General features: G+C 45.6%; 3 protein-coding genes and 1 non-coding gene across 8 annotated transcripts; 1 reads left to right on the top strand and 3 right to left on the bottom strand.

The window, feature by feature from the left end:
• Nucleotides 1-13824: 13824 nt before the first annotated feature.
• LOC132206186 (butyrophilin subfamily 2 member A2-like) lies at nucleotides 13825-33165 on the bottom strand. 5 transcript variants are annotated; one of them, XM_059639381.1, is made up of 12 exons: nucleotides 33099-33165; nucleotides 31474-31543; nucleotides 28486-28582; nucleotides 27353-27721; nucleotides 22641-22925; nucleotides 21680-21799; nucleotides 21361-21387; nucleotides 19817-19843; nucleotides 17535-17561; nucleotides 17233-17259; nucleotides 16891-16917; nucleotides 13825-14593 (listed from the first exon to the last, which is right to left on the bottom strand). In XM_059639381.1, the coding sequence occupies exons 3-12, from the start codon at nucleotides 28523-28525 to the stop codon at nucleotides 14043-14045; spliced, it is 1500 nt and encodes a 499-aa protein (XP_059495364.1). In that variant the 5' UTR covers nucleotides 28526-28582; nucleotides 31474-31543; nucleotides 33099-33165; the 3' UTR covers nucleotides 13825-14042. The 5 variants fall into 5 exon arrangements, with proteins under 5 accessions (XP_059495364.1, XP_059495361.1, XP_059495362.1 ...); XM_059639378.1 differs by having other exon boundaries at nucleotides 32831-33157; XM_059639379.1 differs by lacking the exon at nucleotides 31474-31543 and having other exon boundaries at nucleotides 32831-33157.
• A 3785-nt stretch (nucleotides 33166-36950) lies between these two features.
• LOC125446324 (uncharacterized) lies at nucleotides 36951-86349 on the bottom strand. The gene is made up of 28 exons (XM_048519802.2): nucleotides 86253-86349; nucleotides 83866-84210; nucleotides 81738-82016; nucleotides 80365-80484; nucleotides 79811-79837; nucleotides 78891-78917; nucleotides 78124-78144; nucleotides 77187-77207; nucleotides 75182-75208; nucleotides 74608-74634; nucleotides 71722-72239; nucleotides 69800-69879; nucleotides 69229-69287; nucleotides 68312-68373; nucleotides 65495-65576; nucleotides 64057-64164; nucleotides 59305-59463; nucleotides 56798-56902; nucleotides 53662-54015; nucleotides 50828-51112; nucleotides 49467-49586; nucleotides 48659-48685; nucleotides 46582-46608; nucleotides 44941-44961; nucleotides 44426-44446; nucleotides 43151-43177; nucleotides 40546-40572; nucleotides 36951-39601 (listed from the first exon to the last, which is right to left on the bottom strand). Exons 1-28 carry the CDS (start codon nucleotides 86326-86328, stop codon nucleotides 39087-39089), a joined length of 3567 nt encoding a protein of 1188 aa, XP_048375759.2. The 5' UTR covers nucleotides 86329-86349; the 3' UTR covers nucleotides 36951-39086.
• Nucleotides 86350-94991: 8642 nt separating this feature from the next.
• Nucleotides 94992-114262, top strand: LOC125446527 (olfactomedin-like protein 2A). The gene is made up of 7 exons (XM_048520162.2): nucleotides 94992-95521; nucleotides 103964-104197; nucleotides 106123-106230; nucleotides 106746-106928; nucleotides 108709-108910; nucleotides 110582-110767; nucleotides 113098-114262. Exons 1-7 carry the CDS (start codon nucleotides 95459-95461, stop codon nucleotides 113697-113699), a joined length of 1578 nt encoding a protein of 525 aa, XP_048376119.1. The 5' UTR covers nucleotides 94992-95458; the 3' UTR covers nucleotides 113700-114262.
• On the bottom strand, nucleotides 107674-107746 carry trnak-uuu (transfer RNA lysine (anticodon UUU)). Its single transcript has one exon. It is a non-coding gene; the product is annotated as a tRNA-Lys (tRNA).
• Nucleotides 114263-115822: the final 1560 nt, after the last annotated feature.

The raw sequence follows: 115822 nt of genomic DNA, 5'->3' as shown, positions 1-115822 counted from the left end.
AATCAGACATCAACCCCACCCTCACCATTGCAAACTTCACCGAGTACAAACCCAGGGTCCTCAACTGCTCCTCATTTGAAAAGTTCTTCATCCCCATGGTCATCATTATATCGTCCTCTGGAGCCCCATCCAATGCCAGCACATTCTTCCTTCGATATTGGGCCTAAAACCCCATACAATATTCGAAATAAGGTCTGAGCAGAGCCATATTCAGCCTCAGCAGCACATCTCTACTCTTGTATTCTAATCCTCTTGAAATGAATGCCAACATTACATTTGCCTTCCAAACTGCCGGTTGAACTTGGATGTTAACTTTAAGAGAATCCTGACTTGGACACCGATGGTCCTTTGTACTTCAGATTTCCAAACGTTTTCCCCATTTAGAAAATAGTCTACACCACTAACATTCCAATAAAAAGCACATAACCTCAGAAGGTGGACTCCAGTCTCTGTTCAAAATTTCAGTGACTAAACATATTTGCAGGTGCCCATGAGCTGTTTAGTGTTTCACAAATCACAAATGGATTTTCCTGAAACTTAAGTAATTCAACTCAAACTAAAGACACAATTTTTTTAAGACTAAGTTAAGACTGGACTGGCAATTATGCTGAAGACCAAAACTCTAGACCAAGGTTTCAAAGAAGTAAAGTCTCAACCCCAGATGGGAAGAATGGATGGAATCCTCCGAATATTTCCCTCTTTGAAAAGCCATATTACTCATGAAATCTTAACTTGGTTTCTCTCTCCATGGATGCTGGTAGGCCTGTTGAATATCTCCAGCACTTCCTGTCTTTATTTCAGGTTTCCAGCATCTACAATACCTTGCTTTTAGTTAAAAGTACATGGTTTTACAGTTAAGGCAGAGATGAAGAAACATGTTTTCTCTTATAGGGTCACTTAGTCTGCAGAATTATATTCCCCACATCCAAAACAACCACTCAGACATTCTGTTTGCCTTTCTGGAATCTAAGTTATAGGAGGGATATCATTTTGCACTGGAGAGAATGCACAGCAGAACTACCAGAATGTTGCCTGGGCTGACGAGTTTCAGTTATGAAGAGAGATTGGACAGACTGGACTGCCTTTCCTTCGAGCAGAGGCAATAACAGAGGGGGCCAAACACAATGATTAGAAGATGCACTAAATTATGAGGAGCAAAGACAAGGCAGGCAGGAAGGAATGTTGGGTTTTTTTTCCATTGGTGGAGTGATCAATGGCCCACGGACACAATTTAAGGGAAGGGGTAGGAGGTTTCAAGGATATGTGAGGAAAAACGTTTTCACTCAGAGGGTGGTGGGAACCCAGAACTCTGTAAGGGTGGTAGAGGCAGAAATCCTCAAAACATGTAAGAAATATTTAGATGTACACTTGCAATGCCAAAGCACACAGGTCTACGGGCTAAGTGTTGGACCCTAAGATACATGAGCAAATTTAGGCCATTTGATCCATCATGTCTGTTGGACGATTTAATCATAGCTGATATGTTTCACTGCCTTCTCCCCATAACCCTTGATCCCCTGGCCAGTCAAGAACCCATAAATCTCTGTTTTAAATTCACTTAGTGACTTGGCCTCCACAGCCCTTTGCGGCAATGAGACCCATAGGTTAAACACCCTCAGGCTGAAGAAATTCCTCCCTGTCTCAGTGCTACGTGATCATTTCCTTGTCCTGAGACTGTCCACCCATGCTCTAGATTCCTCCGTCAGCAGAAACAGCCTCTCGGTGTTGATCCTGTAGGAGTCTCGAACTGTTTGCATTCTATCAAGGTCTAGGTCAGTGTCCTTTATCTCAACAAACTCATCACTGAGCAGGTCAAATAGGGTGTTTCCAAAATGTTCACTAACCTGTCACATTCAGCATGAGCTTAAACTCCCCGTGTTTTTCATCAGATGCCACAAAGCACTTGTACTGTCCCCTGTCGGAGATTCGGACATCCTTGAGCCTAAGGGAGACATTCCCCTCTGCCACTTTGTCGAGAAATAGTTCAGTCCGGCCTCTGTAGGCTGACGGCTGGTGTGTCAAATCATCCGCTCCCTCCTTGTACATGTGGACAGGTGAGTTGTAGCCATATGCCACATTGATCCAGCGAACTTCCAAATTCTGTGGGATTCTGGCTGGCACCAATTGACATTCCAGGACAATGTTGCTCCCGAAAACCCCAACTGTGGGTTCAAGTGATCCTGTCACCGCAAAATCTACCACTGCTTCTGTAAAAGCCACTGGAGGGGGAATCAGATCCATTGCTCATCACTCAGGTTATTATAGCTATATAGTAATGTTTTTAACTGAGAAAGAGGGAGCGAGAGAGAGAGAGGTAGCAGGGGATAGAGATGGAGAGGGAGGAACAGAGAGACAGGCAGAGAGGGATAGAGGGGCAGAGAGGGGGAGGCAGAGGGACAGCGAGGTATGGAGATGGAGATTAGAGACAGAGGGCCTAAAAATAGAAATGAGGAATAGAGAAACACAAAATGTGAGAAACAGAGGGAATTTTAGTTCAGGGTGCAATGTCTTGTCAAGTGATCCCAACAACAAAATATGAAAGGGAAAACAGGTTTCTGTTATCTTTCAAATTTATTTCCCTACCATGATAGATCCAAACGAGAATGTGGAGCAGGAGAAACATTCTGTAAATTCAGAAATCCAGCATCAGCAGATCCAGGGAATAAAATATTGTAGCTGTCTAAAATATTACCAGAGAACTTACATTAATAACATAGACACTGGGGAGAGTCAGCAATCAACAGGCACATTAGGCAGTCAACTAGAACAGCAACACTTGGGTAGGAACATCCACATGTACCGGCATAACACATAAATATACTGAAATATACAATACATGTCCTGACATACACATGTAGGCTTCCATGTAGTTCCATTGCATGCCTTCCCAATTTTCATATTTTTCTCCTCTCTGTTTATAATTAATTACAAAATGGGCATCTGTATGACTCTTCCAAAACTGGCAAGTAATAGAAATTTGACAGACTGACGTTGCTTGCCTTGGAGAAAAGGATGCTGACTGGAGATATGACTGAGAGGTATAAAAAGATGAGGGTCATTGACAGAAGAAACTTTTCACCTTGGTGGAGTGATCAATCACTGGGGCCAGAGATTTGAGGTAAGAGGCAGGAGGTTTAGACAGGTTGCGAGGAAAAGCTTTTTCACACACAGGGTGGTGGGAATGTGGAACTCACTGAAGTATGGTAGAGGAAGAAATCCTCATAAGATTTGAGAAGTATACAGATGTACACTTGTGAGGCCAAGGCATACAAGGCCGAGTGCAGGGATATGGGATTAAAACACATTTCGGTGGTTATTTTGGACCAACACAAACTTGATGGGCCAACGGGTCTTTGTTTCTCCTGTGGACCTCTGTGGCTCATGTGTCAAACAACATAATTTAATATACCTCATGCTAACCCAACTATTATTGCTTGTGTAGTTAGCTATTATACCTATCTAAAAATGATGCAGGAGCACATCGTGGGAGCTATCTGACATAATTAAATGTGCACATTTTATAAAACGTGTATTACACTTTACCACTTTATGTGTGTCAAAGGGAAATTACAATGTGCATCAGAATATTCCTACTTCATGCAAACTAAATCTGTAAATGATAAATGAAGAATCTTTATCCATACTCACATTCATTTTCAAAACATAACCGTTACGGAGTTGTGGGTGCCTAAGTATAATCAAAATGAGAACGGAACTACTGGAAGGACTGATATCTCTGAAGGTGGGCAAAACAAGAGATCAAATAAAATTTTTGATAAAATCACACTGATCAGAGTGTACTTCTAATGCTGCAGCACTCCCTCAGTGCTACACTGGAGTGTCAGTCTGGGTTTTTATGATCATGTCCTGGAGTGCCGCTAGAACCCACAATCTCCTGACTTAAGCAGGGGAGTAAGAACAACTGATTCACAGCTGACACTGGGACTGCCGCCAGACTTCTCGAACCTGTTCAATATTCTTGGTGAATTGGATCCAAAACTGCTTCAGTGACAGGAAATAAAGGGTAATGGTCAATGGGTGTTTTTGTGAATGGGAAACATTTCTCAACGGTGTTCCATAGGGCTCAGTGTTGGGCCCCTACGTGATAATGGTACCTATTATTAATTTAGACATAAATGTTGGAAGCATGATTAGGATAATTCCATGCATGAAAAATTGGCCCTGTGATTGACAGGGAAGAGAATGGCAGTCAACTACGGAATGATATCAGTGGTTGGTTGAGGGGGCAGAAAAGTGGTTAATGGAATTCCCTCCAGAGTAGTGTGAGGTTACGTACTTGGGAAGAGCAATCAAAGCTAAGGAATACACCACAAACAGGAAGGAACTGAGGGGCACAAAAGTGAAGATCTCAAAGTGCACATCTACATTCTTGAGATAGTGCGATATGTAGACAAGGAGGTAAAGAAGGCAGCCAGGATGCTTTCCTTCATTGGGTGAGGCACTGAGTACAAAAGCAGGAAATAATTGCTGGATCTGTATGAAGACACCGACTAGAGATGGGAGTTTTGTGTACAGCTCTAGTTAGGTCCTTACAGGAAGGGCGTAATGGGTCTGGACATAATTCAGAAGATTTAGAAGAATATTGCCAGTGCTTGGAAATTGAAGTAATTGAGCAAAAGTCAGTTAGTTTTGTTTTCCTGTCAATGGAGGAGGCTGCAGGGTGGCTTAATTAAGATTACAAAATAATGAGGTTCTGGGATAGCGTGCGCAGGGAAGACTTCTTCCCTTGGCAGTGCAATCAATCACCAGGGAACACAGACTGAAGGTGATGGATAAAGGATGACAGGGGACATGAGTGTCACTTTCACTCAGAGTAAATCCTCAACTCATTTAAAAAGACCCTGGATCTGGATGTGCTGGAACCTGCAAGGCTATGGACCAGGAGCTGGAAGGTGGTATTAGAATATTTCGGAGTGTAAAATTTTATTCTGCAGTGGCCTTTTTCTATCCTGTAACTTTTCTCTGGTTTGCCTGGGGCAGGGCACAGGAAACAGTAAGATTTAACATCCTGAAGTATCCAAATAATTTACATCAGGACCAGAGATGTGGAGAGTGGAGGAGGGAGATATTGGTACCATTCACATAAACAATCCCCTCTCTCTGATTGAGGAAGTTTCTGCTGGGTTGCCAGTTGGACTTATTTATGACTGCCTTCTATTGATAACCCCCAGCCAGCCACACCAGCAGTGACATCTCCATAACACGGACCTTTGCAAGCTCCTTAAAACATTAGATAACAAGGTGTCGGAGCACAGCAGGACAAGCAGCATCAGAGGAGCCAGGAAGGCTGACGTTTCGGGCCTAGACCCTTCTTCAGAAATCAGTTCCTACTATCTCCTTAATAACATTGACAGCTTCTGGTGGAAAGGCTTACATCTATGCAGCACCTTATAGCCACATGCCAAAGCAAACAAAAGTACTTCTGGACGCTGAAAACAACGCCCCCCCCCCCAACCCCCCGACCCCCCGTCTTTGAAATAGCGGCCGTGAGAGCTTGTAGATCTACCACCAAGAGATCAAATGAGGTTTTGGATAAAGTCTCATTGATCAGCGTGCACTCCCTCAGTACAGCACTCGAGTCTCCGGTTTCATGGCCAAGTCCTGGAGTTGGGCTTGAACTCACGACCTCCTGATGTAAAGGAAGGAGTAACAACACTCGATTCACCTCTGGGTCAGTCACCGGGCTTCTTAAATCTGTCCAATATTCCCGATAGCCCGTTCCTTTTACAACTTGGAGAGATGGGGAGGGCGGCCTCACGCAAGAATTAAAAGTTTTTTTTTAAAAATCGTCCGGTCTCTGTTGGAAAGTGGGGATTCCAGATCAGCGAATCCTGGGACCATCCCGGTTATGCAGTGGGAATCAGTTTTGAGCTGGGAAAACCAGCACGGAGTCCCACACGGGAACAGATGGGTCACCATTTAGTACCCATGTCCCCGGAACCCACTGTCCCGCTCACCCAGGGTCTGTGAACCTTCACCCTCCCACAGCCCGGCCCTCCCGGTCTCCGGGCCCGGACTCGTACCGTTTACAGGATTCAGTCCCACTTATTTTCCACAGGACTGAGTGTGAGATCCAGGACACCCCCGTCGAAAGGGAGATTGGAGTGGATTACATTGAAACAGACATGAGCTGAAATTGTCCCCAAACTCACCCAGAAAAGAAAATCCAAAATTCAGGAAGGGGGCGACGCACAGAAACAGGGGAGAGAGCCTTTCAGTTTCGATTTGATGTCACCTCCGCTTCACCTTCTGCGTGTGTTTCAGCGGAAAGTTTGAGGGCGTTAACTTCAAGAACAGCGGAAGGACGGCCGCGTTTGAGTGTCTAATGCAGAGAATTTTGGCTAAGTTTTAGCCAGTTTATCTCCAGTCCTCCTGCACCCTCTGTCACATTACAATATTGAAATGTTTGTTCAAATTCCTGCCCCATCGGGAGTCCCGCTCAAATTACTTTCCATCACTTTCTCTCTGCATGAAAAACTTTCCTCGCACATCTCCCTCAAACTTTCGCTCTGCCCTCACCTTGAACCTCTGCCACCTTGAGATTGAAACTTCAACACGGGGAGGGGGGGTGAAACCTCTGGACTATCACCCTATCTATACCTCTCATACTTTTATAGACCTCTGTCAGGTCTCCTCTCAACCATCATCTTTCCAGTGAAAATAATCCTAGTCTTTTTAACTTTTCCTCATTGCCAATGCCCTGGAGTCCAGGGAACATCCTGGTGAAGATAACAAAGTGTGGAGCTGGATGAACACAGCAGGCCAAGCAGCATCCCAGGAGCACAAAAGCTGACATTTCCGGCCGAGACCCTTCATCAGAGAGGGGGATGGGGAGAGAGAACTGGAATAAATAGGGAGAGAGGGGGAGGCGGTCCAAAGATGGAGAGAAAACAAGATAGGGAGAGTGGAGAGTATGGGTGGGGAAGTAGGGAGGGGATAGGTCAGTCCAGGAAAGATGGACAGGTCAAGGAGGCGGGATGAGGTCAGTAGGTAGGAAATGGAGGTGCGGCTTGAGGTGGGATGAAGGGATGGGTGAGGGGAAGAACAGGTTAGGGAAGCAGAGACAGGCTGGGTTGGTTTTGGGATGCAGTGTGTGGAGGGGACGAGCTGGGCTAGTTTTGTGATGCAGTGGGGGGCAGGGAAGAACTGGGCTGGTTTTGGGATGTAGTAGGGGAAGGGGAGATTTTGAAGCTTGTGAAGTCCACGTTGATACCATTGGGCTGCAGGGTTCCCAAGCGGAATATGAGCTGCTGTTCTTGCAACCTTCGGGTGGCATCATTGTGGCACTGCAGGAGGCCCATGATGGACATGTCGTCTGAGGAATGGGAGGGGGAGTGGAAATGGGTCGCGACTGGGAGGTGCAGTTGTTTGTTGCGAACCGAGCGGAGGTGTTCTGCAAAGCGGTCCCCAAGCCTCCACTTGGTTTCCCCAATGCAGAGGAAGCCACACCAGGTGCAGTGGAAACAATATACCATGTTGGCTGATGTACAGGTGAACATCTGTTTGATATGGAAGGTCATCCTGGGTCCTGGGATGGGGGTGAGGAAGGAGGTGTGGGGGCAAGTGTAGCACTTCCTGCGGTTGCAGGGGAAGGTGCCAGGTATGGTGGGGTTGGAGGGGAGTGTGGAGTGGACAAGGGAGTCACGGAGAGAGTGGACTCTCCGGACGGCAGACAAGGGTGTGAATGGAAAAATGGCTTGGGTGGTGGGGTTAGATTGTAGATGGCGGAAGTGTCGGAGGATGATATGTTGTATCCGGAGATTGGTGGGGTGGTATGTGAGGACGAGGGGTAACCTCTGGGGGCGATTGTGGCAGGGGTGGGGTGTGAGGGATGTGTTGCGGGAAATGTGGGAGATGCGGTCAAGGCCGTTCTCGACCACTGTGGGTGGAAAGTTGTGGTCCTGGAAGAACGTGGACATCTGGGATATGCGGGAGTGGAATGCCTCATCCTGGGACAGATGCGGTGGAGGTGGGGGAATTGGGAATAGGGGATGGAAATTTTGCGGGAGGGTGGGTGGGAGGAGGTGTATTTTAGGTAGTTGTGGGAGTCAGTAGGCTTGAAATGGACATCAGTTTCTAGCTTGTTACCTGAGATGGAGACTGAGAGGTCCAGGAAGGTGAGGAATGTGTTGGAGATGGCCCAGGTGAACTTGAGGTTGGGGTGGAAGGTGTTGGTGAAGTGGATGAACTGTTCGAGCTCCTCTGGGGAGCAAGAGGTGGCGCGGATATAGTCATCAAGGTAACGGAGGAAGAGATGGGGTTTGGGGCGTGTGTAGGTGCGGAAGAGGAACTGTTCCACGTATTCCACTGTGTAGGTGCGTTGAACAGTGTAATACGTGGAACAGTCCCCCTTCCACACCTACACACGCCCCAAACCCCACCTCTTCCTCCGTTACATTGATGCCTGTATCGGCACCGCCTCTTGCTCCCCAGAGGAGCTCGAACAGTTCATCCACTTCACCAACACCTTCCACCCCAACCTTCAGTTCACCTGGGCCATCTCCAGCACATCCCTCACCTTCCTGGACCTCTCAGTCTCCATCTCAGGTAACCAGCTAGAAACTGATGTCCATTTCAAGCCTACTGACTCCCACAACTACCTAAAATACACCTCCTCCCACCCACACTCCTGCAAAAATTCCATCCCCTATTCCCAATTCCTCCGCCTCCACCGCATCTGCTCCCACGATGAGGCATTCCACTCCCGCATATCCCAGATGTCCACGTTCTTCCAGGACCGCAACTTTCCCCCCACAGTGGTCGAGAACGCCCTTGACCGTGCTTCCCGCAACACATCCCTCACACCCTGCCCACGCCACAACCACCCCCAGAGGATACCTCTCGTCCTCACATACCACCCCACCAACCTCCGGATACAACATATCATCCTCCGACACTTCCGCCATCTACAATCCGACCCCACCACCCAAGCCGTTTTCCCATTCACACCCTTGTCTGCCTTCCGGAGAGACCACTCTCTCCGCGACTCCCTTGTCCGCTCCACACTCCCCTCCAACTCCATCACACCCAGCACCTTCCCCTGCAACCGCAGGAAATGCTACACTTGCCCCCACACCTCCTCCCTCACCCCCATCCCAGGACCCAGGATGACCTTCCATATCAAACAGATGTTCACCTGCACATCTGCCAATGTGGTATATTGTATCCATTGCACCCGGTGTGGCTTCCTCTACATTGGGGAAACCAAGTGGAGGCTTGCGGACCGCTTTGCAGAACACCTCCGCTCAGTTCGCAACAAACAACTGCACCTCCCAGTCGCGAACCATTTTAACTCCCCCTCCCATTCCTCAGACGACATGTCCATCATGGGCCTCCTGCAGTGCCACAATGGTGCCACCCGAAGGTTGCAGGAACAGCAACTCATATTCCGCTTGGGAACCCTGCAGCCCAATGGTATCAACGTGGACTTCACAAGCTTCAAAATCTCCCCTTCCCCTACTACATCCCAAAACCAGCCCAGTTCTTCCCTGCCTCCCACTGTATCACAAAACCAGCCCAGCTCGTCCCCTCCACACACTGCATCCCAAAACCAACCCAGCCTGTCTCTGCTTCCCTAACCTGTTCTTCCTCTCAACCATCCCTTCATCCCACCTCAAGCCGCACCTCCATTTCCTACCTACTAACCTCATCCCGCCTCCTTGACCTGTCCATCTTTCCTGGACTGACCTATCCCCTCCCTACCTCCCCACCGATACTCTCCTCTCTCCCTATCTTGTTTTCTCTCCATCTTTGGACCGCCTCCCCCTCTCTCCCTATTTATTCCAGTTCCCTCTCCCCATCCCCCTCTCTTTTGAAGGGTCTAGGCCCGAAATGTCAGCTTTTGTGCTCCTAAGATACTGCTTGGCCTGCTGTGTTCATCCAGCTCCACACTTTGTTATCTTGGATTCTCCAGCATCTGCAGTTCCCATTAACACTGATACAACATCCTGGTGAATCTTCTCTGCACTATCTCCAAAGTTTCCACGTCCTTCAATTAATCCTGTGATTAATTTGCCAATCACTTCGAGTCCATCTGTTCTTGTGATGGATAATTCTGTCAAAACAAACAGCCTCATTCTTTCTCCATTCTTTCCAGACACCTGATAATTTTGATCAAATACTGTAAATCTGCTCAAAATTTTCTCTATCTTCAGGAGAATAACTTACCTCTCCAATCTATCTTCCAAACAAAGTGTTGCATTCTCAAAACTATTCAATGCACCATTCACATCCTTCTCAAACAGCCGTGCCCAGAATTAGATAAAGTTCTCCAGTGGAGGTCAAGCAATGAACACAGCAGGACAGCATCCCAAAACCAGCCTAGCACGTCCCTGCCTCCCTAACTTGTTCTTCCTCTCACCTATCCCCTCCTCCCACCTCAAGCGGCACCTCCATTTCCTACCTATTAACCTCATCCCACCCCCTTGACCTGTCCGTCCTCCCCGGACTGACCTATCCCCTCCCTACATCCCCACCAATATTCTCCTCTCCACCTATCTTCTCCTCTATCCATCTTCAGTCCGCCTCCCCCTCTCTCCCTATTTATTTCAGAACCCTCACCCCAGCCCCCTCTCTGATGAAGGGTCGAGGCCCGAAACGTCAGCTTTTGTGCTCCTGAGATGCAACTTGGCCTGCTGTGTTCATCCAGCTTCATACTTTGTTATCTTGGATTCTCCAGCATCTGCAGTTCCCATTGTCTCTGAGGTCAAGCAATGTTTTATGGAATTGTTTAATAGTTTTGTTCCTTTAGTGCATTTATTCAATTTAAAAAGAGAGGCAGGATGAACAATACAAAGATAAGGGTAAATTCAAAAACAAATGGAGGAACAGAGAGGTTTTTATGACTACGTGTGAAAATCATTGATGATGGGGAACAAAGATAAAGAGCTTAAAACCAATATGTACCAGTTAACATAAATTACACTGGTAACATGTCAGTTCATTCCATGAACAAATCTCTGCCCTCTAGATATCTGTCACTGAGGACTTAGCTGCGTAAACAATGCTGATTTTGATGGCATCTGTATCATTCAAAATTCAGTGCTGTATACCCATTCTCAAGACATTAGTATATACCAGAAAATCACTGCTCCTGGAACTTACCATAGGAAACATCACTGCCAAACTCATACCATCTGAAAAATGCTCATTCACTGTCACCAGATGAGTTCAACTTCAAAGAAAAAGGAACTGTAGATGCTGGAATCCCTAAACAAAAACAGAGATTGCTGGAAAAGCTCAATAGGTCTGAGGCAGCTGCTGGGAGAGTAACAGAGTTACCATTTTGGGTTGAGCAATCATTTGCCAAAACAGTAAAGAAATCATTTTTACATTGTCACAGTCATTTCATTCCATAGGCTTCAGAGATATTTCTAATTCTTTAAGGTGACAATTTGTCAAATTCCTTTTCAAGTCCAGAAATACGCTCCCATCTCGATCCTAACAGTCTTCATTAGAAAGTTCAATCTATTTAGTTAAATGTGATTTGCTTCTAATAAACCCATACTGGCTTTCCTTAATTAAACAACACTTGTCTAACCTGTCAAAGATTATTCCGAAAAGTTCCCATCACTGAGGCTGATTACACTGGGTTGTTGCTGCTCGAATTACATTGACACTTCTTTTTTGAACAAACTGAAACATCTACAAATTTACAAAATTACAACATTACAATCTTCTGACACCGAACTTGTAATTTGAATTGGATGAGCAAAGAAATTGCAGGGATGCAGGGACATAGGCACTAGATTGGGGCTAGCCAAATAACCTCATCCAAGTCTCTCTACAGCCTCAAATGTTGAAATCGACGGACCTTCCCACTGGCCACCTCCTGAACATCTCAATATGGCAATAACTGAAGTTCCAGAGAAAATTTGCTATCATTTCCAGGCAACTAACACGCCAGTGGCCCCAACTAGAGATTCTTCAAATAATCCAGGAAGAGTTTGGAATAGCAAGTGCAAGGATACAAACTCTGGAGAAGATTGCAAATAAGACAAACAGGAAGTTTACTTATTGTTTCTTGGATTTATTTGTTTTAGAGAAATTTTGCATTTGTTCCAGCGAATCTTCGACTTTTTTTGTTTGAATAAAGATATAGCGCCACCTCCTGCCTGTGGAGCAACATGACAGACAGGAGGTCCCCGGGCTCCTGCAGCTCACAGCTCATTCCACCCAGTAAGTCCGGCTCTACAATTGAGATTCTTTTTTTTCTCTCTCCCTCCATCTGTCCCCCAGCCCTACAGAGCTCCTTGCTGATCTTTCAGCTCCCAGTTCCGATACACGGTTTATTCCCGGAATATTAACCTGGCCTCTTTCTCCCCCTGTAACTGAGACCGAACCCCATCAGTTCACAGCTGGCAGAAGGCAGGGGGAACTGGATGAAATTATGGGATGGATCAGTCAGTAGGAAATGGAGGTGCGACTTGAGGTGTGAGGAGGGGATAGGTGAGAGGAACAACAGGTTAGGCAGGCGGGGATGAGCTAGGCAGGTTTTGGGATGCAGTGGGGGGAGGCAAGATTTTGAAGCTGGTGAAATCCACATTGATAACATTGGGCTGCAGGGTTCCCAAGCGGAATATGAGTTGCTGTTCCTGCAACCTATGGGTGGCATCATTGTGGCACTGCAGGAGGCCCATGATGGACATGCCATCTAAGGAATGGGAGGGGGAGTTGAAATGGTTCGTGACTGGGAGGTGCAGTTGTTCACTGCGAACCGAGCATAGCTGTTCTGCAAAGCAATCCCCAAGCCACCGCTTGGTTTCCCCAATATACAGATGCGGCGGAGGTGAAGGAATTGGGAATAGGGGATTCGCATCCACCGCATCTGCTCCCAGGATGAGTCATTTCACTCCCTCGCATCCCAGATGTCCTCGTTCTTAAAGGGCCACAACCTCCCCCCTGCAGTGGTCGAGAACACCCTCGACCGTGTCTCCCACATTTCCCGCAACACATCCCTCACACCCCGCCCCTTCAGTAATCACCCAAAGAAAATCCCCCTAGTCCTCACATACCACTCCACCAACCTCCGGTTACAATGCATCATCCTCCGACACTTCCACCATCTACAATCCGACCCCACCATCCAAGACATTTTTCCATCCCCACCCTTGTCTGCCTTCCAGAGAGATCACTCTCTCCGCGACTCCCTTGTCCGCTCCACACTGACCTCCAACCCCACCACACCCGGCACCTTTCCCTGCAACCGCAGGAAGTACTACACTTGCCCCCACACCTCCTCCCTCAACCCAATCCCAGGGCCCAAGATGACTTTCACCATCAAGCAGATGTTCACCTGCACATCTGCCAATGTCGTATACTGCGTCCGCTGTACACGGTGTGGCTTCCTCTACATTGGGGAAACCAAGCGGAGGCTTGGGGACCGCTTTGCAGAACACCTCCGTTCGGTTCGCAATAAACAACTGCACCTCCCAGTTGCGAACCATTTCCACTTCCCCTCCCATTCCTTTGATGACGTGTCCATCCTGGGCCTCCTGCAGTGCCACAATGATGCCACCCGAAGTTTGCAGGAACAGCAACTCACATTCCGCTTGGCAACCCTGCAGCCCAATGGCATCAATGTGGATTTCACCAGCTTCAAAATCTCCCCTTCCCCCACCGCATCCCAAAACCAGCCCAGCTTGTCCCACCCTGCCTAACCTGTTGTTCCTCTCACCTATCCCCTGCTCCCACCTCAAGCCGCACCTCTATTTCCTTCCTACTGACCTCGTCCCGCCCCCTTGACCTGTCTGTCCTCCCCGGACTGACCTATCCCCTCCCTATCTCACAACCCATACTCTCCCCTGCACCTATCTTCTCCTCTATCCATCTTCAGTCCACCTCCCCCTCTCTCCCTATTTATTTCAGAACCCTCTCCCCATTCCCCTCTCTGATGAAGGGTCTAGGCCCAAAACGTCAGCTTTTGTGCTCCTGAGATGCTGCTTGGCTGCTGTGTTCATCCAGCTTCACACTTTGTTATTTTGGATTCTCCAGCATCTGCAGTTCCCATTATCTTGGATCAGTCAGTGTCCTTTAATCCCGCAGATTGTCAGCGGGCCGGAGTTATTCCCGTCAATATTCCGTCCCGGATTGAAGAAGGGAAAGATCCTGTCAGTGAAAGTGTGGGTGAAAGTGTGGAGATGGGACATGGTGACCGCGTTGTAAAATGACACCTGTCCACCCTCGTAGTCCAGGAAAACCCCGATCTTCCGGGGATTCACATGCAGGGAGAGGTCAGTCCATGAGGGGGAGGTGGAGGCAAAATAACCTTTTTGGAGCCTCAGCGCCACAATCCAGAATCCGGTCTCCTCCACCGCGTTGATCCACCCTTTCCTCCTGACAGACTCCCGGACCACTCCCAGAATCCACATAATCTTCTCCCCCACCTCCACCTCCCAGTAATGACTCCCTGATGTGAATCCCTCTGATCCCAGGATACATTGCCAGAGATCAAATCTCTCCGGGGAGTCAGGGAGCAGCTGCCGTTTGTATCCGAGTCTCACACTGGTCCGGTCCTCAGACAGGATGAGCCGGGGATGCGCTGTGTTCGGGTCCAGAGTCAGAGAGGCTGGAGCTGGGGAGAGATCAAATAACACCGTCAGTGAGAGGGAGGGAGGGAGGGAGAGGGGAACGGAGGGGAGTGAAGGAGCAGGGACGGTAGTGGCCCGGTGCGAGAACAGGGGCAGCAAGTGGTCAGACCAGATGGAGGCAACCCCAGCGCTGGTCTGCTGCTGAGAGTGTTTCAGGACTGACTGGGATATTTGTCTTATTAGCTTTGCCTTTTTTTCTGACCTATGGTTATACTTTGTATAGCTGTAATGTAACTTTTCTTCATTTGCCTGTTCTGTAAGTTAGGATTGCATCTAAGATGGTACACTAAGTGAAAACGTATAAACTTTTCACTGCTATAAACAGAAATTGCTGGAAAAGCTCAGGTGGTCTGGCAGCATCTATGGAGAGAAGTCAGAAGTCAGAGTTCACAGCTCAGGTCCTGCTCGGAACTGAATCGACCCAAAATGTTACCTCAGGCTTTTTACTTTACTCATTTGAGGACGTGACAAAGGGCTAATTCAATTCAATTCAAGGGAAACAGGGGAGGGGTGAGAGAGACAAGAAGGGGCACTGGGGTATGAGGTCAGGAAGGCAAGGCGGAAGGAAGTGTGGGAGTCGGGAGAATGGGGAGGGATGGAAGAAAGAGTGGGTATGGGAGAAGGATTTTCAGTGCTTTAGAGAGTGAAGCAAGTGCGGGGAGCGGTTTGGGGAGTGCAGGATGAGAGGGGTAAATACTCCTTGCTGCACTTTCATGGCATCTCCCTGAATAACCAGGTTATGAGAACAAAGATTGACAGTTTTTGCTGCATCTCCATGCCAAAGATAGCTGAACAGATTAGCACCTTCCCCCAATACTTTATAAAATGTGTCACTTTTTACAAGTGAGTAGTGATCCTTTTTACATTAATTCATGGAATGAGGGAGTGACCTGCCAGGCCAGCGTTTATTGCCTGTCCCTCACTGCCCAGGTGGCAGTAAAGAGTCAACCACATTGCTGTGAGTCTGGAGTCACACCTCGGCCACACACAAGGTAAATGTGGCAGTTTCCTTCCTTCAAGGGCAGCAGTGAACCAGCTGCCTTTTTCCTGACAACCGGTATCAGCTTCATGGTCATTATTAGGTTCTTAGTTCCACATTTTTAACTGACTCCAAATTCAGTAAGCTACCATTGGAGGGACTGGAATACTGATTCCCAGATCATTGTTCTCTAGATTAATTGTTTGTGCATTGCTTCCCCCATGTTGTGAACTCAAAGACCAGAGAAAGTAAATTCCAATTCCAACAGCATAGTCTGAGAATTAATTTAAAAGAAAATCAGAGGAATAAAGATGTGATGTCAGCAAAAGTGACTGTAGAGCTGGACGAACATAGCAGGCCAGGCAGCATCAGAGGAGCAGGAAAGCTGACCTTTTGGGTCAGGACCCTGCTTCAGAAATGCAGGAGAGGGAAGGGAGCTCTGAAATAAATAGAGAACAGGGGTAGGGCTGGGGAAGGTAGGTGATAGGTGAGTGTAGGTAGGCAGAGGTGGGGATTGGTCAGTGTGAGAGAAGATGGACAGATTGTGTCAGGTCATGGAGGTGGGGATGAGAGGGAGGGTTGGTCATGGGATGAGGCCGGGGGTGGGGAGCTTTTGAAACTAGAAAAGTCCACATTGAGACCATTGGGTTGCAGGCTCCCAAGGCGGAATATAAGGTGCTGCTCCTCCAATTTCCGGGTGGGCATCATTGTGACACTGGAAGAGGCCCAGGGTGGACATGTCATCCAGGGAGTGGGAGGGAGAGTTGAAGTGGTTCATGACTGGGAGGTATTGTCGTTTGTCACGAACAGAGCATAAGTGCCCTACAAAGTGGTCTCCGAGCCTCCACCTGGTCTCACTGATGTAGAGAAGGCCATATCGGGAGCAGTGAATGCAGTAGACCGCATTAGCAGATGTGCAGGTGAACATCTGTCTGATGTGATCCACATCTGTCTGATGCGGTCAACCCTCCCTCTCACCCTCACCTCCTTGACTTACTATCTCTGTAGAACTTTCAAAGTGTCTTAAAACTGTGAGGAGGTGGTGTGGTATAGTAAGTCGCCTTGCTGTTTCTTGGCCAGAAACTTCAGATTCAAGTTCCACTTCACAACTTGTGACTATGGAATTTCTGTCATTGCATCACCAAATAAATTGATAAGCAATCTGTAAATCCTTCTGATATGTGAATAGCATTTGTTAAGTGCGGGAGAGGTTCCCCATCAGCTAGAATGGGGTGATGTAGACATACAGCCTCCCCGTGCACTACTGCACAGACCCAGAGTCTGCTACACTGAGAATTTTACCTGCATAGCTCTGTATCCTGTTCCACTCTGCAAAGTTAACATAAAAATAATTAATCATCTGTAATACTCTCAAATAGGAAAGCAATAAAAGTACATTGCAATTTTCTCTGAGCCAAGGACTTGAGGGTGACCCACAATTGGGTGCTACTGGCTAGACCTTGATGATGTGTCCGAGAAGCACACATACACATGGATTAAGTCAAGGTAGAGAGTAATGTATCATTGATCTTCATACCCTCCTGTTTCATTTGGCCCAATATCACCATGGGCAAACATCAAAAAAATACACAAAAGATGATAGGTGAAGATCTTTTACATTTTGTGTTCACACACATAACATACCTGACTGGACCAGAGGCCTCCATTGTTCTAAAAGGAAACAGAGAATTGGAAAGGTATGAATAAATCTCACTCAACAGACTTCACTTCATGAATGAATTTTGCTTTCACACCATTGTTTTCTAAACTGAATGAAGACATTTTCTTTTAAAGCATCCTTCAGGCTGAAAGTTTCAGAAACAAATTCAAGACAATCCTTCCTGTTTTCTTTAAATTTTCAGGACCATGCTGGTGAAGAAACCAGTGATGAGCATGAGATGAAATTCCAATCCCAGACTGAGAAAGTTTTGGGAATAATGTCTTACCTAACTTCTGCTGAAGTTTCTCACATTCTAAAGAGAAAAATATGGAAGAGTGAAATTTGTCATATGGGGAACAAGGCAATTCAAATCTAACATTAAATATACCAGAAATGTCACTGAAAATCCAAATATTACTTGATCAGAAAGTTTTTTGAAGGGGAATGTAGTTTAGAAGATAATTTTTTTAAAAAACCTTGGCTGTACACCAATCCATTTTGAAGGGAACAGATGAGACAGAAGCAGGGAAGTTGTTTGACTGGCAGATAGAACTAGAAGTCGGAGGCATAGCTCAAAATAACGGAGAGCAGATTTAGAACTGAGTTCAGGAGGAACTTCTTCACCCAAAGGGTTGTAAATCTGTGGAATTCCCTCCTGAATGAAGCAGTTGAGGCTACTTTGCTGAAATTTTTTAAAGTAAAGATAAATTTTTAAACAGTAAACAAATTAAGGGTTATGGTGAGGTAGGGTTAAGGCAGGTAAGTGGAGCGGCATCCATGAAGAGATCAGCCATGACATTATTAAATGGTGAAGTAGGCTTGATAGGCCACATATGGTCGAACCCTGCTCCTATTTGTATGTTCTCATGCATTCAGTTTGGCATTTCTCACCTGTCAGATAATACACTGCATCTATATTACACAACAGCAACTCATATTTATAGAATGCCTGTATTTCTGTTAAAAATCTCAAAATCCTTCATATAAATGTCATGAAAAAAATGCAATTGTGCTACACATTGAGATGTTAGGTCAGGTGACCAAAAACCTTTTCAAAGAGGTAGGTTTTGAAGGACCAAAGTGAGTTGGGGTGGGGGTGGTAGGGTTGGGAACTGAGGCACCTGACACTGCATCTTCAAATGAAGCAGCGATTGTAATTGGGGTGTGTAAGAGGTCAGAATTAGAACAGCGTAGACATCTTGGAGAGTTGAGGATCTGGAGGAGTTACAGAGCAGTGAGGGTAAGGGCATGAAGGGGCTGGAAAACCTGGATAAGAAATTAAGAATGGAGACATTGTTTAAGAATGTAGGTCAGCAAGCAGGTGAGTGGGGCTTGCGGGGAGTGAAGACATGGGTAGCAGTGTGTCAGGTCACCTCAAGTTTACAAGTTAGAATGTGGGAGCCCAGTCAGAGAGTGTTGAGCTGTGTTGTAAGGAAGGCATTGTTCCTCTGCTACAGTGAGGTTTGTATTCTTCATGTCAGAATGTCAGAAAGTTGGAGATAATCAGAAGATACTGAAAAATGGCAGATTTACTTTACTTGGCACATTGTAGAACTGTGAAGTGTATTGATTGTGAAAACAGCTGGTTCACAAACACTTGCCCCGATTAAAAAATGTTTTTTTTGCTCAATTACAGGGAGGAGCAGTGTGTGCAAATTTGAAGATTAGCTGGAGAGAAACCGATAATCCCAATTTACAGACTGCTCTGATGCTGCCTGACCTGCTGTGTTCCTCCAACTCCACACTGTATTGACTCTTGACTCCAGCACATGCAGTTCTTGCTATCTCCTGTACACTGTAATGACAGTATTCTGCGACTTCATGTTCTCAATTCCAACTAACTGGCAGTTCTGAAACCACTCAGGTCTGTGATGAGGAGAAATTTCTTAGCGTGTTGTGAACCTTAAGAATCCTTTACCTCAGCAATCCAAAATACAGAAAATAAAACGATAGTCTTTAGGGGGGACACTGCAGAGAAGTAGATCCATCATGATCAGACTGAACAGTGGAATAGCTCAAGGCAAGTGGCCGACTCTTGCTCCTAATTTTTACTTTGTTCTGTACATCATTTTGGATAAAGTGTATTGGGACAACCTCAGAACGTGAAAGGTGCTACAGAAATGCAAATCTTTCCTATTATTTGGCATGAAAACCTTCAACCTATTCATCAATATTCTTCTGTTCCAGGTAACTATTTAATTTCTTTCCAAAGATCATTTCTGGACTCTTTCAATAGTGTTGTAAAAATTCCATGAAGAAGACATAATTTCGAGCCTTGCTTTCAACTCTGTGATGGCTTGGACTAATTACATGAATAGGGAAAGGTTAGAGGGATATGGGCCAAATGCAAGTAAGTGGGACGAGTTTAGTTTGAGAGACGTGGTCGGCAAGGAAGAGTTGGACTGAAGGGTCTATCTCCATGGTGAATGACTCAAATGATCTATTTGTTATCTGTTATATCACTAGACTCGGTATTACTGTTTCACAAATGTTTCTCTCTGATACATTTCCACATCGTTGGATTTTCAATTCCCGTCGCATCTCTCTGGGTTACTAAGGGTTACTCACCGGTTACATCCAGCAGCCTTTGACGTTCTGTAACAGGTCAAAAGAAAACATTAAATTAGCATCAGCCCTTTACCCCTTATATTGACCCATGTCCCATTCCCAGAGCAGCCAAATCACATTGCCTACTCTCACTGACTATAGAGGAGTCTTAAAAGAAGATTCAGAGAGGGGAGAGGAGGAGGAGGAAGAGGAGAGGGCCTGTACAATTGGAATTGGAAGAAAGATATGTGGAGAAGAGCCCAGCATGGGGGAGGTGGTGGGAGGGGGGTTGCTTTGGGGATAGAGAGAGAAAGAGTATTGTGTGAGGATGAGAGAGATGAGAGAGACAGGTTAGAGAAAGGTTAGGAAGAAAAGGGTAAAGGCAAAGAGAGATAGGAAGAGGAAACAGAAACAGGGGAGGAGGAAGAAAAAGAGAGGAGGGGAAGAAAGAGAGGGGTGAAAGAGCAAGGAGAGTGTGGGAATGAGAAGAGAGAGAAAGGGGTGCGATAGAAGAGAGAAAGTAAGGCAAAGGTGCAGGGAAAGAGTTGGGGAGAAAGAGCACAGATGAAAGGAAGAGGGAGGGGGAAAAGAGAGAAGGTGAGAGTGGAAAGAAACAAGGGAGAAAGGAGAGAGATTTGAGAGAGAGTGTTATGGGCCAGACCAGACCAGACTCCCCATCCCTACTCAAAGTATTGTAAAGAGAAACTTAACTTTTATAATTATTTCACAGTGAGTGAAAGGTGCTGTATTCCAGATGTGATTAGATTGGTCCATTACTAGACTTTAACCAAGACACACTTTCTTCTTATAACACAGTTAAAATACAGCAAAAAAAAATTGGAATAACTAGCTCTATTGAAATACTTAACAAGACAATGTGTGATTTAGCCACTAGTCATCAACTGTTCCAACATAGCATCCCACAAGCACACCCTTTGGCAAAAAAATCAATTCAGCATACAGCTCTGATTCTCAGGTGCTGTCTCTTTCCAGTCCAGAAGAAAGAAATAATCTGTCTCTTTTGATTTCTAAGAGGAAGCCTCACTGTCTAAGACGTCACTCTAGCAGCAGAGAACTCAAGCCTTTAGCTCAACAGCATGCTAAAACCATTTCATTAAATGAAAGCAAAACTAAAAACCAGGGTCTATGTGAACCCTGATCCCATCCTTTCTTCAAAACAAACACCCGGGGAGAACTCAAATGCAGTTTAGCAACTTTCTGTGTGAAGGAGACATTATTGCACCACTGTGATGACACGACTGCAAAAAGAAACAGGACAGAACGTATCTTTCTTAAAGGCACAGTACCATCACAAGAGGAAGAATCAGAACAAGATAGAGAGTCTAGTGGGGAGTGGGTGGCTGAAGGAAAGAGATACACTCACAGAATACTACAGCAGAAAGAAACAGAGTGACCCTCCTGGTGACTGTTGAGATAAGTGATATATAGTAGAGGTTTGGCTCCTCTCAGAACTGTAATGGTCAGGGTGAGAGTGTGAAATTTCTCAACAGAGAAAATCTGTGTCACATCAGCACATGGCCCATGACTGAAGAAACGTAACTTACCGAGATTATCTTCAGATTTCCTGAGGCCTGGAAAAAAGAAGCAAAAAAATTAATGAATCCAATGGGCACCATGACTTTAGGACACACTGTCAGTGTCAGCCTGTAATGAACAGGCTCCTCATTACACTGCTCATTACACAGTTCACAAAAATTAAACTCTTATTCCCCTGAAACAATAACTCTGTCTCTCTCCACAGATTACACCTGATGTGTGGAGTATTTCCAGGTCTGTCTGTTTTATTTTCAGTTAACAAATAATAAGGTTCTGTTTATAGTTAATTCTCGAAAATGGTCTTAGAGCTTGTGCAAAGGATGTCACCTTGAATCTCATTCTGTAATTTCCGAAGGTACCACACTGCAAGAGCGACCGCTGCAATAACCAGAGCAAACAGGATCCAGAACGCTATCAGCCATTGGGAAACATAGGGGAAGAAGGAATCTGTATGGAGAGAGAGGGAGAGGGGAGAAAGGAAGGGAGAGGAGGGAGAGACAGAGGGAGAAAGAAGTGAGAAATAGCAAGAGCAAGGTGGTGAGGATGGGGGGGAGAGGGACAGGGGGAGGAGGGAGAAAGAGAGATGGAGGAGGAGAGGGAGGGGAAGATGGAGCAAAGGAGCAGAGAGAAAGAGTAATTGAGAGGAAAGAAAAGAGGGAGAGCGAGAATAGAGGATACATAGGGAGACAGAGGTGGCAGGGAAGAGAGAAAGGGGAGAGTGAGAAGAGTGAGAAAATGAACCATTCAGCTTTTTGAGTTAACACAAACCTATTGTCACACCATGTACCTAGTTTCAATCACCCCTCTCCCTCCATCAGCCCCGTTCCTCCATTAGCCATCTCCATCTTCCAACTTCCATTCCATTATCTCCCGCTCCCTCCATCGCCCACTCTCTGTCGTGACCACACTCGCTTTTTGCAAACTCAAATCAACCCACTCCTGCCACACTTCCATTTCTTTCACTGCCTCCCTCCAATCTGCATTACATGCTCTCCTGCTCCCTCCATCACACCTTCTCCTTCTTTTTCTATCCCACCCTCTCCTCCTCCCTCCATCACAGCGTCTCACTCTTTCCCAATCTCCATCCCAGTGAAATGCATTTGGTTGCCACGAAGGGCAAGCCATTGCTCTGAGGGGCTTTTTTTTGATAGTTATCTCTAGGATCACAAGGAGCCAGTTTCCATCACAGAGTTTCCTCAGGGTTTTATATATTTCCCTACAATCAGATTCACGTCCTTCTTCCCAGTTTGCTGTGTAACTGTGAAGGTCTTCTCCCACTGTGACTGACCTGCAATCTGGATGTGAGCCTCCTGTTTCTCCTCCAGAATCTTGTTACTAATGACACAAGTGTACTTGTTGGTGGACTGCTTGGGGATCTCGATGAAGCTGCTGACCGTGAGCAGTTCCTGAGTGTCCGGCTGATACGTGGTTTGCTGCTGGGCTGCTACGTTCTCTCCATCTCCATCCGACCACAGGACGGGTGGCTCTGGGTACCACCCTTTGGATCTGCAGCCCAGTCTGATGCCATCTCCCGTTTGGCCCTCCATCTCAATCGTGGGCTGGCGGCCTGTACCTGCAATCACAGAGATATCAGGAAGGGGAGTAGGCCGCAAAGCCCGTCATGGCTTCCCTACCCCACTCAGTCAGATCGCAGCTGATCTGTACTTTCTGGAGGGCAACCACAATTTGATCACAATCTGTCAGGGCAAGAAGTTGGGGGGAGGGCAGAAGAAACTCGGAGGGATGAGTGACGAACAATCCAGACAGAAACGACCTATAACCAGGCAAGTTTGGATGGCAATGGCTTCTGGCCCTTCAAAGTGACCCCATATAAAAAAATGTTAAAAATAGGACATTTTAAAGTTCATAAACATTACAATAGCATTTAACTGACCACAAAGCTTCGCTTTTATTTGACATAATGAGATCTTGCTATTAAGACAATGATGAGCAAAAATGTTTTCTCCTAGAGGGCCATTTAGTCTGTGGAATTATATTCCCCAGATTCAAAAGCCTATGAGAAAATTTTGTGTACAGTTCTGGAATTCACATTATAGCAGGGATGTGATTACATGGAGAGGGTGCAGGGGAGATTTTACCGCCAGGGCTGAAGAGTTCTGGTTGTGACGAGAAATTGGGGGTAGACTGGGAAAAAGAACAGAAATTGCTGGAGCGACTGAGCAGATCTGGTACAATCAATGGGAAGACAGCATCATTACCCCTTCCACTCTGATGACTCTTCAGCAGAATTGATAACAGTTCAGAAAAACTAGTATCGATACTGAAGACAAAGTTTAGCTTGAGGGGTGGGAGGGGGCAGTGGTGTGCAGGGGCAGGCTTCGAAGTGGGGGAGTAGGAGGTGCAGAGATTGGTGGAGCTGGAGCCCAGAAAGCAAGACGTATGGAAGAGGTAGGTAAAGAAAGAGATTATAGACAGCAGGCCAGAACAGAAGAAAAGCTGAATAAGCGATAACATGTGCTGAGGGTAGGAGGAAATGGAGGGGCTGTATGATAGCAATCGAGATAATGTGATAATGGACCAGACAATATGTGGGAAAAGGTGACTGTACTAAAAGCAATCCATGTCTTAACAGGACCTGGTATGGGACGGGTAAAAACATGGAAGGATGGAATGAGGCTCTAAAGTTATTGAACTTGATGTTGAGGCCTAAAGGCTGCAATGTCCTGAAGCTGAAAATGAGATGCTATTCTTCGAGCTTGTGCTGAGGCTGACTGGGACACTACAGCAGATCTGAGACAAACATGTTGGCCAGGGAACATGGTGTTGAGGTGGCAGGCAATTGGAAGTTCAAGGTCATTTCTACATACAGAACATATGTGTTCTGCAAAGCCTTCACCCAGTCTGCATTGCGTCTCCCCAGTGTAGAAGAGACCACACTGTGAACAGCAATTGCAGTAGACTAGATTAAGTGAAGTGCAGGTAAAGAGCTTGTTCACCTGGAAAGTATGTCTGGGGCCCTGGATCAGGGGGAGGTAAACTGGCAGGTGTTACATCTTCTGCAATTGCATGGGGAGGTGCCTTGGGGTGTGGGAGAGTGTTGGGAGTGAAGGACAAGCAGACTGGTGTGGGCAGAGGGAACGGTCCATGCAGAAGGCCAACAAGGTCAGAGGAGGGAATATATGTCCAGTGGTTGCATTGCACTGGAGGTAGCGGAAATGGTGGCAAAGATCTTTTGGATCCATAAGCTGGTGAAGTGGTAAGTGAGGACTACAGTGACCCTATCATTGTTGTCGGAGGAAAGACAAAAGAGATCTGGCTTGAAGTGCAGAAGATGGGTTAAACATGGCTGAGCGTCCTGTCATCCTCAGCAGTGGGACATCCTCAATGGAGGAAAACGGTGGACATTTCTGAGGCTGGTCCGCCTCCGCAGAAGGTGGCATCATCAGAACAGATGTGATGGAGGTGGAGAAACTGGGGGAATGGGGAGGAGTCCTTAGAGGAGGCAGAGTGCGAGTTTGTATAGTCGTGGTAACTGTGAAAGCTGATGAGTTTGTAGAGAATGTGGGTGCCAGTCTAATCTCAAAATGGAAACAGAGATGTTGAGGAAGGGAAAGGAGGAGTCAGAGATGGACCAGATGAAGGTGAGAGTAAGGTGAAAATTGGAAGCTCTCCAAGGACTGTTCCCTCCATGACTCCCTGGTCCACTTCTCCTCCATTCTCAATACCTCCCCACAGTTTACCTGCCTGTTTATCGACCCCTCCTCCCTATTCAGAATGTCCCACATACCTTCAGTGAAGCAGAGATTTACCGGCACTTCAGTCAATCTAGTCTACTGCATTTGCTGTTCACAATGTGGTGTTCTCCACACTGGGGAGACAAAAAGCAGACTGGGCAACTGCTTTGCAGAACACCTATGTCTTATCCATAAAAATGACCTTGAACTTCCAGTTGCTTGCCCCTTCAGCACATCACCGTGTTCCCTGGTCAACATTTCTGTCTTTGGCTTGCCACAGTGTTCCACTGAGACTCAGTGCAAGCTCAAGGGATAGCTCCTCATTTTCCATTTGAGAATCTTGCAGCCTCCAGGACTAATATGAATTTCAATAACTTTAGAACCTGATTACATTCCTCCTTTATTTCCGCCACCGCACACTAGGTCCTGTTCTGACATGAGTTGCTTTTAACATTGTCACCTATTCTCACCTATTCTCAAACCCACTGTCAAATTATATGCATTGCATTAAGTACAGTTCAGCAATTTTCTCTTTCATAGCTCTAATTATCACTTTTTTTCTGTCCTCAAGTTCTATCCATTATTTCCTTGATAATGTGCACTTTTTATCTCTCTCCCTCTAATGGGCTCCATCTCCACTCGTCCATTTACTTCTCCCCCTTCATCAATCTTTGGCTTTAGCATAAATACCACTTTTTTGTAACTACTAATGGTTCTGATGAACAGTCACTGGACTCGAAAGAGTAACACTGCTTTCTTCCAACGGATGATGCCAGATCTGCTGAAGTTTTCCAAGAATTTCTACTTTTGTTTCAGATCTCCAACATCTGCAATTTTTTGTTTTATTATTGGATGGACTGGGGTTGCTTTCTTCAGAGCAGTGGGGACTGGCTATATTATTGAGATGTCTTAAATTATGAGGGGCATAAGTAGGCTCTACATTCCCTTGGTGGAGGATCCAATGACCAGGGGACCTAGAGTTAAGGCAAAGGGCAGGAGATTTCAAGGGGATATGAGGAAAAATGTCTTCATTCAGAGGTAGGTGGGAATCTAGAACTCACTGCCTATAAGGGTAGTAGAGGCAGGAATCCTCATAACATTGAAGAAGAATTTAGGTATGCATTTGTGATACCAAAGCAAAGGAAGCCTTGGGCCAAATACAGAAAAATAGGATTAAAATAGCTGCTGGCTTGTTATTGAGTAGTCAAAGGCCATTTATGCACTGCAGACCTCAATGACTCTATTCTGACAGATAAATTGTGGGAAGCAATGGAGTTAATGCAGAGAAAAGAGCTGGGGTGGACTATTCAATCCCCCATACCTATCCCATTACTCAATACAATCTTTACTGATTCTCCACCTTGATTCCACACTCCCAATCTATCTTAATGTTCCTTATATTCACTGAGCTTCCAAAGATATATTAATCTCTTTCTTAAATATATTCAATGTCTGGCCATTCTCAGCTCTTTGGGAGTGGAAATACTTACTCCAGAGGGATTGCATGGGATTGGTTTCTGGGTCAAGAGGGTTGCCCTGTAAGCGTTCAGCTGACTGGGCCCATTCTTTCTGGGGGTTAGAAGTGTGAGAGGTGAATTCAATCTAATCAGAATACATTCTGAAGAGATTTGATAGGAACACATGTAGGCTGTTCAGCCCCTTGAGCCTGTTACAGCTTTCAGTGAGATCATGGCTGATCCGTGGCCTAACTCTATATACTTGCATTTGGATCATATCCCTTAATACCTCTGCTCAATAAAAAAAATTAATCTATCACAGGTTTAAAATAGGCAAGATGTAGAAAGGTTGTTTCCGCAGGCTGGGTGAGCTAGACGCCAACTATCCCAGCGGACGCTCAGTCAGTGAACACTCAACTCAGAAATCACTTTGTTCATGGGATTCAGTGGTGCGGGGTGAGGATCTTGCATTTAGATTTGAAATTCAAGATCAGCCATAATCGTAAATTAAAATAAATGTATTGAAGGGTGGAGCAGCCTGGATGGAGCGAATGGTCTTCTCTCACTTCATTGGAATTGTTCAATGGAATTAGACAGTAAGGCAAAGATTCACAACATTATGAGTGAAGAGCTTCCCCCCTGTCTCAGTGCTAATTGACTGTTCCCTCATCCTGAGACTGTATGCCCATGTTCTAGATCCTCCGTCACAGAAACACTCTTCAATGTCAACCTTGTCAGGGTGTCAAACTATTTGTGTTCTGCTAGGGCCTGGGTCAATGTTTATCCTTCACCTCAATAAATCCATCATTGAGGATGTCAGGTATGGTATTTCCAAAATGGTCACTGACCTGTCACATCCAGCGTGAGTTTGAACTCATTGTGTTTGATGGCAGATGTCACAAAGCACTTGTACTGTCCCCTGTCAGAGACTCGGACATCCTTGAGCCAGAGAGAGAGATTCCCCTGTGCCACTTTGTCGAGAAACAGTTCGGTCCGGCCTCTGTAGACCAAGGGCTGGAGTGTCAAATCGTCCTCTCCCGCCCTGTATGTATGGACAGGCGAGCTATAGCCATATGCTGTGTTGATCCAGCGGACTTCCATGTTCTCCAGGGGTTTTTTCATGACCAACAGACAGTCCAGGACCACGCTGTCCCCAACAACCCCCAAGATGGGAACTAATGGTCCCGTCACCTCTAAATCTGCCGCTGTAATAGCCACTAGAGAGAGAATCAGATCCATTAGTCATCATTCAGGTTATTACTGCTGTATACACTGTATTATTGTTTGTAACAAAGAAAGAAGGAGAGGCAGAGGGACAGAGAGGGATAGAGACAGAAGGAGAGACAGGTTCAAAGAGGGATGGAGATATAGAGGGAGGGATGGAGAGACATAAAGACAGAGAGGAAGAGACAGAGGTGCTAAAGGGGGCAGAAACTGAAAAGGACAGAAATAAAATGAGGGATAGAGAGACACACAAAGGAGAAACAGAGAAAAGATAAATTATTTTGCATTTGTATATCTTCAGTCACATTGTCAGAATATTCTAGAATGCTTTGCAGCAATAAATAGCCTTGAAATGTAAATAATGTTGCCTAGTCAGAAATACAACAGACAATTTGTGCATTGTAAGACCTCAAAAGGTGTAATGAGATAAATGACTGGATAGCCTTTTAAGTGCTTTTATATTTACCAGAGGACAGCTGAGGCTAATGTCTGATGGCTCAAATGTTTCCAAGTATTGGGAACTTCAACTTTGCAGCACCTCCTCAGTGCTGACCCAATGAGAGTGAAGTATTCCCTCAGTACTGACCTTATGATGGTATAGCACTCCTCGACACTGCCCCTCCTATCGCGCAATACACACCCAAACTGACCCTCTGACTTTGCAATGTTCCCTTGGTAGCTGGGCTATCACCCTAGATTACATGCTCAAGTTTCTGTGAGTCCTGGTTTTTATTATTTTTGAAATGTATTTCCCTACCATGAGAGATCCAGATAAGAGCCTGGAGCAGAAGCAGCATTCTGGAAATTCAGAAATCCAGCATCAGCAGATCCAGGGAATGATGTGTCATAGCTGTCTAAAATATTACCAGAGAATTTACATCAATAACAGGATATTCAGGAGAGTCAGTATCAGTGCAATCAATGGACGTACTGTACAGTCACTAACAGCAATAATGTTAGGGTATGTACATCTACATGTGCTGACATATACACTCACATATACTGAAACGTACACTCAAATGTATGAACATGTACTCAGAAATTGAAGTATAGACCCTGACATACTGAAATAGACACACAAATGAAAAATGCGTACACATATATTGAAATATACACCCACATACACTGACATACACACCCACTTATACTGACTCATGCATATAGACTTCCATAAAGTTACTTGCACGCTTTCCCAATTTTGATATTATTCTCCCCTCTGTTTATAGAATTGTCACTAATTTGTACATCTATGTGACTTTTCCAAAGCTGAAAAATAGTAGAGATTGTATAGACTGAGATTGCTTTCCATGGAGCTGAGGTGACTGAACAGATATGATTGAAATGCATAAAATTATGAGGGACATAGATAGGGTAGACAGGAAGATACTTTTTCCCCTTGGTGGACTTACTGATTTAAGGTAAGGGCAGGAGGCTTCAATGAGTTGTAAGGAAAATCTATTTCACCCAGAAACTGGTGGGAATCTGGAAGAGTGGGAGAGGCAGAATTCTTCAAAATATTTAAGTAGTATTTAGATGAGAACTTGCAATACCGAGGCATATAAGTGGAGAAAAATAGAATTAGAATAGTTACACAGTTGTTTTGGATCGGCACAACTGCTTAAAACTCATGAGAAGGGATGTACTGGTGGGACTGGCATTTCTGAAGGTGGGCTGGATGAATTGTATCCAATAGTATTGATGTAAACCATGGATTCAAAAAAAACAGTTCCTCTAAGAATCATTTTCCAATCCTCACCAGATACAGGCAAGGAACCAGAGAATTGGAGGTTTGCAAGTATTGTACCATATATGCCAACTAATTACACTTGTTGTTGGGCAAATTACTGGAATCTATATTGAGCAAAATGATTAACTATTTCTTAGTGAGGCATAAGTTGGTTAGAAATAGTCAGCCTGGTTTTGCAAAGTTAATTCATTTCTCTCTCCTTGAATTAGATTTTTAAAGGAAGTAACAAGAAAAAATGATGAGGATAGTGCATTGGATGTTGATTACATGCATTTCAGTAAGGCATTTAATCCCACATAGCAGACTGGTCAGAAAAATTAAAGCCATGGGGTTAGGGGGAATTTAATGACTTGGATCCCAAATTGGCTCAAGCACATGAAACAAACTGTAATGGTCAATAGGTGATTTTTGTGAATGAGAAACATTTTTCAATGGTGTTCCATAGGTTTCACTGTTGGTTGCTTACATGACAGTGGTAATAATTTAGATTTAAATATTTGAGGCATGATTGGGAAATCTGCAGACATAAAACTGGACATGTAATTGATAGGGCTGCCAATTACAGAATGAAGCCAATGGTTTGCTTGTGTGGCTGGAAGAGTGACAATTGAAATTCAATCAAGATGGGAGGATGTGTAATTGGGAAGGGAAAACAAAGCCAGGGAATACACATTAAACAGGAGGGACTTGAGCTGCTCAAAAATAAGGGTCTCATATTGTACATCGACAGTCCCAGAAGGTAGCAGGGTAAGTAGGTAAGGAGGTAAAGAATGCTTATGTGGAAGCTTTCCTTCATTGTGTGAGGCAATGAATTGCAAAAACAGGTTGTAATTGCTGTGTCTGTATGAAGACCCTGGACACACATATGGTTTTCTCTACAGTTCTAGTCCGTGTTACAGGAAAGACTCAATTACAGAATTCAAAAGATTTACAAGAATGTTGCCAGGGTTTGGAAATTGCAAGAATGAGGAAAGATTGAGTAGGCTAGACTTGTTTTCCTGACAATAGAAGAGGCTGAAGGGTGACTTAATCATGCTGTAAAAAATAATGTGGCTGTATAATAAAGTGGACAGGAATACATGGTTCCCCTGGTGGTGCAACCAACTACCGGGGGACAGAAATTGAAGGGGATGGATATCAAGCTTATAAGGAACATGGGGAATATCTTTTTCACGTAGATGGTGATAGCATCTGGAATTTTCTGCCCAATTTGATGCTTGAGATTGAAATCCTCAATTCATTTAAAAAGACTCTGGATCTGGATGTGCTCGAGCAGTTATGGACCAGGAGCTGGCAGGTAGAACTAGAATGTTCGGTGGTATAAATGACCCTTCCAGCACAGACACACTGGGCTGAATGGCCCACTTCTGACATGTAACTTTTTTTCTGGTTAGCCTAGGGCACTACACAGGAAACAGTGAGCTTTAACATCCTGAATCATCTCCAGATAGTTTACATCAGTAGCAGAGATGGGGAGAGGGGAGGAGGAAGAAACCAGCAAAGTAGAATAGGGATTACAGATGTAAAACTGTGAACAGTGTGAGCTGGTGTTCCTGGTATTAACTCCCTGCTGTGAGGCTCATTGTATTAGTTACCAAGTTACACAGAAGCAACTTCCTTGGTTAAATAGATAGTTCTTGTGGTCAGTGGTACGGTTCCTACGTCTGGACAAGAAGGCGTCGGTCCAAGCAATGTTTTACAATATGTTTGCTTGATTAAAAATCTCGACCATGATCACGTTCAACAAAAACCTTCTTCCCATTAATGTCTCCATCCAACTCCATTAAGATGTCCTTCTATCCTTTCTCCCTTGTGTGTTACCAAGTTCCCCTCTAAAAACATTGGTGCTATTCACATGGATCAGTCACTGTCTCTGGGTGAGGACGTTTCTGTTGAATTTTCAATTGGAATTGGTAACGACTGTCTGATATGCATAACCGCCCCCTCCCCTCCTGACCCCACCCCAGTCACCCACACAAGCGATAACATCAACCTTACCAAAACAAAACAACTGCGGATCGTGGAAATCAGGAACAAAAACGGGAAGTGCTCGGAAAGCTCACCAGGCCTGGCAGCATGTGGGGAGAGAAAACAGAGTAAAGTGACCCTTCTTCAGTTCAGAACCTGCTGAGGATTTCCAGCAAGTTGTGTTTTTGTTACCAATCCTACCAAGCTCCTTAGTAATATTGACATCCTTCAGCGGAGAGGTTTGCATTTATATAGCACCTTGCATCCACATCCTGAAGCGAACTTCTGATCTGTAATCAATGTTGGAATGCAGGTAACAAGGCAAATTGTTATGGAGTGTTGATTGAGGGATAACTATTGACCAGGACATTGAGAATTATTCGGTACTCGTCTTTGAAATGCTGGCCACGGGATCTTTTCGATCTACCTGCACACAACCATGACTTCCGCCCCACCAAGAGATCGAAAGAGATTTTAGATAAAGTCTCGTGGAACCGACCGCACTCCCAATACTGCAGCAGTCGTTCAGTTCTGCACTGGAATGAGAGTCTGTGGCTTGAAGGTGATGTCCTGGATAGGACTTGAACCCACACCCTCCTGATATAAAGGAGCGAGTAAAAACACACCATTCAAGCTAATACTGGGCCAGTGAGCTGCCTTCTCCAAACTGTTCAATATTCCCGATAACGTGCTCATGATACAACCTGGAGGGACATACGAGCATTGGTGGGGAGCGGGTGGTCTGACGCACGAATTTGACCTTTATTTTTAAGATGCGGATTCTGTTCTAACTTGGGGATGCTGGTTCAGCGAAACCTAGGGCCATCCCGATCACGCAGAGGGAATCCGTTTGGAGCTGGGAACTCCCAGATTCTCCAGCCCGACACGGGAACAGAAGGTGATAATGGGAACTGCAGATGCTGGAGAATCCAAGATAATAAAGTGTGAAGCTAGATGAACACAGCAGGCCCAGCGGCATCTCAGGAGCACAAAAGCTGACGTTTCGGGCCTAGACCCTCTCTGATGAAGGGTCTAGGCCCGAAACGTCAGCTTTTGTGCTCCTGAGATGCTGCTTGGCCTGCTGTGTTCATCCAGCTCTACACTTTATTATTTAAGGGAACAGAAGGTTACCATTTACCACCCACTCTCCCCGGGACACACTCTTCCCTTCAACCAGGGTCTGTGAACTGTCATCCTCACACAGCCCGGCCACCCCAGTCTCCGGGACAGGCCTCTGCTCGTTTCCGAGACCGAGTCCCACTTTCCCCCGGGACTGAGTATGAGATCCCAGGAGATTCCCATCGAGATCCAGGAGATCCCCGTCGAGGGGGAGATCGGAGTCAGTTACATTGAAACAAACTGGAGCTGAAATTACACCCAAACTCACCTAGAAAAGAAAATCCAAAATTCGGGAAGGGCGACATAAAGTAGCAGAGATCGATCAGAGTCTTTCAGTTTCTATTTAACGTCACCTCCACTCCCTCCGTCCATAAATTTTTGGGAGTCAACTTCATAAAAAATAGGGAGGACGGAGTTCTGAGTTTAATCCGGAGAATTTTGAGCTGAGCTTTCGTCAGTTTAACGTCAATGCTCCTGCACCCTCTGTAACAGTGCAATATTGAAACATTTGATCAACTTCCCGCAGCAAAACAAACCTGTCTCGTTGTTAAAAGCATGCACGCCAAAACACCGTTTGAAATGTCCTCTGTACCTTCACTGGTGTGATCACACACTTCCTGTAATAAATTCCAAAAGTTTACACAGCTCTCTGCAGTTTTAGGAGAGGTTGATAAAGTCATAATCTCCCTGCTTTTCACTCTGGGCTACAGCAAATAAAGTGTTCCTTGTTCAGATATATGAACAGGCAAGGAATAGAGGGATACGGACCCCATAGTGACAAAAGGTTTTTAACTTAGAAAGGTATCATGTGTTGAAGTCGTCTTGGCGGGCCGAAGGGCCTGTTCCTATTCTGTAATGTCCTTTGTTCTTTGTTTATTACCTTATAACTACAACACCTAGCAGCCCTGCCAGCTGCGGAGAATTGTGGCCATGCAAAGCAAGCTTCTTCTCGTCTGAAGAAGGGTCATGGAAAAAAGGATCTGAAACATTGACTTTGCTGTCTCTCTTTAGATGTTCTCATTCCTGTTGAGTTTCTCCAGCAATTGTTTCTGTTCTTCTGCTTTTCTTTAGTTTTCAGCATCCTACTGTTTGTCATATGTTCCCCTGCTTTTCTTGCCACTTTTCTGAATTGAACCCCATTTGCAACTCTTTGCCCTTCTCTTTGAGTTCAGAGGGAAATTTGACCCAGAGCTAACTTTAAAGATACTGATGAGGTTAGGTGAGAAGTTGATTTTACCCTTGTCTGATTTTCATGCCAATGAATTCCCTACTATAAGAACCGGAGCTCCAAGAGAACCCCTGCTCATGATCAACTTCCCAACCAATCAGCATCTTATTCTCGAGACAACTGTGAGGTGATGCATTTTGGGAAGTGAAATTCAGGAAATGGCCTGATCCTGAGAAGCATTGTTTTTCTGAGGGATTTCAGGGTATAAGTTAATAGTTCCCTGATAGTGGTAACACAAGTGGATAAGGTGCTGATGAAGGCATACAGCATGGTTGACTGAATCAGTGTGGACATTGTCAAGTCATGTTGCAACTGTTTAAGACTTTAGGCAAGCCAAATATACTGTGCGCAGTTCTGGTCACCGACTATAGGAAGGATGTGGAAGGATCTGGAGAGAGTGCGGAAGAGGTTTACCAGGATGTTGCCTGGATTGGAGTGTATTAGCTTGAAGGAGGCGTTAGACAAATTTGGATTGTTTACACCAGAGCATTGGAGGCTGAGGAGCAACCCGGGACAAGTATCTAAAATTATGGGGCATGGATATGGTGGATAGTTGGAGTCTCTTTCCCATAACTTAAATGACAAATGCTCTGAGGGATAGGTTTAAGATGAGAGTGGGTAAGATTGAAGGAGATGTGTGAGGTAAGTTTTTTAGACAGGCAGTGGTAGATACAGGCAACGCGCTGCTAGGAGAGGTCGGAGGAGCAGATACGACGGTAAAATTTATTAGGTATTTACACAGACACATGAACAGGCAGGGAATACAGGGGGATGGACTTTGTCTGGGCAGAGGGATTAGTTTAGAATAGCGTTACAGGCAGCACAGACATGATGGACAAAAGAGCCTATTTCTGTGCCAGACTGTTCTATGTTGTCCTGATGTTAAATGCAAGATGGAAAGCTTTAGAAACATGTCTGTCTTTTCAGGATAACCTGCAGTGTTGAATGCAGCTGATTGTTGGTCCATTGAGAGTGCCAGAAGGGTATATTGCTCTGGTCAAACATGTTCATGCTTGAGTTGTTGCACAGTCACTTAAAAGAACCGAAATACAGGTCAATACAAAATGGTTCTTTCCGTGATTCAGGTTTGCCCCTGTTAAATAAAATGTGGATATTATGGCAAATGTAACTTAAGGGAATCCAATCATGTCTGAGCATGCATAAATCAGAGACACTGCTTGCACAATCACTTGTGATTCCCGTCAGTGTATGAACCATATTGTTTGTTGTAGGTGCTATATGAGCCTGAGGATCGAAATTCAGGACAGCAGCTTTCAATTTCTGATGGACATGAATGATCAAGTTGGAATTTTACAAGTGTCATCACTTTAAATAATGCTATTTATGCTCACATACTCCGTATATTAAACTAGGCCTCTGGATTACTAAAATAACACACTATTAAAGGGAAGTGGTAATTACAGGAGTACAGAAACAGAGTAGACAATTCATCCCCGCAAATTATTTCCACCATTGAATGAAATAATGGCTGATTTGTGGTGTAACTCCATATAGCTAACTTTGGCCCATAACCCATCATACCCTTGCTTCCGAAAAAAAGATCTACCTCAGGTTTAAAATTAACAACTGATTCTGCATCCACTTCCATAAGTGGAAGAGAGTTCCAAAAATCTCTGCGCACCTTTGTGCATTGAAGTGCTGCCCAATATTTCTCCTGAATTTTGACCCTAATGCTCACTCTGTGCCAGGTAGGTTTAGAATGGCAATGCAGTGGAAGGGGTTATATCTCGAACTAACCTGTCTTTTCCTATTAATATCCTATGAGGGAAAGTATGAATCAGGAGGGTGGAGAGGAAAGAGTAAGAGGGAGCAGAATGCTCATTCCGAATCTCTGTCTGAACCACGTCTTTGTCTCTGTCTCAGCTCAGGAACAATCGAAGCCCAGAGATTAATTTAAATTTTATGTATATTTCCTCTAAAACCATGGCTTCTGTTACTGTTTTTCACTTCTTTGTGAATGATGGGATAGAACACACATAGGAACAAAGGACTTAAGCGCAGGAATAGGTCACCTGGCCTATCAAGCTGTTCTGACATTCAATGAGATCTCACCTCCACTTTCCTGACTGCATAGTTTAACCTTTCACTTCCTTGCCTATGAAAAATCTATCAAATTCAACTTTGAATAATTTTAATGACTCAGCCACCTGTTTATTCTTGGGAAGACAATTCCTCATTTCAATGATCCTCAAAAAGGAATTCTGCTCTTGATCTTTAAAGGGAGACTTTTCATTCTTATACTATGTTGCATAGTTTTAGTCTTTCCACCCACAACCTGCAAGAGGAAACAACCTTTGGGTTTCCACCCCATCACTTCCTTAAGATCCTAGATCATTCCTCATTTCACCATTAGTCCTGCCCTCTCTGTTCAAATCTCTTCATTTCTTTGTTCTGTTTAAAAGATCCCTGTGCATCTTATTTCCCAACCTACTCTGCCATTCTACCATTGTCTGTAAGCAAAGGAACACTGCCACCTGCAAATGTAACTTAAGGGAATCCAATCATGTCTGAGCATGCATAAATCAGAGACACTGCTTGCACAATCACTTGTTATTCCCGTCAGTGTAAACTATGCAGTCAGGAAAGCGGTCAGAATATTTAACTCTAAACCACTCACCATCTGATACGGAACTATATCAGTGCTCCTTCATTGTCACTGTGTGCGGTATTGTGGAACTGCCTCCCTAATAGCATCGGGTTTACTGAGAACAAATCAAATTTAGCATCACTCTGCATCTCAAACCTGCCATCAAGCGAACTGAGCTAACCAACAAGCCATTCACCATGAAGACATGGGCATAGCTTGAATGTATTCCTGGGGGTTTCATCACATAACTGTCCCGCTATCTCCCAAACTCTCTCTCCCATCACCCACTATATCTATCCTCACAGCAACTCCCTGTCTCCAGCCAGCCAATTGGATGTTAAGCATCCCCCACATTTTCATAACCAGTCGATTGAAATCAATTCTTTACATGAGCCCAATGAACTATTTCACACCCTGTCCGCAGGATCCTAATTCCAGGAGAGTTTGGATCAATCCTGGAAAATCAGTAAGGTGGCTTTTCCCACGAACGGAACTAACTGTTGTGTTTCAGTGCAAATGCAGGAGAACAGAGGAGACTTCCCAGCTGTGGAAATTCATTTCTGTTTTAATAAAAACTATGCAGTGTAGTCCTTAAAAGTTCACAATGATTAAAATTCAAATTTATATAACATATTTTATGCAATAAAAGATCAAAAGGCACTTCACAGGGCAGCAAATGTACAAAATTCAGCATTTAGCACATCTGGGTAATTATGTCAGATGGCCATTTGTTCAGTCAGCAGGATTTTAAGAGGTGTCTTGATTTTCGAAAATGTGGCAGAGGGCTTAGAGGTGGAAGAGAGACCATGACTTCTGATTGCATGATCCCTAATGATGACGCAATTAAAAGCAATATCAACTTTCAAGAGGCCAGAACAAGAAGTACAAAGACATCTTATGGGGTTTTTGAGGGGTTCCCGGGGCTGCGGGAGCATGTAGAGATGGAAAGGGTTGGTGGCAGATGGAGGGATCTGAAAACAATGTTGAGAATTTTAAAACCTGGGAGTCAATGAAGAAGGTCAGCAAGAACTGGGGTAAGAGGATGACGGGATTTACTGTAATTAAAAGGACCCTTTACAGTTTTGTGGTCAATCTCAAGTTAATGAAGCATAGAACATGGGGGAAACTAGCTCGGAGTGCACTGAAATAATCGAGCCCAGAGGTCACGATTGTGAGCATGAAGGTTTCAACAGCAGATGAGCTGAGATGAGTGTGGAATTAGGTGCTTTCGACCCAGTGACTGACTATCTCTATTATCCTTGCAAGCATTTGACAGGAAGCCAACTTGATGTTAAATTTGACTTCATGATTCCTGGCCCTGGAGTGAAAAACAGAGTGAGATGGAATTAGGCAGCCTTGGGGAGAGTTGCTTGGAATCTCACCTTCGGGTCAAATCGTGAGCAAACTGGCATTATCAGAGACTGTTATCAAGGTGACAGAAGGAGTTGGTAACTCAGGAACTGTGTTTGGAGTGGAAGAAAAACAATGGGTTTGGTCTTCCCAATATTTAATTGGGCAGAATGTTCTTGCTCACCCAGTACTGGAAGTTCAACAAGCTGCATGATAATTTAGCACTGTAGGAGGGTCAAGAGTGCTGGGCATTTAGGGAGAGCCGGGTGTTGTCAGTGTTAAGGCAGAGAGCTAATTCTCTTGGTGGATGGTGTCACCAAGAGACAGCAGTTGGCTAAGAGGGAATGTTGCCTGGAATCATGAGTGCTTTTGAGAGATAAAAGCAAGGAACCAATACTGCCACGGTTTATGTAATTCAGCAAGATCATATGACAAATGGTTAAACCAACTGTCCATCACATCGGAATCCTCTAGAATTACAGGGCAGGGATGAGGAGCAGATTGGGCTAATGGCCAAGATGGCAGAGAGAGTGAGAGACTGGGGCATCAAAAGTTGACGTAAATTGAATGAAAGGTCTCTCGTTAAGAACCATTGGCTTTTGGAGCAGGTAGGAATTGTCTTTTGAATTGAAATCCCCAGAGGAGCTGAAATTCAACACAAAAGGTACAAAACTGCCACTTCCAGTGCTTCATATACGCCATGTTTCTAACTTTATCCATAACTTAATCTGAGTTTAGTTGAACATTCAACTTCACTGACCCTGAACTGCTTTACAGAAGAAGCAAATGCATTAGTGTTTTATAAAGGGGCATTTATTGCTCAAGCAGAGACTGGGATAGAAACCTGTGTCCCAAGAGCATTAATTAGATTGCTAGTCATTAGAAATGCATCATCATCCCCTTTTACATCTGCACAATCTCAGCCACTCATGTGTTTACTCAGCTTCCCCTTAAGTATGTTACTACTCATTTCAATTGCTCCATTTGGATTTATTAGGAACTAATTTCAATTTATGGCACTGATTTTTGGTCTACCCCATCAGCATTCAAGTCAATACCTTCAAGATGGGAATGGGCCTGTGAAGGGTGAGTGGGACATGAGTTCAGGGCCACACAAGCAACATATACAAACTACTTGTGTCACTCGCACAAGTGCAAGCATTGATTCTCTTCACTGAGCATGATGAATCTTGCAAACCATGTACAAATCAAGATGGCAATGCCTGTATCACTTATCACAATCTCTTCCCCTTTGCAAAAAGTGAATTAGTTTCGCTCCTTCGCGATCTTGTCCAAGGCCCCGTGCATCAGAGCTGTTCGGGGCTGGAGAACGGGGAATTAAAGGGGGCAGATTGTCATCCCCTGTTGGGATCCCCAGGGGCTGAAGAATGGGTAGATTTCCTCTGTGAATTCTGCTGTGAAGCTGCAGATTTGCACCATGCAGTCAGCATCATAGAAATGAACTGTCCCCTCCTTGTAGTTCAGGTAGATGCCAATTTTCGAAGCAATCCTCCTGTACTCAAGTTTTACAGGCTCCGCTTCATGGGTCTCGTAGGCATCACCCCGCTTCCCGATGGTCCAATACCCGTTCTCCGGGCTCAGTGTGATCCAGTCTTTCCTGGAGACGGATCCCTTGACCACTCCCAGATCCCAGTCAGGCTTGTTGCCCACCAGCACCTCCCAGTATTGGCTCCCACTCTTGTACCCTTCTTTTGCAGTCACAAAGAGCTGGGAGATGAACCTCTTTGGGCTTTCCGGAAGGTCCTGCCAATTTTCACTGAATGTCACGGTCAGCTGGTCCTCTGAGATTATCAGGTAGGGGTTGGCGGTCTCTGGGTCATAGGTCACAGGTACTGTCAACACAAAAGGAAGTCACAGGTCAACTTTCAGCATTCTCCAGAAATCACTGGTGTGAGTGTGCAACTGGAGAACGTGTAAAGAACCACAGCATAGGAGGGGGCCATTCAGCCTATGGTGAGTGTAACGGCTCTTTGGTAGAGTTACCCCATCAGTCCATTGCCTTTTCCCTACGGTAGAAAAGGATGTTGAAATGGATTGAGATTCTATCAAGTCCCATATACCACACAGTTCTGGGCACCAATACAGAAAGAGGCTTTGGTCGCCTTGGGGTGGATGCATCACAGTTCCACCAAAATACAACTGAAGTAGTGAACAAGATTAAATAGATCTGGTCTTATATATCATAAATATAGAAACTGAAGGAATGTTCCAACTGACATATTTAATATAGTTAAAGGATTTGATCGGAGGGAGAGAGGGAGAAGCAATTCCGTCTGGTTGTGTTGGGGGCAGGGTACAGAAGGACAGAATCTCAAATCCTAAACAAGGCTGTTCGGGCTACAACAGGAGGCAATTTTTCACACAAAGGAGAGTGAAGATCTGGAACTCTTCCCCCAGAACACGTTATTGAGGGAGTTACAATAGAAGCAACTTTTTTTTTTTTTTTAAAAGTACCAAAAATCAGTTCAACAGTTAATGTGCATGATCAGGGCCATAGAGACAGGGTGTGTACAAACTTGACCAGCACCTGAGGAGACTGTGCCAGGTTTTAATGCGTCGAGGGATGAATGATTGGCTGGAGAATTCTCCTGCTCTTTACATGACGCTCTGCGACCTTAAACTGCACTTCTCAAAGGATGACCTTCATAGTTTAACTCCCCATCAAAGACAGAGTTCTGGTTGTCTTAAACCTGAAGGGAGTGGAACAGAACTCCCAGCGTGATTCCCAGGAAATGGGGGAAGAGCGTGTCAAAGTGACCAGAAAACCCCTCCTCACCTGCAGCAGCGATGACCCTTTCGGCAGCTGAAAACACAGAGAATTGAAGTTAAAGGATCGTTGAACATTTTCTTCAACCACAACCACCAGCACCAGCAGCAGCACCCCACTCATGCACCACCAACACAGCTTGACTCATTCTGGGACAAATAACCACTACCTACAACCCTGCCGCCACCCCCCTACACATGCATTCAGCAGCTGTCAGCATCACTTGAGGTCTTGCAAAGTACAAAGCAGGCTGAAAAGAACTTAAACACAAAATTAGTAAGGACAGAAGGCACCATGAGGTGTCCTTGGCTTGTACGATTAGGGAGAATCCCAAGGCATTTTATACATATATTAGGAGCAAGGGGTAGCTCAGGAAAGGGTAGGTCCACTCAAGGACAAAGGTAGGAATTTGTGTGTGGAGCCACAGGAAGTGGGGTTGTTCCTCAATGCATACTTTCCACCAGCATTCACCAAGTAGAGGGACATGGATCATGGTAAGATGAGAGGGGGGTACGTTGATATTCTGGGGCTTGTCAATTTGAAAAAGCTGGTGTTGGTAAAACATTAGGGCAGATAAGTTCCCAGGGTCTGACGGGATCTGGGACACTGAAGGGGGCAATGGAGGAGTTTGATAGGACCTTGACAGAGATGTTTGTACCCTCTTTAGCCACAGGCAGGGTCCCAGACAACTGGATAATAGCTAAGATTCTTTCATTGTTTAAGAAATGCAACAGGGATAATGCAGGAAACTATAGGCTGGTGAGTTTTTTATCAGTGATAGGGAAATTATTGGAGAAAGTTCTTAGGGGCAGGATTCACTCGTGTCTGGAGAAAAATTGACTTTTTCAGGATAGTCATCATGGCTTAATTCAAGGGAGATCTTGTCTCACAAATTTGAATTTTTTGAGGAGGTGGCAATGATAATTGAGGGGGGTGGGCAGTGGATGTTGTCTACATGCACTTTACCAAAGCATTTTACAAGGTCTTCATGATAGGCTGGACCAGAAGATTAAGGCACATGGGATCTAGGGTGAGTTGGTAAGTCGGATACAAAATTGGCTTTGATCTTGGAAGACAGAGAGTAGTTGTGGGGGGGGGGGGGGTATTTTACTGATTGGAGAACAGTGATCAGTAGTGTTCCACAAGGATCAGTGCTGGGACCTCAGTTGTTTGTAGTATATATAAATTATTTGGATGAAAATGTAGGTGGTCTGATTAGTACATTTGCAGATAACGTGAAAATTGGTGGGAGTTCTGGAGAAAATGGTCAATGAATAGAGTTACCATTTGGAAAGTTGAGTGGAGAAATCGCAGATGGATTTTAATCTGGACAAGTGTGAGGTGTTGCACTGAGAGGTCAATTGTAACAGGAAGGTATAAAGTAAATGGCAGGACTCAGAGGATCATTGATTAAAGACGGATCCTGGTGTGGAAGTCCAAAGCTCCCTGAAAGTCGTAACACAAATGGATAAGATAATAAAGGAGGCATACAGCATGCTTGTCTTCATCAGCTGGTGCACTGAGTATAAAAGTTGGCAAGTCATGGTGCAGCTGTTCATTTTAGGTCACATTTGGAGTACTGTGTGTAGTTCTGATCACTACACTATTGGGAGGGTGTGGAGGCATTGGAGAGAATGCAAAAGAGGTTTACTAGGTCATTGCCTGGATTGGAGCACATTAGCTATAAGGAGAGATTGGACAAACTTGGATTGTTTCCAAGGAGCTTCAGAGATGACAGGCAAACTGATAGAAGTTATAAAATTTTGTGGGGCATGGATAGTCCCAAGGTGGAAATGTCAAATACAAGGGGCATCGATTTAAGGTGAAAGGGCAAACATTTAAAGGAGATGTGTAAAGCAAGTTTTTTTGTTTACGTAGAGGGTGGTAAGTGCCTGGAATGCTGTGTCAGGGGACATCCTAAAGGCAGAGATGATAGAAATGTTTAAGAGGCATTTAGACAGACACACAAACAGGCAAGAAATAGACGAGCTATGGACCACATACAGGCAGATGGGACTAGCTTAGAATACCATCATGGACGGAACAGACACGGTGGGACGAAGGACCTGTTCCTGGGCTGTACTGTTGTATGCTCCAACATTAAGTGCACAATGTTCTGGAAACATAGAAACAGTTACAATCTTTCCACAAAAATCGAGGAAGGATTTTAATTTTCCCACAGCAGAGATGTCACTGATGGGAAACAGTTGAGGTCTTCTCAAGGGGCGGGCTTTGTTGGGTCAATGGGCTTTTCTGATCTGTACCTTTTAGCTGTCAGGGTGAGGTGTGATGACCTCCTGTCCAGGTTCATGTACGAGGGTCAGTAACACATCAAAGGCATGCAGCCTGACTAATAATCCACAGCTCCACTCCATCCCATCAATCAACACTATCACTGAATCTTTACAGTGTAGACAGATGTCATTCAGCCCATTGATGCTGGCATCTGTCAAATCTCCAATTGTTGATAGGACAGTGGGGCAAGCCAACAGGCTATCTAGCCTTTTTGTGAAAGGTGAGGGAGTCAGGTTCAGATGGGAGCAAACTGTGGAGGTCTGAGATCGAGAAACACCGAGAATTTGACCAGTGCTGCATCAGCCCATTGAGACCTTACCTGTTTGACACAGCCTCTTCTCCAGGTCTGTAATGAAGCAAAGATATCTTCGTTAATAAAACATTACCTCCCTGTGGCATGATCAACGCTCTACTCAATCAGAACAAGACCACCAATCCCACCACAAACTCATCCAGTCAGAAAAGTCAAGTCCACTTATTCACCCTCCCAACGCTGTCCAACTTTGTCCAGCCTCAGTTCATCCATCACTGAAACTCTCATCCATTCCTATGTTACTTCAAGGCCACACTATTCCAATAACATCCCACCACATTCCTCAGTAAACAGACAACAACAGAAACAGTGTGACAGGAAGCGAGCGAGAGTGCCAGAGACACACAGTGATAGATCGAGTGAGAGGCAGACAAGAGGAGGCAGTGGGAGAGAGGTAGAATAAAGGGAGAAACACACTAGGTCACAAACCTACGCCTCAGGACAGGGAGCAGGCCACTCAGCCCCTCGAGTCTGCTCTGCACATTCAATGGCTGATTTGATTCATCCACATTTCCTCCTACCCTTTCTGATAGCCTTTCACCCCTTTCTCAGCAAGTATCTAGCAACATCTGCATTAATAATATTCAAAGTCAGAAGTCTCACAACAGCAGTTTATAGCCCAACAGGTTTATTTGAAGCCACAAGATTTTGGTGCGATGTTTCTTTGTCAAGTGAAGTCCTGATGAAGCAGCAGCATTCTAGAAGCTAGTATTTTCAAATAAACCTGTTAGACAGTAACCTGATGTCCTGTGACTTCTGACTTTGTTCATTCCAGATCATCACTGGCACCTCCACATCATGGCATTTATAGTATGCAAACACTCTGCTTCCACCACCTTCTGAGGAAGACAATCATGATCAGGGCAAGCTCGAAGGGCGGAGTGGCCTACTCCTACTTCCTTTGTTTCTAAATAAATGCTACAGGTCTACTGGACAGATATAGGCCATTCACTCCAGGAGGTCAATCTCAATGATTTCCTCCAGCATTAGAAACATCTTTTCCATGTGCATTGTATGAATGCTCCTTTCAAAGTTTTAATAACTTCAATCTGGAAGTCCCGTCCTCAGTATTTCTGTTCAGCCTCGGTTATTGGGTTTATCCTCTCAGCTTTTATTTTCCAATTCCATGTCCAACTCAAGAAAGACAGAGACAAAAGAAAGAGAACACCAATATGTATTTAAATTGCAGCTTAAGGTGGAGGAACGTGCCCGGCTTCAGCCACAGTGAGAATCAGAATGAGAGAGAGAAGCATCCCTCACATTGGATTGAGAGTAACTTACCTAAGTTAGCAGTCGCACTCTCTGTGAGAAAACAAAGCAAACAAAAAAACAACTTAGTGATAGTAGCGAAACAGTATTCATGCTTGGAATTATAAACTGACAGAAACTGGATCAGGACAGGCTTTCAGTGTCCAGGGAGACACACAGATCTTTCATTGTGACTGGCTTTGGATCTAGATCAGATTTCTGCCTGGACCTGGCCTAGGGCATGAATCAGATCTCTGCCAGAACTTCACACAGTATCTGGGTCAGATCCCTGTCTGGACCTCACCTATTATCTGGATCAGAGCTCTGCCTAGGCCTGGGGCAGGGGGAAGCAGGATGCTTTGTACTCACCAACTAGAGGTAGGCTATTAACCACAAGCCACCATCTACTAAGACAGATTGTTCCCAGGTTTGGGGTCAAAATCTATCAATCTCAATTAAAATGGGAAACCAACAGAACATATTCAACTCAGTGATGTGGATACAAGTTAAATCAACAGTCAACAAAAACACTGAATTAGAAAACTCACCAATATTGTTCTCAAGGTCGTCTGAAAAAGGAAAAAGACACATCAAGGATGAGCTGTGACCATCAGTTCAGAAGTTTGGATATTTACAACTTTATACAGTGCTGCTACCGAGCACCAGGGCTAGAGAGAGGGAAGGGTGTAGTGCCAGTCAAACAGACTGCTATTTCCTCAACGGTGTCAAGCCTCTTGAGTGCTTAGGAGCTGTATTCATCCAAACAGGTCGGGAGTATCTCATCACAGTTCTGACTTATGCATTGTAAGTGAAAAAATATTAAAATTTTTAACAGTCACCTTGACACCTACAAATGGCAGATATCATCTCATTGACCTGACCCCCAGAGAAAGATGGTGCCTGTGAGTGAACCTCAATCGCAGATCTGCAGCAAGCTTATGGCTTTATTTCGGAATAGAGTATCCCGAGTAACTCAGCTCCAGGACATCTGTGCAGGAGTTCCTCAGCCCAACCATCCTTACCTGCTTTGGCAATGACCTTCTTTCAACCATAAGGGCCAGAATGGGGGAGTTCACTGCTGACTGAACAATATTCAGCACCAAACATGTCTCTTTAGTTACTGAACTCAGCTTGTGTTCAAATACAATGGGATCAGGACAATCTCCAGGCTTGGGCTGACAAATAGGAAGAAACATCTGTGCCATACAAATACCAGGCAATGACCAACACCAATGTGAGATAATGTAACCAATGCCACTTGAAACGTTAATGGTGTTATCATCGCTGAATATCCCCACAATCAAATCCTGGGGATACTATTAACTGGATAACAAAAACTGGACTCACCAGATAAGCAGAATGGCAACAAGAGAAGGTCAGACCCTAGGAATACTGCGGTTAGTAACTCATCTCCTGACTCCCAAAGCCTGTCCAAGGGACAAGTCAGGAGTGTGATGGAATACCCCCCCTTCTGTGTATGAGTGCAGCCCCAACAACACTCGAAGCTTGATACCATCCAGGACAAAGCAGCCCGCTTGATTGGCACAACATCCATAAATATCCACTCTCTCCACCACTGATACTCAGTAGCAGCACTATATACTATTTGCAAGTTGCACTGCAGGAATTCACCAAAGATCCTCAGACAGCACCTTCCATACCCATAACCACTTCCATCTATAAGGGCAGTGGCAGTATGTGGGAACACCACCCCCTGCAAGCTTTCAGCTAAATCATTCACCATCGTGACTTGGAAATATATCACTGTTCTTTCAATATCTCTGCGTCAGAATCCTGGAACTCCCTCCTAGGGGTATTGTGGATCTACCTACGGCACAGGGACTGCAGGGATTAAAAAGGCAGCTGATCACCACCTTCTCAAAAGGTACGGTCAATAGACATGCAGGCTCAGCCAGAGATGCCCATAGCCCATGGGGGCATAAAATAAAACTGACTGCAACAGGCTCACTGGAACACTGTCCCATTGGTTACAGGGGGCTTTCTGGGGCACTCTGTCCCACTGGCTGCAGAGTTCTTCAACAGCAAGCACAGTACCATGGAACCCTCTACGTGGTCCCCTTTATCTTGGGCTGAGCGCTCAGTGACAGTCAAGATTCATTAAGTGCAAACACTTGTGAGATTGAAGGAACACTCAGCCGTAGATGGGAAATGGCTGAACTGATTCTTACTTGATTGATTGCACAGTTCGACATACTCTGCAATTAAAAGAATAAAGATCAATGAGCAACCATTCTCAACAACAATAAAAACTTGTATTTACAGAGAGTCTTTAATATAGTAACACATCCCAAGGTGCTTCACAAGAGTGAACAAAATTAGATAGCTAGCCAAATGAGGAAATACTCGAGCAGCTTTTCAAAAGGGTACACAGAGAGATAAGACTTTGGTCATCTTTTCAATATGCTGGAATGTCAGAGAGGGTTCCAGTAGGTCTTTCAAAGCTCAGGGCCCAGGCATCAGCAGTGGAGATTTTAAAATCTGGATTCGAAGGTTGATAGGGACTGGAATCCAACGTTTGTCAGTGAGCACAGGAGTTAACTATTGGCAAATGATCATTAACTAACAATGAGGCTTGGCAGTCCAGCTCAGAAACATGATAGAGGATTAGAATCCAAAGGGATTGGAGGCCCAGTGAGATTAGAATCTCTCATGGCACAATGATAGAGTGCCTACCTCTGATCCAGAAGTCTTGGGTTCAAATCCCAACTGCACCAGAGGTTGGACACCCAGTGAGTACGATCCTAGCCTTTGAGTCAGCAGCTGAGATCGAATCCTGCTCCAGGACTGATGATCGCAGAAGAGGCATTCATAAGATGGGTAACTATCAACCTGTAAATCCTTACAGCAGATGCTGAGACTGGGAGAGTCTCTTGATTGGCCAAATTCCATGCAGAGAGATCCCCTTCACTCTATAAGCTCTTAAACATGTTGCCAGGGAAAAAAAACAAGCTAATGGGAAGACACCAGGGCAGGTCGTTTGTCTGTCTCTCAAACCAGTAGGTGAGAGGAGAATCCTAGCGGGATAGAAATCATGTCTCAGCCACACAAAGCCCTCATCTGATCTTATGCATAATACTGTGCTCAATTCTGGGCGCCACACCTTAGAAATGTACATTGACCTTACAGGCAGGACAAAGTCAATTTGCCAGAATAATACCAGGATTCCAAGTATTAAACTGTGAGGAGAGATGACACAAGCAATGTTTGCTACTTCCTAGAAATAAGAAGGCAAATAAGGGTTTAGTCAAAATTTTCAAGACATTAAAGAGAACAGTGAATATCTATTTCTGTTGGACCAGGAAGGAGAGGGTAGAAACTGGGGCCTACTTTCTCAGGAATAAAATTTACAAAAGCGTCCATGGGCCAAAGGTAAATGGAGCTCAGGCACATGATCAACTATTGACTGGTGGAACAAGGTTTTCTCCTATTGCTAACTTTATGATTCGTTTTGAAGAGGTAGGTGTCCCTGACCTCTCCTTCAGTGAATTATTAAGGAAATGGCGATGAAATATCTTCAATGACTTCCAGGGTCCCTCAGAGAGCTTCACTGATGGACCATGTCATCGTGGGCCCAGATTCAGGAGTAGGCCAGACTGGCAGGCTGGGTACATATTCCTCTGTACTGAATGTATGAACAAGGAGCAGGAATAGGCCGTTAAGGCCCTTGAGGCTATCCCACCATTTAATCATTATTACTATTAGTAGCTTCACCCAACCAGTTGTCTACATCTGTCTCTTCACAAAAAGAATCTCACCAACATTTCTCCACTATCAACTCTTTTCCCTGTCGCTGACCTAAAATGATTGGATCACATGGGCTCCGCTGTCCCAAACTGCTCCTGCCAAGGGCTGAATTCATAGATTGAGATTCTGGGTTTGGCAATGGCCAAAACTCCCACAGTTCATCCAGTGGCAATTCTAATTCTCACAAACCAAATCCAAGGGCAACAGTTTGAAAAGCCTCAGAAAATACGGAACAAAACAGTTTGACAAAGAAACTGGCATCCACCCAAGGACAGGCCCTCGGTTTAAGGTGCTATTGGGAAGATGGCATCGAGGACATCACGGTATTCCCTCAGGATGCCCTGGAAGTAAGAACCTAGCCTCCCTGCCAATATCTCTACAGAGTGGGATATTAGCCCCTGACCTGCTGAGTCAGGGATATGAGAGTTAATCATTGAATCACTGTCATACAAGTGATACGGAGGGGGAAAGAGGCAAATGCTTAAATGAAACATTACATACCTTTGATTGTTGGGCGTTCGTTTAGCTCTGAAAGAGAACAGAGAGGTTTTTCCATATGCTGCACCATTAGATTTGACACATATACACATACCTTCACGTGCATTCCTCAAGAGGTACACAGTTATGCCATAATCATACACACAATACTTCTTGCATTGTGAAAGCCAAATCCTTTCCCCCCACCTTTAATCAGAAAGCATATTGTAAAATAGTGGGCATACAATTTCCTGTCACTCTCTGGATTCACAGTTCTACCATGTGGAATGCACTCTACCCTACCGCAGACCCTCCCCCTACACCTCCTCATCAGAATCCAAATCTCCAAAGACCCCTTTGAGTATCTGTTCACTATTCTTACAATGCAACTGTTCAACTCAAGCACAACATATGTTTTCTTGCCCCATTTCAAATCTGAAAGTGGCAAGATTTTGTCTCTAAATAGCACCAAGCGACAAAATGGTCCCTTTCCTCAGAATTTTCTCAAAATGGTGCCTGGGCCCAATTCAGCATGGTGCACTGACACAAAGATGGCACTCCATCTCACTGTGGCAACCAGTGCCCAAAATGCCTTGATTCCAAAGCAAAAGCTACCATTTCACAATTACCACATTCCATTCAAATGGCAACATGTGTCTGATGAAGGGTCCAGGCCCGAAACGTCAGTTTTTGTGCTCCTGAGATGCTGCTTGGCCTGGTGTGTTCATCCAGCTCCATACTTTGTTATCAAGTGTCAAACTGTCACCCTGTTTTAAAGTGGCGACCCCTCTCAGAATGGTGCCTTTCTTGGTCAGTGACCAGGACGTCATACCTTTTATATGTTTCTGCTGTTTGTACTGATAGTAACCGGCAGCTGCCAGTAATCCAAAGAGTAAAATGAGAAACAGGATGAAGGCGGTGAAGAAACGTGACATCCTGGGAAAGAATTCATCTGGAAATGGAATCAGAAGAAAGCTCCATTAAAAGTGAAGTTATCAAATGGGCTGCAGCTCTGATCCTTAGCACACCTCACCCCATCCCGCCCCGCCCTACCCAAGCAGGCCTCTTTGTCGCCAACGAAGTCTTCCCATCACCAATCTAACCACCAGCAAGTGGGAAAGTGATTATGAGCACACATCTGTGTCATCTTAACCCCTGGCTGTTGAGGGGTCTGGGCTGTCAGGGAACTATCTGACTAGGCGTTAAGCATGTTGCCAGGATCTAAGGAGGCAGGTGGCAAGTTTAGAAATCAGCTCCCTTACTTCCTGGCCTTGGGATCATTGATGGCGAGTGTGAAAAGAACCTGCTTTCTGCCCTGATGGAGACCAACCATGACTCCTGATTACATTTATGCCACAGCAGGAGTCAATTCATTCCGTCCAGCTGGTGTTAGCCTAATCAACGTCCTGATCTCAAATAAAAGCAAAGTAATGTGAAAAGCTGAAATAGATTCAGAAAGAATGCTGGAGAAATTCAGCAGGTTTGGCTGCATCTGTGGAGAGAGAAACAGCCAGCATTTCAAGTCCACTATAACTCTCCTTCAGAAAAGCAGACGACAAAGTCAGTAAGGAAGGTTGGAAGAAGGTTGAGAGCATGGGACCTCCATGACGACCTCAGAGGGAACTGAATCCTCACTACAGCATCACTCGACATCACACATCCAGCCATCCAGTCAACTGAGAGCTAACCAAGGTATGTTCCCATGTAGCTGCTGCCTTTGTCCTTCTAGTTGGTAATGGTCAAGGATCTGGAAGGTGTCATCTAAGGAGCCTTGGTGATTTAGTGCAGTGCATCTTGTCAATAGTACACTGTTGCTACTGAGTGTCGGTGATGGAGGGAGTAGATATTGTGCTAACCAAGCAGGTTGCTTTGTCCTGGATGATGTCAAGCTTCTTGAGTGTTGTTGGGGCTGGACCCATCCTGACAAGTTGGGAGTATTCCGTCACACTCCTGACTTGTGCCTTGTAGATGGTGGACAGGCTTTGGGGATTTAGGAGGTGAGTTACTCACTGTGAGATTCCTAGGCTCTGACTTAGGAGTACAGTACTTCCTTGGGACTGGACCGGAAACATCTCTGCAGAGGGAGCCCTGATGTCAACAGAGGATTTAATTGGCAGGAAAATGTCCAGGAGTTTCCACAGTGGACTAGAAAACGAGCAATGCCCCTTTCGGCAGTTGAGTGCGCTCACTGACCTGGGATGCGGAGGCAGCTCTGCTGTGATCTCCTCAAGATGGTGCTCTTCACTAAACACCTGAAGGTGTCACTGGAGCCAGCTGTGACCTTGATGCTGCTCGAGACTCTGTATAGGCCATCTGCGTTCTTCGTCGATGTCACTGTTGCCATCTCTGTCATGTTGTTTCCCCCGTTGTCTTCCCAGTGCATCACGGGAAGCGGGTACCAACTAGACGAAGCACATTGCAGCCCGATTCCATCTTTCTGGTATCCGTCCAATCTTATCACAGGGCGCTGGCCGAGACCTACAACAAGAAGAGTCATTGGTCACAAGGAAGGAAAGGCGAGGGGAGACCAACGCCACTGCTTTTCAATTCGACTCTGAGTCTCTCCAAGGCAACGGATTGAGAGGTTAAGCCAGTCCGTTTGCTATGGGAGGCAAGGGAAGAGATTGCTGCTCCTTTGACAATGATGTTTGCATCCTCACTGTCCACTGGAGTAGTACCAGATGATTGGAGGGTAGCAAATGTCATTGCCTTGTTCAAGAAATAGAATAGGGATAATCTTGGGTATTACAGACCGGTCAGTCTTACTTCTGTGGTGGACAAGTTATTGGAGAATATCGAGAGATAGTATTTATGATTATTTGGAAAAGCACAGTTTGATTAGAAATAGTCAGCATGGATTTACGAGGAGCAGGTCATGCCTCAAAAGCCTTATTGAATTCCTTGAGACAAAACACATTGACGAAGGCAGTGCAGTGGATGTGGTGTACATGGATTTTAGCAAAGCATTTGATAAGGTTTCACATGGTAGGCTCATTCAGAAAGAAAGGAGGCATGGGATTCCGGGAAATTTGGCTGCATGGATATAAAACTGGCTGTCCAATAGAAGACAGAGGGTGGTAGTAGATGGAAAGTATTCAGCCTGGAGCTCAGCAACCAGTGGTGTTCTGCAGGGATCTGTTCTGGGGCCTCTGCTCTTTGTGATCTCTATAAATGACTTGAATGAGGAAGAGGAAGGTGGGTTAGTAAGTTTGCCAATGACATGAAGGTTAGTGGAGTTGTGGACAGCGTGGAGGGCTGTTGTAGGTTGCAATGGGACATTGACAGGATGCAGAGCTGTGCAAAGTAGTGACAAAAGTAATTCAACCCAGAAAAGTGTGAAGTGATTCAGTTTGGAAGGTTGAATTTGAATGTAGAATACAGGGTCAATGGCAGGATTCTTGGCAGTGAGGAGGAACAGAGGGATCTTGGGGTCCATGCCCACAGATCCCTCAAAGTTGCTACCCAGGTTGATAAGGTTGTTAAGAAGGCGTGTGGTGTGTTGGCTTTCATTGGCAGGGGAATTGATTTTAAGAACTGCAAGGTTATGCTGCAGCTCTATAAAACACTGGTTAGACCACACTTCAAATACTGTGTTCAGTTCTGGTTGCCTCTGAGAGGAAAGATGTGGAAACTATAGAGAGGGTGCAGAGGAGATTTACCAGGATGTGGCCTGGACTGGAGGGCAGGTCTTATGAGGAAAGGTTGAGGGAGCTAGGGCTTTCTTCATTGGAAGAAAGAAGGAGGAGATGTGACTTCATAGAGATTTACAAGATGATAAAGGAGTTGAGGCACAGTGAATAGTCAGAGACTTTTTCTCACAGTGGAAATAATTATAATGAGGGGACATAATTTTAAGGTGATTGGAGGAAGGTATGGGGAGATCCCAGAGGTAGGTTCTTTACACAGAGAGTGGTGGGCGTGTGGAATGCACTGCCGATAGTGGTAGTGGAGTCAGATACTGAAGAGACATTTAAGTGACTCTTGGATAGGCACATGGAGAATTATAAAATGTAGGGTGTGCAGGGTAGTTTAATCTTATTAGGATAATAGGTTGGCACAACATCGTGGGCCGAAGGACCTGTACTGTACTGTGCTATGTTCTATGAAGTTGATGTCATCCAAAATTCAGCAGTCTGTGACTTCGGCCAAAGACCAGAGTAGATTTAGCATAGCTTTGGCACTCTATCCGAGGCAAGAGCATGCTCCCTTAGGGAAGGAGATTACAACTACACATAATATTCCAGACATGGTCTCCATAAGGCTCCTGATCTCACGCCCTCTCCCTACGAAGGCCAACTTTCTGTTTACCTTTCAAGCTCTTATTTGCAGTGACTGGTGTGCAACAGGCACCAAATAACATTGTGCATGAACCAATTCACAATCCATCACCACTGATCTGATACCTGACCAATCTGTTCTTCCCACCAATGTGTACAACTTCATAGTTAGTCATGTTACCCTGCAGTTCCCATGCTTGTGCCCATTAACTCAGCTTATCGCTGTCACCCTGTGGGTCTTTGTTTCTCACTTATCATTCATTATCCTGCCAGGTTGCTCCACTTTAGCAGTTGGGTAAGTGCAAGCGAAGGGCGGGGTGGGGGGGGGGGAAACGCTGCAAACAGAGGGAAGTTGAAGGGGGTGAACTGAGGGGAGCGGAGGTTGGGCAAGCACAGCGACATTCGGGGGAGAAGAAAGGGGACTGCAGCAGGAAGAAAGGAGAGGGCAGCGGCGGCGCAGGGAAAGGAGAGGGCAGCGGCAGGACCAAGAGCAGGGAGTGGAGGGGGCAAGAAAGGGGTAAGCAGAATAGAAGAGTTGGGTGAGTGGGGGGGATGATTGTGAAGTGTGGTGGAGGAGCAGAGTGAGCTATGAGGGGAGGCAGTTTTGAGAGGAGTAGAGGAGGGAGTGAGGGAATGGAAGATGAGTGGGAGGAGTGCAGGAGGACAGTGAGAAGCGCGTAGAGAGTGAGGGGAGGGGGTGACAGAGTGGAGGTGTCGATCCTGTGGACGGACGTTCCTACAGGGACTTACTGGTAGCCTTCAGCTTCAAGGGTGCCTGCTCGATGAATCCCTTAAACTCGACCATGCAGAGGTAGTCGCCTTCATCCTCCAGCTGGACATCTCGCAGTCTGAGTGAGATGTTCCCCTGGTTGATCTCCTCTTTATAGAACTCTGTCCTGCCGTGGTATGCCGGAGCCGGCTGCTCCTCTTTCCCATTCCCAACGATATAGCTGTGGATGGGTGTGTGCTGCTCCGAGTCGCTGCGAACCCACTGTATCTCCATGCCCACTGAAGGTTTGTCTGGTATCAGCTGGCATTCCAACACTGCCACCCCACCAACCGTAGCAATGACTGGAGCTTCCGGGCCAGTCACTCGGAACACATCTGGAGAGATTTGGGGAGAAGGGAGACGTGGTCAAACCACTCATTCAAAAAAGCCAAAGCAATACAAATGTTGTGTTTTGTTACAGACCAGGCCAGGCTCCCTCTAAATATATAAAGAAGGTAGCCTTGAGCATAATGTTTTCTTATTTTAAAGACAAATGTGGCGTGCCGTGCCGTGTTCCAGGTACCATTTGATTGGTGAAACTAATCAATATTCAAAAAAAAACACAATTTACTCAAACATTTCAGTTAAAATTCAAAGGAAAGAAAGACTTGGAATAACAACTCTGTTGGAAAACTTAGTAGAACAATAAATACAATGACTGTTACCAATTAACTGTTCCAATACAGTGACATCCCATAAACACATCCTTGGTAAAAGACAAAAAAAAAATTGGCTCACATGCAATCCGGCAACCCAGGAAGAGAAAATCCAGTCTCTGGCTATATCGAGAGAGGGGGAAAATAGCTTCCACTTCCTCAAGACCCCAATTGAAATTGCTGCTGGAAACCAAAATCTTAGATCCCTAGCCCAGTGGGTGGGAGCTTGACCACACCAACTCAGGCTGTTTCTGTCATTGTAACTTTTAAAAAGTATTGGAGGCTTCACAACTTGTTTATCTTCTCATAGTTGCTCAGCACCTGCCACACCCCTCCCCTGCCAGTCAGTCTCTCTCTGCAAATGAAGCGAGGACAAAACACACCTCTTACAGCCACAGCATTGTCACAGTTTTTTTTTAAATATAATGTGCATTGACATAGCACCTCTTTTGACCTCAGCATATCCCAATGGTTCTGCCGCTGACAAAGTGGTTTTCCAAGTGCAGTCACTGTTGTAATGTAGGGAAAAACAGTAGCATTCAGTTTGCAATGCACCAGAATCACTGCACTCTGGTTTCTTCCCATTCCCAGAATTGCATCCTTCCATTGTCAGCAGCCGTACCTTCAGCTACTGAGGCCCAAAGCCTGGAAATCCCCTCTCTCCCCGTGGGGAATCTATGATTGATGGAATGATTTTTCTTGTCACATGTACCGAGATACAGTGAAAAGCATTATTTTGCATGCTATACAGGCAGATCTAACCATGCAAAGAGCATCAGGGTAGCAGTGTGTAGCGCAGAATACAATATTACAGCCACAGGGAAGGTTCACAGAGATATCAGAATTAACATTTGAGACGTCCATTGAAAAATGATAAAAGCACTCATCACAGCCCTCTCTCTTTCCTCATTGAAGATGCTCCATAAATTCCCGACCTCTTTGATGAGATTTTAGATTATCTTTCTTGTTGGGGATTGGTTTCAAATTCTGGCTGATAAAGCTCATGGGATAAAGAGAAATAGGAGTAGGAGGAGGTCATTCAGTCCCTCAAACCTCAACTCCACTATCCTGTTCTATCCGTGCATTCTCTAAGAGACCACAAATCTTCTGTCTTGAATATACTTAAGGACTGAGTGTTTCTAACTGCCTGTTGGGAAAATCAAACATTGACAACCCTCAGTGAAGGAATGCCCCATCCTGTGAAGTCCCTTGGAATGTTTCACCACATCATGATCTACCGTTGCTTTCCCTCTTGTCTCTAAGCCCGACAACAGTGGGTTGAAATCCACAGTTCAAAGGAATGTGAGCATTGTTTCAAAATTGCAAGTTCTAATATATAAATACATGGAAGAAGGAGCATTACCTTGCTACTGCCTCAACTCCCAAACCCTCAGACTGAGTCAGACAGAGGCTTAAGAGAAAGGAGACTACCAGCTGGTGTTGCTGAGCCAGGCAGTAGTTCAGGACTGGATCTGCTTTAACCACCAAACAGAGGGCCATTGATGATAGAAAACAGGATCAAAGAATTGACGATTGTGAGGTGTTAATGGCCACCAAGTAACCAGAAGGTGCCTTGAGAGACTGTAGTGTGAAGCCTATTTATGCAAGCACTGAAAGACAAGAGATTTCAACACTAACATCCTACACTCTCAAAACAATCTCCTAGCAGTCTCAGAGGCTTTGCTGGGATTAGAACGCAGGATGGGAGAGACAGCACTGCAGGGTAAGACATGGATATCCAAGGACACCTTTTAAATACAGACACAGCCCCCATAGACGCTCTATGTAAGTACTGACATACTCCCTAGAACCTGCCACCCCCATTTAATATTAACACAGTCCCCAGAGACCACTGTAAACACTGACTCACTTCTGGGGGACACCCTGTAAGTACATGCTCGTGGGAATCCACGGCACACAGCTTATTAAAGCCAGCACAGCTTGAGGACTTTCACATGGAAAACATTTTGCAAACGTGAAACATGACTGAGGAAGTTATCAGGGGACAGTGACATTCTGTAGTTCAGCATATTAGTTGGAAGCTAAGTAAAAGGTAAAATTTCATAGTCCCCGAGGACCACAGATCCACTCTCTCACTAGAGAGGGAGAGAAGGGGAGAGGGGGGCAGAGGGATAAAACCTGAGAATGACTCCACCTTAGGTAAGGGGCAAAGATGAGAAGGCAGGACCTTGATGTTGACCTCAGTTCGTGCTGGAATTGAACCTCTTGTGTTGGCAGAACTGCATCAAACTGTTTAGTCAATGCTGATTTTAGTCTGTTTTTGGCAGTAAACCTCTTAAAACGTGAAAGCCCGTGGTGCAATTCCTCATAAGGCTTGCTGAGAAATTAGAGTCTCTTTTTAAGTTTCTTGTTGTCTACAGTGATCATAAGTGAAGGCAATTGGCTTGTTTGAAGATGAGCTTGTGTGTCAGTATGAAGTGAGGCACTGAGGTAGTCTTACCTGCCAGTGCAGAATGGATCCTCAGGAGGAGAATCAGACACAGGGCCCCATGCTCCATGCTCCCAAACACTTTCAGCGAAGCCCCAAAGCCTGTCCGTGCCAGCCCTGAAAAACAAGAGATTTCATCAAGATTCAACATTAAACTCCTTCACAGACTCATGTGTTCTAAACTTTCTCACCAGTCTACCATGCAGAACCTTGTCAAGCACCTTACCAAAGTCCATAGAGACAATATCCACCAGTCTACCTTCATCAAAGAATTAAAAGTCAAATTGCCACAGTCCCCCACAAAAGAAAGGAATCTTCTAAAGGGGAAAAAAATGAGGTAGTGTGGTTCAGGGAAGAAATTCCTGAGCTGAGGACCTAGGCAGCTGAAGACCCAGCCGAGAATTTGCACGGGATACTTGCTGTTCTTAGCTGAAGTTGAGCTTATATCAGACAGGCAGTTCTAAAATGACAACACCTTCTGGTCGCAAACCATTTTAGCTCCCGCTCCCACTCCTTGGGTGATGTGTCCATCCTGGGCCACCTGCAGTGTCACCGTGACACCGCCTACACAGTGGAGCAGCTCATATTCCGCCTCAGGGGCCTACAGTCCGATAGCCTAAACATGGAATTCACCAGCTTAAAATCTCCCCAGCCCTGGCCTCATCCCACGTTCAATCCTCCCTCTCAACCCCACCTCCTTGACCTGATACAACCTAACCATCATCTCTCCCACCTATTCACCTCACCGACCAATCCCCACCACTGTCTACCTGCACTCACATATCACCCTCCCACCTACCTTCCCCAGCCCCACCCCTCCTCTCTATTTATTTCCCAGTTTTCCTTCCCCCTCCCCATTTCTCAAGAAGGGCCCTGACCTGAAATGTTAACTTTGCTGCTCCTCTGATGCTGCCTGACCTGTAGCGTTCCTCCAGTTCTACACTGTTATCTCTGACTCCAGCATCTGCAGTTCTTACTATCCGAGTATAAAACACCAGTTAGACACAGCACTGTCTACAGTTCCAGACACCACAAAAAGGGAAGATGTGATAACAGTAGAAAAGGGATAGAGGAGATTTATGAGCACATTGCCTAAATTGAAGAATTTTCACAATGAGGAAGTGTGGGCCTGTTGGAGCCATTTACTTTGGGACAAAGGAGTCTGGGGGCAGATTTGGTTGCTGTGTATAATAATGAGGAGTTTAAATTGAGTGGATTTGAAAAACATCACCCCATGAGTGAGGATCCATAACTGGGGGCACAGATTTAGGATGAGAGACAGGAGAATTTGGGAGGGGGGTTGGCAGGATTTAAGGGAAGACATTTGCATCCAGAATGTAATTTGTATCCACAATTCCAGTTGTACTGGAACTCACTGGTGGAGGCAGAAACCTTCATCACACTCAAAAATATTCAGACACCCACTTGTATTGCAGTGGCGCACAGTCAAAGGCCAGGAAGGCACAATAGTATAGATGCCTCCTTATCCACAAGTATTGGCATGATAGGCTGAATGGTCTTCCCCCGAGACTGTAAACTTAACTGATTAAAATCAGGAATATTCTGCAGGCACAGCACAGTGGATCGGCAATTAGCACTGCAGCCTCACAGCGCAAGAGACCCGGGTTCGATTCCAACCTCAGGTGACTGTGTGGAGTTTGCATGTTCTCCATGTGCCTGTGTGGGCACCCTCTGGGTGTTCTGGTTTCCTCCCAGAATCCAAAGATGAGCAGGCTGCAGTAAATTGCGTGTAGGTAATGTGGGTTTTTGGGTTGGTCTGGCTGGATGCTCTGAGGGTCAGTGTAGACTTGTCAGGCTGAAGGGACCTGTTTCCACACTATATAGGGATTCTATTCAGGCCAGAATTGTAGATATCTCGATAGATTGTGGGGTTGGCAGAGAGGGGCAGGAAACGATTTGAAAAGGGAGCGGATTCTAAAATAACGTAGGTTAATGGCCTCAAGAGGAAAGTGACTTTTTGCAAGTGAGGAGCAACAGAATAATGAATGCGCTGAAGAGAGCGAATTCCACTGGCTTGGGTCCAGATGCGCTGCTGTTTTTGAACCTCGTTCGCTGCCCACTCACGCCCAGAGGGGGCAACGTGACAGACTTTTTGGCCAACGTCGTCGGCTAATATTCATCGCTGAGGTCCAACATCACCGAAGACGGGTGATCTTGTATTTATTGGGAGATATATGTCTGCTGTTTTACATTATAGCGAGCTACACGCCAACACTTCATGGATTGTAAAGCGCTTTGGGAAATTTGCCGGCGTTGGAGAAATGCAAGTCCTTTTTTTGTGTTTCCCGTTTTGGAATTAGGACCAGGGAATTGAGAATCTCAGGCCTTTTTAATCAACTAGTCTGAAAGCTGTTTTGGCTTTCGGGGCAAGGTTGAGTTAAATATAGACGGAGTGATGTAGCCCGATAGCTTCTGGACTGGGTGGGGCGACAAAGGCGCCTGTGTCGAAGACGGTCTTGAGCCCTCGTAACCCCTTGTTAATGTTACAACTTACTCACCAGCTGCTGCATCAATTGCCTTCCTTTCTCTCTTACTTGCAACAGATTTCTTTACTTTTGAGCAGAAAATCGACGGGCCAAGGCGAGGGCCAGCGAAATATTCAGTAGTTCCACTTTTAAACATCCGCTGGGAGGCGGAACCTAAACTCAAGAGATCAGAGGTTCAAATCCCTCACCTCGCCCCGCCTCTGAATTTGCGCCCTCCCCCACCCACTCAGAGAAATTATTCTCAACACGCCTGTTCGATACAAAATTTCGCTACTGTATAAAGTCATCGTAGTTCTACCACACCTCGGAGCTGCTTTCTTCTCAGAGAGACGACTATTGAGAGCTTTAGCTAACGGTCACCGAGGCTCAGGTGGCGGAAAAGTTCACAGGAAAATCCTTCGTGCTGTTGTGGGAAATGAACCAACGCTGTTAGCGTCATTCTGCGCGACAAACCAACCACTAACATTATCTACTCCAGTACAACCTCACAGTCAACTCAAGGGGGCCGTTCAGCCCATTGCGTGGGTTTTAATTTCAAATATGTACTTTATTCACATATATACACAAGAGATAACAAGGTGGAGAGCTGGATGAACACAGCAGGCCAAGCAGCATCAGAGGAGCAGAAAAGCTGACGTTTAGAGTCTAGAACCTTCTTCAGAAAATGAAGACCTTTACCTTTTTGAAGAAGCATCTGGACCCTTTAAGCGTCAGCCTTCCTGCTCCTCTCATGCTGCTTGGCCTGCCGTGTTCATCCAGCTCTACACCTTGTTATCTCAATTCTCCAGCATCTGCAGTTCCGACTATGTCTTTCACACAGTTCAGTCCTTAGCATATCAGGAAAACAAATAAGAGTTTGACTGTAACCAAACAAATCCAAGGCATCTCTTACTTGAACCAGACTATATTTATATACCCGCCTACAGCCGCCTCGGCCTCCACCCTTACTTCTCTAACCGTGAGCCTAACCATCCCTCCACTGACCCCTTCACCCACCTCCAACACAAGTCCTCCTCCTGGACACCACCCCAAGGCCACCTACCCTCCCTCGACCTCTTCATCTCCAACTGCCGTTGGGACATCTATCGCCTCAACCTCTCCACCCCTCTCACCCACTCCAACCTCTCCCCTACAGAATGTGCAGCCCTCCGCTCCAACCCCAACCTCACCATCAAACCCACAGACGAGGGAGGCGCAGTAGTAGTATGGCACACTGACCTCTACATCACCAACTCTCCGACACCTCCTCCTACCGCTCCCTGGATCATGACCCCACCCCCAAGCACCAAACCACCCTCTCCCAAACCATCCACAACCTCATCACCTCGGGTGACCTCCCACCCACAGCCTCCAAACTCATTGTTCCCCAACCCCGCACGGCCCCCCCTTCCTGAAAAAATTCCATTCCATATTCCCAATTACTTCGCCTCCACCGCATCTGCTCCCAGGATGAGGCATTCCACTCCCTACATCTCAGATGTAATTGTTTTTCAAGGACCGCAACTTCCCCCCGGAGTAGTCGAGAACGCCCTCGACAGCATCTCCTGCATTTCCCACAACGCATCACTCACACCCCGTCCTCACAATAACAACCAAAAGAGAATCCCCCTTGTCCTCACATACCACCCCACCAACCTCCGGATACAATGCATCTTCCTCCAACACTTCCGCCATCTACAGTCCGACCCCACCACCAAAGACATTTTTCCATCCCCACTCTTGTCTGCCTTCGGAGGGACCACTCTTTCAGTGACTCCCTTATCCGCTCCACACTCACCTCCAATCCCACCACACCCGGCACTTTCCCCTGCAACTGCAGGAAGTGCTACACTTGCCCCCACACCTCCTCCCTCAGCCCCATCCCAGGAGATGAAAAGACTTTCTATGTCAAGCAGATGTTCACCTGCACATCTGTCAGTTTGGTAGACTGCATTTGCGGTACCTGTTGTGGCTTCTACTACATCGGGGAAGCCAATCGGAGGCTTGGGGTCCACTTTGCAGAACACCTCCACTCAGTTCGCAGTAAACAACTGCATCTCCCAGTCATGAACCATTTCAACTCCCCCTCCCACTCTTCCGATGACATGTGCATCCTGGGCCTCCTGCAGTGCCACAACGATGCCACCTGAAGGCTGCAGGAACAGCAACTCATATTCCGCTTGGGAACCCTGCAGCCTAATGCTATCAAAGTGGATTTCACAAGCTTCAAAATCTCCCCTCCCCACACTGCATCCCAAAACCAGCCCACCTCGTCCCCGCCTCCCTAACCTGTTCTTCCTCTCACCTATCCCCACCTCCTACCTCAAGCCACAGCCCCATTTCCTACCTACTAACCCCATTCTGCCCCCTTGACCTGTCCGTCCTCCCTGTACTGACCTATCCCCTCCCTACCTACACTCACCTGCACTGGCTCCATTCCCACCTCTTTAAGTTGTCTGTCTCCTCTCCACCTAGCTTCTCCTCTATCCATCTTCAATCCACCTCCCCCTGTCTCCCTATTGATTTCAGAACCCTCTCCCCCTCTCCCTTTTCTGATGAAGTATCTAGGCTTTTGTGCTCCTAAGATGCTGCTTGGCCTGCTGTGTTCATCCAGCTCCACCTTTTGTTATCTGGGATTCTCCAGCATCAGCAGTTCCCATTATCTCTGATATATTTACATGAATGTGAGGCACTGGCAGTGTCCAATAACTGAATGGACCCATATTTACCTTTAGCAGGAAGACCTTAGATAGTAATCTTTCACCAGTGCACCTTGGTGGCAGCTGCCCCAAGGTTTAGTGAATCCCTCAGCACATACTCCTTGACAGTGGAATGTGCGCATCTGTAGCACTCAGTCGAGGTCAATTCCTTGTTCCAGAAGACCAATAATTTTCAGGCAGAGAATCTTCCACCGAGCCTCTTTGCAAGTGTGATCTAATCATTGTAGAATCCCTACAGTGTGGAAACAGGCTCTTTGGCCCAACAAGTCCAGATCAACCTCCAAACAGCATCCCACCCAGACCTATCCCTCTACGTTTTCCCTGTAACCCTGCATTTCCCATGGCTAACACACCTAATCTACACATCACTGAACACTATGGACAATTTAGCATAGCCAATCCACCTAGTCTGTATATCTTTGGACTGTGGGAGGAAACCGGAGCACCCCGTGGAAGCCCACGCAGACATGGGGAGAACATACAAACTCCACAGAGTTAGTCACCCAAGGGTGGAATCAAACTTTCCACCTCTGTAACAGTGCCCGGATTCTGGCCCGTCCTAGCTCATCTATTTCTGAAACCCTCATTCATCCTTTTGTTTCCTCTAAATTCATCTATTCCAACTCCAAAGTGGAGATCTTGAGAAAAATAAGTTTGCTCACTGGCACATTAAGTATCAGTAGCTTTTTAAATGTGTAGCCTGTATCTTGCATTTTACAGCCTAAGAACTAAAGTGAGATCATGTGAGATAGTGAGCCCAAAGCATGGTAAACAAGCTGTATTGCAGAATAGCCGATTAGAAAAAATAGAGAGTCTGGTCACTGCAGTCTATCTCAAAGCAGTATGATACAGTGGTGGTACCCCTACCTCTGAGATAAGAGGCCCAGGTTCAAGTCCCACCTACCCTGGGTGTGTGCCATAAGATGCTTCAACAAATTGATTAGAAATATCTGTAAACACAGGGGTCATCATGTATTTTTCAAATGGAGTGTAAGTTTTAAGCAGTGTGTGTTTGAGGGGGTGGAACAGTGAGATTCTTTTCACCATTTTTAAAACCTATTTTCTTCGCCATCCAGTATTTATATCTTCCTTTGGTGCAATGGAGGAGCAGTATTCATGAGAAACTTGTAAACTGTTCTGCTGTAATGAACACTTCTTGCAGTTAAGATTTGGCAAGGCAGCTCCGTCAAGTGGAATGTATAGACTGTGGTATGGGATTAGCCCTGGACCCACCACGTGTCTTAGATGAACGTATCTGCAGAATGCAGGAAGTTTCATGGGTTCCACACCTGGGTTTCAGACATCGAGAGGTGGCTGAAGTCATTGTTATGCATCTACAAGGTGCAGGATGGCATAGTTAACATTTTTAGGGAAGTGGTTGCACAACAAAACAGTGGCATGCAGGCAGCTTGGGAATGAGTGGCTGCTGGGCATTTCAAGAGAACTGGTCAAGTAACGCCAGAGATTCCAGCTACCATGTCGCTCACAGATTAGGTTTTCGCTGTGGGTAGCGTGGGCGATAATTCCTCAGGAGAATGTAGTCAGAGTCAACTCAGTAACACCACTGGTGGTTCAGCTGCACCTTCTCCACTGTGGGGAAAGAAGTGTGGAAAAGCAGAACTGATAGGGAATTCTTCACTTAGGGGAACAAGTAGTAAGTGTGAGTCCACAATGGTATGTTGCCCCTGTGGTGCCAGGGTCAAGGAGGTTATTGAATACATTCCTCAAGGAGAAAGTGAACAGCCACAGGATATGCTCAATTTCTTAGTAAGGACAGGGGATGGACTCATGTAAGCAGATTTGAAAGAACTAGGAGAGGATTTAAGAAGGTGTACCACCAAAGCATTAGCCCATCTCCCTCCATCCCAAAGTTCCACACACTCATTAGCATAGAAAAGTAACATTGAGTCATTGTATCATGGTTGATCAAATCTTAGCAGCAATAAGTGTTTGTTAGAACAGTTTACAAATTTACAAGGAGGATGTAGGAGGGACAGTATCAGATTTCTGAGACACTGTGGCCTATTCTGAGGCAGTTGAGGCTGATACGAGATGGACAAGTTACATCTTGGCAGGACTTTCATCTTCACAGAGAGTGCTGTTGGGGAGGGTTTAGTCGAGATTGACAGGGAAAGGAAACCCAAAAGGGAGCTCAGATTGGATGGAAGTAAAACTGGTAAAGGGAAGTAGAATAGCAGTTAGCAAGAAACTGAAGATGAATCAATGGCAAACATCAAGTAGGGTCAAAATGAAGAATAATATTAGAAAGAGATAATAGGAACTGCAGATTCCGGAGAATCCAAGACAACAAAGTGTAGAGCTGGATGAACACAGCAGCCCAAGCAGCATCCTAGGAGCGGAAAAGCTGATGTTTCGGGCCTAGATCCTTCATCAGAAATAAGAAATAATATTAGAAAGGCTGGATAATCACTCTGAATCTGAATGCTGATGTCTTTTGCAAATAGGATGTTGTTTTGAATGTACAAGTTGAGATACTGAGGCACAGCTATAAGGTGATTTGATGTCCAGTTCCCAGTCTCAAAGATATTCTATATTTAGGAGGAACAGACAAAATGGTAACAGGGGGTAGAGCCTCCTATGAAAGAATGACTTCGGTACTTAAGAAACAGACAATCTGAGATCAAAGGTCAAGATGTAAAATCCATTTGGGTGTAGCTGAGAAACAGCAAGAGGAAGGAAATATTGGTGGGAGTTGTTTATAGAACATCAAATTGTACTACTAATATTAGGCAAGTTATAAATCAGGAAATTAGAAGTATGTAATATGGATAACAATGGGTGGCCACAATTTGAGTACAAACTGAGTTAACTCAGTTGTATAATGAGAAAGGGTTGATTTATAACCTTGCTGTAAATGAAAGGTGCAGGTAAAATAACCATAAAATTTTACAAGAGGTTTGAATGTGAGATATTTCATATTGAAGCCAGCGTTGTAAAACTGAGCAATATAAAATATGAGGTCACAGGGGACAAGTTGGGTGTAGCAGATTGGGGAAAAGACACAAAGATTTGATTCTAGTCAGCAATGGCTAGCAATTTTTTAAAAGAATATTGCAAGACCTACAACAGATACACAATTTCTCAGGCACAAATACCCAAAGGGATAGGTTAATCAACCACAAGAGATAACAGTTGTTCAGAGATATTTTTCCAAATTAACCTGTTTAACACACGTCTGAGGTAAGTGAAACTTGAACCCCAGTCTCCTGGTCAGAGAAAGGATACTGCACCACAACAGCCCTTACAAAAGTGGTCAGAAATAGTGATAAATCTGATACCTGGAAACAGTTTAGGACCTAGCAAAGGAGGGCCAATAAACTAATAATGAAATTGAAAAGAGAATATGAGTGCAACCTAGTGAGGAATGTCAACGTGAAGTGTAAAAACTTCACTCAATATGTCAAAGGGAAAAGATTAGCAAGGACAGATGTGGGCCTCAAAGAGTTGTGAGACAGGGTAACTGTACAGCAGAGAAACCAAACGCTTTAAAGCAAAATATGCAAATGACGGAAAGTTGACGTAAAAATATAAAAGGCTGGAGAAGCTGAACAAGTCCAGGAACGTCTGTGGAAAGACAGAAAAACAGATTTAACATTAATACTGATATAACAATTATACTGAAAATAATTAGCTTGCATCCTACTTCACATAAAAATATGGGAAATCTTGAAATATTAAGTGATCAAGTGCGTAACTGAGAAGCAAAAAGAAATTTAATATTAAAGAGGTTGGACTTGGGCAGCATGTTGGCTCAGTGGTTAGTACTGCTGCCTCACACTGCCAGGGACCCACACTGCTTCCAATTCCAGCCTTTGGTGACTGCTGGAGCATGCACATTCTCTGCATGAGTTTCTGCCAGGTACTCTGGTCTCCTTTCATGCTACAGAGATGGAGGCTTGTTGGATTGACCTTGCTAAATTATCCATCGTGTTCAATGATGTGCAGTCTAGGTGGATTAGCCTTGGGAAATGTGGAGTTATGCGGATGGGGCGGGGCCTGGTTCGGGTGCTCTAAAAAGTGTTGGTGCAGACTCAATGGGCCAAATGGCCTTTTTCCACGCTGTAGGGAATCTATGACTTTAAATGATAGCTGGATTGAAGGCTGATAAATCTTCTCAACAAGATGATCTTTTTCTTAGGATGTTGAAGGAAGAGGGAAGAGAGAGATAGTGGGGTACATTAGTAGTTATCTTTCAGAGCTCTATAGATCCTGGAGAGGTTCTTGGTAACTGGAATGATGCAAATTTAACTGCACAATTTAAGAAGAGAGTGAGTGAAGAACTAGAGACTCGTTAGTTTTACATTGAGACTAGGAAAATGTTAGAACCTAATTTTAGTGTATATTGATATTTATAAATGAATGCCAAAATTGTGCAGTCAATGTGGATTTATGAAAAGAAAATCATATTTAGCAAACTTGTTGGCATTTTGTGAGGATGTTACTGATGTGATTTTTGCTTCCAGCAGAGTATTTTACCTGATGTGGCAACATTTGTTATCTCTCGTAAGAAACTAGGCACAAATTGTGCAGAGATGGCAATGGAAGAGCAATAAGAAACATGGGTGGCACAGTGGCTCAGTGGTTAGCACTGATGCCTCGCAGTGCCAAGGACCCAGGTTTGATTCCACCCTCAGGCGACTGTCTGTGTGGAGTGTGCACAGTCTCCCCGTGTCTGTGCGTGTTTCCTCCGGATGCTCTAGTTTCCGTCCACAGTCTAAAGCTCCACAGATTAGGTGGCTTGGCTATGCTAAATTGCCCATATGTCTCAGGATACGTAGGTTAGGTGGATTAGCCATGGAAAATGTAAGGGGTGGGTCTGAGAGGGATGCTCTTTGGAGGGTTGGTGTGGACTCAATGGGCTGAATGGCCTGCTTCCACACTGATTCTATGACGGGCTTGAAATCATTCATTAAATCCTAGTTATTCCATGGTAAGATGACATAGGAGATCCTTGTACCCCCATGTTATGGTAGAGTGACAAAATCATGAGCGTCTCTTAAAAGGAGTACTGACACACTGTGAAACATTAATAAAATCCTCCCATTTTCAAAAGATAAAATCTTATCCCAAACAGGTGTAATGGTTGTATGTACGTGCTCATTAACAATTTAATAACTAAAACAAACAGGTAAAGCAGAATTTACAAAGAAAAAAGCTTGAAACTTCAGTTTAACGCTTTGCCTGCAAACCTTCAATGACCATCTCCAAAAGGAGAGGATCTAACCATCAAACTCTTTATGCTCAATACCATGGGGATAGCATTGACCAGACATTGAGCTGTATGAGCTACAAATTCAGTGGCTAGTGAGATGCTGCTGGGCCTGCTGTGTTCATCCAGCCTCACATTTCATTATCTCGGAGGAACAGATATACTGGACCTGTTTCTCTCTCCACAGAAGCTGCCAAACGTACTGAGTTTCTCGAGCATTGTGTGTGCACCACAGACATCCACTGCCCCTACCACCAACACTCAGTAGCAGCAGTGTACCATTTACAAGTTGTTCTGCAGAAATCCATGGGACAACCACCACCTGCAAATTCCATTCCAAGTCTCTCACCATCCTGACTTCAAGATATATTGCCGTTCCTACAATTTTGCTGAATCAAAATCCAGGAATTTTCTTCCTAATGGCATTGTGGATAGATCCACATTAATGGATTGCGGTGATTCAGAACAGCTTATTACCAAGGTTAACTAGGAATGGGCCATCAATGCTGGACCAGCCCAGCAATGCCCACATCCCATGAGTGAATTAAATAAAATTCTGTACACTTACTCCTCAACCTCCTTCGCACTATTCTGCTGCCTACGGATTACACCCTGTATTTACCTTCAATCCCACATCATCTCCCTCTCCATTACAAAATCTGTAAATAATAGTACCACAAACTCCTCGTTCCCTTCAATATTACGTACTCAGAAGTTGAGGCTCCCATCTCTGCTCTGCTTCTAGGAGTCCATTATTGCTGCTGCGATCCTGTGCAATGACTTATGCCTGCAGTTTTCTTGCCTCAATGCATTTTCTCTCTCCATCTCTCTCTTTCTCACTCTCTCATACAAGCACACACAAACACACTCCAAAGATATGTTAATCTGCTTTGCATTCCCCCCGGCAACCTCTGGCGTTTTTTTTAAAACTGTGTGTACCTTGTTTCTTCTCTTATTGCCCATTCCCCCCACCCCCCTTGCAGCATAAACCAACATTCCAGCAAGAACATGGCTTTCAGTTCTCCTTCACCTTGAGGAAGTCTGTCCTGCCCCTGAAATGGTGCCCATATCTCAGGATTCAAAATCTTACCTCTTGCACCATTTCATCAACTACACAATCGACCTTCCGGTTGTCAGCGTGACTGTGGGACACTGAGATTCGTTGAAACTCCGGTAACCCTGCCAGATCTCAAACATTTCCTTGCATATGCTAAAGAGGAAGACAATTTCTGGTTGTTCCCTTTCTCTGGCGGAGCATCCTACACCCTTTCAGTGATGCTGTTTACCCTGGATCAGGGAGGTGAGATACCATGTGGGACTCTTAACCTGAGAATGCACTTTTGTCACTTTGCTGGGCTCCATGACATGGTAATTTGACCCTGTGTATTGCAGATGTACTTTAGATTGCTGTCCCCTAAGTGTTACAACCCTCTCTGATACTCAGCTTGTTTGAAAGAAAGAGCCACGTTCCTTCCTGGAAAATTCTAACAACTGACTGCTTGTAGCCATCCAGTTCCCATCCCCGAATCCTCTGTAGCTGCAGAGTCATCATATTCTGGAAGACATGATCCATGGAATATTTCAATTGTAGTGACTGCACTTGCTCAAGCACCTGGGTGTTCAAACCTTCAGAAGCAGCACTGTATACTATATATAACTGCAGTCACTTGGGAAGCCTCTTTCAACAGCGCCTACCTCAAACTCCTAGAAGGGTGTGGGCAACAGGTACATGGAAACACCACCAAGCTCCCCTCCAAGTCACCCACCTCCAAACACAGAAGCACAGTGCTGCTCCTCAATGTTGCCGGTAAAAAACCTGGAACTCACAACCCAAAGAGCATAGGGACTTAAAGCTACAGCTCATCACTACCTTCCCATGAGAACAAGTTCTGGCATTGCTCATGACACCCACTTCTCAAGCACAAATTAGGAACCCAGAGCTTACATGTAATTATTGGATCTTTAATAATTAACATTTAATTTGTACAATCATTGTGATATGGATACCACATAGCAAATCACATTTAGTCCTTTTTAATCCAAACATTATTAGTTCGTAATTCATTCTGTAAAACAAAATTAAAACAAACAGACACATGCTCAACTCAAAGGAGACACATCTGTCTTAATACTCCAGGAACACGGCAGAATGAGTCCAGCAAGACAATGAGTCAGTGTGAAACCTTCTGCAAATAGCGAGGTCAATCTTCTTTGTTCACATATTGAATTGTTCGAAGAAGAGGTGGTGACTTCTCCACAAGCAGGTCAACTCCACCATTCCCACCTTCAAGTCCAATTTACAACTGGAAACAGGACTCTAACAAAAAGATACTGGTCTGTGCTTGACGGCAGGCAGTGACTTGCTGTGGGCCTTGAATTAGCCGCAAACTTAGTGAGATGTTGCAGATCAGTATTTTAATTCCAAGGGGCGATTCCGCTATGACCCGCGCCATTCTCCAAATCAAGCAAAATGCTTAGAAATCTACTTCAGGATTAGGAACCACATCCACCAAATACCGATATTTCACAGTCATTAAGTTATCAGAATCATTGATTACTTAGGTCTAAGAAGTCATACATTGCCACGTTAAAAATAGATAAACTTTCTTTCATAATGCAGGACTCTATGATGTACAGGATGTCAGAGCAGGTTAACAGCTAAGAAAAACATGAGGAAGGTTCAAATTTCAGTCAAGAGTTGAAATAGGCACAATATTGTCTTCACATTACTGCTTCTGTTGCTGTGATGATACTTTCCACCCTAGAACCACCAACTGTGACATGTACTGGCAAAATACTTCATTACTCACCAATCAGAACCATTTCAACCAGAAATTGCTCATGACACCCACTTCTCAAGCACAAATTAGGAACCCAGAGCTTACATGTAATTATTGGATCTTTAATAACTAACATTTAATTTGTACAATCATTGTGATATGGATACCACATAGCAAATCACATTTAGTCCTTTTTAATCCAAACATTATTAGTTCAATGCTGGACTGCTCTGGGAATGTTCCACCAAATGGTCCCAGGAATGAAGTGCTTAATCTATGAGGAACATTTGAGGACTCTGGGTCTATACTTGATCGAGTCGAGAAGGAAAAGGGGGCATCGAACTGGAACTTACAGAATACCGAATAGCCTGGACAGAATGGATGTTCTGAAGATGTTTCCATTAGCAGGATGGACTAGGACCCAAGGCCACAGCCGTAGAGTAAAGGGAAGCCCTTTTAGATTGGAGAGGAGGAGAAACTTCTTCAGCCAGAGAGTAGTGAATCCACGTAATTCACTGCCACAGAAGACTGTGGAGGCCAAGTCACTGAGTATATTTAAGACGAGATAGACAAGTTCTTGATTGTTTTGGGGATTAAGGGTTATGAGGAGAAAGTGGGAGAATGGGGTTGAGAAACTTAACAGCCATGATTGAATGGCACAGCAAACTCAATGGGCTGAACAGCTTAATTTCTGCTCCTATGTCTTATGATCTTATAGAATGTAATAGTGTAGCCTTTAGAGCAGAGAAAGACTTGTAAACATCCAGATTTTTGCATTATCAAACATTGGCTGTATAGGTAATTGATGGTTCTTTGCTGCAGTAGTGTGATAGCACTTGCTGACAGTAAGCGGAAGAGACAACAATAAGGAACAAAGTTTAAAGGATAAGAGGCATTCCTTTCCAAGTCAGGAATGAGAGGATTATTTTGGTCTGAGTGCTATTAGAGTATAGGGCTCCCAGGAGCCAGTAGGGCTGGGTATTTTAATTTATTCAACGACCAAGTTAGATAGGTTTGATAGACAAGAGATTTAAGGGTTATGGGATAGACAGAGGAAGTAGAGCTGGGAGAGACTCCAGATCACAGATAGTCCTATCAAACAGGTTTGAAGGTCTCAACATGTTCCAAAGATCTATATTCCTAGCACAGAGAGAGCGAGTGAGAGATTATGTTCGTTACAGGCTAAATATTTACTAAATAAGGGCCAGCTAAAGTCATAGGAAAAATGGATTAAAATCTAATTTGTGATAGTGTGGTTGCCAAGTTTCACGTGGTTGGGAGGAAAGTAATGTTTGTGTATGTGAGCAGAGTTGTGAAGGTATCAGAGCCAAGACAGTGAATAAAATATATTTGTTAATGATTGGTAAAGCTGAGGTGTGCAGAATTTCTCCAAACTTGTGGCCAATCCAGGAAAGGAGGAGTAAATCAGGGATAAAGTGGGAAATGCACATCCCAGTGTTAGAGTGCGCAAACCATTTTGGCTTCTTTTCTCCCAATGCAGTCTGCCCATTTCTCCCCCAACCCAACCACCCCAGTAAACATTAATGGCAAATACAAGAGAGAACCACGGTCTCCCAATTCCATAGGAAAATCTCTGGGAGCAAGGTGGCATCCATTTGTGTCATGTGACTTTAGCAGGGTGGCATCACCACTCCACGACACGCTAACCAATGGCTCAATTGGAAGATACTTGACCCAGTCAGTGATTCCAATTGGAAAGTGGGGTGATTGATGGCAAAATGGAACATTTGCCAGACCCCGAGAGACTGAAGAAGGGGTAGATCATCCCCTCAAAGCTGGAAGTGAAACTGTGGAGGTGTGAGTAGGTAGCGCCATCACAGAACAGGACCTGTCCAGCATTGTAGTTGACATATATTCCAATTCTCTGGAGTTTTTCCTTGCACATGATTTCCAAAGGGCTGGTGAGGTTGGCCCAGTATTTCTTCCCATCGTGCCGAATAGTCCAGTATCCATTTTCAGGGATCAAAGGTAGATTTCCTTCCCTGCTTACCGACTCCCTGGCTACTCCCAGGTCCCAGACGGAGTGCATGTCCACTTCCACCAGCCAATAGTGCCTGCCACTGGTGAATCCAGTCTTTCCCAACGTGACCAATCTGTGCTCGAATCTCGCACTGCTGTCAGCAAGAAACTTCCCTTCTGCAGTGCAGCTCATGGTGGTCAGATCGGAGGATATCAGGAGGTTTGGATTCGCAGTGTCACAGTCCAGTTCAATGCAGTCTACAAAACAAAAAAGGTTGGAAGAGCAAGAGATAGGTTTAGCAGAAGCTTAAAGAAACACTTCTCAATTTCTGCTTGGGGACCCTGCAGTCTCTTGGACACGGCAATAACTCGAGAGCCTGATTCCGTCCTTCCATGTTTTTCACCAACCCCTCACCAGGTCCTGTTATGACATGGGTTGCTATTAGCACAGTCACCCATTCTCTCCTACTTTTTGCTCTTATTATCATTTATTCAGCTTCTGTCCTAACCTGCTATCCTTAACTTCCTTGTTAATCCACTCGATAGGCTGCGGCTCCTAATTTTTTTAAATTTCATTCACATTGTGGGTATCACTGGCTAGGCCATCCCTAATTTACCCTGACAGTCATCCACAGCAGTGAGTCTGGAGTTACATTTAGACGAGACCAGATGAGGACAGCAGTTACCTTTGCTGTAAGAACATTAGTGATCCAGAGAGGGGAGGAGAACCAGGGTCTATAAACAAAAGACAGTTACCAATGGTGAATTTAGGTGAAACTGCTCTCCTTAGCAGGTTCCCCATTCTAGAACAAAACATAGAGATAAGGAACAGTACAGCACAGCACAGTACAGGCCCTTCAGCCTACGATGCTGTGTCAAATTATTATCCAACTAAGATCAAATTACCCTGCATACCCTACATTTTATTATCATCCATGTGCCTATCCAAGAGTCACTTAAATGTCTCTGCAGTATCTGACTCCACTACCACGATCAGCAGCGCATTCCACATGTCCACCACTCTCTGTGTAAAGAACCTACATCTGACATTTCCCCATACCTTCCTCCAATCACCTTAAAATTATGCCTCCTCATAATAGTCATTTCCACCCTGGGCAAATGTCTCTGGCTAAAAAACTCTATCTATGCCTCTCATCATCTTGTACACTTCTATCTCATCCTTCTTCGCTCCAATGAAAAAAGCCATAGCTTCCTCAACCTTTCCTCATAAGACCTGCCCTCCAGTCCAGGCCACATCCTGGTAAATCTCCTCTGCAGCCTCTCTAAAGTTTCCACAACTACCCTCTCATGCGGCAACCAGAACCAAGCACAGTACTCCAAGTGTGATCTAATCAGGGTTTTATAGACCTACAGTATAACCTCTCAGCTCTTAAACTCAATTCTCCTGCCAATGAAAGCCAACACACTATAAGCCTGCTTTACAGCCCAATCAACTTAGGTAGCAACTTTGAGGGATCTATGGACGTGGACCCCAAGATCCCTCCACACTGCCAAGAATCCTTCAATTAACCCTGTATTCTGCATTCAAATTCGACCTTCCAAAATGAATCACTTCACACTTTTCTGGGTTGAATTCCTTCTGCCACTTCTTTGCCCAGCTCTTCATCCTGTCAATATCCTGTTGCAACCTACAATAGCCCTCCACACGGTCCACAACTCCACCAACCCTTGTATCATCAGCAAACTTACTAACCCACCCTTCCACTTCATTATATAAAGATCACAAAGAGCAGAGGTCCCAGAACAGATCCCTGCAGAACACCACTGGTCACTGAGCTCCAGGCTGAATCATCTATTACCACCCTCTGTCTTCTATTGTACAGTCAGTTTTGTATCCAGACAGCCAAATTCCCCTGAATCCCATACCACCTTACTTTATTATTTTTTTTTGGGGGGGGGGAGCACATGGAACACGAATGCCAGCTCAAACCTAGTTGCACTGAGTGGCCTCTTTCTGTGCCAACAAATTCTGTGAATAAGTAAACTTTTACAATGAGGACTTGTGGATATTGAATGCAATATGTCCTTAGGGAGAGTAACAATGACTAAATATTAAATTTAACAGGGGAGCAAGACCTCTGCCACATCATCCTCTCATTAATTCTATGAGGAGGAGATTTGATCGATCCATTCAGGAGTTTGAATAGATGCTCATTTTCTCAGTTGTCAGTGGCAGGAGGGTCGGTAATCTGATGACACAGATTGCTAATAAATAGGTTAAAAAAAAACAGGATACAGATTTTTTTTCCCTAGACAACAATCAAGCAAGGGAACTGGATAAATACTTAAAGGGGAAATGTGTAGCTTTTGGGGAAAACAGCAGGGAGGAGGAACAACTGAATAGCTCTTCCAAAATGCAAACACAAATTCAATGGGCTGAATAGGATCTCTCAGCACTGGAGGAGGCCAAAAACAAGATACAAATTACACACAATTCATTTGGACTGACACCTTCACCTCCACACTCATGCACACATGAAACGACTTCTTCACCACCACATAAACAATTCACTCCTCCCCACTTCACTCCCTCATTGTAGTCCTCACTTCTACCCTGCCTGAAACACCATTCAACATGGAGTTATTGAGGAGGCACAGTTCTTACCTGCAGCATCAGTCATTCTCTGAATTGCTGAAAAGGACAAGGAGACTGGGATTAAATCACCTCCAAATAATTCATTGTACATTTGTGCAGTTTTCAGAAAGGTGTCTAAAACAGAGCCTGCTTAGACGTCTTGGCGAGCTGACTGAATATTTAAAGGATGAGGCAGGGTATCAGACAGAGGTTAGTTGTGGACTCTGTGAGCTCTGAGTTTAGTGGCGGTGAACAGAGGTGAGATTCACCCCTAACACGATCTTTGATAGGTCCTCCCAAACCAGGCACCACTGCCGTCCAGAGAACGAGGGCAGCAGGTGCCTGAGATACCACCCCCTGTACATTTCCCTCCAAGCCACACACCATTCTAACTTGGGAATATAATCAGTATTCTTTCAGCATCACTGGGTCTAAATCCTGCAAGTCCCAACACCCCACCCATCAGCTCTCTTAGACGTCTCTAAGTCCTACAGGACTACAACTCATCACTACCTTCAAGGGAAATTAGTGATGGGGAATAAATTTTGGCCCAACCAGTGATGCGCACATCTTAATAACGATGAAAAGTTACTCCATGCCTTACCTAGTTGAGGGAGAGGGCGAATTTTACCTAAAAAGGAAAAGAACATTAGTTAGCAGTATAAAGCTCTTCACTGACTAAGAATTGAGCAGATTTACATTGAATATGTTTTTACCATTCAGCACAAAATCTGAGAAAACATCGTTTGTATAACTGTGGACCCACAGGGTTGTACAACTGAAATGACTTTAATCCGTTACAGAAACATGGTGGGAAATCTCTATTCCCAAGTTACATCCTTTAACCATTGATGCTGGTCCATTCACCTCTTATCAGAGCAGATCAAAAATGATAGGAACTCTGAAAACACCTGAGCTGATGGAGGAATTTCAAATTAAGGTTAACCTTTGAGAGGGCATGGGAAAGTTGTTTTCCAAAGGTGGGAAAGAGTGAGATAGTGCAACTCGAATCAGACAGGAAGTATCAGGGGACGTGGAGCTACAGATCAGTTGTCATCTCAGTAACTGGTACGGTAGGCTGGAAGGGCTGAATGGCCTCCTGTTCCTACACAAGTCCAGAACACGGATGGAAAGGAGGGGGGGGAATTAAAAAAAAGTCATAAGTTATTCAAGTGAAGAATTCTGGAGAAGTTCTTTTGCCCAGAAAGCAGTCACATGGTAAGAATCACTGACACATGGCATGGTTGAGGTAGGGAAGTGTTAGTCCATTGATAGGGGTGGGTGGGTGGGTGGGTGGTGGCACAGCAGACTGCAAGGTGAGCAGTTTGTGTGGTGCATAAAAACCAGCATGGACCAGGAAGATGTTTGGCCGGCATTGGTAATTTGTGTCAACGTGTCATTTGTTTTAAAATTCTGGAACTGTTTCCCTTTCGTCCAGATCTTGCCAAACACATCAACTCTCCATTTGCGATAATGGGAACTGCAGATGCTGGAGAATCCAAGATAATAAAATGTGAGGCTGGATGAACACAGCAGGCCAAGCAGTATCTCAGGAGCACAAAAGCTGACGTTTTGGGCCTAGACCCTTCATCAGAGAGAGCTTTTGTGCTCCTGAGATGCTGCTTGGCCTGCTGTGTTCATCCAGCCTCACATTTTATTATCTTGAACTCTCCATTTGCTTCAGCTTCCATCCATTTCAATTGAAAGGCATGTTTGGTGGCCCTGGAGACAGAAATATCCTTGCTAGTGGGAGGCTATCATTACAGACCAACTGTCTTCCATAGACTCTCTACAGTGTGGAAACTGGCCATTCAGTCCAATGAGTACACACCAACTGTCTGTCAGGCATCACACCCAGACCCATCCCTCTATTCCTGTAACCCTGCATTTCCCATGGCTAACGCACATAACTGACACATCCTTGGAGACTCCGGGTAAGTTAGAATGGCCAATCCAACTAACTTGCACACCTCTGGACTGCAGGAGGAAACCAGAGCATCCAGTTGAAACCCATGCAGATGTGGGGAGAATGTGCAGCCAGACAGTCGCCCAAGGGTGGGGTCAAACCCAGGCCCTGTGAGGCAGCAGTGCTGACCACTGAGACACTGTGTCACCCACAGGATGACAGCGTTGCCGTCCAAACCAGCGTTTATTGCCCATACCCTAATGGCCCACAGGGCAGATATAAAGTGTCAACCATGATGCTGTGGGTCTGAAGTCACATGTAGGCCAGATTGGATAAGGGTGGCAGTTTCCTTCCCGAAAAGGCATCAGTGAACCAGATGGGTCTTTTCCCAACAATTGATAATAGTTTCATAGTTACCACTATTTCTAGATTTTTATTGAATTCAAATTCAACTATTTGCCGTGGCAGGATTTGCTCTTGGGTTCCCAGACTATTACTTGTGTCTCCAGATTGAAGTCAGTGATAAACGAATCAGTTTTAAAATCAATGGTGATTGAGGGATAAGCTTTGCCCACACCAGGCCGAACCACCTTGCTCTTCTTTAGCATAGCGGCCACAGGATATCATACATCCCTGAGAGGGAATACAGGATCTTGTTTCAAATTATCACCCGAAACACATCACCTCACTGGTAGCCTCTTACCTAGTTGTTCCCAGAGACTATCTGCACAGGAAGGAAGAAGCAACAAAATTACTCATGGTGTCGGAGTCACAGATATCTGTACTACACCGCGCTTTATAGAGTGCGCTGACTGAACACGCTCAAACAGACAACTGCAGGGCAAAAACCTTTCTTCCTGTAAGATCCATTTATTGCCCATTTATTGCAGCATCACCAACTTAATGGTGCAGCAGGACAGGGCACACAATGATCATGTGATGGTAATTCAGAGTAGGTCAGCTGGCATTGTCCACAAGGCGCAAAGGCACAGCGAGCATGTGGGAACTCAAAATACGTTGACATCAGGTTGTTCACAGCCAATGATGTAGCTTTTGAGGTGCAGGCATTGCTGCAGGAAACAGGTTTACGTCACAGTAATCGGTGTGAATCAATATTTTGCAGGACACAGGGAAAACCTTCCAGCTCATCTCCCAAAGAGCGTGATGTCTTGTGATCTTTTACATCCACCGACAGACCTCAGTTCAACATCTCAAGAGAAAGGTGTGCCCGTGGCAGTGCAGAACCACCTTGGTACTGCACCAGGAGAGTTAACTTATATTTTTACCCTTTATGTTAGGGCTGGAATGGAACCTTTTGGACTCGGAGTGCTACACTCGAGTCACAGCTGACATTCCACACTGAGGTGCTGCTGTGGTCCCAGGCATAGGAACAAGATCCTATGCTAAAGTCAGAAGCAGAGATCATAGGGACGGAAAGTTGAGGGAGTGGATATTGCAGATACCAGATAGTGCTCTCTGCTGAAACAAGCTTGACCGTACATTCAGATAGTTGAACAGGCTCTATCCTGACCGCTACTGAGGGGGATTGGGGAAATATCCATCGATTGTACTGATCACAACAGAGAATGACAAACCCTCCCTTCCAGATTTATTTATAATCCTATCAACTGAGCTCTTACCCATTACTTGTCTGAGTTCCACTGAAAAGAAAAGAAAAAAACTTTTTAAAAAACAGCAGAAACCATTTCTATCATTTGAATTATGTACTTTTGAAACGTGTTGAGGAGAGTTAGGAACTTCTTGAAGATTTAAGCCTGAGGATCTCGCGAGAAGGACCCTACAGGAGAGGAGAGAGCCATCCCAATCCCCATCGCACTTCTAGGTGACACCTTCTTCACAGTTACCAGTTCATATCCATTTGGCCCATTAACCCCTCTGGGCGTCACTGGGTAAGCCCGCCCCAGAACCACTGCCGCGTCTCTATTTTGATCAGCATTCCACGGGCTGTGTTTCACACAATTCTTCCCCCAACAATCCTAACCCAAAAATATAGCCATGCACTGCGGATTGTCAAAATAAAAGCATAAATTGCTGAAAGAAACTTGGCGGCAACTTTAGAGAGAAAGCAGAATTAATGTTTTGGGTCCAGTGGCTCCTCTTCAGAGACCTCACCCTCATCCTTCTATGCAGTTCTATCAATCTTCAACACAAAGGGCAAAAAAGACAACAGCTAGAGTTTTAATTGATTTAATTTGGCAAGGTGGTTTAAAAATAATAATTCTGTCACAATGAGATTTCTGCTGGGACAGTTCCATTAAAATTCACCCACTCTGCTCAGCCTCATGCCCCTGGGACTGGTCTGTTCTCTCTCATCATCTGCCTCACTTATTACAAGGTCAGAAAATTCACGGTGATGCTTTCAGGATATTTGGGAATGTTTACTTACCATTGTTGGACTTCTTCCAGGAATAATCTAAAATACAAAAAACAGCACAAGTCACTAAAAGAAGGGAATTCACCAGGAAACAAAGCCTTCCGATCCTCATTCAAGTGCCTTTAATTCTGACAAACACAATATTTTCTGGAATGGCTCCTGTTGAACATCCTTTGCAGGCCTAACTTTTGTTAGTCCCACTGGGAAGCTCCCTCTATCTCAGTCCGACTATCGAGATATAACCCCAGGTTGAAAACACAGCATTTGACTGAGACAGTGTACGACAGCAAGGAGATGGTGCTGTAAGACACTAGGCCAGCCATAGCTACAGTCCAGGACCTAGATCTGGACACCGCACTTTAGGAAGGATGTGAAAGCATTGCAAAAACTGCATAAGCTTAAGGGAAAGGCTCCAAATATTCTCAGTCACAAAGGCGTTAAGATTAAGAGGGAGCAGGCCTAAAGCAATTTGTCAAAGTCGTGAGGAAAACTGTTTTCACACAGGAATGGTCAAGGTCTGGATTGTGCTGATAGCACAGAGAAGGCAGATTTAATTCAGACAGTTGTCTGAAGGTGAACAGAGTACAAGGGTCACAAGGAGAAGGCAGGAGAAAGGCAAAAAGTCAACTGCTCCTTTGGCCAGCAAGCATAAGCACAATGGGCCAAATGGCCCTTGCTGCCCCGTAAACCAGTTTCCCACTCAGTCCCAGGTGGTGATGGTGGGGTGAGGAGTCAGTGACCCATTGTCTCACCTAGTCCCAGAGTGGGTGGGGATGGGAAAAGGGCAGTGTCTGACCCACTGCCCCGCTCAGTCCCAGAGGCAGGAGAAAGGACACACATGGTGCGGGGTGGGAGGTTCGAGGGGGACACAGCCTGGCTCTCCAAAGTTGTGAACAGCAATACTAAAATACAAGTCTTTGTTTTTCTCTCACCAGTTGTTGTTGGCCGCTTCTTTAGATCTGGAAAAAAAAGAGCGAGAGAGAGTCATCAATTTTTGTGAGTGCGGATTATCAATGGCCTGACAGATATTCAGCATCAAGGTATCACTGATGAACTCCCCCAGTCACTCCCTCAAGCCTCAGGCTGCACAAGGACGTGGAGGCTGATTCGGGGTAGAGGAAGTAAAAGGGAGACAGTTGATTATCTGCTCTGGAAAAAGGTGATGGCGTGCTGTCTTGTTGAACAACCGCAGTCCTTGGGGTCTGGGGACATCCACAGTGCTGTTAAAGAGGGAGGTCCCAGATTTTGACCCAGCAACACTGAATGAATGGCGACACATTTCCAAGTCAGGTCGGTGAGCGGCTTGGAGGGGGTCTGGCAGGTGGTGACATTCCTAAGGACGTGCTGCCCTTACCATTCACTGTGGGATTTGGGTTGGAGGGCGGGTGCAACCTGTGGTTCTGGGACATCATCACACAACCTAACTGTGTTTGAATCAAAAAACAGTTGCCAATCGTGTACCCATGGCGCGATAAAAAGTTCATACCTCGGATGTGTCTCTTTTGTTTCCTGAAGAACAGAAAGAGGCCAATGATGAGACCAAGGATGCCAAAGAAAATCAAGAGGAAGATATAAAGCCAAACGGATGTCTTGGGGTGGAATTCATCTGGAGAATAAAAAATGCAGAATGAAATTATTGCTAAAATAATAAATCAAAGTCAGGCACTCCAGCCCTGAACTTGTTTTTCATCTTACCCTCCAAATCCATCACCCTTCGAGTAAACGGGCTTATCGGAGCAACGAATGGCCCTCAGTGTTGGCTGTGGACCCACAGTGAGTTTCTGCATTTGTATAGTACCTGTTATATAGTAAATCAGCCCAGCATGCTTCAGAGCAGAACAGCCACCCAGTAATGTAAGGAGATAATACAGCTGACGTCCAAAAGCTTGCTCAGACACTAAGGTTTTGAGAAACATCTTAAGTTAAGAAAAAGGAATGTGGGGCAGAGGGCTAGCAATATTTAGAGGGGGTCTGGACCACAAGCAACTGAAGACACATCAGAGATGGGAGTGTGATGAAAAGCGAAGGTAGCACAAGGGGACAGAATTAAAGTAGAGCAGAGGGTTAGAAAAGGTAGAAAGGTTCACAGCACGCAGAGGTCATGCAGGCTGGAGGAAGGTCTCAGTAGGGCAAGGGGCTGTTGATGTGGCCATTGATGGGGCCCATCAAGTTGATCACAACCCAGGCGACAAGTCACTGGAGAAGAATGTAGTCACTAAGCATTGCAAACATGGTGGCTGGGTTGTAGCAGCAGGAAAGGACATGGAGGAATTGAAGAACTTGAAGTTAAGGAGAGCTGGGAACGCAGCCCTGTCTGTCATGAAAACCAGCATTCCTTCCACTGACTCCGTCTACACTGCCTGCTGTCACAGAAAAGCGGGCAACATCAAAGACCTCTCCTACCCCGTTATACTCTCTTCCATTGGGCAGATCATACAATGTCTGAAAATGCATATTAACAGATTCAAGAACAGCTTCTCCCCCATTATAGTTAGACTTATAAACAATTCTTTCACATTAGAGCTGATCTTTCTATGCACCTTCTTCGTAGCTGTAACACTATATTCTGCATTCTGTCCCAATACCCTGATATACTTACACGAGGTACGATTTGTCTGGTTAGCGCAAAACAATACTTTTCACTGTACCTCGGTACCATGTGACAATAATAAATTAAATCAATGTTCACAACAGCTAGGGACTGAGATAAATGACAGTTGCATCATCCCATTCTTTTGAGTTAAAGGATGGCAAATGTTCTTTAGATCAGCACGTCACAATCGGATATTGGCTAGAGGTGACACCAACAACGGTAAATGGGTATACACACAGGCACATAGAGACACAAAGCTCACTAACCTGGGACATAGAACTCTGCACTGACTGTCTTGTTCAGCATCTCGCTTTTTAGCAAACAGTTAAAGGTGTTCCCGGAATCACTAGTCACATCAATGTAGCTCTTCACGTTGACTGAGCGCAGCTCCTTTGGTACCGGCTGACCCTGCTGAGTCTGGATGACACCTTTCTCGTTGCTCCATTGCACCGTCGGTGGAGGAAACCAGTTCTCAGATTCACACTGGAGCTGGATTCCATTCCCCGTGTACTTGTTCAAGTTGATCAAAGGCCATTCTCCAAATCCTGCCAATGCAATTAGGCTCAGTTCTTTTAAAAAACACAACCGGGTTACAGGAGAGAGGATCACAAAGGCAGCCAGCCCTACTCCGCAGGTATCACCCTCCATCTTTGAGTCTGAAGTCCATGGGTTCAAATCCCACCCCCTGATTTGTTACCATGGCACTGGGTATTGGTGAGACCAGTCTATTGTGTTCAATTTTGGTTCCGTGCTTGAAGGTGAATATACTTGCATTGGATGTAGGTCAAGGAAAGGTGCATGAAGCTGATTCCCAGAATTGGTTTGTGAGGAGAAGTTAAGCAGGCTGGGTCTGTATTTTTTGCATGACCATTATGAGTGGTGATCTCAACTCATAAATAGAAAAGATGTCCCTGCAACACTGTCACTGTCAAATCTCCCGGGACACAGTGACAGCATGGGGTGAATATCATGGTGGAGAAAACTCCCCCTTTCTTTTTAAAGCTCAAAGTAAGGTTCTCTTGACACTGTCCTCATCAAACACTCCTGGCACAGGGACAACAAGGGATTGAAATACAGAATAAAACTCCTGCAAAGATGTGCAGGTTAGGTGAATTGGCCATTCTAAATTGGCCCATGGTATCCAGGAATGTGCAGGTTAGATAGATTACCCATGGGAAATACAGGGTTACAAAGACTGGCAGGGATCTGGGTGGGGTTCCCTTCAGGAGGGTCAGTGTGGACTCGATGGGATGAATGGCCTGCTGCCACTCTGTAGGGATTTTATGACAGACACAGGACACTCATCCAACAGCTCCATGCTGGCACTTACACCCCACACCAGCCTCCTCCTGCCATCAGCAAAAGTAGAGGGAATATTGTTTGAGAGAGTTAATCATCCAAGTACATGGGATCTTGATGTTCATAAACAGAGGCACCAAGTACAAAAACTGGCAATTTGTGTGGAACCTGTGTAGAGCTCCTGACTCTCCAGAGTCTGTCCACCATCTACAAATCAAGGGAAAGTGATGGAATACTCACTATTTGCTCGGATGAGCGAAAGCCTCCTATAATGTTAATAACATCCAAGACAAAGCAGCCCAGCCAATTGGCACCCCATCAAACAACTTCGAAAATCACTCCCTCTCCCACTCACGCACAGGAGTAGCAATGCTTACCATCTCCAAGATACACTGCAGTAACGTATGGCACTTCCAACAGCACCTTCCCAAGCATGATCTCTATGTCCTGGGAGGGCAGGGGCAGCAGGCGAATGGGAACACCACCACCTGCAAGCTCCCTGCCAAGGCACAACATCCTGGCTTGGGAATATATCACCACCTCTTGACTGTCACTGGGTCAAATTCCTGAAGCCCCACCCCCGACCCCCACCCCAGCATCAATGTGGGCTTTGCTACACCCAAAGGCCTTCCCTGGTTCAGGAAGGCAGCTTACCAACCACCTTCTCCTGGGGATGGCTTGCCCAACCACTGATCCTGTGAAACAACAGAAACTCAGAAATTAGGGACAGGAGTAAGCCCTTTGAGCCTGCTCCATCATTCAATATGATCATGGCTAATCATCCAACTCAGTCCTCTGTTCATGTTTTTCTCCTCCCATACCCTTAGGTCCCTTTAGCCCCAAGAACTATATCTAATTCCTTCTTGAAAACACCCAATGTTTTGGCCTCAACCACTTTCTGTAATAGAGAATTCCACTAGTTCAGCATTGTTTGGGTGAGGAAACTTCTCCTCATCTCAGTGTTAAAAAGCTTACCCTTATCTTTAAGCTGTGAACTCCCTGGTTATCGGGAACATTCTTCCTGTGTTAACCCTGTCTATTCCTGTTAGAATTTTACAGGCTGGATTAGAAGCAAATGCCACGAAAGGTACTTACTCGCCACATTCAGGATAACCTCTGCATCTCTGAACCCATGAGCTTCTAATTCCACAAAACACTTGTACTTCCCATTGTCCAGCAACGTGACTTGCATGAGTTTCAGGGAGACATTGCCATTCTGAAATTCACTGGCAAACAGCTGGGTCCTATCCTTGTAACGAGCATCCTGCCCCGCGTTCTCATCCTGTCCAAATCTGTAGAGATGTACCAGTGCATTGTCCTTGCTCCAGCGGATCTCCAAACCTTTGAGGGACAATCTGGGGATCAGCTGACATTCCAACACTGCTGTAGCGCCAACCTCGACCACAACTGGGTATTGGGTGCAGGAGATTTGGAAATTGTCTAGGAAAGAAAGGATGCTTCAGTGAATGTGGAGAGAAAGGACGAAAAACAATCAGTGGAGGAACTTCTTCTGGAATTTCATGGGGGCACAGTCAAGGCATTTTCAAGAAATAAAGTATATAATATCAATTCATTAACCAACGCATGTGACATTCAAGGAAAGTTTACCACAATAGTAAGAAATGACGGTCTTCATTTGAGCAGAAACACTGGAGCAGCTAAGATCTAGACATGTACAGTCAAGAAGGCAAAAAGGGGAGATACAATGGAGATATCAAATGCTTTGAGAAAGTCAATAAGGAGAAACCGTATCCACTGGCAGAGCGAGACTCCAACTCACAACAGCTTCAGGTTGAAGAGAACTGACAAAATAACCCAGAAACAATTTAGGAACAGGAGCAGGCCATGAAACCATAGCATCTGCTCCACCATTTAACACAATAGCTGATCTAACATTTCATTCTCCACTCTTTACACTATCAGTAAACAGCAATCTGTCAATCTCAATCTTAAACATATTCAAAGACTGGGCTCCCACAGCCCTTAGTGGTAGAGGATTCCAGAGATTCACCACCCTTCAAGTTAAAAGCAATACTCTCCTCACTTCCATCCCAAAAGCATAAATTTACTTTATTTATAAAACAGTGCCACCTGGTTCTAGACTTCCCAACTAGGGCAAACACCTTTCCTATATTAAGATTGTCTATCCCTTTATGTGTTTGAGAGATTTCAACCTCTCTGAATTTAAACCTCGAAAGTATTTCCTTTAAACAAAAAGACATGTGGGTTGTTGTGACCTGGAATGCACTGTTACTGACTTCAGTCCTCTCCTTAACAACATTCAGAGGTTTAAGACAGCCTACTTCTGAACTGTGTGTCAAACTGAACCTCAGACTTGAACTTCTGGCACCATATTAACACCTTTGACAAGATCAGCAATTCCTACTTCCATAACACTGCTCAATTTCACCCTCAAATCAGCTTGTCCACTACTGAAACCCTCCTCCATTAACTTTTCAACCCGAGTTCTTTGACACACTTGTCTCTTCCATAAATTTGTGGCTATCTAAAGCTCTGGTGCCTGCATCTGACCCTCACACCACGTTCTGCTCCCATCACCCCACTGTGTTCAATGACCTACGTTGAGTAACTCTAGGTAAAGTAACGCCTAGATCTCAAAAAACTAATTTGTGCTTTCCAATTCCTCCACATCTTCTACAACCCTCCAAAGATCACTGCATTCATCTCATTCTGACTTCTTGTGCACTCCCAATGAGAATTGTTCCACCATTAGTGCCACTGTTACCTCAGCCCTAAGCTGTGGAATTTTAAAATAAAACATCATCCCTGCTTGGGCTACCTTGCTTTCCGCTGTTAAAACGCACTTCTGTACTGACCTCTATAATCACGTTTTTGGTCATCTGACCTAATGTCCCTATGTAGCTTGGTGCCGTTCTGCAATTTACAATACTTCTACAAAGCACTTTGGGGTTTAATACGTTAAAGATATAACAAAGGCCAGCCTCATCAGCAACATCAACAATTTACCATAAGACTGAAAGAGCTCTTGCTGTGGAAGCAGACTTGCTAAGAGTCAAAAGGGAATCGGATAAAGAGGGGATTTTAAAAGTTACGCTGATGCAAAGCAAAGTATGTGCAAGGTTTTGCAGAAAGAGCCAGGGTGAGGGAAAGCTTGGGCTAAATGTTACAACAAAGGAACAGATAGAAGAGAACGCAATGGTTTTAACTTTCACTGATGCCCACTGAAGTAAGCCGCAACACCTCCACAAGTTGATCATGGGATCAAATGCGATCGTTGGTCAGGAAGTTACACAGAATCCTCAAGGCACAAAAGGAGGTCGTTCAGCCCACTGACACAGTGCTGGCTCTCTGCCGGGCAGCTGTTGCCAGATTCTGTGGCCGTGCTTACATTATTATCAAAGACACACTGAAACTTCTAACTCGATTCCCCAATCATGACCCTCCAGCACAGATCGACACGAAGCGAGGTGTTGGGGTAGTTCAACCGTGAGGTCTCTCACCTGCCAATGTCCAGCGATTCCAGAGGAAAATCAAGAGCAGGCACTGAAGCCCTTTCCATCTGAACATTCTCTGCATATCTCCAAAGCCTGGCTGTGCAGGCCCTGAAATACAAACAACTTTGTTAGGATCTAAAACAACATACAAGGATGGATTGCACCCAAATTGGAAGGTGACTAATAGACTGGCAGGGAGATTTGTTAGACTTGCTTGGGAGGATTTAAATCAGCAAGGCGTGTGGGTCAGGGGAGGGGTGGGTGGAAATCGCAGGGAAGTAGTTAGGAAAGAGACCAGTCTGAGACTGGAAAAGGAGTAAGTCAAACAGACAGGACAAGCAGGAACAAAGTATAGAATGAGGACTGATGACTTAAACTGTTTTTATTTTCCAGGGATAGACGCCATAGGAAGGATCAAAACAGGAGAGAGAGAGGGGAAGGGAAGTGGCATTTCTGATTTGGTAAGTTATTACAGCTGTACTTAGCGAGGATATTCCTGGGAGGTTGTTTGGGTGGTACCGAGAAATAAGAAAGGAATAATCACCTTACTGGGATTGGACGCAAGGCCCCAGAATAATCAGTGGGAAATTGAGAAACAAATTTGTAAGGAGATTTCAACTGTCTGAAAGAATAATAGGATGGTTATGGTTGGGGATTTTAACTTTCCAAACATAGGCTGAGACTACCATAGTGTTAAGGGTTTGGATGGAGACTAATTTGTTAAGCCTATACAAGAAAATTTTCTGATTCAGTATATGAATGTACGTGCCAGAGAGGTGCAACACTTGACCTACCCTTGGATAATAAGGTGGGGCAGGTGACTGACGTGTCAGTTGGGGATCACTTTGGGGCCACTGATCATATTTCTATCACTTTTAAAATTAATGACGGAAAATGATAGACTGGATCTAAAAGTTAAATTTCTAAATTGGAGGATGACCAATTTTGACTGTATTAGGCAAGAACTTTCAAAAGTTTATTGGGGGCGATGTTCACAGGTAAAGGGATGGCTGGAAAATGGGAAGCCTCCAAAAAAAAAACAGAGATAGTGAGAGACCAGAGACAGTGTGCCCCGTTAGGGTGAAGGGAAAAGGCTGGTACGTGTAGGGAATGCTGGATAACTAAAGAAATTGAGGTTTTGGTTTAGAATAAGAAGAGAGCATATGTCAGGTATAGACAGCAGAGATCAAATGATTCCCTAGAAGAGTACAAGGGCACTAGGAGAATACTTAAGGAGGAAATCTGGAGGGTGAAAAGGGCACATGAGATAGCTTTGGAAAATATGGCTAAGTAAAATCCAAAGGGATTCTGCAAATACATTATTGCCAAAAGATGAAGTAGGGAGAGATTACAGCCCCTTAAAGCAGCACCTGGACTGTAGGTTCACAGTTCCTTGAAAGTGAAGTTGCAGGGCGATAGGGTAGTGAACAAGTTGTTTGGTATAAGAGATAATGGGAACTGCAGATGCTGGAGATTCCAAGATAATAAAATGTGAGGCTGGATGAACACAGCAGGCCAAGCGGACCAACCTCAGGGAATCTCTCTCCCATTGCAACTCTCTTGTAATCTCTTCGGCCTTGAAACTGCTCGACCATGTCCTGAAGCAAACCAGGTACCACAGCCACATCACCTTTCTCAGCACCTGCCTACGGAACCAGATCATCCCCAAGGGACTACAGTCCACATTTCAGCCTTCCCAATTTGGCCCCAACCGTGACCACCTCTACACCCAGAATATTCAGACCCTTCAGAAGCGGTTCTCCCTGCGAGTCCTGAAACAGACACTCGCAGCCATGCGCCGGCACCTCCAGGCACTGCAATCCAGCCTGCCCCAGCTCAGAGCCTCCCTCTCCCAGACCTGCAAAGGACCCCTGCTGTTTTTTATCCTCCGCAGGATCCACAGACTGAACACCCAGTTCCACTCAGCTTTACTGGACACCAAAAATCGTAAGTACAACCAACTCACTGGCCCCTGCCACCCACAAGAGGATTCCTGCGCCTCCCAAATCCCGACTCTGTCCCTGCCCCTCCCCCACCATGCACCCGCCGCCATTGACCATGAGGACACGGCCGGAGACCCCACCGATGACGTCACATCGGCCTCCGCCGGCCACAGAACTTCCGGAACCGCTGCTGCAGTCACCACCTCCACATCCAGGTACTACAGCCCACACACCACCCTCACCGCAGCTGCTGCCGCCCACCCCGATCCTCCCACCGCCGACGGCACCCCGCCCACGGTCGACGCCGACGGAACCCCGCCCACGGCCGACGCCGACGGAACCCCGCCCACGGCCGACGCCGACGGAACCCCGCCCACGGCCGACGCCGACGGAACCCCGCCCACGGCCGACGCCGACGGAACCCCGCCCACGGCCGACGACATCATCGCTCCGCCCACAATCTCCACAGCCTGCAACCCCAGAGGAGACAGCCACCCTGAGCCCTGCCGAATCTTCACCATCCCCCCAGACCTCCCACTGACTGAGGACGAACGGTCAGTCCTGAGCAAGGGGCTCACCTTTGTCCCCCTACAACCACACATCAACGAATACCAGTCACGGTCGGACATAGAGCAGTTTTTCCGCCGTCTTCGCCTGCATGCCTACTTCTTCAACCGGGAACCCAACCCTCCTTCCACTGACCCCTTCACCCGCTTCCAACACAAGTCCTCCTCCTGGACACCACCCCCAGGCCTCCTACCCTCCCTCGACCTCTTCATCTCCAACTGCCGTCGAGACATTAACCGCCTCAACCTCTCCACCCCTCTCACCCACTCCAACCTCTCCCCCGCAGAACGGGCAGCCCTCCGCTCCAACCCCAACCTCACCATCAAACCCGCAGACAAGGGTGGCGCAGTGGTAGTATGGCGTACTGACCTCTACATCACCGAGGCCAGACGCCAACTCTCCGACACCACCTCCTACCGCCTCCTCGATCATGACCCCACACCCGAGCACCAAACCATCATCTCCAACACCATTCATGACCTCATCACCTCAGGGGACCTCCCACCCACAGCCTCCAACCTCATTGTTCCCCAACCCCGCACGGCCCGTTTCTATCTCCTTCCCAAAATCCACAAACCTGCCTGCCCTGGTCGACCCATCGTCTCAGCCTGCTCCTGCCCCACCGAACTCATCTCCACCTATCTGGACTCCATTTTCTCCCCTTTGGTCCAGGAACTCCCCACCTATGTCCGTGACACCACCCACGCCCTCCACCTCCTCCAGGACTTCCAATTCCCTGGCCCCCAACACCTCATATTCACCATGGACGTCCAGTCCCTGTACACCTGCATTCCGCATGGAGATGGCCTCAAGGCCCTCCGCTTCTTCCTGTCCCGCAGGCCCGACCAGGCCCCCTCCACCGACACTCTCATCCGCCTAGCGGAACTCGTCCTTACACTCAACAACTTCTCTTTTGACTCCTCCCACTTCCTACAGACTAAGGGGGTGGCCATGGGCACCCGCATGGGCCCCAGCTATGCCTGCCTCTTTGTAGGTTACGTGGAACAGTCCATCTTCCGCACCTACACAGGCCCCAAACCCCACCTCTTCCTCCGGTACATTGATGACTGTATCGGCGCCGCCTCTTGCTCCCCAGAGGAGCTCGAACAGTTCATCCACTTCACCAACACCTTCCACCCCAACCTTCAGTTCACCTGGGCCATCTCCAGCACATCCCTCACCTTCCTGGACCTCTCAGTCTCCATCTCAGGCAACCAGCTTGTAACTGATGTCCATTTCAACCCACGGACTCCCACAGCTACCTAGAATACACCTCCTCCCACCCACCCTCCTGCAAAAATTCCATCCCCATTCCCAATTCCTCCGCCTCCGCCGCATCTGCTCCCACGATAAGACATTCCACTCCCGCACATCCCAGATGTCCAAGTTCTTTAAGGACCGCAACTTCCCCCCCACGGTGATTGAGAACGCCCTTGACCGCGTCTCCCGCATTTCCCGCGACACATCCCTCACACCCCGCCCCCGCCACAACCGCCCCAAGAGGATCCCCCTCGTTCTCACACACCACCCTACCAACCTCCGGATACAACGCATTATCCTCCGACACTTCCGCCATTTACAATCCGACCCCACCACCCAAGACATTTTTCCATCCCCACCCCTGTCTGCTTTCCGGAGAGACCACTCTCTCCGTGACTCCCTTGTTCGCTCCACACTGCCCTCCAACCCCACCACACCTGGCACCTTCCCCTGCAACCGCAGGAAATGCTACACTTGTCCCCACACCTCCTCCCTCACCCCCATCCCAGGCCCCAAGATGACATTCCACATTAAGCAGAGGTTCACCTGCACATCTGCCAATGTGGTATACTGCATCCACTGTACCCGGTGCGGCTTTCTCTACATTGGGGAAACCAAGCGGAGGCTTGGGGACCGCTTTGCAGAACACCTCCGCTCAGTTCGCAACAAACAACTGCACCTCCCAGTCGCAAACCATTTCCACTCCCCCTCCCATTCTCTTGATGACATGTCCATCATGGGCCTCCTGCACTGCCACAATGATGCCACCCGAAGGTTGCAGGAACAGCAACTCATATTCCGCCTGGGAACCCTGCAGCCATATGGTATCAATGTGGACTTCACCAGTTTCAAAATCTCCCCTTCCCCCACTGCATCCCTAAACCAGCCCAGTTCATCCCCTCCCCCCACTGCACCACACAACCAGCCCAGCTCTTCCCTCCCACCCACTGCATCCCAAAACCAGTCCAACCTGTCTCTGCCTCCCTAACCGGTTCTTCCTCTCACCCATCCCTTCCTCCCACCCCAAGCCGCACCCCCAGCTACCTACTAACCTCATCCCACCTCCTTGACCTGTCCGTCTTCCCTGGACTGACCTATCCCCTCCCTACCTCCCCACCTACACCCTCTCCACCTATCTTCTTCACTCTCCATCTTCGGTCCGCCTCCCCCTCTCTCCCTATTTATTCCAGTTCCCTCCCCCCATCCCCCTCTCTGATGAAGGGTCTAGGCCCGAAACGTCAGCTTTTGTGCTCCTGGGATGCTGCTTGGCCTGCTGTGTTCATCCAGCCTCACATTTTATTATCTTGGAATCTCCAGCATCTGCAGTTCCCATTATCTCGTTGTCAGCCAAATCTCGCTGCTGTTCTCTCCTCCCAGCAGCAGGTAGCGCTTTAGACGGAATGAAATGGAAGCAGTTCTGGTGTGGGGGTGGATCCAGGGTCAAAGAGGCCGGTGTGAAGGTTAGAGACTGAGCTTTGAACGTTTCCTGGTTCAGAGTCGGAGTTTATTACCGAGGGAATGATCCCTTCCTCTGCAATCCAATAAAAATTAGAATGGTGGCTTTCTGGGAATGACCTTATTAGAATGGGCTCATTGGAATTGTCACATATATGAAGGTCTTATGAGAATTACCCTCATTTTGATGTTATGGTGACATTATAGCAGTGGCTATATGAGAGTGGTCTTCTCGGAGTCGCATTATTGCTGTAACCTTGTTTTAAGAATGACCTTAAACGAATGAGTGTAATAATGGTGACTTATAGGATTTTTTTTTTGGTCGGCTTATGCAAGAAGCTTTAAATGAGTGACATTACAGGGGTAGACAATAAAGTCACCCTCGGCCTACTCTGTCATTGGAGAGACAGAGAGAGAAACAACTCGTGGTGGTTAAACCTGAGGGTCGCCACACCTCAGGCAAGGGCAAAAAAGAAAGTCCTTCCTGGTAAAAATTGTGTTGGAGATAATGGGAACCGCAGATGCTGGAGAATCCGAGATAACAAAATGTGAGGCTGGATGAACACAGCAGGCCCAGCAGCATCTCAGGAGCACAAAAGCTGACGTTTCGAGTTTAGAGGAGAAGATGGGTGGAGTGGAGACAGACAAGTTGAAGGGGCGGGGATGGAGACTGCAGAGGTGAGTATAGGTGGGGAGGGGATAGGCCAGTCTGGGGAGGACGGACACTTTAACTAATGCAGGAATTGAACCTATGCTGTTGTTTTCACTCTGCATTGCAGACTAATATAACTAACCCCCAAGAAAACGTGTTGTCCACAGGAATTACCTTATGGGAGTGAATTTATATGAATGAGATTATAGGAGAGACCTCATACAAATGACCTTATAGGAGTGGGTCTCTAGGAAAATATCAGTGTTGTATGAAAGAGTGATAGTGATTGGTTGTAGGAGTGAGTGATCTTACAGCTAACTCTTATGTTCTTCTTTTGTTTAAGGCCGCACTTATTGCCCATCACCAATTACCCTGGAGAAGGTAATGAACTGCCATCTTGGTGTGCAGCAGTCCATGGGGTTTAGTTTAGGGGGGCAGCCATAGTGCTGTTAGGGAGGGAGTTCCAGCATCTAGTAACAGTAAAGGATACATTTTCTAGGAAAGACCTGATAAGGATTTTCTTGCTTTGAGTCCATTTTTATTAGTCGCTTTGAAATCATACCACAAGACTAGGTCACAATGCACATGATGTTATGGAAATACCCACTAAACCTGGATTAACTATTTCAGGTTTTTACAGAATCAGCTCAGTCAGCTGACCCATTGGGCACTGATCACTGAAAGCATTCAGAATTGTGGCTCGCTTCTTCATTGGTTGCTGGGTTTACTCAATGATACACTGAAGTCCAGAGACAATCTGAGTTCAGAGTAAACTGTTGAATGGACACACCATCCATTCCTTCTCTGAGATTTTCAGCTCAAACCTACACTTTCATTGAGATCCCTCACTTCCAATGTGTAAGACTTCCCTCCATTTCAGACTCAGCTCATTTGATGCTGAAATCTTTTTTCACACCTTTAATTCCAGATGTGACCAGAATCTGGCAGTCCTCATTGACATCCTGCATTCTATCAGTTTCATCTCCTCTAAATTTGTTCTACCTTGTACAAAGGTACACCAAACACTGTTCACCTATCACACAACAATGACTCTCAAATTCTCATCCTTGTTTTCAAATCTCCCAATTTCCATGACATCTTCCATGCTAACTACCTTCTCCTCTTGAGCATCGTCGATTTTGATTGCTCCACCATTATGACAAAGTTCAGTTATCTTTGGGGATGTAAAAAGCTGGATACGTTTAACAGTTCAAAGCCTTTGACAAGGTGCCACCAAAATGGTGACTACGTGAAATGAGGAGACAGTTTTCTGATCAACCTGTTCAGAGACAGTATCCAGATGTGAAACATTAATTTGCTTTCTTCCCCTGGATGCTGCCTGACCTGTGATCTGCAGCATTTTTATTGTTGTTGTTTTCAGTATGGATTCTAGCTTCAGCCATCATTTGCTTCTACTTTATTCCAGCTACATCGAGCAGGTAAGCCTTAAACCCAGGCCTCCTGGCTCAGGATAGGGATACTCAGAGACAGTGATTCAAAAGCCTGTACATAAAATGAGAGTGAATTTAAAAAATGTGGCTTGTGCAAAGTATTTTTGATAAAGAATACAGGAGGCTTTCCATTGCTACGGTATCTTTCACAAACACCTGACACTTGAAAGTTCTTGCCAACCAACGAAGTGTTATTGAAGTGTACTCACAGTTGAAATTTAGGAGACACAACAGCCAATCTGTGCACACCAGCCTCCCTCAAACAGCAATGTGATAACGACTAGATCATCTGATTTGTGCGATCTTCAATACTGATAGGATGCTAGGGAAAACTCTCCTGCAAAATAATACTGTGGGATATTTATACTCACCTGAACAAGCAGATGTGGGGTGTTGCTTTAAGATAAAGTTCCCACAGATTTGACTGGTGCTTCTTTAACCTGAGGGTCACCTCACCTTGGGTGAGGGGAGAGGTGGAGAAAGAAAGTCCTTCATGGTAACCTCAGCAGGTACAGGAATTAAACCCATGTTGTTGGTGTCACTTTGCATTGCAAACCAGCTTTCCAGTCAGCTGGGGACCTCACTTTAATGTCTCATCTGTAAAGACAGCATTTCTGACAGCGTGGATCCCTTTGGCCCGGATGTCTGTGCTGAACTGTTGACCCCACAAACTTCTGTTTCAATTTTTGTGGGGTGGGAATCTGCTATCTACTGAACCACAGCTTAGAACGAACTAGGCTGGCACAGAACCATTGTGAAGTGCTTCGTTTGTTTTAATGTGTTGACGGCGATATATAAATGCAAGGTGTTGTTGGATTCAACAACAGCAACGAAAGCAAAGTCTTCTAAAGGCTCTGACGAAGGGTCACCGGACCTGAAACGTTAATTCTGTTTTCCTTTCCTTCACAGATGCCGCCAGATTTGGTGAGTCTTTTCCAGCAACTTCGTTTTTATTTGTGGTTTACAGCACCCGCAGTTATTTAGTTGTTGGATTCAAATTTGATACTGCCGAAAATCCCAACCGGCTTGGTTCGGGATGTATGTGTAAAAAAAGTAACGAGTGACCACTGTTAGCGGAGCCTGGGGTTTTCAAGCTTGTCAACTTTCCCCTGTTGGGGGGGGATTGGGAACAGGATCCGTCCAGCTCCGCCTGGAGATGGAGTGTGGAGCTGAAGGAGCACCGCAGGTTAGGAGGAGCTGGAAAGTCGACGTTTCCGGTCGGGACCTTTCATGAAGGGTCCCGACCCGAAACGTCGACTCTCCTGCTCCTGCTGTGCTCCACCAACTCCATTCACATTGGTATCAACTCTGACTCCCAGCATCTGCAGTTTCTCGCCATCTCTCTCTGCCTGTAGATGGTGCTGTTGGCCAGGTGAGCCGGTGGCAGTGAATAGAAGTCTCGGAGTGTAACGTGTTAAACCAGCAGTTAGTTCCTCACCCCGGTCCGTAGAACAGCACGACAGATGCGTGCGGAGAGGCAGAACAAGGTGCGCGAGTGCGTGTATCAGACAGGGAGTGTTACGGCTGCTAAGAAAGTGAAAGCAAATAGAGGTTGGAGTGTAACGCTCTCCACAGTGCCCTGAGGTGAAATTCTGCTTGGTGCTACTGAGAGGAGAAGGGGAGAGCTGTGAGGATCGACCTCCCACGCCCCTCGCCAGCATCTGACCTGACAGGACGGAAACAATGGATCTCTAGCACCAGGAGGCACCTCTACCTCTGACACGCCACCTTCAGACCCTCCGCACCCGCCAAAATCCCTTTCCAACCTGGCCTAAGATGGGGACACAGAGTGGCTTCCCAGTTTAACCCCGATACAATGCCTGCTCTTGGTGGGTTTCAGCTGCCGTTGGGAGCCAGGCTGTAAGGGCAGGAGTCGGTAACACGATGATGGCTCGGCTTGTGGTTTTCACATTGCTCCTGAACCCCGTCCTGACCACCTCAACTCGGGTAAGGTGGATGGTCTCATTGCCACTTTCTCGGGAGTTGGTTGAGTCGGGGTGTTGAGGGCTCTTTCTTTGCCCGGAATGTGGGCAGTTGGCTGCCAACCGCGAGCAGTCCAAATCTTTGCTGTTTGTGAACCAGTCTGTGCTCTGCTAATCTGTCACCTTCGAATCAGTAGGTTCAGGGATCAGGTCTTGTTCCAGTACACACTTGCGCGTTTGCTGATTGTGGGATCTTGCAATGCCCAAGTTGGTTACTGCGTTTCCTGTATTGCGACTGGGACAACACTTTGGATTAGAACATGTACGTTAAAGGAAGTGAGGAAGAGGTCGGGGGCCAGTCCGAGGCGTTACATTTCAAGCAAGGCTCTGATGAAGAGTCATCTGGATTCGAAATATTAGCTTGCTTTTTCTCCAGGGATGCTGCCTGTCCCGCTGTGATGTCCAAAATTTTTGTTTTCAGTCATTTTGGGCAATTATTGAGAAGCACTTTTTCACACAAAAGGAAGCAGAGACCCAGGATGTCTCTCCCTGTCAGAATCAGAATGCTAGCAGAGGGGGCAAGGTTGGGAAAGACAGTGGGCAGCCGTATTGGAACAGGGCTGGGGTGGGATGCAAATTAAAATTCCAAATCTGGGATCAATATACCTTTGGGTACGGTTGCTAAAGAATACGGAACAAAGATGTAAGGATGGACAAAACATGGATCAGCCATCATCTAATTCTACTACAGAAGTGGTTCAAGAAGCTGAATAGTCTTCTGCTATTTCTATGTTGCCCGATCCCCTTTTCTGAATTGTGCTGCTAATTCAAACCCAGCCAGTCGTGAAATTGGTGTCGTGAGGAGAGACTGCAGCAACAGTCTGTTGAAGCAGTCATCAGTCTCGTAGATCGGGGCGGGGGCACTGGGGTTTTGTTTTGGGGTTGGGTAATTCAGTAACTGGGCACAGAGAGATTAGGGATTGAGTCAATTTTCTCTGTTTGCCTATGTGTGTTCTGTGGCTATGGCTGAGTGATGATTAAGACCGGAGGTTAAGTTTACACTTGGGACAATGACAGTAATTGACTGCGACCCAAAGCCCTCTCTCATCTCTGAGTCAGAAGGTTGTGAGTTCAAGTCCCAGTGCAGAAACTCTCAGTGCTGCACTATCAGTGGTGCTATCTTTCAGGTGAGATGTAAAACTGAAGTCTGTCCTGTGTTAATATAAATAACACACTCTTCTGGAGATTCTGAAATCAGGAGTGTAGAATAGAATATAGAACATAGTACAGTACAGGCCCTTCTGCCCATGATGTTGTGCTGAACTTTTACGCTAAACCTAAAGTCTATCTAACCCCCACCCCTACCTTATACTATCATCCACATGCCTATCTAATAGCCGTTTAAATGCCTCTAATGAGGCCAACTCCACTACCCTCTCTGACAATGCATTCCAGTCCCCTACCACACCCTGAGTAAGGAACCTACCTCTGACGTCTCCCCTATCTCTATCTTCACTCACTTTATAACTATGCCCCCTCATAATAGCTACCTCCACCCCATGAAAAAGTCTCTGGTTGTCTACTCTATCTATACCTTTGATCATTTTGTACACCTCTATCAAGTCACTTCTCATCCTTTGTTGTTCTAAAGAGAAAAGCCCTAGTTCTCTCTTTCCTCGTAAGACCTTACCTCCATTCCAGGCAACATCCTGGTCATTCTCCTCTGCATCTTTACCAAAGCTTCCACATCTTTCCTGTAATGAGGCGACCAGAACTGGACACAATATGCCAGATGTGGCCGAACCAGGACTTTTTATAGCTGGAGTATAACTTCACGGCTCTGGAACTCAGTCCCTCTATTAATGAAAACTAACACACCATACACCTTCTTCACAATGCTATCCACCTGGCTGGCAGCTTTCGGAGAATTGTGGACATGAACCCCAAGATCCCTCTGCTCCTCCACGCTGCCAAGAATCTTTCCATTAACCTTGTATTCTGCTTTCAAATTTGTCCTTCCAAATGAATCACCTCACACATTTCAAGGTTAAACTCCATCTGCCACTTCTCAGCCCAGCTCTGCATCCTATCAATGTCCCTTTGTAACCTAGAACAGCCCTCCGCATTATCCACAACTCGACCCACCTTCGTATCACCCGTGAATTTACTAATCCACCCTTCCACTCCTACATCCAAATTGTTTCCAAAAATCAAAAATAGAAGAGGACCCAGAACAGATCCTTGTGGTGCACCCATCGTAAATGAACCCCACATTGAATATTTTCTGGCCACTACCACCCTTTGTCTTCTAAGGATCAGCCAATTCTGAACCCAATCTGCCACATTTCCCCCTTTCCCATGCCTCCTTACTTTCTGCACAAGCCTACCATGGGGAACGCCTTACTTAAATCCATGCATACCACATGCACTGCTCTACCTTCATCCACGTGTTTAGTCACTTCTTCAAAGAATTCAATAAGGCTTGTGTGGCCTGGCCTACCCCTCTCAAATCCATGCTGGCTATCACAAATCAAACTGTGCCTATCCAAGTGATCATAAATCCGATATCTCAGAGTCCTTTCCAAAAATTTGCCCACCACTGAAGTAAGACTAACTGGCCTGTAATTTCCGGAGTTATCCCTGTTCCCTTTTTGAACAAGGGAATAACGGTTGCTACTCTCCAATCTTCCGGCACTCTACCCGCGGACAGTGAGGATGAAAAGATCATCGCCAAAGTCCCTGCAATCTCTTCCCTCGCTTCCCATAGAATCCTTGGATGAATCCAATCAGGCCCTGGGGAGTTATCTATCTGCAAGTTCCTCAGAATTCCTAGTACATCTTTCTTATGAAAGTTCATCTCCTCTAGCCTATAAGCCTGCTTCACAACTGTCGTCCCCTACACCTAGGTCCCTCTCAGTTGTGAATACCAAAGAAAAGCATTCATTAAGGATTTCTCCTATCTCTTTAGGTTCTGTGCGCAAATTCCCTTTACAGTCCTTGATTGGCCCTACCCTTTCTCTGGTCATTCTCTTCTTCCTCACATACGTGTAAAAAACCTTGGCGTTTTCCTTGATTCTTGCTAAGGTTTTCTCATGCCCCGTTATAGCTCTCCTAAGCCCTTTCTTCAGCTCCTTCCAGGCTAACTTGTACTCCTCTACAGCCTTTTCTGATCTTTGTTTCCTAAACCTTATATAAGTGTCCTTCTTCCTCTTAACTAGTTGTTCGGCCTCTCTCGAAAACCAAGGTTCCCTCACTTGACTGCATTTTCCCTGCCGGCTGGGACAAACATATCGAGCACACACTGCATGCATTCCTTAAACAATCTCCACATTTCTATAGTGCTTTTCCCAGACAGCATCTGTTCCCATTTTATGTTACCCAGTTCTTGCCTAACAGCATTGTAATTACCCTTCCCCCAATTATAAACCTTACCCTGCAGTATGTATCTATCCTTTTCCATGACTGTTGTAGAAGTAACAGAGCTATGATCGCTATCACCAAAATGCTCTCCTACCAATAGGTCTAACACTTGACCTGGCTCATTGCCAAGCACCAAATCCAAAGTGGCCTCTCTTCGTGTTGGTCAATTACGTACTGTGTCAGGAATCCTTCCTGAACGCACTGGACAAAATCCACTTCATCTAATCTATTACAACTAAAAAGTTTCCAATCAATATTTGGAAAGTTGAAGTCACCCATGAGTACAACCCTGTGATCAGTGATAATGGGAACTGCAGATGCTGGAAAATCCAAGATAACAAAGTGTGGGACTGGATGAACACAGCAGGCCATGCAGCATCTTAGGGGCACAAATGCTGACGTTTCGGGCCTAGACCCTTCATCAGAAAAGGCTTTTCTGATGAAGGGTCTAGGCCCGAAACGTCAGCTTTTGTGTTCCTAAGATGCTGCTTGGACCTTAATACAACCCTGTGACTTCTGCACCTTTCCAGTATCTGACTCCCAATCTGCTCCTCCACTTCTCTGCAACTATTAGAGGGTCTGTACAAAAGCCCCCAACAAAGTGACTGCTCCTTTCTTGTCCTGGACCTGAATCCAAACTAACTCCGTAGACATATCATTCTTGAACTGCCTTTCAGTACCTGCTATACTAACCCTGACTAGCAATGTCACTCCACCGCCTCTTTTACCATCTACCTACTTTTAAAGTATCTAAATCCTGGAACTTCCAACAGCCATTCCTATCATTGAGCTACCCAAGTTTCTGTAATGGCCACAACATCATAGTTCCAAGTATTGACCTATGCTCTAATTTCATCAACCTCATATCTGACCCGAAACATCAATTTTCCTGCTCCTCTGATGCTGCCTGGCCTGCTGTGTTCCTCCGGTTCCACTCGGTGTTATATGTATAGATTATTTGCTTGGTTCTGTGGATTCATGTCCAGTTACATGACACCATGCCCACCCTCTCCCAGTAGATGGGGATCCACAATTTTGGCTTTCCCCCAACAGTTAGAAAAATCGTCTGACAACAGACTGTGAAAATGCATTGAAGTATATACACTTCAAACCATCCTTGTGTCCACAATTATGCTCCATCGATCGCATTTCTTTATTAACAACCTAACTTCCTTTTGTGGAGAGATTGTAGAAATTGCAGATGCTGGAGAATCTGAGATAACAAGGTGTAGAGCTGGATGAACACTGTAGGCCAAACAGCATTAGAGGAGCAGGAAGGCTGATGTTTCGGGCTTATACCCTTCTTCTGAGGAAGGGCCTAAGCCTGAAACATCAGCCTTCCTGCTCCTCTGATGTTGCTTGGCCTGCTGTGTTCATCCAGGTCTACACCTTATTATCACTCCCTGTTGTGCCTGTTGAAAGGCTGAATACCTCATTCTCTGAATTACAAATCTGGTTCCCCAGCCCCTGCCAATCCAGTTTAAACCATCCCGTATAGCTCAAGCAAACCTCCCTCCCAGGATGTTTGTGCTCTTCCGGTTCAGGTGCAACACATCCCTCCTGTACAGGTCCCTCATTCCCCAAAATGTGCTCCAATTATCCACAGAATGGAAACCCTCCGTTCTACACCAGCCCTGTATCCACCTGTTTAGCTGCACTGTCTCCCTATTTCTTACCTTGTTATCACATGGCACTGGTAATCCAGAAATAACTGCCCTGTTTGTCCTGGACTTCAGAAACAAGTTATTTATTGCTATATATTGGGAACTGAATACTTTTAATTTAACGTTAAAATGATTGTTCCTCAATAGATGGTTTTTAGCTGTTCTGTTCTAATTTATTGTTTTTAAATGCTGCAATCAGCTCCTAAATGTAAATTTGATTCTTTAATGAAAAATTGCTGCTAATTTTGTAAAACCTAGCATTTTCACAGCCTGTTGTCAGACGATTTTTCTAACTGTTGGGGGAAGCCAAAATTGTGGATCCCCATCTACTGGGAGAGGGTGGGCATGGTGTCATGTAACTGGACATGAATCCACAGAACCAAGCAAATAGTCTGTACAGATAACACCGTGTAGAACTGGAGGAACACAGCAGGCCAGGCAGCATCAGAGAGGCAGGAAAATTGATGTTTCGGGTCAGAACCCAAGAAGGGTCAACTTTCCTGCTCCTCTGACATTGTCTGGCCTGCCGTGTTCCTCCACTCCTCACTGTATTACCTCTGACTCCAGCACCTGCATTCTAACTATATCTGAGTAAATAACAATCTGCAGACATGGGTTCAAATTCCACCAAGGCAGTCAGTGGAATTGAGATGCAATTAATAAAACCTGATATTCAAAGCACGTTTCCATGATGGTGACCATGACAACAATCATAATTAGTGTACAAGTGACGCTACAGCAATGTGGCCGACTCTTAACTGCCCAAGATATCAGAATTAGATTTATTAGAATTGAGTTCATTGTCATATGTACTCCAACACATACGTACAATGTTACCAACACACGGGTGTCATCTTCGACTCAAAATACCTAGGTGCAAATCTTAGGTCCACAGATACAGAAAATAAAGAACAATAGTTACTCTACATTTACAAATATAAGTCAGGAAAATAAGAAATAAAGCTATTACAGTCTTTCTATAATGGCTTCGAAGTGATTTCACTAAAATCCACTGGTTTCCAAGAGTAGCCACATTAATAGCAGGCCATCCCGTGTTCGCTGTCCGTCCCCACTTTGCTCTAAGCCACTGGCCGCCATCCACGCTCTGCTGGTTGCCCCTGCTCCGCTCCAGGCCACTGGCACAAAAGCACAAAGGCAGAAGAGAGGAGAAAAAAAAAATGAGAGACCAAAAATAAACAAAAAACAGAGAGCGTGGTCAAGCTCCAACTGGACCATTCTACTCCACCACTGTTTTAGATCTATAATCTATCAATACAAAGAGATCCACTTAGATCAAGGACCAGGAGGGATGGGCAATAAGTGCTGACCTTTTGAACTATAGCAACATGAAATAATGTGGGGAAAAGAAACAGGATGGGGTCCTCAAGGAATCCAACAGAAAATTCATGAGAAATTTCTTTAACCAGAGAATAGCGAGAATGTGGAACTCACTACCACACAAAATACTGTGAAATGAAGTGTACAGATTAATTTGAAAGGTAGGTGGGCAAAGTGGGAGAGTGGGAGAATGGGAGAGGGACTTTGGAACTTCTCAAACCTGCTACACCATTCAATGAGATTGGGGCTGATCTGAGAGTTGACTTGACATATCCTTAGTAATTTTGGATCCATTCAAATCAGTGCCAGTGTCAGATTTAGAATTAACAGTTGATTAAGCATCATTTGCGATTTATGGAAGAGAGTTCCAAGCTTCTTGTGATGAAAGATGTGTGGTTGAATATTTATCATTTTTGTTTTGAAGAATTTGGATTCCAAGCAAGTGACATGAGAGCGTGTGGTTTTCACAAAGGTGTTCAAAAATTAATGAACCATGACTTAAAGCCAGTGCATGTCAGAGAGTAGGTGACTGCAAAGATCCCTGGAATGTTCACGGAATAAAATACTTTACATATAGAGGTTTATTGCAGCTAAAGGAAAATTAAGAAAACAGGTTTAGCAGAATCTATAATGAGCACGTTTTTTTGAAGAATTTGATTCAAAAGCAAGTTTGTTCAACTCAAAAGAGACCTGAATTTATTTTTATTCATTCATGGGATGTGGGTGTTGCTGGCTGGGTAATCCTTTTTTTGCCCATCTATACATGTCCCTGAAAAGGTGAGCTGCATTCTTGAACTGCTGCAGTTTGATGTAAGTTGACCCACAATGCTATCTGGGGGGAGTTTCAGGATTTGACCTCACTATTCTGAAGGAATAGCAACATAATTTCACATCAAGATGGTGAGTGTCTTGGAGAGGAACTTGCACCCATGTGGTGGTGCTCCCTTGTATCTGCTGCTCTTCTCCTTCTAAATGGTAGTGGTCATGGGTTTGGAAGTGTTATGGACCAAACCAGACCCCCTCAAAATAGTTTAAAAAGGTAGCTTTGATCCTTACATTTTATTATTTTAAAGGTAGATGTGAAGTGCGTGTTCCAGATGTTGACATTAAGTGAAACACAATTTATTTAAATACTGTGTTTAAAATACAAACAAAAGAAAGTGGAGTTTAGAAAAGCTTAATTATTGGAAAACTTAAACAAATAATATATGCATTACCTATTACTAATTAACTGTTCCAATAATGTAACATCCCATAAATAGACCCCTTGGAAAAAAGGTAAATTCAGACACTGATTCTTATGTGCAGTTCTCCAATCTAAGAGAAAAAGACGTCAAGAGAGATTTCGGAGAAAGTAGCAGTGAGAAATCATTTACTGAAGTTTCCTACTGTTTTGGGCCCCAAACCGCTTCTGACTGCTAAAGCTAAAAAAAACTAGAAAGCCTGTTCTGTGAGAACTGGTCACTCCCCTTCAAGCTGCTTCCATTGTTCCAACTTGTTTAAAAAAAACTTTTAAGGCCTTCCTAAGTTGGTTACTTAGGCCGGCTCCAGTATTCAGTTTTTCACATTTGCCTTTACAACCTCTCCTCGAAGAAACCTTTCCCCGAATAACCTTTCTGAATGACAGCATTATCACAGCAGTCAGATGCAAGTATTCTATCCTTAAAAGGAGTTTGTTCACAGCCATTAAGACATCAAGTTACCTTAGCCTAAAGGTTTAAGTTTGGGAAAACTTCCAGACCAGGAATGTTTGATTAGACACTAATGTTAGTTATGTAAAGCAGAGAAAATCTAACCTCTCAGTTATGAGTATTCATGGAAAATGCTTAATAATCCACAGAACAGGAACTAAAAAGAAACAGTTAAGTCAAACCTATAGATTTTTCCATCCATTAACCATCAAGACTTTAAGGAATGGAAAGATGTGCTGATGAGTGACAGGAGTCTTCTGGGAAGATAGTTATTGGCTTAGACCAATTGGGCCAAATGGCCTATTTCTGTGTTATAAATTCTGTGTGATTATATGTGTTTATTATATCTATCAGAACAAGGCTGCATCAAGGTGGACAGAAGAAACCGACTGCAACTGTGCCTTCAAAATGCCCACCCCAGTGGAAACAAGGTGGAGAAGTGGCAAGACTTGGGCCCCGGGCTTTCACCCACAGGAGATGGCAAACTTTGGGTCAAAGTGCAAGTGTTATTGCGGAGTCAATCCTTGTGAGGACAAGAATGAGCGCAGAGAGGCGAGGGCAAAGATAGAAGTCTCAAATTTGACAACTGTAAGTTTCAGACCCTGGTCAGCATGGTCTTTGGTTCTGCCTTCTGTTGCCAGCTGCAGTAGTTAAAACAGAGAGAGAGAGAGAGAGAGAGAGAGAGAACGGCAATAATCGTTTGTGTCCCAAGCCCATAGAAAGGCTCATCATCTGTTGATGCTTGTACTGCACGAGGTCAACTGGGACAGATAATATGGTGAAAAACAGCAGGCCAATCAGTTTGCAGAGAAAAATGTTTCAGGTGTAAACAGATCTTGAATATTAGCAAAATTCAGTGACTGTGAGAGAGGAAAGGAGAACAGGAATACCGCAAGAACTCAGTGAAGGTTAACTGTAAAGGAGTGAATGTGTGGTTAGTGTTCTGACTGTTCTTCCCTCATTACCTCTGTCCTGCTTTCCCTGTATCATTCATTTCCCTTCATGTTTCTTTCTGTATCTTCAGCTTTTGTGCGTATTTACAAAATGCCATCACGGTACGTAGGCATCGTTGGCCATTCCAATATCTGTTGTCCATCCCTAAAATCATTGAAAAGGTGACAATGAGTTTTCTTCTTGAATGACTGCAGGCCTGAGAGTGTAGGTAGACCCACACTGCTGTTAGGTTTTTGCCGCAATGACATTGAGAAAATGGCAATATGTTTTCAATAGAGTGGGGTATATTACGTGGAGGGGAACTGTTGGCGTTTCCATGTATCTGCTACCCTGATCCTTGTGTTTGGAAGCTGGTGTTGAATGAACTTTGGTGATTGGCTACAGTGCATCTTGTAGTTTGTACACACAACTGCCCTTGACAGTCAGTGAGGGAGGCACCTAATGTTGAAACTGGTGGATGATAATGCCAATCCGACTGGCTGCATTGTCCTGGATGGTGTCAAGCTTCTTAAGTTAGCGAACATTCTACCATGTGGGGTAATGTTTTCGGCTAGGAGCTGACAGATTTAAACGAAGAGAAGGAGGAATTGGTTCTCTCAAACGATCATGAATCTGTGATTCACTTTTCCAGGGTGCAGCGGATGCCAAGGCACTGATTAAACTTAGGAGGAGAGAGACAGATTTTTAATTAGTCACGGGTTAAAGGACTATGGGAGCTGGCAGAAAAGTGAAGTTGAAGCTGAGATGAGATTTGCCATTATCACGTTGAATGGCGGAATGGGCTTGAAAGACTGAACGACCAATTCCTGTTCCTAGTTCTTTTGTATGTTCACAATTAACATAATTGAAGACCCCTCCCACCACAGTTATACGCTCTTCTATCAGGCAGAAGATATAAGATTTAGAATACACATAGAAATAGATTCAAGAACTGCTTCCCCGCTGTTATCAGACTTTTGAATGAACCTCTAAAATGTTACTGGCGATCGCTCTCTCTGCACGTTCTCTGCGGCTGTAAATCTGTATTTTGCACTCTGTTCTGCTACGCTGGTGCACTTTGTATCAAACGATCTGTACATCCCATAATACAACACTTTTCATTGTATCTCAGTACATACGACAACAATTAGTCAATTAATATTCTTGAGTATTGAACTCATCCATTACACTGCTTACTTGTGGCTACTATGTGGTGGAGATACTTTGGAGAATCGGGAGATGATTTGCACTGCTTACGATTCCTAGCCTCCGACCTGTCTCAAAGCCATTGTATCTATATGGTTGGTGCAATTTAGTTTCTAATCAATGTTAGCCTCCAGGATGTTGAATAATGGTATTCCCACCACTGAATACCGCACTGAGCTTAAGGGGAGATGATTCACATCTCACTTGTTGGGAGACAATCATAGCCTGGCACTTGTATGGCATGAAGTTTGCTTCCTCCTTGCTTACCCCAACTACTGCAATAACATTGCTCTCGTTAGAAAGAGTGACCTTTAACCCATTACCATGAGTATAGGCCGAGGGGTTATCTGATCCTCATGCCTTGTTCCCTACAGATCCAGTCACTGGCTATTGACCTCCTGGAGATATTTGACAACGAGGAGACCAAGAGGCTAAACTCGTACTCAGCGAAACTCAACAGCCAACTGAGGAAACTGGAGAAGGTACAGGACATTCATCCCCAGAGAAGGTGATATTGAGTAACCTTCTTGAACCACTGCAGGCCGTGGAGCGGAGGTTCACCCACCCTGCTGTTAAGGTGGGAGTTTCACATTTTTGACTGTGACAGTGACGAGAAACTGGGCCTGGTGACTAAGCAGCTACTTCAGAAGCTGGTAAAGACCACGACCACATTGTAGCTTTGGGGCTGGAGTCACATATATACCTAGACCAAGTAAGGTCTGCAGGTTTCCCTCCCTCAGAGAACACGTTTTACAAGAGATGAGATTAGCCATGATTATATTGAATGGTGGAAATGCTTTGAGGGGCTGACTGGTGTACTCTTTCTCACAATTCTTCTGTCTGTTTCTGGGCGGTAAAATTCTATGTTCCCATGTGATAGCTTGGGTGGGTGAAAGAAACAGGCAACTTATGCAGGTCAAATATTCTCAAATATTGTGCTGTTCATTAAATGGAAACAAATGTTTTTGCCCTCATATGAGCGTTTGTTTGTAATCAGAGGCTGGAACGTAATGTTCCCAGTGTCAACGCCCTCCTCAGAGAGACTTTCGAGAGAATTGTTCAGCATCGTTCCATCTACCAGAACTTCTCCATCGCCATGAGGGACGTCAGGAAGGAGATCAGCAGACTCAACTCCCTACTGCGGAAGCAGCAGCTCCTCCCACTCGATAAAAGAACGAAGGTACCAGGAATCACGGGGCTGAGATTGAAGGTCACCCTTCTTCTGGGGGCGGGGGGGGGGAAGGGGTCAGACCAGGTGGGGAATCATTGTTCCTCTCACCTATCGCATGACAACATTTAAATCATGGAATTGCACTGTGCAGCTCCGATACTCCGCAGCTTGTGATGACAATGCACTTCATCCATCATTACCCTGGTAAAACTGGCGTTGGCAGCTTTCTTGAACCACTGCAGCCTTGGGGTGTAGGGGCACCCAGACAGTGCTGTTAGGGAGGGATGTTGACCCAGGAACAGTGAAGGAACAGCAATATCGTTTCTGGGGTCAGGAAGGTGAATGGCCTAAAAGGGAACTTACAGACAAAGAAAAGCAGCCCCCATTTGTTGATTGTACAAGATTTGGGGTGGCCCAGTGGTTCAGTGGTTAGCGCAGTGCCAGGGAGCCGAGTTTGATTCCAACCTTGGGTGACTCTCTGTGTGGAGTATGCATGTTCTCCACATGTCTGTGTGGGTTTCTTCCAGGTGCTCTGGCTTCCTTCCACAGTCCAAAAATAAGACCTTGAGACCATAAGACATAGGAGTGGAAGTATGGTCATTTAGCCCATCAACCCCACTCTGCCATTTAAATCATGGCTGATGGGAATTTCAACTCCACTTCCCTGCACTCTCCCCGTAGCCCTTGATTCCTTGTGCGATCAAGAATTTGTTGATCTCTGCCTTGAAGGCATCTAACGTCCCGGAAAACTGAATGCCCGAACAGGGACTTGAACCCTGGACCCTCAGATTAAAAGTCTGATGCTCTACTGACTGAGCTAGCTGGGCCCCGGCTGTGCAGGTTGTAGACTGGCTGTGCTAAATTGCCCCCCCAGTGCCCAAGATTTGCAGGTTAGGTGGATTGGCCATGCTAAATTGCCCCATCGTGTCCAGGGATGTGGGGGCTAAGTGAGTTACCTATGGGAAATGCAAGATTATGGAAATAGGCTGGGAGGACCTCAATCTGTGCCCTTCGAGGGTCAGTGCAGACTCGATGGGCCAATTGGCCCATTTCTGCACTGTAGGGATTCTATGATCTGGGTGACAGAGAATTGAGATTTCAGGGAGGAGATGGAGAGGCATTAGTACACAGTGCTGATTACCATGAACTCACTGCCTGTGAGAGTGGTTGAAGTGGAATCAGTGAATAATTTGAAGATGAGGGTGGATGGGTATTTGAAGGGAATAAAATTGCAGAGCTACTGGGAAAGGAACTGATGTGTTTGCTCTACAGAGACCTGGCATGGACCTGATGATCTCTTCCTGTGCAGTTATGGCTCTAACAGATTTTTCCCATCTGTATAGTTCCCTTGATCATCTTGGTGATGGATGTGGCGGATTTGGAAGGTGCTTCTGTAAGCCCTGATGGATTTGTCACAGTGCATCTTGCATATAGTGCACACTGCTGCAACTGCACATGACTGGCAGAGGGAGTAAATGTTGACAGTGTTATGGGATACTAGCCAAGTGACCTGCTTTGTCCAAGAGGCTGTCAAGCATCCTGAGGGAAAATCTTCCCTCCCATTGGCCCCACTACATTTTTCACAAGTGACTGTTAATAAAATTGCCTGGAACGTTGAGGGAAATTTCTCCTCCTTGGGGTTTGTAGGTGTCCCTGGAAGTGTTGTGGTTCTGCAAATCATAGGAACAGTCTCTTTGCTCTGTCAAAACCCCTCTTGATCCTGAATACCTCTGGGTAAATCACTCATGAAGTCTCTCTACTTTAAGGCCTAACTGCTGTTCTGTTACAGAATGTGGCCAGGCTGACCCCAAGCAAGCCATTGCCCCTGAATAACAGCATGTCATGGGTCAACAGCACAAATGACCAGCTCAGGCCTCAGGCCCCTTCCAATCCAAAGCCCAGGACCAGGCTGCACATATCCATTGCTCGGCCTTCAGTACTCCCTCCTAAGACAGCAAAGGAGCGAACTTCAGACGAGAACAGAAACATGAGTAAGTTCAGGATTGATGCTTTCAGAAGATTCACAAAAGCTCAGTGTACTTCCAAATGCTGAACAATTATGCTTTTGGAGTACTGTGTACAATTCTGGTTGCCCTGCTATAGTTAAGATATTATTAAATTGGAAAGAGTTCTGAAAAGATTTACAAGGATGTTGCTGGGACTGGAGGGTTTGAGTCGTAGGGAGAGGTTAGATAGGCTGGGACTTTTTTCACTGGACTGTAGGAGGTTGAGGTTTGTAAAATCATGAGTCATGAGGGGCATGGATAAGGTGAGTAGCAAGGGTCTCTTCCCTAGAGTAGGGGAGTTCAAAACAAGAGGGCATGATTTTCAGGTGAGAGGAGAAAGATTTATAAGGGACCTGAGGAGCAATGTTTTCACACACCGAGTGGTGCATATGTCGAATGAACTGCTGGAGGAATGGCAAATGTGGGTACCGTTCAATTGAAAAGACATTTGGATAGGTACTTGAGTAGGAAAGGTTTGGAGGGATGTGGGCCAAACACAACTAAATGAAACTAGTTTAGTTTGTGAAACTTGGTCAGCATGTACTCATAAGACCAGAGTCTCTGTTTCCTTGCTGTATGACTCTATGACTCTATGATCATTCTCCCCCCGCCCCAGAGTCTCTGGGAGGTGCTGAGTGAGACTAGGCTTCAATGTTGTAGGCCTTTGACCCACCAGCTTCTCCCCACTGCCAGTCCATTTTGAAGCTTCAAACTTCCATGACTCTTGGTGAGAACTCTGAGAGTGGGGGTGGAGAGGTCAGGAACAATTTGAGAGGCTCAGCATTCTTTTTCTGCCAGACCCTTATTTGAAGCCAAAGTTGGGCCTTAATGATTGGTGTTTTAGGCCATGTCTAGCCCTCGCTCCTCAGAGCTTGTGACCCCAAAATCCTTTCTCATAACCCTACCATGGGATGGGATGGGATGGTGGCGGGAAACAGCACAGCCTATACATTGGGAAGTACGGGTGTAGGGACTGCCTACCATTCCCAGTGAGTGACTAATCACATTTTGCAGGCACTGCACACAGAGGCAGTATTTGCTTGGGCAGTCTCATTGATGTCTTGAGCAAGGGCAGCGTGATGACTGGTCTAAATCCAATCAGCACCAGGTTTGGTTCGTGCAGTGAGGAGTTGCCGTTCATCGTGGTTATTTTCCTACAGAGGTTACTGTCGTGATACTGTTTTGTAAATTGTGCTCACGCGTCATGAAAGAAGCAGGATGGAAAGTAGCATTTAGAAGTGATAGGCTGCTTATTGTAGTTTTCTGAGGACATCAGCCCTTAGGAGGATGATGCTTAGTGGAAGTGTTGCATTTACAGCAGGATTGATGCTGCACTAGTTAATGGGACTGTAGTGTTTCCAGTAGTTTAGGTGCTGTGCTGGTTAACGAGAGTGTGGTGTTGACAGCAGGCTTGTGCTGTGCTGGTTAGTGGGAGTATGGTATTTATACAATATGCTGTCTTCAGTGTTAGATGAACAAACACAGAGACTGAGAGGGTGAGGCTGAAATGTTCACTCAAAATCAACAAAGTGTCTCCAGTCTCTTGGGAATGGGAACTCATCATCTCGACCGTGTCTGGGTTTGTCTTTGTCGAATTCTCTTTTCCTGAAAGTAAAGTTAACAAACCATTACAAAGTCTGCCTCTGTCTGCTTTAGTCCGAGAAGACGGCTGTGATGGAACTCCCGTGATGATCAGAGGCCCAGAAACACACAGCAACTCTGGGCGTGGGGAAGGTGTCTGGATGAAGGACTCTGTGATCAATCAGGACCGGATCTACTTGGCCAACTATTTCTTCGGCACCACCTTGATTGAGTTCCACAACCTGGAGCATTTCAAAATGGGTAAGCTTTCCTAAATAACTCAGTGGGGAGCTGGCCTTTCAGACCCTTGGCCCTGGCATGTCTCATCAGCATTAATATCCGTAACCCAATGTATTTGACTCTTAAGTGGCCAGCAAGCCCCTCAGTTCATGGGTAATTAGAGATGGCTTTGTCAGTGAAACGCAAACCATCAGAGAATAAAAAAATGTTATCACAACTGTTTCCACGATGGACCCTAACTTTAACAGTGAAGGCTGTCCTGAGGAGGTTTACAATATCTGCTGTGGCTTACATAATAAGGTGGATTGCACAGACCTGCCTTGTGTTCCCTTGACAACAGAAATAACTTTGTTAACTGTTCTTGTTAAACAAGGATAAAGGGAGTCAACAGGGTATTTTAGAGGGCAATGCTTCATTCTCATTCAGTTGCATTCCCCACACTTTACCTGTGGCAGTCCAAATATCCCTTCAAAGATCCATCCAAACCGTTTATATCAGTTATGACAAAAGAACGAAAAAGAAGTACAGCACAGAAACAGGCCCTTCGACCCTTCCGGCCTGTGCTGATTATCACGTCCTGACTAAAGTAAAAAACAAACTTTTTGCCCTATTCGGTCCATGTCCCTCCATTCCCTCCCTGTTCATGTAACAATCCAGATGCCTGTTACTGTTGAACATGCTGCTGCTGCTGCACTTTCAGGCAGCGGGTTGCAGACAAAAACAACTCTGTTTTTTAGAGGACAACTCCCTCAATAAAGGCAATATGGGCCTGCCTCTTGGGCTCCAATCTGCATTGGGCCTTGAACCCAATAAACAAGAGTGTCCAAGTTTCCAGTGAAATTCCTGGTGAGGTCTTGATGGAATGGAGCCCGCAGACAATGCTTACTTTGACTGTTAGTCACAGTTAACACTGTGAGGCACAAATCCGCTTTCAATGTGTGGTTCACCCCAATAAAACTTAGGCGGATCTATGCCTTGCAAGTGACTGAAGCACAGTGGGAGTCCACGCAGGGTTAGAGGCCATGGGTTCAAACCACTTAACTTGTCAGCATGAGTGTCTGTCCATTAGCAGTGAATAAAACATTTCAAAAGCTGCAGTTGATATGTTCCTTCATTACCCAAAGCACCTCTACTGCCTGCCAAGTCTAATCAGCTTTGCAAGACCATGAGATGTAGGAGTGGAAGCGGATGATTCAGCCCGTTGAGCCTACTCTGCTATTCAATGAGATCATTTCATTGAAGATGGATTGATTTTATTGTCATGTGTACCGCAATACAATGAAAAGCTTTGTTTACGAGTAGCACAAGCAAGTCATAGTAAACAAATGATGTACAGACCAAAAAAACTTGAGACATGCAGGTTACATTTTACAGGGCGTGCGCTAGGCAAGGTCAATGTTAGCAACAGCAGTTATTTGATGCTGGAGCATCCATTCATGAATTTGATAATGGCTGGGAAGAAGCTGTTCCTGAACCTGCTCGGACATGTGTTCAGGCTTCTCTATCTTCTACCTGATGGAAGAGGTTGTAGGAGATCATTACCGGGGTGCGATGGGTCTTTGATGACGTTGAATGCCCTTCCGCAGCAAGGAGGGCAGTGGGCAGAAGGCTGACTTCTGTGATGGTCTAGGCTGTGCACACCACCTTCTGTAGTTTCTTAAGGACCTGGGGCAAAGCAGTTGGCAGACGCACCTGGACAGTATGCTTTCAAGCTGATCTGATAATCCTCACATCCTGCTTTTTCCCCATAACCCATGATTCCCTTACTGATTCAAAAGAAAATCTGTCACAGCCTCCAAATTACTGAACGACCCTGCCTTGACAGTCCTCTGTTTTGTAGACTGGTATTGACCTCATTCTGAGCACTATACCTTCCTCCTCCCCATCCTCACTCCTACCCCTCTCACCCTCACCCCTCTCCCAGAGTGGGTTGGTGGGGAGTGAGATGCTGTTTGGAAGGTCGGTGAAGACTTGTTGGGGAAATCTGCTGAGGTCTCTCTAGTATCCTGTATGCTTGTCTCAGGTAGATGTAACATGATCCCTCTTTTCGTTATTTAACGAGGGTGGATGAGAGTTATCTCTGACGCGGCCGGACCAATCAAAACATGGCAGTGAAGCAAAACATGGTATTTTCCGGTTGTGGGAACTGTGTGTGGGGAGGGGGGGGGGGGGGGGGGGGGGGGAGATAGACAAATTGAAAATATTCACAAAGTTCAGGAGCACCTTTACTGGCTGAAAATTGCTTTGGGGAGTCTCGAGGTGCTGAAAGGCGCTGTAGAAATGCAATTCATTGTTGTTGTTGTCGTCTCGGAGACGAGCTGACTTCTAGTTGCCCCTTGTTTCCTCCGCAGGCCGCTGGAGTAACACTTACAAGCTGCCGTCGAGCTGGATGGGGACCGGGCACGCCGTCTATAACGGCTCCTTCTACTACAACAAGGCATACACGCGGAATCTGATCCGCTATGACCTGCGGCTGAGGGCGGTAGCGAGCTGGACGGCCCTGGACGAGCTGGGCAGCGGCTCCGGCGGCACCTTTGGCTGGAAGGGCTACTCCGAGGTGGACTTCACGGTGGACGAGAGTGGCCTCTGGGTGGCCTACTTCTCCAGCGACTTCGACTACCTCCCCGAAGAGGTGCTGGTGCTCAGCCGCCTGGACCCCGTCGACCTGACCACCAGGAAGGAGACCACTTGGAAGACCCAGCTGCGGCGCGCCTCTTACCGCAACTACTTCCTGATCTGCGGCGTCCTGTACGCGGTGGGGCTGCAGGGCCAGAGGGAGGGCACTATCAGCTACGCCTTCGACACCCACACGGGCTCCGAGTCAGACCCAGGGCTGACAATCTACAGCAAATACTCTTACCTCACCCAGGTAGACTATAACCCCAACGACAAACTTCTCTACGCTTGGGATAATGGATTCCAAGTCACTTACCATGTGATGTTTATCTACTGATATCCGCCCCCATCCCATTCGCAGTCCCACCCCGTGGGGGTCGACACCCTGCTCCAGAATCACAGAGAGTTTTACGTTTTCCTCTTTTGCACAGCACACGGGCTCTGGCCAACCGGCTCAAAGCCAGAATGAGGAGACATTCTGAATCTCCTGTTTATTCTTTTCTTGTTTTTTTTAAAAACAAAACTCTTTCTTTTTAACCAAACTGAAATAACTGCACGGAAGCCAGTATACCATCACGAAGTCATCCTTCATTTACACGTGCACCGTACGTGGGCTCTGACCAGCCAGCTCAGAGCTGGGCCCCAGAATAAGGAGACCTTCTGAACGTCCTGCCTACTTTTTTTGTTGTTGGTATTCGGTCACGCTACCACTATAGTGCAGTAGTGCTTTCTAGTCAGCACGACAAACCACAACACCCGTGTTTAGTGTGTACCTGTGCAGTGACTCAGTAAAGACACCGTTGTGCAAATAATTTTTATTCAATATTTCCACCACCAGGAAAAGCATGCGGCCATTGAACTAGTAATAAACGACAAGCGAGTCTTACACCTCAGAAACCGGTTACTCTCGTCTCTCCCGTTATTTTTGCCTCTCCACTCGAACCCCCTCCTCATCTCCTCTCAACCAACACGTAGATACTTTCAGCCCATCTGTTCAGGGATGTTAAAACAGGCACACGATGTCTGAGAAGTATTTCGACGTGCTCTTACTAAGCCAGGGCTGGAAGATGGGACTAGAAAAGCCAGGCGCAGGTTTTTGACTGGTGCGCATTCAACAGGCCGAAGGTCCTTTTAGCTTCTGTGCTCTAGATCTCGGGAGCAGGTGCTCCTTCGACCTGGGTCTCCTGGCTCAGAGGTAGGGACATGACCACAGCGCCACAAGAGCCACCCCCCTGACCCAACACACTCCCTCCATTTCTCATGTGCTACTCTGGATTTGTGGTATTGTGTCCATGTTGTTCACTTCAAGTTAAAGAGTCATAAAGCACGGAAGCAGAGCCTTCAGTCCGACCAGTCCATGCCAACCATGTTGCCAAACTTAATTCGTGCCACCAGCCCCTACTTGGCTCAAATGCATTAAAACTTTTCCTACTCCTGTACTTATCCAAATGTCTTTTAAATGTTGTCACTGTACCTGCGTCCACCACTTTCCCTGGAAGTTCTTTCCACACAACAACCACCACGTGTGTCCTTTTTAAACTAATGCCCTCTAGTTTTGAAATCACCCACTCTAGGGAAAATACTTTATCCTTAAGACCTCTCCGATTTAAGCATAAAGGCACCTTATCTATATCCCTCATGATTTTACAAGCCTCAATCAGGTCATCCCTCAACCTCCTACAATGCAGAGAATAAAGACCCAGTCTTTATATTTTTACAAGTCAAACCCACCATTCCCAACAACATTCTGGTCAATCTTTCCTGAACCCTCTCCAGTTTAATAATATCCATGCTAATAACAGGGCTTCGCAGTGCCCTCTTGCAGGTGAGATGTCAAACTGAGGTCACTGGTTACCGTCTCCAGCAGAGGAAAGATCCTCTGTTCTGGCCAATACTTACTCCTCAGTCAATGTCACTGCAAGCAGACAACTTGTTCATTCTCTGACAGAAGTGTAGGAACAGGAGGAGGCCATTCAGCCTTTGAGGCTGTTCTCATTACGAGAGAGCTCAGAAGGTGAAGTATTCAACTTTGGTTAAGTCTCGCGTGGCTTGGCATTGTGGATTGGCCTCCCTTTAAGAGCTGTGCATGCAACTTCTGTTTTGACGACCAGTGGGAGAGCAATTTCGAATTTTAGCACCCATTCCAACCGTCCTCCCTCGACCTTTCGTCGTACCAACAGAGAGAAGACTGGGAGTGGCAGTTTTGTCACCCCTTAACCTGAGAGCAGTGTCTCTGAACTTGACAGACCTCCATCCCGGGTCGGCTGGAATCAGCTCAGCAAGAAATATAGATTGAAAGTCTGCTCGTCTCAATACCGTACTAATGCAGCACAGTCGGAGCTTCATTGATATTCACAGCCGTCTCTGCGAAGTTCAGGGACAGCACGATCACACTGCAGACGGGGTCTGGCCCAGCGTGTGGCCCTCGCACCTCGGGATCAGGTCACTGAGTTCAAGACC

Source organism: Stegostoma tigrinum, chromosome 34 (genome assembly GCF_030684315.1).
Source record: "Stegostoma tigrinum isolate sSteTig4 chromosome 34, sSteTig4.hap1, whole genome shotgun sequence".
Classification (NCBI taxonomy): Eukaryota; Metazoa; Chordata; class Chondrichthyes; order Orectolobiformes; family Stegostomatidae; genus Stegostoma; species Stegostoma tigrinum.
Note: the sequence above shows the minus strand (reverse complement) of the source record. Positions and strands in the feature narration are given on the sequence as shown.

Bases quoted from the DNA above. Each gene is read 5' to 3' on its own strand.
- LOC132206186 (XM_059639381.1), bottom strand. From the start codon at position 28,525: ATGCTGCTTCTGCTCCAGGCTCTTATCTGGATCTCTCATG. The intron at 27,722-28,485 runs GTAGGGAAATAC...TTCTCTCTCTAG, and splicing joins TCTTATCTGGATCTCTCATG to TGGCTATTACAGCGGCAGAT. The intron at 19,844-21,360 runs GTAAGTTACGTT...GACCTGTTACAG, and splicing joins GAAATCTGAAGATAATCTCG to AACGTCAAAGGCTGCTGGAT.
- LOC125446324 (XM_048519802.2), bottom strand. From the start codon at position 86,328: ATGCAGAGAATGTTCAGATGGAAAGGGCTTCAGTGCCTGCTCTTGATT. The intron at 78,918-79,810 runs GTGAGAGAAAAA...TTTGTATTTTAG, and splicing joins GAAGCGGCCAACAACAACTG to ATTATTCCTGGAAGAAGTCC. The intron at 75,209-77,186 runs GTAAGAGGCTAC...TTTCCTTTTTAG, and splicing joins TAGTCTCTGGGAACAACTAG to GTAAAATTCGCCCTCTCCCT.
- LOC125446527 (XM_048520162.2), top strand. From the start codon at position 95,459: ATGATGGCTCGGCTTGTGGTTTTCACATTGCTCCTGAACCCCGTCCTG. The intron at 95,522-103,963 runs GTAAGGTGGATG...TATATCTATCAG, and splicing joins TCCTGACCACCTCAACTCGG to AACAAGGCTGCATCAAGGTG. The intron at 106,929-108,708 runs GTACCAGGAATC...GTTCTGTTACAG, and splicing joins CACTCGATAAAAGAACGAAG to AATGTGGCCAGGCTGACCCC.